The 108151-nt window shown below is 43.7% G+C and overlaps 4 protein-coding genes across 9 annotated transcripts; 3 read left to right on the top strand and 1 right to left on the bottom strand.

Annotated features, from left to right (window-relative positions):
* The first annotated feature begins 5041 nt into the window (after positions 1 to 5041).
* pknox1.2 (pbx/knotted 1 homeobox 1.2) lies at positions 5042 to 12369 on the top strand. 4 transcript variants are annotated; one of them, XM_071387305.1, is made up of 11 exons: positions 5042 to 5128; positions 6053 to 6156; positions 7990 to 8132; positions 8313 to 8484; positions 9025 to 9198; positions 9414 to 9561; positions 9862 to 9959; positions 10082 to 10216; positions 11171 to 11247; positions 11352 to 11524; positions 11851 to 12369. In XM_071387305.1, the coding sequence occupies exons 2-11, from the start codon at positions 6106 to 6108 to the stop codon at positions 12039 to 12041; spliced, it is 1362 nt and encodes a 453-aa protein (XP_071243406.1). In that variant the 5' UTR covers positions 5042 to 5128; positions 6053 to 6105; the 3' UTR covers positions 12042 to 12369. The 4 variants fall into 4 exon arrangements, with proteins under 4 accessions (XP_071243406.1, XP_071243410.1, XP_071243407.1 ...); XM_071387309.1 differs by having other exon boundaries at positions 9414 to 9531; XM_071387306.1 differs by lacking the exon at positions 5042 to 5128 and adding an exon at positions 5139 to 5342.
* A 1627-nt stretch (positions 12370 to 13996) lies between these two features.
* Positions 13997 to 20536, bottom strand: tmprss3b (transmembrane serine protease 3b). Its single transcript, XM_071387267.1, is given in 12 exon segments — positions 13997 to 14115; positions 14250 to 14345; positions 15298 to 15364; positions 15366 to 15471; positions 15623 to 15788; positions 15900 to 15946; positions 17327 to 17455; positions 18658 to 18781; positions 18985 to 19104; positions 19614 to 19769; positions 19994 to 20246; positions 20480 to 20536. Coding segments are annotated over 12 exon segments (1440 nt in total).
* A 7700-nt stretch (positions 20537 to 28236) lies between these two features.
* Positions 28237 to 55372, top strand: pdxkb (pyridoxal (pyridoxine, vitamin B6) kinase b). 2 transcript variants are annotated; one of them, XR_011673068.1, is made up of 11 exons: positions 28237 to 28671; positions 34167 to 34221; positions 39525 to 39629; positions 41541 to 41624; positions 44368 to 44402; positions 46406 to 46491; positions 47216 to 47261; positions 49456 to 49567; positions 49702 to 49838; positions 50294 to 50426; positions 51687 to 51743. XR_011673068.1 is itself a non-coding variant. In XM_071387221.1 (11 exons), exons 1-11 carry the CDS (start codon positions 28582 to 28584, stop codon positions 52073 to 52075), a joined length of 936 nt encoding a protein of 311 aa, XP_071243322.1. In that variant the 5' UTR covers positions 28241 to 28581; the 3' UTR covers positions 52076 to 55372. The 2 variants fall into 2 exon arrangements, 1 of the variants encoding a protein (XP_071243322.1); XM_071387221.1 differs by lacking the exon at positions 50294 to 50426 and adding an exon at positions 51957 to 55372 and having other exon boundaries at positions 28241 to 28671; positions 51687 to 51753.
* A 1338-nt stretch (positions 55373 to 56710) lies between these two features.
* agpat3 (1-acylglycerol-3-phosphate O-acyltransferase 3) lies at positions 56711 to 87325 on the top strand. Of its 2 annotated transcripts, none has more exons than XM_071387809.1 (10): positions 56711 to 57018; positions 79389 to 79446; positions 79908 to 80132; positions 81745 to 81914; positions 82037 to 82198; positions 83076 to 83229; positions 83312 to 83414; positions 83513 to 83588; positions 83707 to 83905; positions 86280 to 87325. In XM_071387809.1, exons 3-10 carry the CDS (start codon positions 79955 to 79957, stop codon positions 86369 to 86371), a joined length of 1134 nt encoding a protein of 377 aa, XP_071243910.1. In that variant the 5' UTR covers positions 56711 to 57018; positions 79389 to 79446; positions 79908 to 79954; the 3' UTR covers positions 86372 to 87325. The 2 variants fall into 2 exon arrangements, with proteins under 2 accessions (XP_071243910.1, XP_071243909.1); XM_071387808.1 differs by lacking the exon at positions 56711 to 57018 and adding an exon at positions 74408 to 74716.
* Positions 87326 to 108151: the final 20826 nt, after the last annotated feature.

A 108151-nucleotide genomic window follows, 5' to 3' on the forward strand; every position in this document is an offset into this window, starting at 1 on the left:
AGCCAGGGGCACACTTCAACGCTTACAAATGAAGCATGTGTGTTTAGTGAGTCCGCCAGATCAGAGGCAGTAGGGATGACCAGGGATGTTCTTTGATGAATTGCACCATTTTTAACGGGTACTTTCGAGTATCAGGGAAAATGTATGGAGTAAAAAGTACATTATTTTCTTTAGGAACGTAGTGAAGTAAAAGTAAAAGTTGTCAAAAATATAAATAGTAAAGTACAGATACTCCAAAAACGACTTAAATAGTACTTTAAAGTATTCTTAAGTACTTTACACCACTGGGGACGGACTGATCTAAGCAGGGTCTTAGTGCTGCCATACAACTTCCACCTTCCAATAATCGTCTTGACTGTGCTCCAGAGGATATTAAAGGCCTTTGAAATATGTTTATACCCATCCCTTGATCTGCGCCTTTCCACTACTTTGTCCCAGAGTTCTTTTGAAAGCTCCTTCATGCTCATGGTTGAGTCTTTGCTTTGCAATTCACTACCCAGCAGAGGGAACCCACATGAACTGCTGAATGAGTCCTGAAATCATGTTAATCACTACAATTTAACAGATGGAGGCCAATTAACTTGGTGTGTGATTTTGAAGGTGATTGGTTACACCTGAGCTAATTTAGGATTGCTATTACAAGGGGGTGGACACTTACCCAACCAAGCTATTTCCTTTTTTGTTCTTGTTGATATAAATAAATATAAATCTGAATATTTGTTTCACTTGGAAGTTGTGGGGTAGGATGTATAGATCAATGGAATAATAAACTATTCCCAGCCATTTTAATTCCAGGCTATAAGGCAACAAAAGGTGACAATTTTGAAAGGGGGTGTAGATTTTCTACAACGTCTCTATGATTCCTCATGTCTCACCATGTTTTCATCACTTCTTTCCATCTTCCAACCCCAACACTCCCTGATTTACCCAGCCTTGGAACGATGGCGCCTGAGCTTGGGCTGCCGTCTTATCGGCTCTTAACCAACCATGCTATTTTTTTTTGCTGTGTTGTTCGTAACTTGTTTAGTACATAATGTTGATGCTACCGTCTCTTATGACCGAAAGGAGCTTCTGGACATCAGAACTGCGATTGCTCACCTCAAACTGGATGAAGAGTTCTTCTTCAATGAGTCGGACGGGAGGGATATACTACTACAGATACCCGACCAGGCCCAGATCCCCATGATTCGCTGGAGAAGGAAACTGAGATTTAGTGGGAAAAGATCAGGGTGCCTTGCGAGGATCAGGCGATGAGTTGCTAATCTGCCCTTGCGATCCGTATTGCTAGCTAATGTTCAATCGCTGGAAAATAAATGGGACGAGCTGAAAGCACGTATATCCTACCAACGGGACATTAAAAACTGTAATATCTTATGTTTCACCAAGTCGTGGCTGAACGATGACATTAAGAACATACAGCTGGCGGGTTATACACTCCATCGGCAGGACAGAACAGCAACCTCTGGTAAGACACGGGGCGGGGGCCTATGCATATATGTGAACAACAGCTGGTGCATGATATCTAAGGAAGTTGCAAGGTTTTGCTCGCCTGAGGTAGAGTATCTCATGATAAGCTGTAGACCACACTATCTACCTAGAGAGTTTTCAACTGTATTTTTCGTAGCTGTCTACATACCACCACAGACCGATGCTGGCACTAAAACCGTGCTCAATGAGCTGTATACGGCCATAAGCAAACAGGAAAACGCTCATCCAGAGATGGCGCTCCTAGTGGCCGGAGACTTTAATGCAGGGAAACTTAAATCAGTTTTACCTCATTTCTATCAGCATGTTAAATGAGCAACCAGAGGGAAAAAATGTATAGACCACCTTTACTCGACACACAGAGACGTGTACAAAGCTCTCCCTCACCCTCCATTTGGCAAATCTGACAATAATTCTATCCTCCTGATTCCTGCTTACAAGCAGGAAGCACCAGTGACTTGGTCTATAAAAAACTAGTCAGATGAAGCAGATGCTAAACTACAGGACTGCTTTGCTAGCACAGACTGGAATATGTTCCGGGATTCTTCCGATGGCATTGAGGAGTACACCACATCAGTCACTGGCTTTATCAATAAGTGCATCGAGGATGTCGTCCCCACAGTGACCATACGTACATACCCCAACCAGAAGCCATGGAATACAGGCAACATTCGCACTGAGCTAAAGGGTAGAGCTGCCGCTTCAAGGAGCGGGACTCTAACCCAGAAGCTTATAAGAAATCCGGCTATGCCATCTGACGAACCATCAAACAGGCAAAGCATCATTACAGGACTAAGATCAAATCTTACTACTCCGGCACCGACGCTCGTCGGATGTGGCAGGGTTTGCAAACTATTACAGACTACAAAGGGAAGCACAGACGAGAGCTGCCCAGTGACACGAGCATACCAGATGAGCTAAATAACTTCTATGCTCGCTTCGAGGCAAGTAACACTGAAACATGCATGAGAGCATCAGCTGTTCCGGACGACTGTGTGATCACGCTCTCTGCATCCGATGTGAGTAAGACCTTCAAACAGGTCAACATTCACAAGGCCGCAGGGCCAGACGGATTACCAGGACGAGTACTGCGAGCATGCGCTGACCAACTGGCAAGTGTCTTCACTATATATATTTACCAAAAATATATGGGGGATTGGAAATGATGCAGACAATTACATTGATGGAAGCAACAATTTATCCGCAATATTAAAGCTGATCCACCCCTTTAAAAAAAATAGGAAAGAAAAAATCCAGAAAAAGTGTCTTCACTGACATTTTCAACATCTCCCTGTCTTTGTCTGTAATACCAACATGTTTCAAGCAGACCAAAATAGTCCCTGTGCCCAAGAACACTAAGGTAACCTGCCTAAATGACTACCGACCCGTAGCACCCACGTCTGTAGCCATGAAATGCTTTGAAAGGCTGGTCATGGCTCACATCAACACCATTATCCCAGAAACCCTAGACCCACTCCAATTTGCATACCACCCAAACAGATCCATAGATGATGCAATCTCTATTGCACTCCACACTGCCCTTTCCCACCTGGACAAAAGGAACACCTACATGAGTATGCTATTCATTGACTACAGCTCAGCGTTCAACACCAGAGTGCCCTCAAAGCTCATCACTAAGCTAAGGACCCTGGGACTAAACACCTCCCTCTGCAACTGGATCCTGGACTTCCTGTCGGGCCGCCCCCAGGTGGTAAGGGTAGGTATCAACACATCCACCACGCTGATCCTCAACACGGGGCCCCTTCAGGGGTGCGTGCTCAGCCCCCTCCTGTACTCCATGTTCACTCATGACTCCACGGCCAGGCACGACTCCAACACCCTCATTAGGTTTGCTGATGACACAACAGTGGTAGGAGAGACCTGACCATGTGGTGCCAGGACAACAACCTCTCCCTCAACGTGATCAAGACAGAGGAGATGATTGTGGACTACAGTAAAAAGAGGACCGAGCAAGCACCCATTGTCATCGACGGGGCTGTAGTGGAGCAGGTTGAGAGCTTCAAGTTCCTTGGCGTCCACATCACCAACAAACTAACCTGGTCCAAGCACACCAAGACAGTCGTGAAGAGGGCATGACAAAACCTATTCCCCCTCAGGAGACTGAAATGATTTGGCATGGGTCCTCAGATCCTCAACAGGTTTTACAGCTGCATCATCGAGAGCATCCTGACGGGTTGCATCACTGCCTGTTATGGCAACTGCTCGGCTTCTGACCGCAAGGCACTACATAAGATAGTACGTATGGCCCAGCACATCACTGGGGTCAAGCTTCCTGCCATCCAGCACCTCTATACCAGGCGGTGTCAGAGGAAGGCCCTAAAAATTGCCAAGACTCCAGCCACCCTAGTCATAGATGTCCTCTCTGCTATCGCACGGCAAGCGGTACCGGAGTGCCAAGTCTAGGTCCAAGAGGCTCCTAAATAGCTTCTACCCCCCGAACAATAAGACTCCTGAACAACTAATCAAATGGCTACCCAGACTATCTGCATTGCCTACCCCCCCCGGAACATTGCTGCTACTCTCTGTTAATATCTTTGCATATTCACTTCAATAACTCTAACTGCATGTACATATTACCTCACTTACCTCGACACCGGTGCCCCCGCTCATTGACATTGACTCTGTACCGGTACCCCCTGTATATAGCCCCACTATTGTTATTTACTGCTGCTCTTTAATTATTTGTTATTCTTATCTCTTACTTTTTTGGTGGTATTTTCTTAAAACTGCATTGTTGGTTAAGGGCTTGTAAGTAAGCATTTCACTGTAAGGTCTACACCTGTTGTATTCGGCGCATGTGACAAATAACATTTATTTTGATATCAGAGCCTCTGGGGGCTTGGTGGATAAGTATGAGAAAGCACTGTCGGAGGAGATGGCCAAACTACAGCGGTTGTATGGTGGTGGTGACCTCACCGAGTTCCCCGATTTTAAGTTCCCTGGTGAGTCAATTGTGTGTTCATAAGTATCCGTCCTTTGTTCATTTTGGTAAGATTTGGTTGTAGTTTAAATTACATTTAAAGAGTCAGGTCAGTCTCGGCACACGTTCTACTATCCTTTGATAATCTGTGATGCACTTTATATCCAGAATGTACATCTTCATTTAGGAGCATAGATTTCACAGTGTACAGTGTGTCTTTTCTTTCTCTTTTCAAAATTATCTTCACTCTTGTCTTTTAAACCTACCAATAACCATCTTTAATTTTTTTTTAAATATGTTTTAGTATGGGTAGTCTCCTTCACTTCTTTGTTTAAAAAGTAGTCAATGCATCAGAAATATAAAACGCATTATGTCAATTATTAAGTATAATTTTTCAATTATTCATGTTTTTGTCATTTGTAGGCCTAGTCCATTACATAAACTTTTAAGTGTGTATACATTTTATGTAATAGAAATGTATTTTTATTCCTAATAATAATTTGTAATCATAATTTAAGCATAAGGGGAAGGGTATCGGCCTCTAGGGGCGGGACAAGGCATGTTCGGAATTGCTTCTCCTCCCACATGTTGAATATTAATGAGAGAAAATAGTCTGCGAGCCTATACGTAGTGACGACACACGAAAACTGCGGGCCCGGATTGCAGCAGCCCCTTGTCACTGTGACGAAGATTGGCACTAAGGTAAGCTGTCACTCAAATTCCTCTTTTTTTTCGTCGCCCATCAATCTAACAATCGACGCAACATGCTTGAATGCAATGGCTCGCCATGGAATGAGCCAATGTGCACTTTGCAGAATGAACAGTGAGCCAAAAGACTGATCACACATAAAGGCAAGCTGTTGTGGCGAGAGAAAAAAAAGATGTCCGCTTGTTTGGAGAAGGCGCATTGGAAATGGTGAATGAGAAGGCCAAGCGTGTGTTCACTAATCTACAGACCATTGGACTTTCGAATGTTATTATGAGAGATACCTAGTGATAACCGCAATGTAGATGGGATGTGTGCTGTTGCCATTTTTATTTGTTCAACATTTGAAAGCACCAATATTATCTGATGCATGTAGCCTGAGCCGCTATACGATCTTTAGACAGCGAGGGTAGGATACATTGGTCATGAAATTGACACGAAATTGTATGCACTTTTTGTTTGTTATGGAAACACATTTGATTTATTACCTTATTTATTTTTGCAAATGGATACGGCTGGCTAAGGAGAGATCCATGGGCCTAGTGTCCCAGTTTAGGATGATGCTTGGTGAACATTACGAACTGTAGATGCACAACTACTGCGTTGAAAAATGCTTTATTTAATCAAAATGTGTGGCCGGAAGTTAGGGCTACTGACTGTACAACATACCTCCCACCCTGCACGCGCGTGAATTGATAACTGCACTGTCTTAATTCCATTCTGATACACGCATACAGTGACCAAGCATTTACCACACTCCAAAAAAATATGAATCCTCCTACCCCAGAATGAAAGGCCCTGTGCATAGTACCCTGACTCTATGTTCTTCATTGGCTATGTATGTATCATGCAATGGTTATATCTAATCTATGACAACGAAAACCTAATCTAAACCCCATGTCTGATGCATGTGTCTGTAGGACTGGTAACCACACAGGTCTTGGACTGGAATGCCCGTGTATTGGCAGCGACCATGATGGAAGCCCAGTCGGCATCTCTAGATGAGTACCCGGAGGTGGATCAGGTAAGAGATTGAAGACGAGGAGGAGTGAAGTTTGAACATTTTACAAAGTGGGTGGCCATATTCCAATGAATGAGCTGTGTGATGTTATATACCCCAAACTTAACCACAAATTCACTAGTAAATTAACTGTCTGAAGAAGGGTGTTCCTGTCCTGAATTCCCAATTTCAATGAGCTGCTGTGAAAATTAATATGACACACTTTAAAAGGCTATCAATCCTCTGTGGACTCCATGGCCTTTCAGCAAACATGGCAGAGATCGTGGGGGCTGAGACTAAGCACATCTTCTAGCGCTCACATAAATGTGTATTTTAACACATTTGCCTTTCAAGTCATTGTGGCAATCACAAGGGCAAGGACCATCAATATCCAGAGACCGTGAGTGGGGGAATGTTTTTCAAATACTGTAACAGCCACACATCTACAGTGTGCACGTAGGAGAGAGGCAATATTCATCATCATACATGTCTTTTTAATATAATATATGCCATTTAGCATATGCTTTTATCTATACAGAACAAAAATATAAACGCCACATATAAAGTGTTGGTCCCATGTTTCATGAGCTGAAATAAAAGATCCCAGATGTTTTCCATACGCACAAAAAGCTTATTTCTCTCATTGTGTGTACTAAATTTGTTTACATCCCTGTTAGTGAGCATTTCTCTTTTGCCAAGATAATCCATCCACCTGACAGCTGTGGCATTAAACAGCAGGATCATTACACAGGTGCACCTTGTGCTGGGGACAGTAAAAGGCCACTCTAAAATGTGAGCGGTTTTGTTACACAACACAATGCCACGGAGGTCTCAAGTTTTGAGGGAGTGTGCAATTGGCATGTTGACTGCAGGAATGTCCACCAGAGCTTTTGCCAGAGAATTGAATGTTCATTTCTCTACCAACGTCGTTTTGGCAGTTCGTCCAACCGGCCTCACAACCGCAGACCACGTGTAAGCACACCAGCCCAGGACCTCCACATCTGGCTTATTCACCTGCTGGATCGACTGAGACCAGACAACCGGACAGCTGATGAAAGATAGACTGGTTTTCTGATCCAGCCCCCTATTTTTTTTTTTTATAAAGGTATCTGTGACCAACAGATGCATATCTGTAGTCCCAGCCATGTGAAATCCATAGATCAAGGCCTAAGGAATTTATTTCAATTGACTGATTTCCTTATATGAACTCTGACTCAGTAAAATCTTTGAAATTGTTGCATGTTGCGTTTTATATTTTTGTTCCGTATAAAATCACTTGCAGTCATGAGTGCATAATTTTTTTTATGTATGGGTGGTCCCATTAATCAAACCCACTGTCCTGGCATTGCACGCACTATGCTCTACCAACTGTGCTACAGAGGACCACTTTAAAAACCAATGAATGTCAGATCTAGTGAACAATTAGGCATAGCTGGAATGAGCCTGACCTGAGGCAGTGTAGGACAGTGTCGTGTTCACTAGAAACAAAATGGAAGGAACTGTTGAAACAGGGAAGGACTAGAATGGATCATGAGTAATTTATAACTTGAGTGTAGAAGTTACAGACAGTGTATTCATCAGGGTTCAATGTGAGTGATAAATGGCTAAGGCGGTCTCTGTAAGCCGCTGAATTGAGACAGTGTTGTGAGTGGAAAGAGACAGACCAATATCTCTCTCCTCTCCCTGGGGTGTGTGTACTCACCCCATTACCACCCTGAGGGGAGACATCCACCAACCACTGACTAACTTTACTGGATTTCACGCCTATCCCCTCCCTTCTCTTCCACTCTCCTTCTATTTTATCTGCCTGGTTTCCCGCTCTTCTCTTTACCATACTTGTCTCTTCCCTGGGTAAAGGTCTTGGTGCAGATGCGCGTGGGAGCGGATGCAGACGGGGATCCGGAGCAGAGTCTGACCGAGGGAAGCGAGGGGGGAGCAGGCAGCCCCTCTGCCATGCAGCCCCAGACGCCCATGGACACAGACAAGCAGGCCATCTACAGGTAGGCGAGTCATGGTACTCCTCCACTCCGTCCTCATCAGAGCTGTTTTCCACTTTTTTTCCCTCCTCCTTCATTTTCCTTCCCTTGTCCTGTTTATGACTGTGAACTTGTGTGTTTGTGTACCTTCATTAACTGCGTCTACTGTAGCGTTAATCCTTTGCACTCGCGTGTGTATCGTAGGCACCCCCTGTTCCCTCTGCTGGCCCTACTCTTTGAGAAGTGTGAGCAGTCGACTCAGAGCTCGGACTGCGTCAGCTCTGCCAGCTTCAATGTGGACATTGAGAACTTTGTCCGCAGCCAGAAGAAAGAGGGCAAGGGCTTCTTCTGTGACGACCCAGACGTGGACAACCTGGTGAGGAACTCTGCACGACCAGGGTCTTGTTCATTTGGGCATGCAACTGAAAACGTTTGAAAATGTTCTGCAACTGAAAACGTTTGAAAATGTTCTGCAACTGAAAAAAAATTGTTGTTTCTTATTGGATATACCCAGTTGGTCCTTTTCTGTTTCAGTCTGTTTTCTTCCTTTTGGTACCTAATGAACATGACCTAGCTATTCCACGTCTGTCTTTGACGTTAAAAGAGAATATTACGAAGTTCCACGGCTGTTGTGCCCCTCAACAAACCACTCTTGAATTGCCTCTTTACATCGAGCAATTGAAAGATTGTATGTGTGATGGTAAATGTTTTATCAAAAAGACAGAAATAAATGTTGTGACCCATGTCTTTATTGGGAAGAACTGAAGAGACATGACTGACCAGCAAACTGATGTTGAATGACCTAATTGGTAATGGTTAAGCTTAACCCTTGGCTACGGTCAGGGTTAGAGTTATGGGTTGGCAGCATACCTACCGATGGACCGCTAATGACCTGACCTTTGACCTCTGACCCCAGATGGTGAAGGCCATCCAGGTGCTGCGTATCCACCTCCTGGAGCTGGAGAAAGTGAGCGACTTGTGTAAGGACTTCTGTAGCCGCTACATCGCCTGCCTGCGTACCAAGATGAACAGTGAGACCCTGCTGAGTGGAGGAGATACTGACAGCCCCTGTTCCCCTGTCCAGATACAGGTACACACACTCACACACAGGTTATACACACACATTTTCCCTTCATAGATTGTTTGTATCTTTCCCAGAGGGAACTTTGGCTATTGTATTGGGATTAAATGATAAGCGCATAATAGTACAAATAGTACAATTATACAAGATGAACACAAATTAATGTGAATGCAGTAAGGCTAATTCTGTGTGTTTTCACCCCCCCCCCCCCCCACCCCCCCCAGACCTCCAGCCCACTCACAGGAACCCTCAGCCCTCAAGGCATTGTGATGTCAGCCTCAACCCTGCAGCAGGGCAACGTTACCCTGACAACAGTCAATTCTGCTGGCCAAGTGTTAGCAGGTATGTCTCCGTGGCATACCACCTCTACAGGTACCCTCTCCTCTCCGCCTTACTGTGTCCCTGTTAAGACAACTACTAGCAATACTGGGTCATATTAATTATGGTACACCGTCGCAAAACATTTTGCAACGGATAACGAAAACAATATTTTCTTATCAGGTTCAGGTAGTACTTCAGGTAGTACTAACTGTTTTAGTCAGTTTTCTTGAATCCGTGAATGTTGCCTCTTTTTTTCAGAGTTGATTTCAGTTGATTATGGTGAGGTGCTGAGGGTCCTTGGATCAAGGTGTTACCAAAAATGCCCTAACTTTTATTTGTGTATTTGAGCAGGTGGTACAGTGTACCAGCCCATCACAGTAGTCACTCCTCAGGGACAGGTGGTGGGACAAGCTATCTCACCCCAGACAATACGCATCAACAACACACAGGTGAGGAATACACCACACACACACAGACAGACGCACGGTCACAGTCACACAAACTACAGCCGGTTCTGTGACTTGACTGTGTGTGTGTGTGTGTGTGTGTGTGTGTGTGTGTGTGTGTACAGCTCCAGTTGCAGCTCAATCAGGACCTAAGCAGTTTCTTCACCCAGGAGGACAGCTCATCCAAGAGCAACAAGAGGGGGGTCCTGCCCAAATCAGCCACCAACATCATGCGCACCTGGCTCTTCCAACACATAGGGGTGAGTGAAAAATACCTTGTACCAACCGTTCCTAAGATTAGAATAACTTCACCTATAACTGAATGTATTGTAACCCAGAGTAAAGCTCTGCTAGGTTATTCCAAGGGTGTCTGAGCATGCTTGCGTGCGTGTGAGTGTGCATGTATTTGAGAGAGAATGATGGCCCCCGTCACGATGGCTCGTCCCATGATGGCTCGGAGCGGTTGCATTGACAGAGACGGATGTGTTAGGTCCTCATATGACTGGCCCATGGTCTGCTGGCTAAATGCTAATCCGAGGTTAATCAGTGGACAGCCCACAGGCCCAATGGTGGATCTAACCAGACTGGTAGCTCACAGAGACCCTTTGTTCCCTGTGTGTGTGGGTGTCGGTGTGTGTTTGTTGTGTGCCTGCGCGTGGACGTGTGTGTGTAAGAGACGGTTAACTAGCAGCCAGATGTTAGAACATCCTAGGCCTCACAAAGACACACTTTGAGATGACGTGTCTTCACTGCAGCTTGTTCCTCTCTGCTTGCTCCCGAGCGGCCAATCCTGGCCCTCAAGCCTTTGTACATCCTAAAGTTGAATCTAAATGCATCCGGATTGGGACGAAAGCCTAACCTCCCAGTACCTCAGAATTTTCCCCCACATGGCCCACTAGCAATTTATACCGGTGTAAGTAATGGTCCCTGTGGTACCCACAAACGTTGCGTGATAGCAGATCAAGTAACAGAGAAATTGGGTAAAAAGGTATCCGACTAGTGGCCAGGCTGCTCCGAACTCTTAATTCACATAGAAGCGACTTTACTTAATCAACATCTTGTGCCGTTCCAATACAAATTGACCTTTAGTCTTACGTCATCCATCCACAGTCTCTCCCAGTACCTACTCGGCTTAATAGGGAGCTAATAGAACTCATTTGCTGTAAATGATTGTTTGTGTTCTTTACCCTTCTCTCTCTTTCTTTCTCTCTCAGCATCCCTATCCCACGGAGGACGAGAAGAAACAGCTTGCCATACAGACCAACCTGACCCTGCTGCAGGTCAACAACTGGTGAGGCAATCTTTCACGCACATACCCACACACACCTTAAACCCAAGCGTAGAAATGTGGCCTCGGATGATTGGCTTAGCCCCTGTCCGTCTCTCCCTCTCCAGGTTCATTAATGCTAGGAGGCGGATCCTCCAGCCCATGATGGACAGCAGTGCTTCAGACGCGCCCAAGAGCAGGAAGAGGACTCCCCAGAGCCGGCCCACCCAGCGTTTCTGGCCCATGGCCAACAACATTGCCTCGGCCGGTGTAGGGCAAGAGGTGGCCATGGACGATGACGGTAAATGCCCAGAAAAACAAATAATATGAAAAGTCTGCAACTCTGATATGCTCCTGTTGTAAATGTATTAAACCGCAAGTGAGAAATCACAGTAGGAACATATCAGAGTTCCGGAGATGATTTTTTAAATTTTTTATCCCCAGTCCTTACTACAGGCTGGGATGAATGTGGTTTTCACACCTTGATATGACTTGATCTTGTCCTTAACACACCGGCCATCTCTATTACCACAATAACCCCGGTCAACTCTTGACTATACGCTGTCCAATTACGTGCTGGTTAGTGGGTGTGGCTGAAGCTTGATCTTGCTCCCCCTGTGCCCTCAGTTACCATGGTGACGATGGGCATGAGTGTAGACGAGCTGCAGACGCTGACCTCAGACAGTGCAACACTGGCCATGCAGCAGGTGATGATGGGAGGACACAGCGAGGAGGAGGACGGCGAGAGCGAGGAGGAGGAGGAGGAGGAAGAAGAGGAGGAGGAGGAGGAGGGGGGTGACATGGCCGGATTGGAGTGACATACCACTACTGCGGGATGTGATGTCACACCCTCATGCATGCCTGTGTTTGACTATATTACTCAACACTCATCACAGTGTCCAAGACAACCCACACTAGGCCTTTAAGGTCCTTCTAGAAACAGAAAAAAAAATGCTATTTTTATATGTAAAATGTTTGGAATGAAGGCTGTTTTATTTTTTTCATTTGGCTTTTTTGCTTAGTGTTTTTATTTTGTTTAGTTTGTTTTTTAAAGAATATTTATGTATGAACATTGAATGTCCAATATGGCTGACCTGCTTTTCAAGGTCTGTTGGATTTCTCTAATAATAAAATGTTCAAGAAAGATTCTCCTCAACTTAGTTTTTTTATTTCGGAGTGTCGACGCAGTGTTTTCAGGGGAGGATATCGACATGATGAACTAGGATGTGTTGGAGGACGTATTGATAGTTGTGCAAAGACGTCTGTACCAAAAAATTCACACATGCTTATGAGTGCAACATCAAAAATGAATCATTGGGAAAAAAGCTTTTTTTGTAAAAATAAATACATATCTTTATGGCATTTAAAAATTATACAGGTTTTTACTTGTGTTCTCTGTACCACATTTCTCTACAAACACTGCTATATAACAGTATATTATACACAGTACATGTTACAGCTATTCCATTTGTCTACATACACAGTTTGTGTGTAGGGATGGAAGGGGCCCACGGTGGAGATGTCGACCTTCTAATGAGACCAAACTTAGGCCAGGATTTAATCTGATCACCCTTTTTGACTATGCCCCACTTACAGGCGATGTTACCACGATCGTGGAGATCGCATTCAAAGTAAACGCTGCAGATGTCGGCTCAATCGGAAATGACCTTTTAATGTCAACTTTGCTACAACGTGGATCCTCCGCAGTCCGTATTGAATCCTGGCCCTAGTTCATCTCCCCAGTCCTCCATTTATTGTCCACCATTCCCCCCCATCTTGCTTCTCTGACTTTAAAATAGAGCTGTTGCTCAGCCTCAGATTGTGTCCATTCATTGTTGTGCTTTAGAACAAATAATTAGTGTCTCTGAGTAAAGTCCTCTAAATATGTGAGCTACTGTATCCTTTGGGGATCAAGGACTCAGTGCCTCTTCTTTCTGGGGAAAGATATCACAGAATGGGTGTATGTCATTTTGATGTTAAATAGACTAACAGATTTAACTGACTAATCCTAAAGAATAAACTACCAAAAGGTTTTCCATTGATTTCACTGGCTGTCTCAAACTTTAAGACTCCTTCACTCTTAAAGGAACAGTTCATTCTGCATTCTGGTGAAACTCTTAGTAAATCCAGGCCTAAATTCATTTTGATGTCTGAAAACATCTGACAAACTTTGATTTTGGCGTGAACGGTCAATTTAAACCATGTATCTCTCTCCTTTGCATTGCAGCCTTAACAGTATTGCAGTACTGTCTGCCACCAGTAGAGTTCATGAGTGCTACAGTATCAACAGTAGAATTCACCTCCATCTGCTGGTGGATCCAGCTCAGAGCGTGGGAGATGAGAGTGTACAAGGCAGGATTGTCCCTCTCAGCACAGCCATAGTCCCAGCTAGTGGCCCCCGCCAGCTTCCACACTGACGAGTCCTCACAGGCCAGAGGGCCTCCGCTATCCCCCTGAGGAGCCAAACACACCAGGATTAGCAGCAGTGCATTTGACTCCAAATAGGTGAGCTTTATAACACAAAACACACTGTGCTAACGAACGGTTAAAAGCAGCGGGTGACCGTCCTAGCGCCTTTGAACAGGAAATCGGTCGACATTTTCTGTTCATTTTCTGACGTTTGGTGATGGCAAACACACAGTGGCCACCCCCTGCTTTTAACCGTTTGTCTTCGCTGTGTGCTTTTTGTCTGCACTTTGTCCTTTAGACAAATGGTGCATGGAACTCTGAGGTCCACTTCTGAAAGATACCTGGCAAGAGTCTTTGCCGCCCTCTAGGTAGCCTGCACAGACAAGCCAAGGGGAGATGGCTCCCTGGTACATCCTGGTCCACTGCAGTCCCTGCTGGAGAGCACAGGGACCTGGGCAGAGTGCATGGACACACTGGTCTCCCCTGGAAAGACACACACACACACAGAGAGAGGAAGGGCAGGAAAGCTGTATCACAGTGTGTGCCCGCATGCATGAATGCGTGCATGTGGTGCGTGCTTGCGCATCTAGTCAGGTGTTGAATTTGAGCCCATTCACCTCCATCCACTGTGGCACCCCACCCAGAGATCCAGCACATCTTCCCCTCCTCAAATCTCTCCCCATAGTTCGGCAGGCAGATAGGCTCAACCAGACCTGGAGGAAAATACTTAGCCAATGAGCCTGCTGTGCTCCTTCAGATTTGAGGTGAATAAGAGCAGTTACTCTTAGGGCTCTAATCAATCCGTATCGCGGAAGTTCAACGCTAAAGCCCAATTTAAAGGCAATGTTCCTGCGTTGGCGGGGGACTGTATTCACGGTAAACCTTGCATACTGTATGTCAGCATAATCAGAAATTACCTTTACATTTCTATCACGTAATCTGTAATGCGTCAGCGATACAGATTGAATATTGAATAGAGCCCTATATCACTATCACTCAGTAGGACAGACAGGAAGAATTAGGACACATTTTTGGGTTGTTTTGCCTTGGTACTCCATGATACAATGACTATGAGGTTAGAGTGCAGACTGTCAGCTTAAATATGTCCATATCGGCTGAACCGTTTAGAAGAAATATATATTTGTGACTTTTTCACTCATCCTTATTCAAGATTTATTCAGGATTATCCGTAATCATGGTAGCATCCACATTAACGAATAAGTGTTAATAAACATATTGTATTCTTATTTACATTAAAAGTCACTGCAAAATGACACAATACATTATTTACCATTCATTTCTATTGGGCACAAAATAATCTGAAACACAAACAAATACAAACAGTAAATTAATCGAACAAATGTGTAGAGTCACAAGTGTGATGTAGTCATTGCGTGCTATGAATATGGAGCCAAACACTTAACTTTTTACTACTTTAATAAACATATAAGTGTCCCAATTTGTCCCAATACTTTTGGTCCCCTAAAAATGTGTAACGGTTCACCCGATATGGATGAAAATACCCTCAAATTAAACCCGACAGCCTGCACTTTAACCTCATAATCATTGTGTCATTTAAAATCCAAAGTGCTGGAGTACAGAGCCAAAACAACAACAAAATGTCGCAGTCCCAATACATTTGGGTCTCATTGTAGATCGTGGTACCATTAAAGGTAAGAGGCTCTGTAAGCTTCAATGGAGCGATGTCGTAGTTTAAGCCCTTGGGTTGGTTAGTTGGCATGGTAGACCATCTTCTCCAAAGAGCGAGACAGCACCCCATTGACCGGCTGATCTGTCAATCCCACATACACTGCCCACAGCGTGGGGTTTGTTACAAACCTTGAGAAGGGATGGACAGTCAACCAATGAAAAATCATATCACTTTTAGAAGTTATGCTGTGTTCATGTACGGTATAAATGTTTGTGTGCGTACGTACTTGCATGCGTGTGTGTGCGCGCATGTGCACCTGTGTTTGTGAGAGAGACTCACCCGTAGACACAGTGTGCTGCTGTCACTATCCAGCGTGGTGTGATGATGGAGCCCCCACAGAGGTGTTGGTTCTGATAGTGCAGGCTGGCCTGCCAGGGAAACTGGCCTGGTTCGGAGATGTTCCCTCCCACAATACGAGACTGGAACATGGGCCTGGAGCCACAATCTGCAGGGGGCAGCCAGGGGAAAAACATCGATATGATAATGTTGCTGGTATACACTCACAACGCACACACACACACACACTTCCTAACTCCACTGTCACTCTTTCACTCACCTAGGCACTTGAGTACGATCACACTCTCAGAGCTGCACTGGGTCTTACTGGGAAAACAGAGAATGAAGGCTTATACTTACTGCCAACATACACACAGACAGTCTGTGGACCTGAGCACATATAACATGCTGGGAATAACTTCAGAAAATGAAATTATACAGTAAACTGGTTCAAATTAGGTTATTCTCTGTGTAACACCAACAGGAAAGTTTGATGTGTGGTCTCATTTGTACCATGTACAAACCCAGTCAAGCCCTTATGTCATTGAGAAAGATGACATGGACTGAAGTGAAACATGAGATTACAACTAGACTTATGAAGCAGAGCAGAGCAACATAAACAATCAACACGCGCTTACGAAACATGCTTTAGTTAGTGCCGCCGAGCAACATGCGTTTCTGAGGGAAACGCAGAATTAGCCTAATTAGAATTAGCCTTCCATTGTTTCACATGACAAATACTGTATCATGCGCCACTTTGGGGGTACCTCCAGACAGTTTTGCCTTGCAAAAGTTTTGTTTTTTTCCAAATACAGAGAAATTCTTGAGGGAAACCTGTTTCAGTCTTCCAGAGATTTGAGACTGGGACGGAGGTTCACCTTCCAGCAGGACAATGACCCTAAGCATACTGCTAAAGCAACACTTGAGTGGTTTAAGGGGAAACATGTAAATGTCTTGGAATGGCCTAGTCAAAGCCCAGACCTCAATCCAATTGAGAATCTGTGGTATAACTTCAAGATTGCTGTACACCAGCGGAACCCATCCAACTTGAAGGAGCTGGAGCAGTTTTGCCTTGAAGGATGGGGAAAAAAACAGTGGCTAGATGTGCCAAGTTTATAGAGACATACCCCAAGAGACTTGCAGCTGTAATTGCTGCAAAAGGTGGTTCTACAAGGTATTTACTTTCCGGGGGTGAATAGTTATGCACACTCAAGTGTTCTGTTTTTTTGTCTTATTTCTTGTTTGTTTCACAATAAAATATATTTGCATCTTCAAAGTGGTAGACATGTTGTGTAAATCAAATGATACAAACCCCCCAAAAAGATGTTTTAATTCCAGTGTGTAAGGCAACAAAATAGGAAAAATGCCAAGGGGAGTGAATACTTTCGCAAGCCACTGTAGCTCAAAATGCTTCAGTTCCGATAACAGGAACGGGGAGACATTCAACCATCACAGCCCTGTTGACAGCCTTACATCAGCATAGTATGTAGTCCTTGCGGTGGCATACTGTACCTTGATGGCACAATCAAGAATTTGAGTACTTAACGCAATAGTGCTTGGGAAAAGATCTTTGGTTGTAAGGACATACGCTAGAAGAGGAAGAACTTGCTGCTGCAGCTGTACATTAGAACTTTAACAAAAAGACTGGCAGACTGGTAATGAGCACAGTTTTATTTTCTGTCAGAAATGGATGGCCAAATGGTTCACCTGAGGAAGGTGGTGTTATGGATCTTGACAGTCTGCTGGCGATCTGGATGACTCAGGTTGACTGATACCAGGTTAGCCTGGAAGGCCGACTCGACAGAGGAGAGAGGCAGGGATCTGGAACTGATGTAGCTGAGCGAACAAGAAGGAACCACACAGAGATTTACAGTTTATTGGGGCAAATAGTGTGAATTTTAATTTGCCGCTTATAAGGCAGTGGGTGGATTTGGGATGGTATTATGCTGACATTCTGTGACTAGATCCATTGACAGAACTAGCCATTCATTCATTCACAATCCATTTATAAAAGTGGTCACAGGATCCTAATATACTTGGACCACAACGGAAATAAATCTGTTGACCTTATTGTGTTTTATCCACAGTTATTTTGAATGTGTGTCTTTGATTTCATGTGGCTGAGTCAACTTTATTTGTATTTTATAAAAGTAATGAATTATTAATCCAAACATACTCCTAACATTAACTAGGAAGGTCTTAAAGGGATACTTTGGGATTTAGTCTTTATCTACTTTTATCTACTTTATCTACTTATCTACTTCCCCAGAATCAGATGAACTTGTAGATACCATTTTTATGTCTCTGTGTCCAGTTTAAAGGAAGTTAGAGGTAGTTTTGTGAGCCAATGCTAACTGGCGTTAGCACAGTGACTGGAAGTCTATGGGTATCTACTATGCTAGCAGATACCCATAGACTTTCAGTCATTACGCTAATGCTAGTTAGCAATTGCGCTAGTGCTAGTTAGCAACTTCCTTCAAACTGCACGCAGAGACTTAAAAATTGTATCCACATGTTCATCTGGGTCTGGGGAAATAGATAAAGGGCTTCATTACCAAAATGATCCCCAAAATGGGAACGTGGCCAGATCCGTTGTAACACTGCCGATGGTATAACTGACAATCTTGACCTACTTAGAGCGCTGGTTGTTTGGGATGGTGATTTTTCACTTCATTTAATGCCAGGCTGATTTTAATGGGATTAGCAATGCAGTTAATGGAACCTTTGGATACAGACGCCCATTAGAAAGCCCTCCCTCTGAATGCTGAGTAAATGTGAGAGTATTACAATGAGGGAGAGAGTTTTATCACAAACTGCAGAGTCATGTCGATGTAATAGGCTCTTTCTCCTCAGGCCCTGTGGGAGAATGGTTTCTATGGTGGAATGATCTGTATTCTCTGTATCTCTTGACATTGCTCCACTCACCCTCACCCTAGTCATCCACCATGCCAGCCCCAGTGAACCTCTGGCCCTTCACTTATCTTTTTGCCCCTGTCACAGAGAACTAATTCAATTCCGTTCAATTCCCAACAGTGTACCTGGAGTATCCCAGCTGTTTGCAGGCAGAATAACCCAGTGTGTGATCCCAGTTGGTGGAGCACACAGTCCTCCATACACCCCTACTGTTGATCTGCAGCACAGAGCTCCTCCCACTCAGACGCACTAAGGGACAGACAGACAGACAGACAGTGTGTGTACATGTTACTCTGGGAAAAGTCTGGCCTATCTGACCTAGCCTGGGGACGAGGTTACACAGTGAATGATGTGGATGAATGGTGTGAGGGAATTTCAAGCCCTTTATCAGGGCTAGAGTGGGAGAGCGTTTTTAGTCGTGTATGCATGTGGGAGAGAAGTGTGCATCTCACCACATATTGCAGTTCGTCCTAACCCATCTGCGCAGTCGCTGACGCCATCACACTGCGCAGATCCGGCAATACACACAGTGGATGTGCTACAGTGGAACTTCCCCATGCAACTGACTCCCACTTTGGAAACAAGGATGACACACGCATGTACACACATATACACACACACATTGTTACACACAGTGGTGGAATTGGGAAGAAGTCGTAGTAAAATCCTATGATTCTATGTGAAAAGCACATGTCACAATGATATGTAATGACATGTTCCATCCCTGATTACACACACAACTTGTTGTGTCATTCAGGCCTCAAGAGTAACGTACTGCACCCTGTCTCCTGTTACACATACGACACACGACTCCTCTTACAATCACAATAAAACAGTACAGAACAACGATACTATTACAATAACACTATGAGCCACTCAGACACTGTATATCCTAATCCTAGTACTTCATACTATATTCTAACGCACAACATTGCCCGTTGTAATAGATAGATAACACTTTATAATACAGCCATATAGTGTCAAGTGCAAATGTGTCCTTGATTTCAATCCAACGACACATGGTCCAATATAACTGCTTATAGACAGATTATCTTTCTGCAATAATATGCTTCATAATGACTATGTAATAACAAGGCCACAAACAGTGTTCCATTACCTCCAAGCCCAATGCCTAGGGCTAGACTCAGGGCCAGTAGACCACACGCAACAATCACCAGCAGCAGCCAGTGTGCCAGGAGCTGGCTGCATAGAGTCTTAGTCTCCACCAAGCCGTCATCTGAACCACCAGAAATTAACCATGAGAGAAAATCTAAACAATGGGGGACAGGGCAACACTGGCACTAGTAAGGTCATAAACCATTGAGAGCCATGGTTAGCCCCATTACAACACGCGAGGCACTCATAGATAGAGCAAGGGGGTTTTCCTGACTCTGTGTCCAGACCACGAAAAACTCTTGACGCATAGATGGAGAGTCATTGTGTCCTCTGAGGCTTCCATACCGTGCATGAAGGGCCGGACCTTGATGAAGCGCATGGAAGGCAGGTAGCTGGGTGGGGTGAGCAGGCCCTGGCTCTTTGGGATGGGGGCAGGGGGCTCCTGGAGCGGAGCGGTGGGCACATGGGGGTCCTGGAGGTTCTGAGAGAAGGAGCCGCTGGTCTGGCTACTGAGGGAGCTGGCATTGAAGGTGGTGAGGATCTCCACGATTGGCAGGTCCTCGTTACTCACAGACTCAACCTCAATACGGACCGTTCCCTCTGCCCCAGACACATGTATGGAGTGTGTACGAGAGACAAATAGAGAGACAGAGAGAAATGGAGGGAGGGCGCACGAGAGGGAAGATGGATGGCGTGAGAGAAAAGGGGGAAATGAGAAAGAGATAGAAAGAAAAAGCGATGAGGATGAGTCTTCCTTGTCAGTTGTTCGTTCATCTGAACAGCGTTGATGTTAAAACACGCAGACCTCGGGAGGTCAGTCTGGCTACACACCTTCCTCTCTTCGGCTGATCCATCAGCAGCAGTCTTGTCACTATTAGGCATGGGCATATCTCCTCACCCAGCTAATCATCGTGGTCCCATGGTAGTAAGATGACCACCGCTGCGATGGGAGAGTAAGGACTGCACTGACAAACATCCAGGATATAATGCTACTGCCTAGCTGAGTGACTGACCAATTGACCGACCACCACCAATGGAGAACCTGAACGCATACTCCCTGTATATTGCTCACATACCAGTTTCCTAGCAAACTGTATTCACTAACTAACTCACTAACTGACAAATTTACCTTTGTAATCCGTATGCCCGACAAACTGCCTGACAAACTGGCCAGATCTTGGTCTGGCCAACTGACTGACAAACTGTCTCTCTGTTGTCCTCCTCTCTCTCTCTCTCTCTCTCTCTCTCTCTCTCTCTCTCTCTCTCTCTCTCTCTCTCTCTCTCTCTCTCTCTCTCGTGTCTTCACTCTGGCCACACCCTGATGGAGAGAATGGGACACCTGAGCAGGTGCAACACCAGTGTGCCGTGCCACATAAAGGGGGAGATCAAGTAACGTCTGAAAGCTCCTCGACCTCGCGGGTAAGGTTACAGTGGAGTATTCTGGGAAGACACTCAGGTCACATTGCTGCTACAGGTGTTGGGGGAATTAGGGAGGGCGTGGGGGGTCTGTGGTTGTAAGGTGAAAGGTCATAAGCCTACTTACTGGCTTTTCCATATGATGGGGTCACTCAGGTGTACAGGCTAACAGAGATGGATGTAAGGAGGCCATGCATCTGGGGAGTGCTCCGTCATTTGAATTGCACAGTGCGTGACTGATCATTGGCGCATACTGTATAACAGGAAGGTTTCTCTATTTTTCAACAGTCAAGATCTTTGATGCGTACTTATCTGAATCTAAGTGTATGACTAATATAAAATACTATACGCTAGTAATTGTGTAGTGAACAGAGCCTCTAGTGATCTAACGCCACCAATAGCAGTACTGTGTAATCAAGGAGTGGAGGGACGATGAGATCCATTACATCACAGGTCATTAGCTAGTGAGGTTACTGGAGAACCCTTTAGTGTTTGACCCTTTTCCTCTGCTTCCTGTGTCTTGTTTCCTTGGGTGGCGCTTCGGTGTCTTTACGTGTGCGGGTGTATGGCCACGATTTTAGCATATAAATCTTGGTGGGGCAAAAAAAACATGCCAGCAAAGCCACTACACATCACAACACTAAACAATACATTAATTGCACTATAATGGTGACAAACGGTGGCCACCAACAGGTATGGCCTACATGAAGCTGTCCCAACAGCAGAGCTTTCTTTTCAGCACCATGGAGTGAATCCTTACCACCGCTACACCTGGCTATCAGTGGAGCCTTGTCTGGCAGCGAACCAGTTCATTCAGCCTCATTTACTGCCTTTGTAAATACATAGCTGATATGGCTGACTTGCTTAAATGAATGTGGATTTTACTGACAATTGAGATGTATAAACTATGGCATAAGGGATCAATGAGCAGATCAGAGGCAATCTGTAATTTCGAATAAGATATTAATGAGCGAGCTAAGACGGATGTAGTCAAAATAACCTTTTGTTCAGCACTTTTGAAATGTACAGCGACAGAATTCAGAACATGGGCCGTTCTTACAGTATTCTCCCTGTACACCAAGTCAGAACCATAGGATGAATAAAAGGGGGCATTTAAGCAGACAATGAAAGCTCTTACAATATTAGATGATGACATTTCCATAAAACAGGCTATAGGCTACATGTGCACCACCAAGTCAGAACAGTAGGCTAAGTTATGAGGGGGAAAGGGACCAAATTATTAGGGTGAGGCACATGGGCTACTAACAGCTTACTACACAACATACACATATTATTACTTTCTTAGCTACAGTATGCATACAGTGCATTCAGAAAGTATTCAGACCCCTTGACTTTTTTCACAATTTGTTACATTACAGCCTTATTCTAAAATGGATTATAAAAATATATTATCATCAATCTACACACAATACTCCATAAAGACAAAGTGAAAACAGGTTTTTCGACATTTTAGGGAGGTGACAGAACTCCAGAGTTCTTTTGTGGAGATGGGAGAACCTTCCAGAAGGACAACCATCTCTGCAGCGACTCCTCGGTAAAAGGCACATGACAAGCCCGCTTGGAGTTTGCCAAAAGGCACTTAAAGGACTCTCAAACCATGAGAAACAAGATTCTCTGGTCTGATGAAACCAAGATTTTATTATTTTAGCCTGATTGCCAAGCGTCACTTCTGGAGGAAACCTGGCACCATCCCTACGGTGAAGCATGGTGGTGGCAGCATCATGCTGTGGGGATGTTTTTCAGCGGCAGGTACTGGATCGAGGGAAAGATAAACAGACAAAGTACAGAGAGATCATTGATGAAAACCTGCTCCAGAGCGCTCAGGACCTCAGTCTGGGTGAAGGTTCACCTTCCAAGAGGACAAACGACCCAAAGCACACAGCCAAGACAACACAGGAGTGGCTTCGGGACAAGTCTCTGAATGTCCTTGAGTGGCCCAGCCAGAGCCCGAACTTGAAGCCGATCAAACATCTCTGGAGAGACCTGAAAATAGCTGTGCAGCGACGCTCCCCATCCGACCTGACAGAGCTTGAGAGGATCTGCAGAGAAGAATGGGAGAAACTCCCCAAATACAGGTATACCCAAGAAGACTGTAATCTATGCCAAAGGTGCCTCAACAAAGTACTGAGTAAAGGGTCTGAATACTTATGTAAATGTTTCTTATTTCTTTATAAATGTGCAAACATTTCATAAAAACCTGCTTTTGCATTGTCATTATGGGGTATTGTGTGTAGATTGATGAGGGAAAAAAATATTTAAGCAATTTTAGAATAAGGCTGTAATGTAACAAAATGTGGAAAAAGTCAAGGGGTCTGAATACTTTCCGAATGCACTGTATCTCCTGACACATTACATAATTTATGTAGCAGCATACAATACATTTTTGGACTCACCATTGTGCTGTGCTCACTTGAACAGAAAGGTGGCGCGGCAGTCCTTCTTGTGTGCAAATTTTGCAATTAAACTTTGTCATCAAAGTCTGGCATTCTCTGGATGTATGGTGCTTTCAAGACAACTGGTCAAATCATGGCATCAGTGATCTTCAGGTCGGAGCTCTAGTAAGAGGCCCGAGTTCCCGAGTTGGATGACCGTTCAAAACGTATTTTCCCAGTCGTTGCTTGTTTTCTTTCAGAGTTCCCAGTTGTCTTGAACTCACTGAAGTCTGAGATTTCCCAGTTCCGAGTTTCTAGTTGTTTTGAACGAGGCAGAAGTCATGCTGGATTGACAGCATGGCCAATGTATTCAACCTTCTCTGGCCCATGGTGTTACATGAATGTTTATCCTTTTAAGCTTGGACCCTTTCAGACAGATGTTTTAAACCCTTAAACCCAGACTTGGACCACACACCCTCTCCACTGAATAGCAGGGGAAGCAAAATAGTGATTGCTTTGCAACGCTTGCAGTTAGCCACTGATTCCTTCCAAACCACTCATTGTTGAATTTGCGATTTCCAACTTGTTGTGTAACGTTTATGTCCAATGGCCAATGAGCACAGATACATTTTATCCACAGTATAATTTCTCTTCATATGACAAGGATTGAAAAGGATTTGCCAGTAGATTGTCGACGTGATTAATGATGATGACTGCTTGTCTAGCTTGCTAGCTAAGATTTTGAAAGTATGATGTTGACTTCAGTCCAATCAAAGCTACGGTACATATAATGTGATTTGACATAATTTTATCTGTGGCCAATGACCTTGAGCCTTCTTGGATTGGCACTTCTAATGTAAATCTATGGCAGCACCAAAGGGGGCTTGAACTTTCTAGCTCTCCCTGTAGATTTTGTGGTGACGTAGTGTTCCCATGAGTGTCAGAACACTGAGCCAATCACGGCGCAACTAGAGAACATTACCAACCCCTACGCTCTGTATTTTCCGCTGGCTACTTCTCCATTTTATTTTATTTATTTATTTAACCCTTATTTTACCAGGTAAGTTGACTGAGAACACATTCTCATTTACAGCAACGACCTGGGGAATAGTTACAGGGGAGAGGAGGGAGATGAATGAGCCAATTAATCACAGAGAGCACCGAGCTAGGCTGAAACAAATGCCTTTTGGAGCCGCCTTACTCAAGAAAGCAAAAAAGAGACCATGTTTGTGTGTGGCTTTATCAACTCAATACATTTAAAAAAATATTGTTTGCAAACTGATATGTGACACGTTTTAATACCAAAATAACATACTCTGCCTCATCTGCCCTGAATGACGCGACGCCACTGGCCATGTGTATGTGAATGGTCTTTCTCTTTCAACGACTCACCATACAAAGTATAGGAATAAGGAGAGGGCATTCATAAATGAGGACTATGATGTAATGGCAATATCTTACCAGCAGATGTCAGAACCTCGTTCTTTGTTCAACCCTACAGCTAAAGGGGTTCTCTATGGGATATATCTAAATGTGTCTTTCCAATGTGATTATTCGCATCCTATCTCCAAGCTTCCTTCTCAACTGTATTGATGGAGAAGGTCCACGATCCCTCCCTCCAATGGATTTTGAAGACGGAGACGAGGAGAGAGGCTGCGAGGAATCGAGGAAAGATTCATTGAGAGAGAGACCTGGACGAAGAATTGTCCACATCGCCTGTGACACAGCCAGGCTACAGTTAAACTATGGGAACCATGCTCATACAGAGTAACCCAATCCCCCATGAAGACAGCTAACTAAAAGCTAGGAAAAAGCTAAATCGGAGCTGAAGTGTTGGGTAGTTTGGTAGCGTTGATTCAATTTCACAGCTTTGGGTACAGTAATATCACGAAGCCAAAGTTAGGCTCCCCTTTTAATCCCATCCTCTTCCTCCTCCTCTCAGCTCTCTACTCTCAGTCACGACTGTGCAGATAAAGACTGTATGACTCAGCAGCCAGAACTGAGCAGCACGCACAGTCAGAATGAACACCTCAAATAACCACATCCATCCGGCTTAAATGCATCCATTATAATGAAGTCTGTTATAATGGTGATTGGTTAGCGCAATAGTTGGGGTCGCTGTGGAGTCCGTTTGGGGGGTGAGTGTGTTGCAGATGGGGATTTGTGAAGCTTGCGCCATAGCTTGCGCCTTAGCTTGAAATTTAAAAGAGGTACGACTAAGTGTAACAGTTTAACTTTAGTCCGTCCCCTCGACCCAGGCGCAAACCAGGGACCCTCTGCACACATCAACAAAGGCCGCGGCCCTTGCAGAGCAAGGGGAACCACTACTTCAAGGTCTCAGAGCAAGTGACGTCACCGATTGAAAGGCTATTAGCGCGCACCACCGCTAACTAGCTAGCCATTTCACATCCGTTACATAAGCAAGCAGCGTGACATCTGTTCACATCTTCTCACCTTGCCTCCTTCTCAAAACAAATTGGAAAATGTTCGAGAGACCTTGGACCTTGTCCTCCAATATGGTCGAGAAGGCGGCGATGAGTATGATCCGAGGAATCGCGAGTGACAAATTTAGAAAGAACCTTCGCCTTGACTTGGTCAACTTATTGACCTTCCTCTCTGTACATTGGGTTAGTGCTCTGAATAATTTGCTGCTCGATATTCCCGAAGATTAAAATGATCCACTATTTCTAGTCTAGTTGAGAAGAAATACTGTGATATATTTTTTCTCTCTTTTTTAGTATCATCACTTTCCAGCCAGACTGTGTATAGGTGGTCTAGACTAGCCTACATGAAATCCTATCACACTGTGAAAAGAGTGCATCAGTCGAGTCTGGCTTGGCTTGATTTAGTGGGCTCTATTACGTGTGTGTATGTATGTGTATTAGCTAAAGGCTGCTACAGGTCCCATTACCTCCCAGTGATGGGGTTATACTGTCCTGTTCCCAGTCAGTATCACATTCTCAATATCCTACTGTACATTCATATCCATACATCTTGCATTGAATCACTCTAGTCTATGTTCACATCATTATGTAGGCGTGACCATTCAGAGAGCCCATTCATTAGCACCATTCCCCATCTCCCCTACTATTTCTGATAGAGGATGTTCACAACGCGACAAGGATAACCTGGGGTCCAAGCTCTGCAGGCTGCAGTGCAGGGGGTGTCAGGGCCTCTATGATAAACCGACAAGGGACAAGGCCAAGCACACGTCATAGAGTATCCCACACACAATCCCAATGTTTTGAGCTGCTGTCCTCCAGGAGGGTCCCACTGTTCAGCTAGAACAGGAGCAAGGCAAGTTTCATACCATCAGCCATCGGGCTGCTGAACAGTGGGACATAGGATGATGCAGGCCCAGTACACGGTCAGACAGTAAGCCGCAGAGACTTTGAATATGTGACAATGTAGCCTAAATGTGTGACTTGTGTACTAACTTTCCAGTTTTCCATGCTGCATGTAATATATTGTGTTGTGTTTGTGTATTTGTAGGCTGACGTCACAAAATGCCTTTCCATGTAAATGGCCAATAAAGTATAGATCTGTACTATACAGGATTCTTGGGACGCTCCTACCCCATTGAAGTTTAAATGTACAATGGTTATGGTAAAGATTATGGTTCTGGTTAAGGTTAGTGGTTAAGGTTAGGAGTAGGGTTTAGGGTAGGGCATAGCTGCGGTAAGTAGTTTGGAGGTGGGCGTGCTGCAAAAGAAATTGGCCCGCACTACAGAAGTCTATATCTGTCAGCTAACACAGGACTAGTAAAGGCCCCGTGCACTACTTTTGTGATTTTTTAAAAACTAAATGTATTTGTATCTGAGTGTTTACCAGAATTTGTAACTTGAGTCTCATAATTATCTGTACAAAACAGTTAATCTGATAATACTTGCTTGATATACATTTTCGAGTTTCTTGAAATAGTTTGCAAATGCAACTTATTTCTATGTGAAAACTGAAATGGTCTATTCATTCCTTTTACTAGATGCTCTTATCCAGATGAACCTACAGCAGTGAGTGCATGCATTTTCTTTCTGGTCCCTCTTGGGAATTGCATCCACAACTCTAGCATTGTAAGCACCATGCTCTACCAAATGAGCCATATCATCTAATCACATCACATCATCATAAACCTCTTGATGTTTCAATGTACTCAGGTACTGTATTGTGCATTGCTTTTCTTTATGGCGATGGAAAGTCTACAGGTACAAATCTAGATGACCAGCCTATGTACAATACAGTAATGTATATTTACATTAAGTGGTTTGTAAGTATGGTAAATTAATACTGCACAAAAAGTGGTTGTTTTCCATCTTATTTGATCAAGAAAAATATTTAATTTGATGTGGGCATGTTTTGGGTCTTTGCAAATAACTTTACAGGACTAGTGTAAGGCCCAGTGCACTACTTAATAAAATATTTTTATTCAGATTATTTTTAATTACGATTTTTCAGGGGGTGCTGCAGCACCCTCAGCACCACTTCTCCTCGCGGCTATGGTGCAGGGACGTCCCAAGCATCCCAGATAGCACTGACCATAACGTGTAACGGAATGAAGGACCCCCAACCCGATTCCCACACTGCCTCTTGCTCCAAAGAAATGCCTAGAATCCTCGCTCTGCTCGCTCCCATTACAGTCCTTTTAGACAGGGTTCTTTGCTCCCATTAATACTTATATTGTAACAAAATCCCTGGCTACAAATGTTGGGCTCCACCTATAACATCTGTATTCATTTCATTCGAATTAGCCCACTGCTTCCTGTGTGCGCACAACACCTGCCCTTGAAATCCACATATAACATCGTGAAGGACTACGGGTGATTTGCATAGAAGCAACACACTTTTTTCTATTTCACAATATTGCTGTCGCGTCCGTTCCATTATTGCGCTTGTGATGTCAGTGGATTTAGGTGCCCGTCACGAATGCCTGAGGAATAAAGATGTGTCTCGTCAATGAGCGTTTCTGTGTGGGTTCCATGTCCTTCAGTTTAGTGGCTGGATTCTGATTTTACCCTCACTGAAAACACCTTGGATTGTGGACTCGGGATCGCTGCTTTACGTGCAGCCCTGAACACAAAACCTGCGTTTGTTTTGCGCGGATTGTGTAGCGTGTTTTATTATAACTTTATGCACGAAATGGAATGCAGAGTATTGTCAATTCAGAGTCATGTTGTCAGGGGATATGTTGGCAATAAATCGGCATCATTTCCGTTACAGGTAGGAATCTATTCTATTCTGATACAATGTTTTGATGAGCTAATGTAACGGTATTTCATTCTATTTATTGAGAAGAGACAATTGTGCACGCTTGCAGGTAGCAAAAGGTCACATGGCAAATATCCTTTTGGCGCTCGCAAAGGTGATGACAATCCCTGAACACTCAAAGGAAATAGAGATGATAGTATATTTTACATGTAACAATCATCAGACATATTGTTATGGCGAGAATATTCGTTCCATGATCATGCCTGTCAGATTAGGCACAACACAGATTTTACTCTTGCAGCAATGCAATCTCATCAATAGTGTGTCATCCGTTCACCCTCGTCCTCCTCATAATCAATACCATCATGACATCCTCTTTTTTCTCATCCTCCTCATCACATTAGACACTGCTGTGATTTGGGTACCATGGTGATCATTATTACCATGGACAGTTGATTGTCATCCAAATGTACAGGTCTGTCATAGATGATGACCGTAAAGGCATTTCAATGAGCTGGGAATCCTCAGTTTCTGCTGTCCTCAATTAGCTGGGAATCCTCTGTTTCTGCTGTCCTATCAGTTAAGAAAGACAGCAGAGAGATTCTGCATGGATAACTGGCGTATTTACATTTACATTTAAGTCATTTAGCAGACGCTCTTATCCAGAGCGACTTAGCATATATTCCTCTCACTGACGTCACTAAAGAGGAGACAGGAGCTTGTAATATAATTATCTTGATTAAACCCTGAGGCCAAAAACCATTCACTAAAAGGATGTACCTCCTGTTTCAATTGTTTATATTCACTGACGATTTTAGCATGTACATCATGGTGGGGCAAACTCCCCACATTTTTTGGATACATGCCAGCAAAACCACTACACAACACAACACTAAACAATACATTAATTGCACTATGACGGTAACAAATGAGGCCCACAAACTGTTAGAGCCCACATGAAGCTGTCCCAACAGCAGAGCTTTCTTTTCAGCACCATGGAGTGAATCCTTACCACCGCTACACCTGGCTATCAACGGAGCCTTGTCTGGCAGCAAAACAGTTCATTCAGCCTCATTTACTGCCTTTGTAAAAACATAGCTGATATGGCTGACTTGCTTAAATGAATGTGGATTTAACTGACAATTGAGATGTACAAACTATGGCATAAGGGGGCGACAAGCGGACAAGAGGCAATCCGTAATTTCGAATAAGACATTAATGAGCGAGCCTGGACGGACGTAGTCAATATAACTATTTGTTCAGCACTTTTGAAATGCACAGCGACAGAATTCAGAACATGGGCCATTCTTACAGTATTATCCCTGTACACCAAGTCATAACCGTAGGATAAATAAAGGGGGCATTTAAGCAGACAATGAAAGCTCTTACAATATTCAATGATGACATTTCTCTAAAACAGGCTAAAGGCTACATGTGCACCAGAAAATCAGAACAGTAGGCTAAGTTATGAGGGGAAAGGGGCCAAATTATTAGGGTGAGGCACAATGGCTACTAACAGCTTACTACACAACATACACTTAGTATTACTTGCTTAGCTACAGTATACATATCTCCCTGGCATATGACATAATTTATTCAGCATCATACAACACATTTTTGGACTCACCTCGTTGTATTGCAATCATTTGAACAGGAAGGTGGTGCAGCGGACCTTCTTGTGGGCAAATTTTGTCATCAAAGTCTTCCATTCTCTGGATTTATGGTGCTTTCAAGACAACTGGGAACTCTAGAAAAACAAAACAAGGTTGATTCATGACGTCAGTGATCTTCAGGTCGAAAAGAAAGAGGCCAGAGTTCCCAACTTGGAATTCTGAGTTGGATGACTGTTCAAAACGTTTTTTCCCAGTCGGAGCTCGTTTTTTACCGAGTTCCCAGTTGTCTTGAACTTACTGAAGTCTGAGATTGTCCTGTTCTGAGTTTCCAGTTGTTTTGAATGTGGCAGAAGTCATGCTGGGCTGACAGCATGGCCAATGTATTCAACCTGGCCCATGGTGTTGCATGTGAATGTTTATCCTTTTAAGCTTGGAAAAGAGACCCTAAAACCCAAACTTGGACCACACACCCTCTCCACTGAATAGTAGGCTAGTGATTGCTTTGCAAGGCTTTCAGTTAGCCACTGGTTCCTTCCAAACCACTCATTGTTGAATTTGCGATTTCCAACTTGTTGTATAATGTTTATGTCCAATGGCCGAGGAGCACAAATACGTTTTATCTATAATTTCTCTTCATAATGACAAGGATTGAAAATGATTTGCCAGTAGATTGTCCACTTGATTCATGATGATGACCGCTTGTCTAGCTTGCTAGCTAAGATTTTGAAAGGTTGATGATCAGTCCAATCAAAGCTACGGTAGATAAAGTACCAGTCAAAAGTTTGGACACACCTACTCATTCAAGGTATTTTGACTATGTTCTACATTGTAGATTAATAGTGAAGACATCAAAACTATGAAATAACACATATGGAATCATGTAGTAATCCAAAAAGTGTTAAACAAATATATTTTAGATTCTTTAAAGTAGCCACCCTTTGCTTTGATGACAGCTTTGCACACTCTTGGCATTCTCTCAACCAGCTTCACCTGGAATGCTTTTCCAACAGTCTTGAAGGAGTTCCCACATATGCTGAGCACTTGTTGGCTGCTCTTCCTTCACTCTGCGGTCTGACTCCTCCCAAACCATCTCAATTGGGTTGAGGTTGGGTGATTGTGGAGGTCAGGTCATCTGATGCAGTACTCCATCACTCCCCTTCTTGGTCAAATAGCCCTCACACAGCCTGGAGGTGTGTTTTGAGTCATTGTCCTGTTGAAAAACAAGTGATAGTCCCACTAAGCGCAAACCAGATGGGATGGCGTATCGCTGCAGAATGCTGTGGTAGCCATGCTGGTTAAGTGTGCCTTGAATTCTAAATAAATCACTGACAGTGTCACCAGCAATGCACCCCCACACCATCACACCTCTTTCTCCATGCTTCATGGTGGGAACCACATATGCGGAAATCATCCGTTCACCTACTCTGCTTCTCTCAAAGACACGGCCGTTGGAACTAAAAATCTCAAATTTGGACTCATCAGACCAAAGACAGATTTCCACTGGTATAATGTCCATTGCTCGTGTTTCTTGGCCCAAGCAAGTCTTGTCTTATTATTGGTGTCCTTCAGTAGTGGTTTCTTTGTAGCAATTTGACCATGAAGGCCTGATTCACGCAGTCCCCTCTGAACAGTTGATGTTGAGGTGTGTCTATTACTTGAACTCTGTGAAGCATTTATTTGGGCTGCATTCTGAGGTGCATTTAACTCTAATGAATTTATCCTATGCAACAGAGGTAACTCTGGGTCTTCCTTTCCTGTTGCGGTCCTCATGAGAGCCAGTTTCATCATAGCTCTTGATGGTTTTTGCGACTGCACTTGAAGAAACTTTCAAAGTTCTTGAAATGTTCCGGATTGACTGACCTTCATGTCTTAAAGTAATGATGGACTGTCGTTTCTCTTTGCTTATTTGAGCTGTTCTTGCCATAATGGACTTGGTCTTTTACCAAATAGGGCTATCTTCTGTATACCACCCCTACCTTGTCAGAACACAACTGATTGGCTCAAACACATTAAGAAGGAAAGAAATTCCACAAATTAACTTTTAACAAGTCACACCTGTTAATTGAAATGCATTCCAGGTGACTACCTCATGAAGCTGGTTGAGAGAATGCAAAGCGTGTGCAAAGCTGTCATCAAGGAAAAGGGTGGCTACTTTGAAGCACCTCAAATATAAAATATGTTTTGATTTGGTTGCTACATTATTCCATATGTGTTATTTCATAGTTTTGATATCTTCACTATTATTCTACAATGTAGAATAAAAACCCTTGAATGAGTAGGTGTCCAAACTTTTGACTGGTACTGTATAACGTGATTTGACGTCATTTTATCTGTGGCCAATGACCTTGAGCCTTCTTGGATGGGCACTTCTATTGTAAATCTATGGCAGCACCCAAGGTGCGTGAATTTTCAAGCTCTGACGTAGTGACGTAGGGTCCCCATTACTGACTGGACACTGAGCCAATCACGGTGCAACTAGAGAACATTACCAACCCCTACCCTCCGTATATTCCGCGGGCTGCCCCACCACCACCACAGAAAGCACTGAGTTAGGCTGAAACACCTGCATTTTGGAGCTGCCTTCTCAAGAAAGCAAAAAAGAGACCATGTTTGTATGTGGCTTTATTAACGACATATTTATTTATTACATTGTTTGCAAACTGATATGTGACACATATTAATGCAAAACAGGCATGTTGCATGTTATTTTGGCATTAATACGTGTCACATATCAGTTTGCAAACAATGTAAAAAATGATTATTGAGTTAATAAAGCCGCATACAAACATGGTCTGTTTTTTGCTTTCTGACACCAAGTCAGAACCGTAGGATAAATGAAGGGGGCATATAAGCAGACAATGAAACCTCTTTAAAAAAGTGATGATGACATTTCTCTGAAACAGGTTAGAGGCTACATGTGGGGCTCAAAATGACAGGTTGCCACTGGTTATATCAATCTGTTGCATGTGAAGTCATGTAAGTGAAATCTATTAGTGTGGGTACTCTAAGTCAAAACCATTGCCTTCTATTTATAGAAAGGTCAAGTCATGTTAAAAAAAAACATGCCCTTGGGGTAGCCTGCTCAATACAGTGCAGGAGTCCGTGTCAACATGAGGCTTTCCACCAGGTACATTCTGTAATTTTAGTTGAAGTCTAACAGGAACCCTATTGTGCAGGTATCTGAAACTGCTAATCCAAATATAAGTAAAATGGCTGGTAATTTGAAACGTTTAGGGCTGTTCTTGCTTTGTGGACTATTTCTACCATATGAGGTGGACTTAGCTATGTTTAATTTCAAGTTAAATGGGCCCCAATAGCCCCGGAGACCCTCACTGTTAGTCACTGACTCAACAGCTTTATAGGTACAATACATTTCGGAATTGCATGCATTAAACACTACGAAAAATGTATTTTTAGTTGTGGAATAATACAAATGTATGGGGGGGGGTGTCCCTTTTGGGGGCTGGTTCAATTACATTTTTAAACGGACCACCACATCTCTAAATCTGGCCTTTTGTATAGCCTAGATCAGGGGTATTAAACTCTTACCCTACGAGCTATGGCGACTGCTGGTTTTCTGTTCTAAATCAGTCTCTGATTAGAGGGGAACAATGGGAAAAAAGCAGTGGAACTGGCTTCGAGGTCCAGAGTTGAGTTTGAGGGGCCTAAGTGATTAACCTACCCACCAGTGGAGGCTGCTGAGGGGAGGACGGCTCATAATAATGGCTGGAACAGAGCAAATGGAATGGCATCCGATACCATTCCACCTATTCCGCTCCAGCCATTACCACGAGCCGGTCCTCCCAATTAAGGTGCCACCAACCTCCTGTGCTACCCACGTTGTTCGTCTTCTGCCCGATGCTTTGATTAATGCTCCGTCTGTCTCTTCCACAGGTGCTGGGGTTTGAGGTGGATTCAATCAACTCGGTACAGTTCTCCAATCATACAGGTACATATAATGTAGAGCAGGGTTGGGGTCATTTCTATTGACATTTTAGTCAAGTCAGGCACTGAAATTCCAATCGTCTTAAATTAAGAAAATGTGGAATTGGAATTTGGTGATCTTTATGAATTGCCTGGAATTTATAAAAGTAGAAGTATAAAAGTACCATGTGTTGCTGTCTTTTTTAACCCTTCCTGAAAGAAAACTATTTCACATTTTTGGGAGAAGAACAGTGTATTTGGTACCGTTACTATCATTGCTTAAAGATCTTAACATATTTTGGGTAAGCTAATCATTTTCATATACCCTTAAAGCTACCTGCCTCCCCCTAACCTACCATTATATTTCCACTATGACTGCAATCAACCTTTCTCACACGAAACAAAATTTCTTCCATCTTGAAAGTGGAGCTGTTGATCAGGCTCACGTCAGGAAAAGTGTGATGAAAAGATATGGGTTTTGTGTCACATTCCTCATTGTGTCAAGTTATCAGACAAGTTCTTGGGTGGAACAAAGTGTCACTGGTTGTAATGGTTGAAGTGACGCCACATGTACAATTTGTCCTCCCTTAAGTGGAGAAGATTAACTGTCTGTCTGGGCCAGTTCAGGACACAGTCTCAGGATTGTATTTTGCTCTACATGGGATCTGACTGGGGGATAGCCTACACGCTGACAGTGCAGGTGGTCTGAGAGAAACGGAAACGATGGCATAACAAGAGGCCGCTGTTGAGCCACACTACAGTATAGGCTACTGCACTTGTTGACTCTCTCTCTCTCACACACACACACACCTGCCCTGCTTAATAGGCCTTTGAGTTACTTAATAAAGTAACACGTTTGTGGACATCTTCAGTGCCACTGGTGTGTCTTGGGTTATTCATTGAGAAGTGTTCCCAACAGGGTTCAAACCTGGGTCTTCTGTGCCTTACTAAACTGTGTTAGCCCACTAAGCCTACACAAATAATCAGGTCTCAGACAAGGTTACTCATGACGCAAGCTTACATGAAGCATCTCCTTTACACTTCCTCCCCTTTGACCTCCTCCTGCGCCTCACATAAACCCATCCAGGTTACAGCACCAATGTGATCAACTGTGGTTTGAACCTGGGTCTCTTGTATGCCATAAGACTGTGTTAGCCCGCTCTAGTCATTCAGGGTCCAACACCATAGTGCCCTCAAAGCTCATCACTAAGCTAAGGACCCTGAGACTAAAGACCTCCCTCTGCAACTGGATCCTGGACTTCCTGACGGGCCGCCCCCAAGTGGTACGGGTAGGTAACAACACATCCGCCACACTGATCCTCAACACGGGGGCCCCTCAGGGGTGCGTGCTCAGTCCCCTCCTGTACTCCCTGTTCACTCATGACTGCATGGCCAAGCACGACTTCAACACCGTCATTAAGTTTGCCGATGACACAACAGTGGTAGGCCTGATCACCGACAACAATGAGACAGCCTATAGGGAGGAGGTTAGAAACAACCTCTCCCTCAACGTGTTCAAGACAAAGGAGATGATTGTGGACTACAGGAAAAGGAGGACCGAGCACGCCCCCATTCTCATCGACGGGGCTGTAGTGGAGCAGGTTGAGAGTTTCAAGTTCCTTGGTGTCCACATCACCAACAAACTATCATGGTCCAAACATGTGTCCCCGCACATTGATTCTGTACTGGTACCCCCTGTATATAGCCTCGCTTGTTATTTTACTGCTGCTACTGAATTATTTGATACTTAAATATTTTTTTTATTACTTATATATTTTTTACTTAACACTTATTTTTTAATTTTTTTATTAAAACTTCTTAAAGCATTGTTGGTTAAGGGCTTGTAAGTAATGTTACAGGAGCCCCATTTGGAAGGGACACCCTGACACTGAGTCCCATAGCGATGGGCCAGAGATTAGCAGTCAGTCTCACAGTAATCTCTCTCAGATATCCAAGGATTCTATGTCCCACCCGTGGACCCCTATTCCCTATATACAGTCGTGTGCTACTTTTGACCAGGGCTTATAGAGCTCTGGTCAAAAGTAGTGTACTATGTAGGGAATATGGCGTCATTTTGGATGCTGCCTCCAGGCAACGCCAATCACAGCCCAATCACTCCGCTGCCTGTTCACGCCTCCCTGCCGCACGAGTCACCTGCCGGCGGCCCCAGTCACCTGCCGTCACATTCACCACAGAGGAAATCTTCAGAGGGACTCCAGCTCTACTGTGATGTCAATAGTGACAGCAGAATGCACTGGATGCCGCTAGGGCAGTTATGTAACAAGTGTGCCAAATGTTTTGGGGTTGTGGACACTGTTATAGCCTAGTACAGTAGTTGTACAGGGTCACCTAAGGGAGGACGGGAGGGGGCCGTTGGTCTTCGAGCTGAAGGCGAATGACATGGTAGACACCAGTCTGTTTGTGTGTGCGCACGTCCGTGTGTGTCTGGGAAAGAAACGTGTGAGTGACTGCTAATTGAGAGGCTCCTCTCGGTTTCCGTCTCTCACTTCATCTGTCGCTCCGTCTGGAAAGCCCGATGAGCAGCGTGTGCAAGACGGAGAGGAAGTGCGTGATTGTGAGGGAGATTAAAAGAGAGCAGAGGGATAAGTACACTGTGTGTATCTGACGTACGTTTGGGGAATGACCCAACCTATTGCACCGCGTCAGTCAACGTATGAATCAGTCAGCCTCGTGTGCCCGCTGGTGTTCTTGCTAAGTGTTCATTCATGGGCAGATGTCCTGGAGAGCAGCATCGTGTCAAAGAGCCAGTTTGGCTGTGCTGACCTCATCCATTTGAATGTGCCAGGTCGCTCTTGCGAAATAGGTTTTTAACCTCAAAGATCTTTCCTGGTTAAATAACGGTAAACATTTATCTAGAAGGTTCTGTAGTGTTCAACGAGGGGAGGCACTGTCCTGCTATCCTCACCCCTATTAGAGCTCTCCTCTCTGGGCTTGGGGCCCAAGCTAATCCCTGGCCCCTCAGTCCTCACCATGCTATATGCTAGTCCCGTAGCCCTCTCTGTCCACTTGTCACACAACTCACTGTGTCCTCTTAGCCTCCCCACGCTCCAACAGCTTCTGGGTAATTGGGTAAACGTCCCCCATTTTGCTTTGATACACCTAACCGAATGCATACAGTCCAGCAGTACAAATCAACCGTGTTTAAATCCGGAAGTTTACGTGATCCCTCTGAGTCAGGGGAAGACTTAGACAACCAGGTGATGGGTTTTCCTTACTAATCAGTGACCTTAATTCATCAATCAAGTACAAGAGAATAGCGAAAAACCCGCAGACACTCGGCCCTCCGTGGAATGGGTTTGACACGTGCTCTGAGTTATTTAAGCTTAAGTTTGTTATTAAGGTCAGGTTTAAGTTATTTTGAATGCACCAACAACAAAAAAGAGTTGGTGCCTCTAGGGGCAATTCAGACGGCTAGTGAAGGATTTTGTTTTACTGAAGAATGCGTTTGTTTTCAATGATTGCATTTGCTTTTTGTGTATTGGTTTATATCGATGTGTAGAGATGTGTGTTTGATACAAGGCTCATCTGTTAAAGATACCTTGGTCTCAGCATGACTCTCTGTCAATATAAAGGGAAAAAATACAGATTTATCGGAACATCATGATGCCCAAAAAGTGCACAACGATTAAAAGAGCCCATACACATCGCTCATGAATGATCCATCTTCGAATGCCTTAACATTTGTTGCCACCTAAATCAGACTCATTCCTCCGGTTGTTTTGTTGTTAGCTGCCATTCTTATGTCCCTGCACTGGGTTAATGGAAACTTCTTTTTGAAAAGGATTGGCTCAGACGTATCCTTTGTAAGCAGTTCCAGTTTGGCTAAGGATGAGAGAATGCCACATCTTGACTACTTCTTAAGGGTTTTTACTGTAGTTTCTTTCGAGACAGGAACATGCAATATCGATTGGACCATTACTGTATCTACTAACTCAGTGGTAGTTTTCTCATGAGCACACAATCACACACAGTTCATTGAGTTTCTGAAGATGTGTTTGGATTCTGGAACATCATAGCAATGGAGGCCAAAACCCTTGCTCCTGTCATAAGGGTCACTCCGCTCATCACACATCAAACATTACTGCAATGAGGAAGATTCAGACTTGAATTATGTCAGTGACTTAGGCTAGCTACTGCAGTTTCATCTCTGGTTGTGTACCAAATGGCACCCTATTCCCTATAGTGGCAATAGGGCTCTGGTCAAAAGTAGTGCACTATATTGGGAATGAGTACCATTTAGGATGGAACATTTGTCTTTTCCCATGCCCAATAGTATTTTTTCAATGTTTTTGCTGTGTGTGTGTGTGTGTGTGTGTGTGTAAGTGTCTCTCTGTGTTAGCTTTAGGGGGGCAAAGAGAAGCAGGGCCTGATGGGTAGATTCAGCTCAAAACACAGTGGCGGTTATCTTCCCAGTGGGGAAGGATACGCAGCGTCCATCTCTTCTTCACTCTGCACATGCTGAAGAAAACGTGTATGTGTGTTTGTGTGTCTTGGATTGTGACGAGCTGAAAATGCTCTCCCCAGCAGCGAATCATGCAATTGCGACAGCAGAAAATGATGACGACAGAGCCAGCCTTTATCACAAAGATTTCTCTCCTTCCTTGGCTCCCTCCCCCTCTATCTCTCTCTCTCTCTCACTCACACACACACACACACACACACACACACACACACACACACACACACACACACACACACACACACACACACACACACACACACACACACACACAGACGAGCAGCGGCAACTCTTTATTGCTCTCAGCCCCTCAGGCTTTCTTCTGGCCTGTTACTAGGCAACCAGCACCACACCATGTGATCTGCTGGGTGACTCACCTGAAGTGTGACATCACAATTCCTGCGGCAGCGACACTGGTCTCTGACAAAATGCTGGTTGCCCCCACAGCCCCGCACATTTTTTTTTGCATTTGAGGGAGCTGACGGCAACTAACATGCCCCATGTCCCATCCCCTTTGCTGAGAAGCTGTCTCACTGTTGCTGGGGGCTTCTCGAGGCCCCCTCTGTGTAGAAAAGAAATCAGCACTGTTAACTGTTGTTTTCATCATTTAAACCATAGAGATGAATGAAGATACTAGCCTATGTTGTGAACTGTCAGTTGTTCTGACTGCGTCCCGATTCTCCACACTTTCCCCAAAGTTGCACTGGCTCAATCCCCGTCATAGATTTCAAAGCATTGGTGGAGCACGTTTTCACCATTGTTCAATCCATTACAGGGGAAGTGTTGTCACTCTGTTGTGGAGTTGTCTCCCTGACCCCTCACCTCTAACCCCTGACCTCTGTCCCTAGGCTACTCCCACTGGAAAGGCCAGGTGCTGACCGCGGACGAGCTACACGTCCTCTACGAGGGGATCAAGCTCAACAACGTCCACCACTACGACTATGTTCTCACAGGTGAGACGCACACACAGAAAGAAGTGAAGGCTAGCGGCGGCAGTGCTAGCAGACTGGGGATGGTTGTTAGTTTATATCAAGTATTTATTCATGATTGGTTAGACGGTCTTGTACACATTCGCTGCTACAAGCTGAATTGCAGTATACAGACAAGAAAGAAACGAGGGAAAAAAGGAGATAATAGTTAGCTAGCTGAAGAAATGTTTCATAGAGAGCGGCTAGCTAAGTCAATAGCTTCATAGAGTGCCTGCTTCTGGTCGAGGCATACATTCTCTTCAGACAGATGTTGTTCTCGTCAGTCCTCAGCTCCCTCTGCAGCTTCCCAGGGAGAACACAGGAAGCAGTTGATGGACATGAGCCTCATGAGGTCACCCAGACAGAGATGGTGTCGGGCTGCAGGGTTTACAGGACCTAATGTCAGTCAGGCTGCCAGGCAGGCAGAACCCACAGCCACTGTTCTGTGGTAGCCGTCGTGCTCTACTAGCCCTGGCCCAGAGAGAGAGAGACGGAACAGAAACGCCGGCACTCCCTGATGTATTACGTCTCCTCTCCTATCACCTTGAGAGGGAGAAGAGAAGAGAGAGGGAGAGCGAGAGAAAGAGGGAGCAGACAATAAGGGAGAGAAGAGGAGAGGAGAGAGTGAAGGTCACGGTTTTATTCTCTCCGAGTCCTTGTGAATCTGTCGAGGTGTGAAATGTTACATTCTAGTAAGCAGACTATTGGCTGTTCAACTCTTTTATTAAGACAAGACTGCTAGACATGTGGAAGTAATCGTTACGGGCACACTAGAGTAGATATCATGGATACAGTAGTTGAGACTTAAGTACTGCTAAAAAACAGCAGTTAGGCTACGTACTGTATATCACCAACAATGAAAAGGTTCACCCTGACTAGACTCTTAGGTTTGTCAGTTGAAACTTTGTCTGCAAGAAACATAGCTTACAAATGGGACTTACAGATGTATCTGCGGTCAGATACATGGCATGAAGTACTCTGTGTTTATCATCCTATAAGTGGGTAACCTGAATAAGAGGAGATTGAGTTAGAATCTAGCCGTGCCAATTTGCTCCCTTTTCCCAACTCTTCCCGTGGCCCTAAATCTGTGTCATTTACAGATCGGTCAAAAGTAAGAAATAAGGTGGAAGCTCAACTAATACACTGCTCGTATATAGCGCATGGGGATGTGTGAAACTCACTCCTTAGCCTGAAGTGTCCCCACTTGCGCTGCCAAATAGCTAGCTTCAGGAGGGCGATCACGTATGTTTGCAAGGCAGAGGTCCTGGGTTCGAGGCTTCGGTGTGAGCCAAAATTAGGAGGAAGCGGTAGTCGCTAAGCAAACAGTGTGTCATTATTTATACTCATACCTATCCAGACCCTTCAGATTGGCACAAATCTAGGGTCAGGGGCAAGGAAGGGAATTGGTGTCAAGACAGTTAGCCCCTGTGTGTTTAAATCAGCCATGAGGACATCGGCTTTCCCTCACTGAGAGCCTGGTGGCCGAGCACAAAAGTGAGGCACACACACAAACAAGCCTGACATCAGCATTCCCATTGAATCATCTTCCTCTCTTCTGGCCCTTATCTCCCACATACTGTATGTACAGCCAGCACTGCAGCGTCAGCAGGTCCTGCTCACACACACACGCACGCACGCACGCACGCACGCACGCACGCACGCACGCACGCACGCACGCACGCACGCACACACACACACACACACACACACACACACACACACTGTTAATTGTGTCCACTCTGAGAAAGCACTGACACCCTCACTGTCACACCATGATCCCCGATCCTCTCATTAGAGCCCTGGACGAGGGGTTGGTTTTGTCTGCAGTGAACTGTATAAAACTTTATTGAGACATTGAGGAGTTTGTTTTGACCCAGAATCCTCTTCGCCCCTCAGGGTACACTCGAGACACTTCCTTTCTGGAGATGGTTGTGGACATCGTACAAGAGCTGAAGAGGGCCAATCCTAACCTTGTGTATGGTGTGTATCCCTCGCTATGTCAACCCCTATGTGTGTGTGTCTCACACATCTGTTCAAATCAACAGGGTGGGGTTCGACCACTGCTGATCACAAGTTCAAGATGCCTGTATGGGTTATTGTTGGGGCCAAGAGTTTTTCCTGACCACCTGACCTGGGAGAACTGGTCTGGAAAAACTCCTGGCCCTAGCTATTGTATCATCGTCTTCAGGTTTGAGTTGGTAGAAGCGTAAGGACACGTAAGCAAAGCAAAGAAAAGCCTCACACTCATGGCTCCGAAGCAATACATTTAATATAACCTGTTATTCGACAGCTAAGCTGCCTTCATCCGGGTTTCAGGGTAATGACAAGCTTGATGTGGAATAAATCTTACCATATGCTTCCCAGTCGAGACAGTTCATGCATATATTATGACAATATTAGGTTTGTTTTGGTCTTCAGCGGGTTCTTTTTGGGCTGTTTGTGCACATAATTTTTTTTTCCTGAGGCAAGCCGAAGTTCGGTAGCTGAAGTCCAGCCCCCTTTGTCTGTGATTGGTCAACAGTACTACTCCTAGTAGGTGTGGGAACATGAAGTGTTGTCATTCAACAAGAGACGACTAGTTTTCATGTAATCTGTTCACATGAGAAATACTGCACCAAACATCTTAGTCAGATGTAAAATTGCGTGACTAAGACTTCCTCGGCAAAAACTGCCCAATTAATGATTTACCTTGATTCACAGTGCATTTGGAATGTATTCAGACCCCTTGACTTTTTCCACATTTTGTTACGTTACAGCCTTATTCTCAAATGGATTAAATCGTTTTTTCCCTCATCAATCTACACACAATAATCCATAATGGCAAAGCAAAAACAGTTTTTTTTTTTTTAAATGTTTGCAAATGTATTAAAAATACAAACTGAATTATGACATTTACATAAGTATTCAGACCCTTTACTCAGTACTTTGTTGAAGCAGCTTTTGCAGCGATTACAGCCTCGAGTTTTCTTGGGTATGATGCTATAAGCCTGGCACACCTGTATTTGGGGAGTGTCTCCCATTCTTCTCTGCAGATCCTCATCAAGGATCTCTCTGTACTTTGCGCCATTCCTTTGATCCTGACTAGTCTCCCATTCCCTGCCGCTGAAAAACATCCCCACAGCATGATGCTGCCACCACAATGCTTCACCGTAGGGATGGCACCAGGTTTCCTCCAAACGTATCGCTTGACATTCAGGCCAAAGAATTTAATCTTGGTTTCATCAGACCATAGAATCTTGTTTCTCGTGGTCTGAGAGTCCTTTAGGTCCCTACAGGCAAACTCCAAGCGGGCTGTCATGTGCCTTTTACTGAGGAGTGGCTTCCGTCTGGCCACTCTACCATAAAGGCCTGATTGGTGGAGTGCTGCAGAGATGGTTGTCCTTCTGGAATGTTCTCCCATCTCCACAGAGGAACCATTGAGTTCTTGGTCACCTCCCTGACCAAGGCCCTTCTCCCCCGATTGCTCAGTTTGGCCGGGTAGACAACTCTAGGAAGAGTCTTGGTGGTTCAAAATTTCTTCCATTTAAGAATGATGGAGGCCACTGTGTTCTTGGGGACCTTCAATGCTGCATACATTTTTTGGTACCCTTCCCCAGATTTGTGCCTTGACACAATCCTGTCTCGGAGCTCTACGGGCAATTCCTTCGACCTCATGGCTTGTATTTTTCTCTGACATGCACTGTCAACTGTGGGACCTTATATAGACAGGTGTGTGCCTTTCCAAATCATGTCCAATCAATTGAATTTATCACAGTTGAACTCCAATCAAGTTGTAGAAACATCTCAAAGATGAAACAGGATGCACCTGAGCTCAATTTCAAGTCTCATAGCAAAGGGTCTGTAATACTGTAAATAAGTTATTTTAGAAATATATATTTTTTTAAATAGCAAAAAAAATGCTCTATCATTATGGGGTATTGTGTGTAGATTGATGAGGAAAATGTTTATTTAATCAATTTTAGAATAAGGCTGTAACATAACAAAATGTGAAAAAAGGTAAGGGGTCTGAATACTTTCCGAATGCACTGTATTTTGTATTAATTTTGCCTATTTTGAGGAAGAGTTACTGGGTATGTTGTTGCTATGGTGGCTCAATAGGGACAAACAACAGTGATATTGCTGCTTTTCCCCCCTTTTTTCAAGCAAAGGTCTTTAGGGAGTATGCGAGCTCAGACGTTTGTTTCGCCTAACTGAGTTCTCCAAGCTGAACCTAAGTATGCGGACGCCTTAAGCCCTTGCTGCATTTAGAAAAAGCGCTGACAGGACAGCTGTATCTGTTTCAGCGAGTCCCAAGTAAATCATTCTTCATTAAGCTGCTAACTAAGATTAAAGTTGACATCATTTAATAACGGCCATGCATTTCCATGGAAATTAGCTGAACAACATGTAGGAGCAGGATGAATGAAACCGCTGTAGCGCGTGTTTACAGTCTGTTCCGAGGGCAGTGTCGTATTCATTAGTGCGCAACATAGCAAAATGTTTTGCAACGGAAAATGAAAACAGGAATTTCTTTGTCCACGTAGTCCATCCCCATTTCGTCCCGTTATCTTCCGTTTGGCGTCTAGTGAATACGACCCAGGTGTTTGACGTAATTAGCTGACGATGAACATAATCCGAAGACATCTTGGGTCAGCTTAACTTCGATACGAAACATCTGTAATGTCTGTGTAAAACCTGAGAGATCTGTGTTAGAGATTGAGCGTGTTCTCGTTTGCCTTCTCAGTGTGTGACCCGGTGCTGGGGGACCATGGCTCCATGGTGAGTACTTTGTGTTTTTTGTGTTGCGCTACCTGTATTTTATTAAACAGAGCAGAAAAGATCATGAAAAGATAATAGTGGGAAAGATTGGAAGAGTTCATCATAGAGAGTGGGTGGGATTTGAAACCACACTTGACAGTGGTAGGTATGTATCCTACATAATCGAGGCCACCAGAGACTACTGTGTGTTTAATGAGGGATCAGATGGTACTAGTAAGTGATGTCACTATTCCTGCTCAATCTCATTCAGTGGGTCAACGCTGACCTTCAGCTTTACCTGACCAATGAGTTAAATCTAAGACCGCAGCCACACTGAGACACATAAACAGAAATCCTATATGCATTCATCAATTGCCTGTTTTTGTCTGTCTGGCAAAAGTTCAATTCAAGTCAACTATTTTCGGATGAGCTGCGTACGTAAAAAGGCATATTGAGCATTTTTTGATGGATAACGATCTCCGATGTCCGTTGGAAAACCACTGGCAAATTTTCAGACACAAAATCACAATGTGACTGCGGACTTAGAACGCCACTTTCACTTTCTGTTATCCCTTGTCCTTTCTCTGTCTGTCTCTCCCTGTGTCACTTCCTGTCCCTGTCTCTTTCCCTCTATGTCTCTCCCTGTGTTTCTCCCTGTGTCACTTCCTGTCCCTGTCTCTTTCCCTCTATGTCTCTCCCTGTGTTTCTCCCTGTGTCACTTCCTGTCCCTGTCTCTTTCCCTCTATGTCTCTCCCTGTGTTTCTCCCTGTGTCACTTCCTGTCCCTGTCTCTCTCCCTCTATGTCTCTCCCTGTGTTTCTCCCTGTGTCACTTCCTGTCCCTGTCTCTTTCCCTCTACGTCTCTCCCTGTGTTTCTCCCTGTGTCACTTCCTGTCCCTGTCTCTTTCCCTCTATGTCTCTCCCTGTGTTTCTCCCTGTGTCACTTCCTGTCCCTGTCTCTTTCCCTCTATGTCTCTCCCTGTGTTTCTCCCTGTGTCACTTCCGGTCCCTGTCTCTTTCCCTCTATGTCTCTCCCTGTGTTTCTCCCTGTGTCACTTCCTGTCCCTGTCTCTCTCCCTCTATGTCTCTCCCTGTGTTTCTCCCTGTGTCACTTCCTGTCCTTGTCTCTCTCCCTCTATGTTTCTCCCTGTGTCACTTCCTGTCCCTGTCTCTCTCCCTCTATCTCGCTCCCCCTCTCTTACTGGAATCTCTTCTTTACCTTTATGGGCTGAGCATCAGGTATCAGTCGACATGATGTCATTGTTGCATCAAGGTGTGGGTGTGTGTGTGACGTGCGTGTGCGTGTGTGTGTTGTGGAGGGTGGATTGGGGAAGGATAGACCGCATCTCATTTCACAGTGACAGATGAAATTAGCATGAGCGGAGCTGCCCTCGCTGTCTGTACAGAGAGAATTATGCGGAATAATTTGCTCGATTGTGACTCACTGTGCGTGCGTGCGTGTGTGCGTGCGTGCGTACATGTTACAGTGTGCGTACACTAGTATTTGTGTGTGTGTTTGATAGGTAGAGAGAGCAGAAGAGCATACATGCATAATGTTTGTTGATGTATATAGAGACATTGAGAAAATGGTGTGTATACTTGTTGTGCTCATCATTCTGATTTACTCAATACATCCATCCTTTCCTTGTTATGCATCTCAGTAGTCTAAAGTTGCTTCCTTTCCTCGTCCCCTTTTCTTCGTCTGCTCTGCTCTGAGCTAGGCAGCAATTTCAGCTCGGTGTAGATAAATAAGGGCTGATGAGGAGAGGCAGCCACTTCAGGTGATTGAGATGCACCCTGTGTGTGTGTGTGTGTGTGTGTGTGTGTGTGTGTGTGTGTGTGTGTGTGTGTGTGTGTGTGTGTGTGTGTGTGTGTGTGTGTGTGTGTGTGTGTGTGTGTGTGTGTGTGTGTGTGTGTGTGTGTGTGTGTGTGTGTGTGTGTGTGTGTGTGTGTGTGTGTGTGTGTGTGTGTGTGTGTGTGTGTGTGGCTGCTCACCGGTACTGATGTGTTTCTTCCTGTCTCCAGTACGTTCCTGAGAACCTGCACCCGGTCTACAAGAACAAGGTAGTGCCAGTGGCCGACATCATCACACCCAATCAGTTTGAAGCGGAGTGAGTAATAGTGAACCTATACAGCTGCTGTGTGTGTGTGTGGTGTGTGTGTGTGAGACGGAGAGTTAAATCACCACAGGGACTGTATCGTATATGTTACTATCGCTGTCACTAAGCCTCATCCACATCCTAATCAGCTACACTGATGTCATTTTACTCAATATCCTATCAACTGATATACAGACACACCAAAGGCCTATGTATGGCGTGTAGCATGTCAGTAAGATGGCTGCTACGCTGAGTGATACCCAGTCACTCCTCTCTGTGTTTGTCTGCTTGTCTTTTTGTCTGCATTCCTCCATCATTTTTCCTGTGTTGGTTTGTGTGTGCTCCACTGCTTCTCCCCTCGCTCCTTTCAACCCTACTTCTAAACCACCTCCTCCGCTCATCACTGCAATCCCAGTTCTACTGGTGCACAGGGTCCCTCTGGTGGATACCCAGGGAATGACAGATGAATAATAATATGCTGTGCGTTGTGTCTGAAGTGTTTCCACAGTCTAATGATAGTCTCAGTCGTATAGCTTGGAGATGATAGCGTACATGTTGCTCACTGTCTCTCAGTATGGCCACTAGAACCGTTCCATTTATTCCATTCCAGCCATTACAATGAGCCCGTCCTCCTATAGCTCCTCCCACCAGCCTCCTCTGGTGTCAAGGTTAAATTAGCGTGGGCGTGTTTGTGTGTGTGTGTGACCTTATTAATGTGCCCGTGTTTGTCCTCCAGGCTCCTGACAGGGAAGAACATTAGCACAGAGAAAGATGCAGTGGAGGTGAGTCTTACCATAGAACATGCAACAGATATATTATGTTGCAAAGTTGTCCTCAAGTCATGTCAAACTTTGTCCATAATCCATGGGCCATGTTTGAATACCAATAAAATGGATACTTCCTTCCTTGAGGTATTCACTGATATGTAAGTAAGCGGATGGCATCCACCCCATTGTTTTCACCAAGCCTTCCGTGACAGAGCTGTGATTTCCTCAAGGTTTTACGCTTTATTACACTGAACTAAAATAAACGCAACATGTAAAGTGTTGGTCCCATTTTTCATGAGCTGAAATAAAATATCCCAGAAATGTTCCATACGCACAGAAATGGCACAAATATGTTTACATCCCTGTTAGTCAGCATTTCTCCTTTGCCAAGATAATCCATCCACCTGACAGGTGTGGCATATCAAGAAGCTGATTAAATAGCATGATCATTACACAGGTACACCTTGTGCTGGGGACAATAAAAGGCTACTCTAAAATGTGAAGTTTTGTCACACAACACAATGACACAATGTCACGTTCCTGACCTGTTTTCCTTGTTTTTGTATGTGTTTAGTTGGTCAGGGCATGAGTTGGGGTGGGCATTCTATGTTATGTGTTTCTATGTTGGGTTAAATGTGTTGCCTGATATGGTTCTCAATTAGAGGCAGGTGTTTGACGTTTCCTCTGATTGAGAACCATATTAAGGTAGGCTGTTCTCACTGTTTGTTTGTGGGTGATTGTTCCTGTGTCTGTGTCACCACACGGGACTGTTTCGTTTGTTCGTTCGTTTGGCTAGTCTTACCTGTTCGTGCGTTCTTCGTGTCTATGTAAGTTCTCAAGTTCAGGTCTGTCTACGTCGTTTTGTTGTTTTGTAATTTTCCAAGTGTTTTTCGTGTTTCGTCTTGTATTAATAAATTCATTATGTCATCATACAACGCTGCGTATTGGTCCGATCCCTACTCCTTCTCCTCATCCGAGGAGGAATTAGACAGCCGTTACACACAATGTCTCAAGTGTGCTATTAGCATGCTGACTGCAGGAATGTCGACCAGAGATGTTGCTAGATAATTGAATGTTAATTTCTCTACTATAAGCCGCCTCCAACGTCGTTTTAGAGAATTTGGCAGTTCGTCTAACCGGCCTCACAACCGCAGACCACGTGTAATCACGACAGTCCAGGACCTCCACATCCAGCTTCTTCACCTGCGGGATCGTCTGAGACCAGCCCCCTGGACAGCTGATGAAACTGTGTGTTTGCACAACCGAATAGAAACTGTCAGAAACCGTCTCAGGGAAGCTCATCTGTGTGCTCGTCATCCTCACCAGAGTCTTGACCTGACTGTAGTTCGGCGTTGTAACCGACTTCAGTGGGCAAATGCTCACCTTCAATAGTCACTGGCACGCTGGAGAAGTGTGCTCTTCATGGATGAATCCCGGTTTCACATCTGTACTGGGCAGATGGCAGACAGCGTATATGGCGTTGTGTGGGTGAGCGGTTTGCTGATGTCAACATTGTGAACAGAGTGCCCCATGGTGGAGGTGGGGTTATGGTATAGGCAGGCATAAGCTACGGACACAGAACACAATTGCATTTTATCGATGGCAATTTCAATGCACAGAGATACCATGATGAGATCCTAAGGTCCATTGTCGTGGCATTCATCTGCCGCCATCACCTCATGTTTCAGCATGATAATAAAGCTGAACATTTCGCAGTTCTTCCATGGCCTGCATACTCATACCAGACATGTCACCCATTGAGCATGTTTGGTATGCTCTGGATCGATATGTACGACAGAGTGTTCCAGTTCCCGCCAATATCTAGCATCTTCACACAGCCATTGAAGATTAGTGGGACAACATTCCACAGGCCACAATAAACAGCCTATGCGAAGGTGATGTGTCGCGCTGCATGAGGCAAATGGTGGTCACCAGATACTGACTGGTTTTCTGATCCACGCCCCTACCTTTTTTTTTAGGTATCTGTGAGCAACAGATGCATATCTGTATTCCCAAGAAGGGTGGAGACGGGGATTGAAGCCCTGTCTCTGCTGGGGAGGCATGAATATGTGCTGGGTGTCACCAACTCAACCATGGCCCTGCACAGAAGGGTGCATTTTTTAAGTAGTTGATTTTGAATAGGGAGGTGGCACCATTAAATGTAGCAGGAAGTTGACCTTTTTCCCCTGGCTGCTGCCTCCTTCCCCAGGTGATGGACTTGCTCCACAAGATGGGTCCTGACACGGTGGTCATCACCAGCTCTGACCTGCCCTCGCGTCTGGGTGACCGCTTCCTTGTGTCCCTGGGCAGCCAGAGGACGTGTAAGTGTGTGTGTGTGGTCAAGAGTGGGCAAGCTAACAATGACAATGAGTAATTGATGTAACTGTCATGGTTTTATGTCCCATCTGTGAATCATTGGTCATTGGTGTAACATTTCCTCTTCTTGCATCTCCAGTGATGCCTGATGGTACCAAGTCCACCCAGAGGGTCCGTATGGAGATCCCCAAGGTGGACGCTGTGTTTGTGGGGACAGGGGACCTGTTTGCTGCGATGCTGCTGGCCTGGACTCACCACTACCCCAACGACCTCAAGGTCTGCAGTGTGTACTAAAGCCAGTTATAAAACCTAGAGGGTTCATTTTGGCACAAAAGACTGTGATTGTAAGGTGGAAGGTGAAGTTGCCCCTAGACTATTGGTCACCAACCAAAATGCAAGCCGAGATCTACCGCTCAGATAATTTTAAAAACATGACTTCAAAAAACGTACGCCTATGCAACATTAACCAATTAAAAACAGTTCTGTAGTAATGAGGTTTGTGCAGTAGGCTATATGCCCTATACATTATCACTGCATATTGGCAATGCTTCAATTGCCCTGCCAATGTTGTTCTTCTCAGGTCCATTTTTAAATTATCTTTTTTTTTACATTTTTTTTTTTACATTTTTAAATGTAGGTATATGATCACACTGGTAATAGATAATTTGTTGTATTCCTTGTGAGGCACAGCTGAGTGAGCATAATAATTTGGTCTTTTTTTTTTTTACTAGACTGATGGCCTGCATCTGATGGTCAATCTGAGGGGAGGGAGGGAGCAGCGTTGAGGCTGCCTCTTTCCCGACTCACCGTCCCTCCTCTCTCCCTCCCTCCGCTCGGAAAGGGGACACTGTCTTCCAGCTGATGGTGAAACTTAAGTCGCACTGCATTATTTTTGCCTCATGCACCAATTCATGTTGTTACTCCTATGACCAGAGAAAATGAAATATTCCTTGATTTAAAAAAAGACACAAGCCGCTAATAATAACAACGCAAGCTTATCGAAACACTTTGCGATACTCATTTATTGCAGCTGCAGTGCTGGTTGTAGTGTGAGTGGAAGTAGGGAGAACACACATTTAATGACTCATAAAAGTGTTGAACAAAGTGTTGACAGTGCTAAATAACAACTTAAACAGGAACTTACTTACTTCTAAAAACATCAGCACTTTGCTGTATTCGTTGAGTCTCTCTCTAGTCATGATTTTAAAAGTTTTTAAATCTCACATTACAAACTTTGCTGTGCGTTCGAGGCTTCTTTTTACTGTCTATGGCGCAAGGGAACTGTAGACACGGAGATCTTAGCTATGTGATTGGCTAGCGGTAGACATATAGGTGCACTTGATTTGCTCTCTGGGTCTGCCCGGTAGCTGGAGTTCTACCTTCAGACACACGAAATTGTTCATAATGGTAACACTTTGCCTTACCGGCGCTAGGGCTGCTGAATCAAGTGCACCTACCGCCAACAGCATGAAACAATTTTTTTTTAAAGAGGAACGCAGGCTTTATCCTTGGGTTTTTTACAGAAATGTTTGGTGATCGACTAGGAATGGCTTGGAGATGGACCAATCGCGATCGACCGGTTGGTGACCACTGCCCTACATGCTGATCTTGAGTCAGTTTTGCATTTCCCCCCACTAATGGTTAAGATTGGGGAAGGGGAAGATCATCCTAGATCTAGGGGAAACTTCACCCCGGTGTGTGATAGTAATGGCCCTCCATGGCCCTGCCCATGCTGTCATAGAAGCAATCAATAGAATAGATTGGAGGTGCACCCTCTAGGTTTTATAGCGCTCTCTTGTATAGCTGAAGCTCACCACTGATACTGTCAGCATCATACTTAGAATAATAGTGATATCAATCAGTCAACTACGTTCCAACCATTCAAACTTCCCCCCCAAAAATTCTCAAGGTAAGGTCAAACTTGATAGTTGGGGTATGCTGGCACTCTTACCAATATTTCAAAAATTGTCTGGACCACTGAAGGGGTGCTCAGTCCTAGGATTTTTAAACCGCAATTGTAAAAGAAAGATCGGGATGGCAGCTTAATTTCCTTTGAAAGTTTCAACATTGCTTTGACAAACAAGTCTCTCTCTCTCTGTCTCTCTCTCGCTCTCTCTCTGTTAGACTGCGTGCGAGAAGACTTTCTCAGTGATGCATCACGTTATCAAGAGGACCATCTCCTATGCTCACGGTAAGACAAAATCAAGCATCGTTTTACTCGCTGTAAGAAGTGTGTGTGTGTGTGTGTGTGTGCGCTTGTGTTTAAGACGCTCGAGCGTTCACTTGCTCCTTCTGTCTTTGTTTTTCTCTTTCGCTGGGTGATTCTCTCTCTCCTCTTTTTTCCCCCCTCCATCTTTCTCTCTCTATCTCTTTCTCTCTCTTTCTCTCTTTCAGAGTTAGCAGGGCCTGGCCGAAAACCCAGCCCGCCTCAACTGGAGCTGAGAATGGTTCAGAGCAAAGCGGACATTGAGGACCCCGCCATCGTGATGGAGGCTACTGTCCTAACCCTATAAAGACTCCACCCCCCATCTCCCACCACCCCCCCCGCGCCACAACCGCACAATGTATAGGTGTTGTACATTTTGATCTGTAATGTGACATTGCCTTAGAAATCTCTTACAGAGCACAACATTTCCATATGAGGAGACTTAGCAGGGTATGGATGGACAGACGGGGGTGAGCAGAGGAGGGGAAGACCTGAGTGGGCCGGGGTGGAGGCTACTGCACCTCAGACACCTCTTTTCGACAACCTGGTCTCTCTCGGTCTCTCTTCATCTCTCCCACTCCCTCTTTGAGCTCGCCTAACTTCTTGGTTTGTCCTGCACACACAGCTTCACAGCCCAGCCCAGGCCAACCCAGGCCTAGACTATTCCAAGGCCAGGCATCCCAGGGCTTATTGGAGTTGCAGCACTAGCTAACTACGGTGGCAATGTGGTGGCCCAGGCTAGCTAAAGCCTAGGCCGAGGTTATATCTGGCCTGCAAAAATCAACCAATCAACAATCTGTCAATCAATCAAGCCTTGTGAAATATATGCACAGCTGAGGGCAGAATACTGATCAGGGATAGGATAGAATCTGAGGCACTTATTTGAGTGGTGGTTTCTAAACGTTTTACCTCATGTCACAACAGGACAATGGTTTTGGGTATGTTGATTCTTAAATCAATTGTCCTATGTTCAGTGCTTAGATCATGATCAGTGTATGATCATTGTAAGCACGTCACTAACGTTGTGGTTGTATGTTTTTGTGTGTTGTTTGTTATTTACAATGTGTGAAATGCTGGAGATCTATCATTTCAACATTTGTTGATGTATGACCCTTGTGTGTTAAAATTTCAATTTTATTGGAATGACCATACGTTTGTATTTTTATTTTGTTCTTAATTGGTTGCAAGACTAGCAAGGATAATCTACACTGTTCATTTTATACATACAAATTAAGCAAAACATTCATATACTTTTTTATGTATTTGTATATTTACATATCTTGAGCAGATATAATATTGATATGGTTTCTCTGTCTGTGCCAAACTTGTGAAATCAAATTATGTTAGAGAGTGCCAAACTGTCTGTTTCCTGAAACAGGCATGAAATTGCAATAAAGTTAATATGAATCCTGTTATTTAGCCAACTTGCTGTAAGTTTTCTGTCTGCCCCTGCTTTGTGGGGAACTCTCCATATCTTACGCTCTGTTCTGAAGAATGGACAATGTGGAGAAAGCCGATTTGATCTTTCTGGTGATGCTATGTTACAACCATTTCTCCTCAGACAGGGGGAGTGTCCGTGTGCAGGACCAATCAGGGGTTAGTTCTGCTCTGACTGACATGTACTTACTCCTCAGCTTTTCATGAAACCAGTGAACTGTTTAATCTATGTTCCAACTGTGCGTTACTGTACATTTGTGTGTTTGCGTGTGTGTGTGAGAGTATGTACATGTATGTAAGTGTATATTTCCTCTGTAATCGGGTTTGGGGGTTTTAGGGGAGGGCGTGGGGGTGGGGGGAAACTAGTTTTTAAAAAAGGGAAAAAAATAAGAGAAGCAATGACTTATCATCCAGAAACTAGCCTTTCCGGTGCTGTCGTAGGAATAACCCAGCTGCTGACTAAGTCAGTGGTGGTGAGGTTTGTTGGCTGTGCCAGCTTTTGAACCCAAATACTGTATGTGGGCATTGAACTCCAAAACGGAAGCACCTAAAACTGCCATTGAGTGGTCCGAGTGTGTACTTTGAGTAGGAGCTTGGGGGAGTTGGATGGTCGAGGCTATCTGTGTCTTCGGACAATATATGTATATGTTGGTCTGAAGTGGGTTGCCTTGCAAAATGGGGTCTGGTCACATAACTAAATCTTCAGCTCCCCCAGTATTCTGTGGGAAACCATGGAAACAACATATTGACTGTTGTTGCAGCAATGTTTTAGCACATTCCCTGGGGGAAACGTAGAGGGATAGTTCACGGTGGATTACAAAATATATGTTATTTATACATATATATAGTATATGTATAAATATGTCATGTACTGTGGATCATGAATCTGTGCTAAAGATATGGCCAATTTCTGAAACATATTTGAGGGCGCTGCCTTGAATCAGATGGGACATTCCGAAGTATCTTCTTCCCTAACATTCAGCGAAGAGCATGTGCAGTAGTGGTGAAACAAAAACAAAATGGGTTAAGGATGATTGTTGACATGTAATGGTGTGCAACATTTTGTGTCTTGGTCTAGAAAAAATGCCCATGTAGGGCATTACATGTCAACAATCATCCTTAACCCATTTTGTTTTTGTTTCACCACTACTGCACGTGCTATTGGCTGAATATTAGGGAAGAAGAGATTTTGGAATGGCCCATCTGATTCAAGGTAGTGCCTAATTAAATAAAGGTTAAATAAATATAAAAAATGAATAAAAGATGTTTCTTTGTTTGGACCACTGTGTTTGCTGTAGTGTTGACTCTATCCTAAAATAGTCCCTTTGGCAAAGTATCATAACATGTACTCTTGCCATGTGTATACAAGAAACAGTAGGCAACACTAGAATATTAACCATGATGTCAGTACAGAAAGGGAGATCTTTGACTAATGCAGCATTCGTGACCAAGTGGGAGGTGGGAATTTACAAGTTGTGAAGTCGTAAAAACTAGTTGGTTGCAATTTCCTGCTTTGAACTCGTCGAGAAACGCTGATTGACTAATGGCCAACAAGCTGCGAAAACCATAAACTAAAAGTATAGCTGTCACGCTTGTAAACAAATGATAGTGTTCAAAAACCATATTAATAGATTTTTTATAAATAATGTTTTGTTGCATTTAACTGCCGGAAATGCTATTTTCGAGTTTATATCCTTAGTAGATGATGTCAGCATGTAGGAGAAAGAGGAGCTCAGGATGGTGGACAAGTTTCCCACAAGTAATTACCAGTTGTAGGGCCGTTCAAGTGGATTTTTCCCAGTTGTATGTGGTAAATTCCCACTTCTCACTTGGTGACGAATGCAGCATTAAGCACAACTGAGTGCCCCCTACTACCCCCTGCCTTTGTAACTGTATCTGTCCCTTAGTGGTTTTAACAGTGACCAGTCTATGCTTGGCTCTTCTTTTGTTTTGTTCTTATGTTGAAGATTTTCTTTTTACATTTTCTTTTCTCAATGGGCAAACAATGAAATGTATTAACTGTTTGGTAAAGTTTTTAGTGCTTCGTTTTTTGAGCCTGAATATTTTATAACATGTTACAATGAAGATTGTAGTGTACAAATCCACATTTATAATATATAATATGTATGTTATGATGCAATAAAAATAAAGTAATGATTATATTATATTCACCTGCTTTTTTCTGTAAATAATGAGTATCAACACACTGCCAAAGGAAGGGGCCGGTCAAGGAAGTCCATAGTTGGCTGAAACTGAAAGTACGTAAAAAATGTAACATAAAAAATTACATGCAAAAAAAATTATATTTGAAATAGACAGTTATTTGCATTTTGTACATTCAATATCTACCTGCAATGTCGGGTAATGCATGCCTATCAGGGGACACTTTACTACAAGCAACTAATATGAATATTAATTTCCTCTAATACAGCAGACAAAGAAAGGTTGACCATTTCATTGACACTGGTAGGGTGCTTGTCGAAAACTGTATTCTGTATATCTGTATGGCATGGTCAATGAATAATCATACTCACATATGCTGTCTACCTATACTCAACTGATCACAGGTATACCAGTTTGCACAGAGTTAGAATACCTAAGATGATACCTACAGGCAGTGCTTGACTTGGACTTAAATAGGTGCCGATACTCATTTTGGGTGCCGGTACTGTTTATATACAGTTGCAGGAGCTCCACAATACTTTTGAGATAATATTATATAAGAGGAACAGGAGCTCAAGCAGTAGAACATTTGAGGTGCCGGTACTTAGCTCCTTTGGCAGTGTGAGGTCCTGCCCAAGTCAAGCACTGCCTTCACACCTACTTTCTGGAGGGTCATCAGTACTGTCTGCTGAAAACTGCATTCCCTCTCACTGCATGGGGCTGTCAATTAATGCTCATAAATGTTTCATGTGTGTATGCCTCAGTTATTATAAGACACAAAACACATAAACAGCTTGTGGAAAACATTTAAAATCAGAGCATTTTGCCATGGAAACCAATATAATGACATAACTCTGTGGTCACCCTTGACTGAACTGGCAAAAATAATTAATGATCTGAATTCACAAGTTCAAGGTAGGTACAACCCTTAACATATTCAGAATGAAAAGAGTCACAGTGACATCTACCTGCACTACAATTCAGTCACAGGTGTTGGGAGAGAGGGGACATAATGGGAACGCTGGCTTGTTATCAGAGAGGAAGAGGCAAAGCGAGAGTCTTTACTCTCTGCCAAAGAGGTCAATGAGAGAGTCGAATTTGGTCAACAAAAAAACAATGAATTTGCTACGTGAGGCTTATTTGATCCAATATAAGTTTGGTAATGGTTAGGTTGTTACGGGTGCACTGATATAATTGGATGCACGTAGCATTTCGGCAGAAAAAACATCAATTTTATATCCGAGTTGTGTCTATGGAGTTGTGACAGTTGTGCACACGCGTATCTGGCCTCTCATTGGCTAGAATGGTCCCACCTGATCTCGCCACCTCCCGCCTGCCTTCCATCTTTGAGGACATGTATTACCATTGTTAGAGCGGTCACTCGACTATCTTGGAAATATAATAGATACTATTTATTGTTATGCATTGTTTCCAGAGGGACAGAGTTTGTGGTTGGATAGACAGGAAGTTGCATATTTCACAGAAGGATGTAGCTAGCTAGCTAGCTAAAAGATAAACCTTTATATTGAAAAATAAATGCGTCTATGACTCTGTGGTGCAAAGACAACAATGTTATTTATGTGTTGAGTTGAAAACCAACGCGTTGGACCTGTTTGGTAACATTACTCGTCGTCGGGATCCAGAAATCAGGTAACGTTAGCTAGCTAAAATGCTATCCAAGTTAGCAGAGGTGTAAATAATCTTTACGTCGATTCTGTTGCAAAACGTTTACTCAGACGGAAAACCTAAACCAGGGTTTCTATTGGACAAATGCAGGTAGGTCCCTCCTCATTTCGTTCTGTTTGTTTCCGTTTGGTTGTTAAACGGTAAACGGTTTCCGTAATGAATACACCCCTGGTTAACTAGATTGCTAAATCCACTGCAGAAGCCAGCTAACATGCCACCTAATTTAACATATCACTGCGTAGCAGTCTTGACTCAGACACAATGTATTGGCACAGACATGCCTTCGTGGGTTGGGAGTTATGACCACATGTAACGGATGTGAAATGGCTACCTGGTTCGCGTCGGGGCGAGGGGATGTACTAAAGTTATACTGTTACATTGGTGCCGTGACCCGGATCACTGGTTGCTGCGGAAAACGAGGGGGGTATATAACGGATGTGAAATGGCTAGCTAGTTAGCGGGTACGCGCTAATAGCGTCTCAATCAGTTACGTCACTTGCTCTGAAACGTAGAAGTAGTGTTGCCCCTTGCTCTGCAAGGGCCGTGGCCTTTGTGGAGCGATGGGTAACGATGCTTCGTGGGCGACCGTTGTTGATGTGTGCAGAAGGTCCCTGGTTCGCGCCCGTGTCGGGGCGAGAGGACGGTTTAAAGTTATACTGTTACATTGATGCTGTTGACCCGGATCACCGGTTGCTGTGGAAAAGGAGGAGGTTGAAAGGGGGGTGAGTGTAACGGATGTGAAATGGCTAGCTAGTTAGCGGGTACGCGCTAGTAGCGTTTCAATCAGTTACGTCACTTGCTCTGAAACCTAGATGTATTGTTGCCCCTTGCTCTGCAAGGGCCGCGGCTTTTGTGGAGCGATGGGTAACGACGCTTCGTGGGTGTCAGTTGTTGATGTGTGCAGAGGGTCCCTGGTTCGCGCCCGAGGTCGGGGCGAGGGGACGTACTAAAGTTATACTGTTACACACAGTATGTGCCCAATTTGACTGGAGCGCAGAACGAGTTTCCCAAGGCTGGAGCTTCGGCCTTCTCCAGAGCTCACGCCTCTATCACACTGAGTGTTTTGCATTTTGGTACCAGTAGTACATTCATTTCCAATGGCACGCTGCGTTTGCCTTGCAGAATTGCGTTGCAGAGGCAGTTGTAGTACGTTCTGTGTGGCGCATACATTGGATTTATTGAACATATGCATCAAACTGTATGCGTAGACGGCTTGACAGAAATGGAAGTAGAAGCTGAATGTTGAACTTTTGTTGTTCACATATTCAGATGATAGTGCATACCATTTTGTGCAATAACACTGTCAGTGTGCCTGCCCTTCATGCATTTGTAGGCTACTTTTTTGACATTTTTATTTTTACTATTTGTTTTTTTGTAGGATTTTTTAAATCTTTGTATTTTTTTAAATCTTTTTTTGTTATTTTTGTAGGCTACTTGTGTGCTGCTATAGAGTACCAGGTCAAACAAGAAATGGTTCCAATTGTTTTTCCACCATTCATTTTTCCCATAGGGGATTTTAGTAGCACTTAAAATATAGGCTCATCATGCACAGAACGAGCAGTATGGCTGGTGGCATTGTTATGCTGGAGGGTCATGTCAGGATGAGCCTGCAGGAAGGGTACCACATGAGGGAGGAGGATGTCTTCCCTGTAACGCATAGCGTTGAGATTGCCTGCAATGACAACAAGCTCAGTCCGATGATGCTGTGACACACCGCCCCAGACCATGACGGACCCTCCACCTCCAAATCGATCCCGCTCCAGAATACAGGCCTCGGTGTAACGCTCATTCCTTTGACGATAAACGCGAATCCGACCATCACCCCTGGTGAGACAAAACCGCAACTCTTCAGTGAAGAGCATTTTTGGCCAGTCCTGTTCTGGTCCAGCGACGGTGGGTTTGTGCCCATAGGCAACGTTGTTGCCGGTGATGTCAGGTGAGGACCTGCCTTACTACAACAGGCCAACAAGCTCTCAGTCCAGCCTCTCTCAGCCTATTGCGGACAGTCTTGAGCACTGATAGACGGATTGTGCGTTCCTGGTGTAACTCAGGCAGTTGTTGCCGTCCTGTGCCTGTCCCGCAGGTGTGATGTTCGGATGTACCGATCCTGTGCAGGTGTTGTTACACGTGGTCTGCCAATGCGAGGGCGATCAGCTGTCCGTCCTGTCTCCCTGTAGCGCTGTCTTAGGCGTCTCACAGTACATACATTGCAATTTATTTCCCTGGCCACATCTGCAGTCCTCATGCCTCCTTGCAGCATGCCTAAGGCACGTTCACGCAGATGAGCAGGGGCCCTGGGCATCTTTCTTTTTGTGTTTTTCAGAGTCAGTAAAAGGCCTGTTTTAGTGTCCTAAGTTTTCATAACTGTGACCTTAATTGCCTACCATCGCTAAGCTGTTAGTGTCTTAACGACCGTTCCACAGGTGCATGTTCATTAACTGTTTATGGTTCATTGAATGAGCATGGGAAACAGTGTTTAAACCCTTTACAATGAAGATCTGTTAAGTTATTTGGATTTTTAAGAATTATCTTTGAAAGACAGGGTCCTGAAAAAGGGCAGTTTCTTTTTTTGTTGAGTTTATATTTGTAAAAATGACAATTACAGCAATACTGAATGAACACTTTTATGTTTAACTTAATATAATACATAAATAAAATCAATTTAGTCTCTAAATAATGAAACATGTTCAATTTGGTTTAAATAATGCAAAAACAAAGTGTTGGAGAAGAAAGTAAAAGTGCAATATGTGCCATGTAAAAAAGCTAACGTTTAAGTTCCTTGCTCAGAACATGAGAACATATGAAAGCCGGTGGTTCCTTTTAACATGAGTCTTCAATATTCCCAGTTAAGAAGTTTAAGGTTGTAGTTATTATAGGAATTATAGGACTATTTCTCTCTATACCATTTGTATTTCATATACCTTTGACTATTGGATGTTCTTATAGGCACTATAGTATTGCCAGCCTAATCTCGGGAGTTGATAGGCTTGAAGTCATTAACAAGCATTGTGAAGAGCTGCTGGCAAACGCAGGAAAGTGCTGTTTGAATGAATGCTTACGAGTCTGCTGCTGCCTATCACCACTCAGTCAGACTGCTCTATCAAATATCAAATCATAGACTTAATTATAATATAATAAACACACAGAAATACAAGCCTTAGGTCATTAATATGGTCAAATCCGGAAACTATCATTTCGAAAACAAAACGTTTATTCTTTCAGTGAAATACGGAACCGTTCCGTATTTTATCGAACGGGTGGCAACCCTAAGTCTAAATATTGCTGTTACATTGTACAACCTTCAATGTTATGTAAAAATCGGGCAAATTAATTACGGTCTTTGTTAGGAAGAAATGGTCTTCACACAGTTCGCAACGAGCAAGGCGGCCCAAACTGCTGCATATACCCTGACTCTGCTTGCACTGAACGCAAGAGAAGTGACACAATTTCCCTAGTTAATATTACCTGCTAACATGAATTTAATTGAACTAAATATGCAGGTTTAAAAATATATACTTGTGTATTGATTTTAAGAAAGGCATTGATGTTTACGGTTAAGTACATTGGTGCAACAACAGTGCTTTTTTTCGCGAATGCGCTTTTGTTAAATCATCACCTGTTTGGCGAAGTTGAAGTAGGCTGTGATTCGATTATAAATTAACAGGCACTGCGTTGATTATATGCAATGTAGGACAAGCTAGTTAAACTAGTAATATCATCAACCATGTGTAGTTAACTAGTGATTATGTGAAGATTGATTGTTTTTTATAAGATAAGTTTAATGCTAGCTAGCAACTTACCTTGGCTCCTTGCTGCACTCGCATAACAGTGCACTCGTGGATTGCAATGTAATCGGCCATAATTGGCATCCAAAAATGCAGATTGCCGATTGTTATGAAAACTTGAAATCAGCCCTAATTAATCGGTCAACCTCTAGTGTCTTGTACACCATAATTATTATACAATTGACCAGTCGACTAAATGGGATCAGCCCTAGTCCACATCTAAAGAATCATTGTGGAAAAGACACATATCCCGAAAGCATGATGGTGTACTACCTGCACATGCTAACAGAAAGGAACAAGGTGGGTAGCTAACTGGCATTGTATCCAAGGATTTATAAACTAAAAACCTCTTTCAAGGAGCTTTCTGTTTTATAGGGTTATTTAGCCTAAAAATCTTTAGGCCCACCTATAGAAAAGGGAAAAAACACTCTCTGTAAATCAAATCAAACTGTATTTGTCACATGCGCCGAATACAACAAGAGTAGACCATACTGTGAAATGCTTACTTACAAGCCCGTAACTAACAGTGCAGTTCAAGAAGAGTTAAGAAAATATTTACCAAATAAACTAAAGTAAAAAATAATAAAAAGTAACTCAATAAAATAGCAAGGCTATATACAGGGGGTACCGGTACTGTGTCAATGTGCAGGGGTGCATGTTATCCGAGGTAATTTGTACATGTAGTTGGGGGTGAAGTGACAGCATAGATAATAAAGCACCTGTAGCAGCAGTGTTAAAAAGAAATGGGGGGGTCAATGTAAATTATCAGGTGGCCATTTGATTAATTGTTCAGCAGTCTTATGGCTTAAGGATATAAGCTGTTAAGGAGCCTTTTGGTCCTAGACTCGGCGCTCCGGTACCGCTTGCCGTGCAGTAGCAGAGGAAACAGTCTATGACTTGGGTGACTGGAGTCTCGGACAATTTTTTGGCCTTTCCTCGGACACCGCCTATTATATAGCTCCTGGGTGGCAGGAAACTTGGCCCCAGTAATGTACTGGGCCGTACACACTACGCTCTGTAGCGCCTTACTGTCAGATGCCGAGCAGTTTCCATAACAGGCTGTGATGCAACCGGTCAGGATGCTCTCGATGGTGCAGCTGTAGAACCTTTTGAGGATCTGGGGACCCATGCCAAATCTTTTCAGTCTCCTGAGGGGGAAAAGGTGCTGTCGTGCCCTCTTTACGACTGTCTTGGTGTGTTTGGACCATGATAATTTGTTGGTGATGTGGACACCAAGGAACTTGAAACTCTCGACCCTACAGCCCCGTCCACAATCAGCTCCTTTGTCTTGCTCACATTGAGGGAGAGGTTGTTGTCCTGGCACCACACTGCGCCGAGAGGGTGTTCTCCGCTGCTGGCCTGCTCTCCAGGCACCATCTCATAAGCCTGAAGCCACAGACTCTGTAGACTGAGCCTAGTAAGGCATATTTAGTTTCATTTAATTGTAAGTATTTCACAGTCTAAATGCACAATTTATAGACTAATGATTTAATACAACAAAATGTTTAAATGCTGAGCGCTTAATGTTCCAGCAAACCTAGTGTGTCGCACCCGCAAATGCTTCACAATTGATTTATTTGTAGGTTATTGCCTTGAAATAATAGGCTCAACTCCATTCACATATTATGGTTACGACCAAGTTCGAGTTAACGTTAGAGAGAAACTAGATAGCTAGGAGAAGATAGCCTTGCTAGTTAGCTGTGACTTTCAGTTAAAGCTGTCATTCACATGAACATTGGAGTGTTAGCTAACTATTTAGCTAACTAAAGTTAGTATAAATATGCATGTGGAATTAACCAGCAACTATTCATGTTCATAATACGCTCCCACGTGTGAATGAATTAGACCAGCTAATGTCAGTCAACCACTAGCCCTTGATCATGACTCAGTTCCATTACATTATACATAAGAGTCAAGGCATCTTCTGTAGGGGGAGTTTTGTTAAGAGCCACGAAGCTCAATCTGAACATTAACATGGAGCACTTGTGGTATGATTTCGGAACCATAATGACCTTATCTTTCATATCTCTTATGGCTGAGATCGGCTAAGATCCCGTTAACGGGATCACTTACCTTTGATGATCTTCATCAGAATGCACTCCCAGGAATCCCAGTTCCACAATAAATGTTTGTTTTGTTCGCTAAAGTCCATAATTTATGTCCTAATACCTCCTTTTTGTTCGCGTGTTGAGTTCACAAATCCAAACTCACGACGCGCGAATGTTCAGACGAAAAGTTCAAAAAGTTATATCACAGTTTGTAGAAACATGTCAAACGATGTATAGAATCAATCTTTAGGATGTTTTTAACATAAATCTTCAATAATGTTCCAACCGGAGAATTCCTTTGTCTTTAGAATTGCAATGGAACGCAGGTCGCTCTCACGTGAGCGTGCGTGATCAGCTCATGCCACTCTGGCAGACCCCTGACTCAATCAGCTCTCCTTCCCCCCCTCCTTCACAGTAGAAGCATCAAACAAGGTTCTAAAGACTGTTGACATCTAGTGGAAGCCTTAGGAAGTGCAATATGACCCCATAGACACTGTATATTCGATAGGCAATGACTTGAAAAACTACAAACCTCAGATTTCCCACTTCCTGGTTGGATTTCTTCTCTGGTTTTTACCTGCCATATGAGTTCTGTTATACTCACAGACATCATTCAAACAGTTTTAGAAACTTCAGAGTGTTTTCTATCCAAATCTCCTAATAATATGCATATATTAGCAACTGGGCCTGAGTAGCAGGCAGTTTACTCTGGGCACCTTATTCATCTAAGCTACTCAATACTGCCCCCAGCCATAAGAAGTTTTAAGCTATCTAGCATGCTCTGAACAACTGTGTGTAAGCGTAACTCGGGAAGTGTAGTTGAAGTGTAGTTTCATCGGATGGAGGCACTCTTAGCTGGAATGGATCTGTGCAAAACTGCTACAGTAAGTGTATCTTTTATTTGAAGGATTCTTTCTCGCTGATGAAAGATAAGGGCCATGTATTTCGAAAGCAGTATCGCAAGCGATGATTATGGACGTTTCTAAACGTTAAAACACAGATTGTAGTTCACATGAGAGTGGCGGGTGAAGCCAATGGCTGAAAACGGTAGGAAGAAGGCAGAATGCCACCTACTAGTCCATAAACATCTAGGTCATTTAAAAAATAGATTGTTATTTATTTAACTAGGCAAGTCAGTTAGGAAGAAATTCTTATTTACAATGACGATCAAACCCGGACGATGCTGGGCCAATTGTGCGCTGCCCTATGGTACTCCCAATCACGGAATGTGATACAGCCTGGAATCGAACAACTGTAGTGACGCCTCTTGCACTGAGATGCAGTGCCTTAGACCGCTGCACCACCATTTCTCATGCCCAGTAGCTTGCCGGAAGATACCGACCGTTACGCTTGTTTACACTGAGCTGCACTGGGGTCAGAATGCGATCCTGGTTACATTAAGACACAGTGGAGCCGGCGTGAGATATGGGTCGGAAAACGTACCGTAATGTAGGGATGGGATATGCCTCTGTACTCCAGGTTTTAGTTACTGCTTCATCGAAAAGATTAAAATACTGTTAGTTTTCCAGGAAAACAGCTCTTTTCGTCTTCCCGCAGCAATTTGGAATGGCAGTGTCAGCCAATCAGCTCCTTTGTTGTTGAACATGACGTGGTCGTCACTTGCCCGCCTATTTCTACCATTTCTTAAAATTTTAAAGCTAACCCTAACCACACTGCTAACATTATGCCTAACCATAACCTTAAATTAAGACCAAAAAGCAACAAAAAAAATCATGAATTTTTACGAGATAGGCCATTTTGACTTTGTGTGGTTTTTACTAGTTACCACAGCCACAATGTGCCAATCTATAATGCCTGCTGTGGCTACTGCTAGCTGGCACGATGACAAAAAGGGCAGTAATGAATACACCCCAGGTAGTTTGGGTCCTGGATGCTGATTGGCTGAAAGCTTTGGTATATCAGACAATATACCACAGGTATGATGAAAAATTACTTGTTTACTGTTCTAATTGTGTTGGTAACCAGTTTATACACTGAACAAAAATAGAAACGCAAACATGTTAAGTGTTGGTCCCATGTTTCATGAGCTGAAATAAAAGATCCCAGAAATGTTATATACGCACAAAAAAGCTTTTTTCTTTAAAATGTTGTGCACAAATTAGTTTTTTGCCAAGATAATCCATCCACCTGACAGGTGTGGCATATCAAGAAGCTGATTAAACAGCATGATCATTATTACACAGGTGCACCTTGTACTGGGGACAATAAAAGGACACTTTAAAAGGTGCGGTTTTGTCACACAACACAATGCCACAGATTTCTCGTTTTGAGGGAGCGTGCAATTGGCTTGCTGACTGCAGAAATGTCCACCAGAGCTGTTGCCAGAGAATTTAATGTTAATTTCTTTACCATAACCGCCTCCAACATCGCTCAAAATGTCCCACTTCTTCCATGGCCTGCATACTCACCAGACATGTCACCCATTGAGCATTTTTGGGATGCTCTGGATCGACGTGTATGACAGCATGTTCCAGTTCCCGCCAATACCCAGCAACTTTGCACAGCCATTGAAGAGGAGTGGCACAACATTCCACAGGCCACACTCAATAGCCTGATAAACTCAATACAAAGGACATGTGTCGTGCAAGATACTGATACTGACTGTCAATAGAAAGGATATGTCACACCAGATACTGACTGGTTTTCTGATCCACGCCCCTTATTTTTTTTTTAAGGTATCTGTGACCAACAGATGCATATTTGTATTCCCAGTCATGTGAAATCCATAGATTAGCACCTAATGCATTTATTTCAATTGACTGATTTCCTTATATGATCTTTATAACTCAGTAAAATCTTTGAAATTGTTGCATTTATATTTTTGTTCAGTATAATAGCAATAAGGCAATTCGTGGCTAAGACCAGCCCTTAGCTGTGGTATATTGACCATATACCACACCTCCTTGGGCCTTATTGCTTAAATATACCACACCTAAGGGCTGTTCTTATGCACTGCACGGAAGCGGAGTGCCTTGATACAGCCCTTAGCAATGGTATATTGGCCATATACCCCCGAGGTGCCTTATTGCTATTATAAGTCAGTTATCAACAAAATGTAACTAAACAGGTAGGTTTGTGTCATACCCATGGTATATTGTCTGATATACACACTGCTGGAATGCTGTTTCAGCCAATCAGCATTCATGACTCAAACTACACTATTTAGCTAACTAGTTACAGTAGTATGTATCTGAAGAGTTTAGAGAATCACCTTCAAAGTACTAGCCTAAATATTTTTTTTATTAAACGTAATAAATTCATAACTCAAAATGACCATTGGAGAAAAGAAGATAGATCTTCTCACATCCCCCAAATAACAATTACACTGAAAACCAGATGGGGGTTGTCAGTGCCCTGGCTGTCTACCATTTCAGTTTCAAAACTGACCAGATGGCACATTGCCTGCCCCAAACCAGTGTTGCCAACTTAGCGACTTTGTTGCTGTATTTAGCGAGTATTCAGACCCCTCTAGCGACACATTTTCAAAAAAGCGGCTAGCGACAAATCGAGCGACTTTTTCTGGTGTTATTGGAGACTTTTGGAGACTCTGACGTGATAGCACGTATCATTCTTACTCTTCTCAACAAGCAGCGGGTGCTGCCGTGGGCCCCACCCCTGTCCCAAAGCACTCACAGGCGGCCCAGTACTCGCTCAGCAGTCCCTCCCAGCTGCAGTCAGGGCAGGAGATGTTCACCCCTCCACGTCCAGACTGCAAATGGTTCGCACATGCGGGAAGCCGCCGCTGGCTGATACCGCCCTGGCTTACATTCAGGGCGGGATGTAAATGTAAAAAACTCAACTAAAAAACAAAAAATAATTTAAAAAAATAAAAAACTAAGTAACTCCGCCAGAGTGTCTCTTTTGGGTCACTTTTGCCAGTCCCAGGCCCGGATAAAAGAGGGTTGGAATTGTGACATTACAAAAAAACAAGAAATCTACAGAAGAAAGTTCATTTGTAGTTCTAAACATATTTAGGGTGTTTTTTATTCACTTTTTGTCTCTCCCACGACGTTATTCCTCCCCTCTACAAAGTCCATCACAATTACATGCACATGGCCAATTATGCAAATTAGGTGATGACGTCATTTAGCGACTTTTGGGACAGCCAATAGCTACTTTCCTTACTGAGGAGTTGATAACACTGACCCAAACTCCAACAGGTATTTATGGACGCCGTTTGGGTCTTTGCGTGTCAAAAAAGACGACATCAAATAAGCTTTTAATTTGATGCGCCAATTAGCCAAATTCTATTATACAATGTTGTGCGTGCTGAATTTGCATGCGCAACTAAGCCAAGTGCCACCACCTAAGGTCAGTAGCACTGTCAATACTGTAAAACAAACAATCAAAAAACAATTGGGCTACAAAGAAGCGCACACACACCGGCCACAATGTGTTTACAATACTGCGTTGGTAATAAGCCATTATTTGTTAGACCGAATGAAAAAACATGTGTGAGCATTTAAAAGAACAAGCAGAATCACAAATGTTCGCTAGGTTGTACGACATTTTCCCCGACATGCAACCATCCCAGAGGCAGGGGAGAAAGGATGGTTCTGGTTCTGTCTGCCTGCCAACCACATCCCAAGCAGTTTCACCTGATTAATCCTGCTGGTTCTGTCTGCCTGCCAACCACATCCCAAGCAGTTTCACCTGATTAATCCTGCTGGTTCTGTCTGCCTGCCAACCACATCCCAAGCAGTTTCACCTGATTTAATCCTAGCTAGTCGAAATACAGAATAATAATCAAGCGTTTTGTCAACGTTGATAACAGTTTGGAAACTGGAGGTAGGCTGTCGCCCTACTGCGTTGACTTCGGTTTGCAGTATGACAAAGTCAATCACAAATGTCTTTGATACAGATGTTATTAGCAACTTCTGGGGTAGCTAGCTAAGTAGCTTTAGCCTGGTACTTAGCTAGAACCAATACAACCAGCCAGGAAAAATAATCAGAAACTGCAATCATTTTCAATATTCTTAGCAATGATTTAGGAATATATGTGACTACGTATTAGCTAGCCAGCCACTTGTTGTTCTATTGAAATCGAACTTCAGTTCATGAAAATAACTAGCTAACAAACTAAACAAGCTAGTCAGCTACCTAGCACTGTTGCCCCGAACTAGCGTTATAAGCAGCGAGCTAGCTTAATCTCGCTAGTGTGGCTTGACCGGGTCCGACCATCATCAAACAAATACGATTTGTTTTATAAATTAGGGGTATTTTAAGATGATGACACTTATCTAGATGGTTAGCTAGCTAACTATACAATGTTTCGGGGGGGGAGAACATTGTTTGCATCCATCAGCTAGTTAGCTTTTTTTCTGCCCAGTACTGTCCCAGAGTTTGGGGAAGTGTGTCTGTCTCGTGCGGCAGGTGCAAGAGACAACTTTATCAGCATCAGAGCACGTGTCGGTGAATCGCTGTGACATATGAAATACGAGTGATGTTGTAATCAATGTGTAATAACGACATAAAACAATTATGAACGTGTTAAATTATTATGTGACGTGCAGTCATATTAAGGTCCTGATTGGTCAACAAGTTTATTTGGTGTGTCAAATAGTGTTATTTGACGTATCTTTTATGACACGCAAAGACCCAAACGTCATTCCATACTAATCTCATAAAACGTCTCAATCTCACACTATGTGTACTTCTAATTTGAAGCCTTTATACCTAATCTTTCACATTGTCTGGTTGCATAGATGTTTTCAGGAGTTTGCAGATTTGCATGTTGCCATAATAAATTCAGATAACTTAACCTTGTAAATTTGGTTAACCTTGTAATTAGTGCCAGTGGGTCATATAATTATATAGTCCTTGTTCCTCTAAAGAGGAGTTGACTAACAAATGTGTTTGTTAGGAATATCTTTGTCAGTAGAAATACCATTTAGGATACATAGTGATATTGTTTTTCCACACTCCACAGCATTCAACACGTTTGAAACCCACCCTCTTCCCCACTGCTTGGAATGCCAGAGATATTTAGAAGCCATGTTTGCTCTTGGATGGGGAGAGAAGGGTGAAACGTCACTTATAGAGGAAGACGTAATGTGGAACTGTGAAATTATGTTGTCTAGAATATGAATTGGATTTAGTCACTGCCTGTGGCATTTACTTATTCAGATCAGGTTTATTATCCCACCAGGGGGAAATTAATTTGGTCATGTGCCTAAAAAGACGTACATAAAACAATATAATTCATTTAAAGTGCAATAGCTACACATTTCAATAAAATTGCAATATGTTGTGTACTCAAGGGACTATTTATTGTCTGTTGGAATAAAAGATTCCCCATTTCTTTCTTTTTTGATTTTCTTTTGAAGAAGTCTCTTTCCCCTTGTCCGGCTGCTGCTGTGACTGAATTTTGAGTGAATGGGATTAGTACTGTCCTGTAAAATGCTGTCAAGTTTTAGGAGGATGAGTTTTGTGTACAGGTTGGTGGCTGATTCATGATCTATACCAATTATCCTTCCTGCCGTCCTAATCAAGCGCTGACGTTTGACTTGGTCTTGCACTCGCATGTTTCCAAACACGCATATCAGACCAAAGGACAGCACACTCTGCAGGACAGATTTATAGAACATTTGTAAGATATGGCAGTCAACATTAAAATGGTTCAGTTTGCGTTAAAAAAAAAAACTTTGCAAAGGCACAGTCATTGGATTTCAGCTTGTCTATTTCGATTCCCAGGTACTTATATGTGGTCACTCTATCGACTGATTTCCCATTGATCTTCGTAGGGGGTAGTGGAGTTCTATTCCTTCAGAAATCAATTTCCATCTCTTTGTTTTCTTAATGTTAATTTCAAGAAAGTTCTCTGCACACCACTGGATGAATTTAGCTGTTTCTCTGTCAAAACCTTGAAGAGAGGCTTGGTCTGAGTGGAGGAAACCCACAACAGCGATGTCATCTGCATATTAAAAGAAATGTGTGGGCTGCGTCAGAGGTTTGACAATCGTTTGTGTACAGCTGCCGTATTTACCATTCTAGGTGTAGAGATGACGGATTTAAACTTCACTTGTTGAGTACGGTTCACAAGGAAACTATTAATTCACTTGCTCAGTAGAGAGTTGACACCCAAATTCACCAGCTTGTCCACCAGTAGGTGGGGTTGGATGGTGTTATTTATTTATTTCACCTTTATTTAACCAGGTAGTTGAGAATAAGTTCTCATTTACAACTGCGACCTGGCCAAGATAAAGCAAAGCAGTGCAACACAATCAACAACAGAGTTACACATGGAACAAACAAGCGTACAGTCAATAACACAATAGATTAAAAAAATAAATAAGTCTATATACAGTGTGTGCAAATGGCGTGAGGGGGTAAGGCAATAAATAGACCATAGTAGCAAGTAATTACAATTTAGCAAATTAACACTGGAGTGATAGATGTGCAGATGATGATGTGCAAGTAGAAATACTGGTGTGCAAAAGAGCAGAAAAGTACATCAAAACAATATTGGGATGAGGTAGGTAGATTGGATGGGCTATTTACAGATGGGCTATGTACAGCTGCAGCGATCGGTTAGCTGCTCGGATAGCTGATGTTTAAAGTTAGTGAGGGAAATATAAGTCTCCAGCTTCAGCGATTTTTGCAATTCGTTCCAGTCATTGGCAGCAGAGAACTGGAAGGAAAGGCAGCCAAAGGAGGTGTTGGCTTTGGGAATGACCAGTGAGATATACCTGCTGGAGCGCATGCTACGGGTGGGTGTTGTTATCGTGACCAGTGAGCTGAGATAAGGCGGAGCTTTACCTAGCAAAGACTTATAGATTACCTATAGCCAGTGGGTCTGGCGACGAATATGTAGCGAGGGCCAGCCGATTTAGAGCATACAGGTCGCAGTGGTGGGTGGTATATGGGGCTTTGGTGACAAAAACGGATGGCACTGTGATAGACTGCATCCAGTTTGCTGAGTAGAGTGTTGGAGGCTATTTTGTAAATGACATCGCCGAAGTCGAGGATCGGTAGGATGGTCAGTTTTACTAGGGTATGTTTGGCGGCGTGAGTGAAGGATGCTTTGTTGCGGAATAGAAAGCCAATTCTAGATTTAATTTTGGATTGGAGATGTTTAATATGAATCTGGAAGGAGAGTTTACAGTCTAGTCAGACACCTAGGTATTTTTAGTGTCCACATATTCTAAGTCAGAACCGTCCAGAGTAGTGATGCTAGTCGGCGGGCGGGTGCGGGCAGTGATCGGTTGAAGCTATTTTACTAGCGTTTAAGAGCAGTTGGAGGCCACGGAAGGAGTGTTGTATGGCATTGAAGCTCGTTTGGAGGTTTGTTAACACAGTGTCCAAAGGGCCAGATGTATACAGAATGGTGTCGTCTGCGTAGAGGTGGATCAGGGAATCACCCGCAGCAAGAGCGACATCTTTGATATATACAGAGAAAAGAGTCGGCCCGAGAATTGAACCCTGTGGTACCCCCATAGAGACTGCCAGAGGTCCGGACAACAGGCCCTCCGATTTGACACACTGAACTCTGTCTGAGAAGTAGTTGGTGAACCATGCGAGGCAGCCATTTGAGAAACCAAGGCTGTTGAGTCTGCCGATAATAATACAGTGATTGACAGAGTTGAAAGCCTTGGCCAGGTCGATGAAGACAGCTGCACAGTACAATATTTTATCGATGGCGGTTATGATATCGTTTAGTACCTTGAGCGTGGCTGAAGTGCACCCGTGACCGGATTGCACAGCGGAGAAGGTACGTGGGATTCGAAATGGTCAGTGATCTGTTTATTAACTTGGCTTTCGAAGACTTTAGAAAGGCAGGGCAGGATGGATATAGGTCTCTAACAGTGTGGGTCTAGAGTGTCACCCCCTTTGAAGAGGGGGATGACCGCGGCAGGTTTCCAATCTTTAGGGATCTCAGACGATACGAAAGAGAGGTTGAACAGATAGGGGTTGCAATAATTTCGGCAGATCATTTTAGAAAGAGAGGGTCCAGATTGTCTAGCCCAGCTGATTTGTACGGGTCCAGGTTTTGCAGCTCTTTCAGAACATCTGCTATCTGGATTTGTGTGAAGGAGAAGCTGGGGAGGCTTGGAGCTGTTGGCTTGGGTTGGGGTAGCCAGGAGGAAAGCATTGCCAGCCGTAGAGAAATGCTTGTTGAAATTCTCGATTATCGTGGATTTATCGGTGGTGACAGTGTTACCTAGCCTCAGTGCAGTGGGCAGCTGGGAGAAGGTGCTTTTGTTCTCCATGAACTTTACAGTGTCCCAGAACCTTTTTGAGTTAGAGCTACAGGATGCAAATTTATGTTTGAAACAGCTAGCCTTAGCTTTCCTAACTGCCTGTCTATATTTGTTCCTAACATCCCTGAACAGTTGCATATCGCGGGGACTATTCGATGCTATTGCAGTCCGCCACAGGAAGTTATTGTGCTGGTTGAGGGCAGACAGGTCTGGAGTGAACCAAGAGCTATATCTATTCCTAGTTCAACATGTTTTGAATGGAGCATGCTTATTTAAGATGGTGAGGAAGGCACTTTTAAAGAATAACCAGGCATCCTCTACTGACGGGATGAGGTCAATGTCATTCCAGGATACCCTGGCCAGGTCGATTAGAAAGGCCTGTTCGCTGAAGTGTTTTAGGGAGCGTTTGACAGTGATGAGGGGTGGTCGTTTAGATAGGACAGTGGTGTGGGGCCTGATCACCTCCATGAAAGCACTGTAACAAAGCGTTTTAAAACGTTGAGCAACGGAAAGTAAAAATTTTCATTTTATCAGACCAATCCAGGCACTCCCAGTTTCCATCTGCTTTCTTCCATTTTGTTGACTATTGAACACGACCCAGGCCCTTCCTCATTGCTGGACCCATCACAGCAGCTGAGCTTCTCCACCCAATCCCCCCATATAAATGGATGGTGATTTATCCAAGGTGCTGCTGCAAGAGGACTAATCAGTGCTAATCTGTTCTGGGCCAGATTAGCGCGTTGTTATCCTACATCTCTCATTTTCCTCTCTCTACAAAGGAGGCTCCTTCTGTGTTCCCTCTGTTTGAACACTTTTCAACCAGTGTGTCTTGATTATTGTTCTCGTCTCGTGGGGATCTGGTGCGAAGCCGTCGCCGACTAGCTCTTTCGTTTCTCACCTGAGTTGCTTTCCTGTTGCGCAGATGGACGCTCCCTCCTCATCCTCCTCTTTTCCTTGGGATTTAGTGTTCATGCTGTCATCATAATTTGTCTCCTATGCGTATTAGCATGAGTCTCAGGCACCGTGGACACTGACTCCTCCTCGTCCTCCTCTTAAAACGCTTTGGAGATTTTCATCTCTTTTTCTTTTCCGTGATCCTTTTTTCTTTCCTTTGGGGGGGGGGGGATAATCAAGGAGGGGGGTGAGGATGCTGAACCAGGGGGCCGTGATGCTCTTTACAGGGCTGTGTGGGGCACTGGTGGTGCTGGCGATCGCCTACTATACCTACTGGTAAGTCCTGTTGAGGGAGCAGTCGAGGATCGCGCCAGAACTTATAAGAACTTTATAGACATGACTGGTACGTTTGTTGACTCCAACTGCGTGAGGCTGTGGGCAACCACAAACTATCAATTAAAATCTATTCAACTGCCTGACTCTGGTTTTAGTAGACTGGGCTTGGTTGGTTGTTGACTTCTGTGGGTTTGTCTTATTTGTTCAGACGTGGCTCGGGAACTTCTGCTGCGTAACATCTTGGCCAAGTTTAGCCTGTTTTGGCCTTCGGAAGGACAATGGAGGCCAGGTTGTTTCTCCCTGTTAATCAGTTTAGCCCTGAGTGGCTATTGCTAATCTCTGCCACATCCCACATCCAATCAGGCCTTGTGTGTGTGTGTGTGTGTGTGTTTACCCTTGCATACTTGGTAGCCTGCTAAATGGCATTAACCTGGTACATAATCAATGGCAATTTACATCCTTTGCCTGCCATGTAGGCTAGGCCAGGGGTTGTAAATCTTTTCTGTTTCAAGACTCACTGAAACGCTTAAACAAATATATGGGGACCCACTACATCAGAAATCCCATTAAGACACTTATAAAAATGACATTTCACAATGTGTTAATGCCTACATACATACTATATGTGAGATGTTTGTAGTTGTATCTACTGAAATCTGCCTTCGGAAATGTTTGGGTAAATCATCAAATAACACGATGACTCCATCTGGTCTCAAACTAATAGACAAGCAGCCTATACAAGCACCATGCCCATAGAAAGCAAGAGATGCGTTGAGAGACAACTGAACATCCCCAAAATGTCTAGGCCTGTGTATAGACTTTAAAAAAACAAACACGTGTTCTATTTCTTCCACTCAATTTAGTTCAGTGATTAGAATAGTGTGTGTCGGGGGGAGACGAAAGCTGGACGTGGTCTCCCCCACCCTCCTTATACCTGGGAAAAATTGTAGCTGAACTTTTTTAACCTCTTTGTGTGCGTGTGTGTCACTCAGTTCGTTGGCCCAGTATTGACGGCCAGCCATTCGTCTGAGGGGATCAGGTGATGGCAGACATCCCCACCCCCCCCTCCCTCTCCCCATCCCCCCTCACCAGGCAGCGCTTTGGCAGGCAGGCTGAGGGAGCGTCTCCCTCTCCTTTTGTCTCTCTCTCCTTTTTGTTCTGTGTGGGGACAAGTTTCCCACTCTGCTAATGGACGGCCTTGTGAGATGTCATTAGTCTCTTAGGCAAGACTCCGAAGTTCACCCATGTTTACTGAGGAGCGCTGGTGTTTCTCGAGCTCTTTTTCCCACTATTTGTAATTCTCACTCTGTTCCTGTCTGTGGGCAAAGCGAAGGCTTCACACTTTGACAAAACTACTTGCTCTCTCTTCCAGAACAAGGTTAGTGGTATTTATGCTCATTTCCCAGGGGCTATTGGTGTGAATGGGATGTTATTTTACGAATATTGACATCGTTGGACGATGGAATTACTAGTCAAAGAAAAAATGTCTCCGTGTTAACTCAATCACCTGTTTGACTGTGAACTGATGCTCCTACTGTAGAGAAATAGATAGGCTATACCGGTAGTTAAAATGTTAAGCATGCATGCTATTATCTCCTTGCAGATGCCAGACGCACTGTATCAACTGTTCGTATTATAATTAAACTGTTTGCAGAGTTGATATTGCCGGCTACAGTTTTTACGTTTGACCGCCGTGGTTGTTTGGTGAAGGAAGCAGTCCAACGCATTGCAACCTGATGTCAATGTGGGGGAAAAGCTGAAGTTTGATAGCCTATACCAAAGATCAGTATCCGTAGAGAATGTCACCCGCCTTTGTGGATGTCTGCTTGATTCTTGAGTTTCGGGAAAAGGACGTTTTCTTTCCTTCAGCGCTATCTGCAGGAAACGACCTTCATTTAATGGGCCATTTAAAACATGAGACCTACACCACACCCTGTTATGCCTTGGCTGTATGGCATCTATCACAACTCCTCAGGACAGTGAAATTAGAACAGAACCTTGAACTATTGAGAAAGTGGATTGGGAAATCCTAGTCAGCCCACGGAGAAATATGCACACGTGTCACTGTGCTTGCTCAACAGTATAGCTTCCTTCCTCACAAGTCCTTACTGACCCTTGATCTCAGATCCTCTGCTTCTCAAACACAAGTGACCCGCGCTTGACTACGCTGTTGAAAAGATAGCAGTTCGAAAGTACAGGTGGAGACGTTTCAAGCTGGGGAATGAGGTTATGAATCCAACTCGATTACACTCACACCTCCTAAACTCACGCCACAGTGACCCCAGTCGTTGAGCAGAGTGCAGCTGTAGATCTGGGTCAATGCACCACGACTGCCCGTTTGACAGTGTCTTAGCCAACTATAGCTAGCATATAGCTAGCAGTTTGATAGCTTGAAATGTCTCCACCCACGTTAAGTAGTGAGGTTATGAATCCAACTCCGTTACACACGCACACACACACACACACAGGAGGGTGAGAGTTAGTGTGTTCAGAGGGACCAAGTCTATGTTCTCTCAGCCCTATGTTCCCTCAGTTCCCACAGCCCTATGTTCCCACAGCCCTATGTTCCCTCAGTTCCCACAGCCCTATGTTCCCTCAGTTCCCACAGCCCTATGTTCCCTCAGTTCCCACAGCCCTATGTTCCCTCAGTTCCCACAGCCCTATGTTCCCTCAGTTCCCACAGCCCTATGTTCCCTCAGTTCTCACAGCCCTATGTTCCCTCAGTTCTCACAGCCCTATGTTCCCTCAGTTCTCACAGCCCTATGTTCCCACAGCCACAGCCCTCTGTTCCCACAGCCACAGCCCTCTGTTCCCACAGCCACAGCCCTCTGTTCCCACAGCCCTCTGTTCCCACAGCCCTCTGTTCCCACAGCCCTATGTTCCCTCGGTTCCCACAGCCCTACGTTCCCTCGGTTCCCACAGCCCTATGTTCCCACCTATGTTCCCGCGGTTCCCACAGCCCTCGGTTCCCACAGCCCTATGTTCCCTCGGTTCCCACAGCCCTATGTTCCCTCGGTTCCCACAGCCCTCGGTTCCCACAGCCCTATGTTCCCTCGGTTCCCACAGCCCTATGTTCCCTCGGTTCCCACAGCCCTATGTTCCCTCGGTTCCCACAGCCCTCGGTTCCCACAGCCCTATGTTCCCTCAGCCCTATATTTGAGTAGATGCTGGTCAGATACATGTTGTTTTTTTATCTCAGAAAATGCCTTTTTGGGCTGCTGGAATATTGACAAAAGGTCAAGGTCATAGTGATTAAACAATTCAGTGGGTTCCAACAATAAGCATTGGTGCCAACATTGATTGAAATTGGTTCAGTGGGTACTGAGGTTACTCAAGTCCACGCTCTGTGGGTGGGACCTCCTGTGGAGTTGGTACAGCTGGCCTGTAGCACACACACACACACAGCCATTGATTTGACTCTTTCTAGGATGTGATTTGACAAAAACAGTGTGACTTTGACTTAATGCTCATTCTGTTATTAGGCCACTGTAGTTATCACTGTTTTAGGATGGGTTCGGTATAGCTTTGGAAAGTAGCCTATTTTATTATTGAGATTGGACATAGGAATTGGGGCACAGTAGGTGACATTTCTGTAGTGGATACAGTATTACTAATTCTGTAGTATTACTAATGATAGTAATATGTGGAAGGGAGTGGAGTGATGCAGGGCTGCTGTTTGAGGGTGTGTGTGGGGTCTAGATTTAGCAAAGAGGACACACCAGAATCCCAGAGAGGTTGAATGGGGCAAGTGTTGCCAATTTAGAGACTTTGTCTCTATATTTAGCGAGTTTTAAAACTGCTCCAGAGACTATTGTTAACCTAGCAACAAATGCAGCTACTTATCAGGCTGACTTGGAGAGTTTTGAAACCGCTCCAGAGACTGTTATTGTTCAGAGCCTAGCAACAAATGCAGCTACTTATCAGGCTGCCTTGGAGAGATTTGCCACCAAGGGGTTTTAATAGCATTTGGCGACTTTTCCCACTCAATTCTGGGATTATCTATCTGCAACAGAAGTCACAGCAACATCACACAAAGAGTTAACACTTTGTGACAACTGCTGATGTAAAAACGGCTATATAAAATATATTTGATTGATAGATTGACAGGCATAGAAGCAAGGGGAGAGGGTGCGAAAACGCTACTTTGGAGACAACAGCTGTGTTGCAGCAAGGCAAGTTTGTGCTGTGACTTTGAAAAAAAGTTGGTAATACACTGAATGGGGCTAGTTTAGGAGTTGGTGTGTGTGTGTGTGTGTGTGTGTGTGTGTGTGTGTGTGTGTGTGTGTGTGTGTGTGTGTGTGTGTGTGTGTGTGTGTGTGTGTGTGTGTGTGTGTGTGTGTGTGTGTGTGTGTGTGTGTGTGTGTGTGTGTGTGTGTGTGTGTGTGTGGCAGAAACTGACTGGTTGTCTGCTGAACTCCTCAGAATGAACCTGCTCTTTTCTTTTTTGTCACAGTTCTCTGTTTTATTCAATTGTATGTTTGCAGTCTTTTTTAAGAATTGTTTGCGGCCATTTTGGTGCAAGTTAGATTCTGTTTTGGGAAAGAGTTAAGATGTTTGTTTTTTTAAATAGATTTTATTTCACCTTTATTTAACCAGGTAGGCCAGTTGAGAACAAGTTCTCATTTGCAACTGTGACTTGGCCAAGATAAAGCAAAGCAGTTCGACACATACAACAACACAGAGTTACACATGGTATAAACAAACGTACAGTCAATAATACCGTAGGGAAAGTCTATATACAGTATGTGCAAATGAGGTAGGATAAGGGAGGTAAGGCAATAAATAGGCCATGGTGGTGAAGTAATTACAATATAGCAATTAAACACTGGAATGGTAGATGTGCAGAAGATGAATGTGCAAGTAGATACTGGGGTGTAAAGGAGCAAGATAAATACAGTATGGGGATGAGGTAGTTGGATGGGCTATGTACAGGTGCAGTGATCTGTGAGCTGCTCAGACAGCTGGTGCTTAAAGCTAGTGAGGGAGATATGAGTCTTCAGCTTCAGTGATTTTTGCAGTTCGTTCCAGTCATTGGCAGCAGAGAACTGGAAGGAAAGGCGGCCAAAGGAAGAATTGGCTTTGGGGGTGACCAGTGAGTATTACCTGCTGGAGCGCATGCTACGGGTGGGTGCTGCTATGGTGACCAGTGAGCTGAGATAAGGCGGGGCTTTACCTAGCAGAGACTTGTAGATGACCTGGAGCCAGTGGTTTGGCGACGAGTATGTTGAGTAGAGTGTTGGAGGCTATTTTGTAAATGACATCGCCGAAGTCGAGGATCGGTAGGATGGTCAGTTTTACGGGGGTATGTTTGGCAACATGAGTGAAGGATGCTTTGTTGTGAAATAGGAAGCCGATTCTAGATTTAATTTTGGATTAGAGTTTACAGTCTAACCAGACACCTAGGTATTTGTAGTTGTCCACATATTCAGAACCGTCCAGAGTAGTGATGCTGGACGGGCGGGCAGGTGCGGGCAGCGATTGGTTGAAGAGCATGCATTTAGTTTTACTTGCATTTAAGAGCAGTTGGAGGCCTCGGAAGGAGAGTTGTATGGCATTGAAACTCGTCTGGAATTAGTTAACACAGTGTCCAAAGAAAGGTCAGATGTATACAGAATGGTGTCGTCTGTGTAGAGGTGGATCAAAGAATCACCCGCAGCAAGAGCGATATCATTGATAGTTACAGAGAAAAGAGTCGGCCCGAGAATTGAACCCTGTGGCGGGGTGCCACAGGGTTCAATTCTCGGGCCGACTCTTTTCTAGAGACAGCCAGAGGTCCGGACAACAGGCCCTCCGATTTGACACATTGAACTCTATCAGAGAAGTAGTTGGTGAACCAGGCGAGGCAATCATTTGAGAAACCAAGGCTGTTGTGTCTGCCGATAAGAATGTGGTGATTGACAGAGTCAAAAGCCTTGGCCAGGTCGATTAATACGGCTGCACAGTAATGTCTCTTATCGATGGCTGTTAGGATATCGTTTAGGACCTTGAGCATGGCTGACTGTTAAACTGATTGTGACTAGTTTGTAATGATGTTCTTCTCTGTCCCACAGGTCTGTGGTATTGGCTGACGGACCGTGCAAACGGGGCTTGTGAAGGGAACCCACCGTGGTTAGTTGCACTGGAATTTCTGAACATTATCACCCTTCCATTATTAACCCAGCCTCATCGAAGGGGTCAGGAGTTTTCCCTGACCATGGGACCAGACTAAGAAAACTCTGGGTCCTCGTCATAGCCAATAAGGCTCAGACCTATTCCTGGTCAGATCAGATGGTCAGGGGAAACTCCTTTCCCTACTCATATTCATAAACATCCTCTTTTAAAGGGTAGGAAGCATGAGGTTTTTACTCACCGAAGTAACAACAGTGTGGTCAAATACTTAGTAACTTAATTGTAGTCATGATCATAGTTATGTTATTTTTTGTACATATTTATTAACTTCTTTTGGATATCTTCGGAACTACCCACAATGCACTATTTCTCAACGTCATATGGAGAACCGGTGCTACCTGGTGGTATTTTCCACAGGATTAAATGGAAATGCATTGTTTTTTTGTGGTGTTCTCCCCCAGGTCGGTAGTGTGTTGGTGGCCCTGCTAGCCCCTAGACAGCCCTGGCCATGGGGCTGATAGCGTACATCAAGAGCCTGTTCATCCTGCAGCTGCTCGTTGGCTTTGTGTTTGTGGTCAGCGGCCTCATCATCAACTTCATTCAGCTCTGCACCTGCGTCCTATGGCCCATCGACAGGCAGCTCTACAGAAAGATCAACACCCGCCTCTCCTACTCCCTCTGGAGCCGTGAGTCACACTCAGTCTTGGGTCGTGTATTTGTTTGTGTGTGTGTGTGAGAGGGGGGGCTTGGCTCAGAGCAGCACATTCTGTCTGTTGTCCCAAAACAAACAGTCTTAAATGCAGTGCAAACTCCACCCACATAGTGTACTGGTTTTGGTGTTCCCCTCTATCCCTCTCGTTGCTGTGTTGTGTGCATTCCTCTCTCATGCGGTCTGTGTGTGGGGCTGCCGTTGAACAATGGGCGCAATGGATTTTGGTCATTGTAGTTCATTACCACGTTTTCTGCACTGAACTAGGTTGAATATTTGTCTGTTGAAAACTACAACTCCCTACAGCATCCCACAGTTCGTTCTTGATTTGATGTCTCTTGTGCTTGATATGATTTCTCTCTAGAGAAACAGGCATTGTGCTCACAAAAAAAATATCTAAATGGAATTCAAGTAATTGAACCAACTTCAGTCAATTTGTTGTTTAATAATCAAACATAAAAATTATTTGGTTAATCGTTGATGGTGTGTTTAATAATTATGAACATGCTAAGGATTGACTGGTTGATGCGCAGATAGTACTCTGTGGCTCGAGTGTGAACGCTGCAGCATTTATTTATTTTTACCTTTACTTAACTAGGCAAGTCAGTTAAGAACAAATTCTTATTTTCAATGACAGCCTACCGGTGAACATTCTGCCTTGTTCAGGGGCAGAATGACAGATTTTTAAAAACTCGGGGATTCGACCTTGCAACCTTTTGGTTACTAGTCCAACGCTCTAACCTGTGTGTGTGTGTGTGTGAGAGAAGCCTGTATCACGGGAATCTGGTTCACTTCAGCCTACTTATTGGTTACACCCACAGGGTGTTATTTTCATTAGGAAGAACATGGCTTGTTTCCTAGCATAAACATACACTGTTGGTGTGAACTGAGTTTACACTGATGTGATTTTTACAGGTTCAATGTTTTGTGCCGGGAATTGACACTGGTGTAATGTAATTCGTTGCGACTGGTTACATTCTGACCACACCGCTCCCATCGCGTGCGCGAACGTGGCAAAATACATTTACACATGTTATTCAATCATTGCACCCACGTCTGCGTAGCCAGGCGCCAAAATAGAACTTGGTTCTATTTGTGACGCTTGATGCGCTGCAAGTCCCGCCTCTCCCATCTCCTCCTTGGTTTTTAGGAGCATATACCCACGTGGGTGATTGAAAGACGAACTGAGGTCCACAATCCAGAGCAGTTGGTGGTGGTAATGCACCTTAAAGTTGGTTGCCAACCTCCTTATAAAGTCCAGAGAAGACGGTTTACCGTTTTATCTGTGGATTATTTGTCAGAGTAGAGGACCTTGTGCATTTCAGGTTAAATAACAACCCAATGTTTATATCCCAGGACAAATTAGCTAGCAACAGCAAGCTAGCTAGCTAAATTGTCATAAATATTTGCTTATCGACCTGTCCCCAAATTAATATAGTTGGTTTTGATATTTCAACCTGCGTGACCTGATCGCGTCTGGTGTGGGGGGACAAAATTGACTGCAGTTTGATGTGACTGGGTGGTTCATTGTGACGGAGTTTACAATGGTTCGTTGTCTTAACTCTCTGCTGGCCCTCTCTGTCCTGTAGAGCTGGTGATGCTGCTGGAGTGGTGGTCGGGTACAGAATGCACCATATTCGCAGACCAGGCCACGGTGGACAAATTTGGCAAGGAGCACGTCATCATCATCCTCAACCACAACTACGAGATCGACTTCCTCTGCGGCTGGACCATGTGTGAACGCTACGGCGTGCTTGGAGTGAGTACGCGTGTGTGTGTGTGAGAGAGGGGGATTGAGTTTAGCCGCCTGTATCTACTGTTTATGAAAATAAAATGTTTTGTAGGTTGGCTGAACGAAGTCGTTTTGTCTTGTCTTCTCAGGCTTCAAAGGTCTTGGCCAAGTACGAACTGCTGAAGGTGCCTCTGATTGGTTGGACCTGGTACTTCCTGGAGATTGTCTTCTGTAAGAGGAAGTGGGAGGAGGACAGAGACACCGTGTTCAAAGGCCTGACCCAGCTAAAGGATTACCCTGAGTTTATGTGGGTGAGTAGGACGACAAACCGACAACACAATGACGTTTGCCCCTCTCCCTCTGACCGTCAGCGCGTCTCTGAATGGAGTTGTACCCTAGGGCGTGTTCATTAGGCATCAAACAGATGAAAAACGCATATTTCTGTTTACCATTTTTTTACATTTACATTTTATCCAGAGCGACTTACAGTAGAGTGCATACATTTTTATTACATTTTTACATACTGAGACAAGGATATCCCTACCGGCCAAACCCTCCCTACCGGCCAAACCCTCCCTAACCCGGACGACGCTATGCCAATTGTGCGTCGCCCCACGGATCTCCCGGTTGCGGCCGGCTGCGACAGAGCCTGGGCGCGAACCCAGCCCAGCCTGGGCGCGAACCCAGAGACTCTGGTGGCGCAGCTAGCACTGCGATGCAGTGCCCTAGACCACTGCGCCACCCGGGAGATGACGTTGCGTAATGTTTTCCGCTGAGTGCCCAAATTAACACGCCCCAGAATTGTTGGTGGGTACGTGCACACAATCTAAGCCAGTAATCTGACAAACTCTCATGGGGGGAAATGCAAGGGCGAGAGGTTCTGAGAGGAGGAACCAAAGAAATACAACTGAGATTCTGTGTGTGTTGTTTGTGCATGTGTACGTGTTACTGTGGACAGTGTTGCCAGAAAGGCAGGGTGTGTCTGAGGTAGTTCACCTCTGGTGGCGTTCCTACCTTCTGTAGTTTCCAGTGGGACAAACGGGGATTACAAGGTCAACGAGCTTTAGTGTGTTAAGTGTTTGCCCCTCCAAAGACATCAACAGGGTCACCTCCAAAGACATCAACAGGGTCACCTCCAAAGACCGCAACAGTGTGTGTGTTTGTTGACTTGTCTCTCTCTCTCTTCAGTTCCTCTTGTACTGTGAAGGCACCCGTTTCACACCAAAGAAGCATGAGATCAGTATGGAGATAGCAGAGAGTAAAGGTCTACCGAAACTCAAATACCATCTACTGCCCAGAACCAAAGGCTTCACCACAACACTGAGCTGTCTCAAAGGCACAGGTGGGACACACACACACGCACAAGCACGTGCACACACACATTTGCAGCATCACACTCATGGTCGCACTCCTCCCTTTCTCAGTATCTGCTGTGTACGACGTGACACTGAATTTCCGAGACAAGAAGGTCCCAACGCTGCTGGGAATCGTCAGTGGAAAGAAGTACATGGCGGATATGAATATCAAGTAGGTGGCGCCTATCCCTCTCCCACAAACAAAGGCAGTGACTTGCTGCCCTTTAGTAGCGTTGTACTGAACTGACAGTTCCTCTCCTTCCTGTATAGGCGGTACCCAGTGGAGGAAATCCCAGAGGACGAGAAGGAGTGTGCAACCTGGCTTCACAAGCTCTACCAGCGGAAGGTGCCGGGAACTCAGCTTTCCCTCCCATTTATTTACCCTTTCTAGCCATAAGTCAATGACTCTCTCCACTAATATAATATTGACGACATTCTCTCTTTCTTCCCTTCTCTTTCTGTAGGATGCACTGCAGGAGCACTACGAGAAGGAGGGCAGTTTCCCCGGTCCCACCATCAAGCCCCCCCGTCGGCTGTGGACGCTGCTCAACTTCCTCTTCTGGGCCACCCTGCTTCTCACCCCTCTCCTCAACTTCGCCTGTGGGGTGTTTGTCAGCGGTTCTCCCCTCCTCATCGCCGGCTTCCTGATCTTCTGCATCATCGGTGCGGATGCCACCCATTTAGCCTGCGCTAAGCCTACTGCTTTTTCCAAGTTCTTCTGTTGTTAGGACCTTCCTGTACTATATAATCTCATTTTGACTCATTATTGGCTCGTTTCCCGAACACAGAATAAGCCTAGTCCTAGACTAAAAAGCTATTTCAATAGAGATTCCCCATTAAATATGCGTTTTAGTCCAGGACTAGGGCTCCCGAGTGGCGCAGTGGTCTAAGGCACTGCATCTCAGTGCAAGAGGCGCCACTACAGTCCCTGGTTCGAATCCAGGCTGTATCACATCCGGCCGTGATTGGGAGTCCCATTAGGGCGGCGCTCAATTGGCACAGCATCGTCCGGGTTTTGCCCGGGGTAGGCTATCATTGTAAATAAGAATTTGTTCTTAACTGACTTGCCTAGTTAAATAAATACACATTTATCTGCTCTAAATGTATAGTGTAAATAAAGCATGGCTCTAGACTACCCTTTTCTGCTGCTTTTTCAGTTGATGGCACAAGATTTGGTTGCACCAATTTTTTCACCACTGAGCGCCAATTAATGACTTGACCAGTGGTTTTGCATTCCACACAGAACCAGGCTGATGATGAATAGTCATCTTTTATGTAAGCGCCCCTGCGGAAATCAAATGAGCATAAAAAAATCCCCATCAAATTCTGTCTGTCTGTTTAAGATGGAGTTATCTGTTGTATTGTCGGAATGGTTTGAGGTACAAACTAATATGACCCCTCTATGGAAAGATAAGACTCTCACGAACACATACAGGATTCCCACAAGCCTCACAAGACTCTGAAGGTAGACAGACCAAGTCTGAAGGTAGACAGACCGATACGATATTTAAAAAAATGAATGGAAATATATATGGAAGTACTTTAGTGAAAAAAACTAAGGGGTTAAATACAGGTAAAAATAATAATAATTTATATATATATATCTCTTAGATATAGGACAGACACTTCAAAACAAACCTTTTGATTATCTATTGTGCTATGTATGAATGTTATTCAATATGTTAATAAGGGCTAATAGCAGTAAGACCAAATTAAATGTTTAATCAAAAAATACAGTATTTTTTTTATACTTAGAGGTCCTAAAATTCTAAATCAAATAGCTAACCCCCCTGGGCCCTTTGACCTGAGGGGGTTTTAACTTGACTATCATATTCACATTGATTAGTTCGATTTTTTTTCTCAACAAACAATCTCAAAAAAGGTGCTATTGTATGGGGTCAATTTCACGCCATATGTATTGAATTTAAAATGATTTTTTTTTAAAATTAAAGTTGAGGATGTAAACATATTTTCGAGGGCGGGTGAAATAATGGACGTTGAAATCAAAAACCCAACAATTGAAAGCAAAATGTATAGAATTGTAAACAAAAATAAGACATCAAAAGCAAAACCCAAATACTTGTAAGCAAATCATTTTAAAGCGAGAGCCAAACTCTATGACAAATGATTTGAACAAATATTTGAAAATGAATGCAATAATCGTTTTTCGGTTAAACTTTCCCAGAAACCAATACTATTGAATAGATTTTGCCTACGCTCTTGCCTGCATGTACTACCTTTTGGTTGCGCTCCTCGTATCTTTGCTTTCAATGTCTGTTTCTTTTGCTTTTACTGCCAGTCTTTTCGATTGCGAGTTTTGTCATTATTTTTCCATGAAGGGCGGGGTTTAGAGGGAGGTGTAGACAATTAGTCTCCATTGGTCCGCTAGTTTTGGAGTGACGGTTCGTCTTAACCCAATCAATGAACAAGATAGACAGGCTTTTTTTCTATTGCCTACTTAAGTAGATGGTCTGACGTCAGTACTTAAATTCTCAGTCACAGGTCAATAATGTACGGATATTAGAAGCATGTCTACCAATACATTTAATGACAAACCATCTAACTACTTAGGTAAACATATGAATTGCCTGTCGCACAGCGTTCGGTGCAGGTGTTGGAAACTGGTTCGCCATACACCTGCGCCGAACGTTGTGCACTGGTAATTTTTGGAATTCAATACATATGGCGTGCAATTGACCCCATACTATTTTTAGCGATTTTGAACAGTCACTCTACAGTTGTAGGGCCCTATAAAAAATCTGTTTCTCTTTTCGTAAATTCCGTTTTCCTGATTCTATCTTTGCAGTCAACATTTTAATCGGGGAAGTTTTTTGGGAAAGACTTCAGAAATGTTCATTCAAACAGCGTATGATGACTGAATGAGTGTTTTGGTTGCAGTGTTGAGCCCTGTATAGTATGTACATGTGATTGCCTACTCCTGTATCTGCACTTTGTTCATTTGTATTATACCTCAGTTTTTGTCCTCTGCTTTCTTTCTACTGTTATTGACTAATCTCTCTGTCTCCTCTCTCCACAGCCTCCATAGCAGTGCGCCGCCTGATCAGTGTATCTGAGGTGAACAAAACCGGCTCTACTTACGGCAAAATGGAGGGCAAGAAGGAGAACTAGAACTCTTTGTGGCAGTCACGTTACGGTCCCTCTACTGTCAATACTCGGGGTCTGAGCGGTCGTTGCGGTCCCCGCACAGATACACCCTGTGCAGCCACCCTCCTGCAAAAATATGTTAAAACACAGCAGGAAGGTGGGGGGGGGATATAACTGAATAGACTTTTTAGACGTAAGTTAAAATATTGATTATGATGATTGTGACTCAGAACAAAATTTGAAATGGAATTGTTGCAGTTGACTCTCAGTGAATGCATCCCTCCGATGAGAGGGGGGTGACAGACAGCAGGACTGAATGGTAGATACCAGGGGGTGTATCTCTTTAACACCCAACGCTCCCTGCACCGCAGCTCGAGGTCCCCCATCGGTGTCGGTCTCCTCTGCACAGCCTTGTGGTTTCACCTCATCCACATGCTGCAGAATTTTCATGTTTCAGCAGTACCACTTCCTCCAACACGCACCCCACTTCCTGCCACAGTAGCCCACCCTAAATAAGTTCTCTCCACCTATCAAAGATCCTAATTTTCTGCTTCAGTATCTCTGACTGGGCCAGCCCAATACCAGTCAGATGTCCCTCTGTAGTTTCAGCAAGGGGCTCTACTGTCTGGAGAAGACAGATTCCCAGCATGCTTTAGCTCCCCACCCTTACCCCCATGAAGGTTGGGTGTGGAGGTGAAGGAATCTTAACGCCTCTGAGCACATCCTGTTATTTGTTTGTCCTTCTCCTCATGAAATTTGTGCTGAATTCTGACAAACGAGATTGAGCATGCTGCTACTCCTGCTGTCCTTCCCAGAAAAGCACAGACGTGGCGGCCAATCTCGCACCAATGAAATGCAGTATTTAACGTTAATATAAAGCCAGGTTTGGCCCTGAGTTGATTTCTGAATTGCTTGTAGATCCCAGAAATACTGATTGTTATAAACAAATAAAACATTTACCGTTTGGTTGCCAATGAATATACAAAAGTGATTGAATGATGGGATTTCATTTCTTTCCCTACAGTACTCTGGCGAGAATTGTTCAAAGGGTTTTGATGAGTGCTTTTCGCCAATGGTGGATCAACATCTAATTAACACAAATGAATTGTAAAATAGTTAGGCCTACCATCCCACCACACCCTGGTCCCCTGTCTATTTGACCCCTTAGTGTATGCAATATAATATCCGTAACCACAGTTTGAATGCCTTTAGGCCCAATATAAGGTGACACAAAGCTAGTATAGGAGTCGTCCAGTGACCAAGAGCTGAGGACTCGTCTGAGGATGACATCATCACTAACACTGGCTGTCCCTGCCATCCAACTCGGCTGCCAGCAGAATAGATTTATGCTTTGACCAAGAGCAGGTGAAGTGCCCCACAGGCCATTTGCGGAGTGGATTTGTCATATCCTTAATTGGATTTTCCAGCATTTTATAAGCATAATACTTAATGCATGGCCAGTTATTGTCATTCTAAAATGCTATGCCTCTCCCACCCCTGAAGTTAGCCCAATAACATATTAAAAAGTAGGACTACATGACCAATATTATCAGATAGGTGTTATTTAAGTAATAAGACTGATCACCTACAGTGTATAAAACTGATGAAGCATAGTGGCTATATATAGATGGCTGAAGCATGGGGTTAACCATCTGCATTAATACCCCACTGGTCTAATAATATCAGACTAGATCATCTTTTTGCTAGTTAGGCAGGTATTGATGAGCCCAGTGTGGGGCAGTTGGACAGTGGAGGAAGCAAAGCTGTTAGCAGCACACAGGTGCTGATACTACTGCTTCATCTGCTGTTGCTGCTGCTCCTACTGCTATTGCTGCTGCTCCTACTGCTATTGCTGCTATTGCTGCTGTTTCTACTGCTATTGCTGCTATTGCTGCTGTTTCTACTGCTATTGCTGCTGTTGCTGCTGCTTCTACTGCTATTGCTGCTATTGCTGCTGCTCCTACTGCTATTGCTGCTATTGCTGCTGTTTCTACTGCTATTGCTGCTGTTGCTGCTGCTTCTACTGCTATTGCTGCTGCTCCTACTGCTATTGCTGCTATTGCTGCTGCTCCTACTGCTATTGCTGCTATTGCTGCTGCTCCTACTGCTATTGCTGCTGCTTCTACTGCTATTGCTGCTATTGCTGCTGCTTCTACTGCTATTGCTGCTGTTGCTGCTGCTTCTACTGCTATTGCTGCTGCTCCTACTGCTATTGCTGCTGTTGCTGCTGCTCCTACTGCTATTGCTGCTATTGCTGCTGCTCCTACTGCTATTGCTGCTGCTTCTACTGCTGTTGCTGCTGCTCCTGCTGCTATTGCTGCTATTGCTGCTGCTCCTACTGCTATTGCTGCTATTGCTGCTGCTTCTACTGCTATTTCTGCTGTTGCTGCTGCTCCTACTGCTATTGCTGCTGCTCCTACTGCTATTGCTGCTGCTTCTACTGCTATTGCTGCTATTGCTGCTGCTTCTACTGCTATTGCTGCTATTGCTGCTGCTTCTACTGCTATTGCTGCTATTGCTGCTGCTGCTCCTACTGCTATTGCTGCTGTTGCTGCTGCTTCATCTGTTGCTGCTGCTCCTACTGCTATTGTTGCTGCTGCTCCTACTGCTATTGCTGCTGTTGCTGCTACTCCTACTGCTATTGCTGCTGTTGCTGCTGCTCCTACTGCTATTGCTGCTGTTGCTGCTGCTTCGTCTGTTGTTGCTGCTGCTCCTGCTGCTGCTTGGTTCTTCAGCAGAGTCAAAAGAACCAACATATCCAACCGATGGAGCTGCTGGTCCATGATCAGCCACAGCAGGCTAAACAGAAGCCCAGGGTGAAGTTGGGCTCTGGCTTGGGCATGGGAAGCCACATGGGTACGCTGGGTGGTGGGCAATGGTATTTGCCTCTGGGTCCGTTGATCATGCCAGAGTGGTTGGTGGAAAGGGGCTCTATGTGTTACGTGGATAATCCGGGAACCAGGTGACAGAGGTTTGGTGCCAGGTAGGACTTGCTAGGCACGGGCACCAGATGGCAGATGGGTTCCATGCCAACGCTGCTTCCCGAAGGCCTCTCACCACTTCTTCCAATTCTGACAGCCTGGGGCAATGTCTAAACAGTGTGTTCTGATTAGCTCAGAGTACTAGAGCATGGTGTTAACAACACTACAACTGTTGCCTAACTCTAGTTTTCAGAGGGTAATGTTTGACAAGGGTCTCTAAGTAAATCAAATGATTAAAAGGCAAATTAACCACTGGCATGTATGTTTGTGAATTGTGAGTTTTCTACTGTACTCCATTAATGTTGGACGTGCCACTACAAAACTATACTACACAATAGCATCCCTAGATCATGTGTGGTACTTACTATAGAATGTTGTAGAACAGCCTTTCTCAAAGTATGGGTCGCGTACCTGTTAATGGTGGGTCGCGACAGAGTAAATGTATAATTATTTAATGAATTACTAGAATTGATTTGGCCAAGTGCAACTGCGGTCTCTGTTCAGTCCGCTCTCTGCTTAGCAGCGGTCTCTGTTCAGTTTGCTCTCTGCTTAGCAGCGGTCTCTGTTCAGTGCTCTCTCTGCTTAGCAGCGGTCTCTGTTCAGTGCGCTCTCTGCTTAGCAGCGGTCTCTGTTCAGTGCGCTCTCTGCTTAGCAGCGGTCTCTGTTCAGTGCTCTCTCTGCTTAGCAGCGGTCTCTGCTCAGTGCTCTCTCTGCTTAGCAGCGGTCTCTGTTCAGTGCTCTCTCTGCTTAGCAGCGGTCTCTGTTCAGTGCTCTCTCTGCTTAGCAGCGGTCTCTGCTCAGTGCTCTCTCTGCTTAGCAGCGGTCTCTGTTCAGTGCGCTCTCTGCTTAGCAGCGGTCTCTGTTCAGTGCTCTCTCTGCTTAGCAGCGGTCTCTGTTCAGTGCGCTCTCTGCTTAGCAGCGCTCTCTGTTCAGTGCGCTCTCTGCTTAGCAGCGCTCTCTGTTCAGTGCGCTCTCTGCTTAGCAGCGGTCTCTGTTCAGTGCTCTCTCTGCTTAGCAGCGCTCTCTGTTCAGTGCGCTCTCTGCTTAGCAGCGGTCTCTGTTCAGTGCTCTCTCTGCTTAGCAGCGCTCTCTGTTCAGTGCGCTCTCTGCTTAGCAGCGGTCTCTGTTCAGTGCTCTCTCTGCTTAGCAACGGTCTCTGTTCAGTGCTCTCTCTGCTTAGCAGCGGTCTGTTCAGTGCTCTCTCTGCTTAGCAGCGGTCTCTGTTCAGTGCGCTCTCTGCTTAGCAACGGTCTCTGTTCAGTGCTCTCTCTGCTTAGCAGCGGTCTCTGTTCAGTGCGCTCTCTGCTTAGCAACGGTCTCTGTTCAGTGCTCTCTCTGCTTAGCAGCGGTCTCTGTTCAGTGCGCTCTCTGCTTAGCAGCGGTCTCTGTTCAGTGCGCTCTCTGCTTAGCAGCGGTCTCTGTTCAGTGCGCTCTCTGCTTAGCAGCGGTCTCTGTTCAGTGCTCTCTCTGCTTAGCAACGGTCTCTGTTCAGTGCGCTCTCTGCTTAGCAGCGGTCTCTGTTCAGTGCGCTCTCTGCTTAGCAGCGGTCTCTGTTCAGTTTGGCAGCTGTGCAAGTGGGAGAGGGAGATGCCTGTGTGCTTCGCGGTTTACCGGATCCTTTCTCTGGAGTTTTCTTGAAGATCAATCTGCAACATACGCTGCAGCGCTGTCGTTCAGCAGCAGATGATGCGCTCTCTGTCACTGATGTCTTTAAATGGACTCATGCTAGAAACCAGTTCTGACTGAGTGTAACAGTATAACTTTACGGCGTCCCCTCGACCCGGGCGCGAACCAGGGACCCTCTGCACATATCAACAACAGTTACCCACGAAGCATCGTTACCTATCACTCCACAAAAGCCGCGGCCCTTGCAGAGCAAGGGGAACCAATACTTCAAGTCTCAGAGCAAGTGACGTCACCGACTGAAAGGCTGCTAGCGCGCACTACCGCTACCTAGCTAGCCATTTCACATCGGTTACATGAGCTCAATAGTCATGAAAAGCCTATACACAGATGAGTTTAGCTCTCTTTCATACAACCTTTGAGAAATAACGAGGAGCTCCCTCAATGTGTTTTGTGTGGGGAAATGCTTAGTTATGAGTCAATCAAAACGAACAAATTCATATAACGACACGTCCCGATCAAACATCCACAGCATGACGGTATACCCAGGGAATTCTTTCAGAACAGGGCAGAATGCTTCAGGAAACAGTGCTTCGACAGTGGAAAAGTAAGTCAGCTAGCAAGGCATCGTTGTCATTTGATAAGCAGAAATAAGGGAGTACTATCTCATAGTAGTAGATGTGAGTTTCTTTTTCAAACAATCCCCTGGCCTTGTACACAGCTAACAGCTAACGGTAGCCAAAGCAAGCTAGCTAGCTACTGATAGTGTAACCCTAAGTAACAGTACAGATGAAAAATGATCAGGCCTACTGTACATCTTACTGTAGAAATTATTGTTGAAAACAAGTGTAGGTTGGAACAGTTGCTGTTAAAATACAAGTCATCATTTTTATTCTGAACTGGAATAAACTGATTGAAGCCAGATACTTTTTGAGGCAAACACACTCACAGTTCTGGGTTGCTCATCTACAGCAGGAAACGATCTCCTGCCTAACTGAGAAAGCAGTAGATGTCCTGGTCCAGTTTGGCACCACATACCTATGTCAGTCAGGATTCTCAACTCTGGATTACTTAAAAAAACAAGTACAGAAACAGTCAATGCTGAGCAGTGTTGCTCTGTCAAAAACTGATCCCAGAATAGACATGCTTGTTGAAAACTTCAACCAGCCACACACCTCTCATTAGGACTGTATGTTTTCTGGTCTACATCCGTGTGATTGTTTTTAAAAATATTTGTTTCATTTCAATTTAACATTTATTTAACTAGGCAAGTCAGTTAAGAACAAATTCTTATTTACAGTGACGGCCTACCCCGGCCATACCTGGACGACGCTGGGATAATTGTGCGCAGCCCTATGGGACTCCCAATCGCGGCCGGATGTGATACAGCCTGGATCAATCAGTTTATTCCAGTTCAGAATAAAAATGATGACTTCTATTTTAACAGCAACAGCTCCAACCTAGACTTTCTTTTGACAATTTCTACAGTAAGATGTACAGTAGGCCTGATCATTTTTCATCTGTACTGTTACTTAGGGTTGCACTATCAAAAAGCCTGCGTGTCTATTCTGTTATACATCTGTGTGATGTGATCAATCAGTTTGTTCCAGTTCAGAATGAAAATTATTTATTGAATTTTAACAGCAACAGTTCCAACCTAGACAGATATGTAAGAGTTTTTAATGGGGGAAAATAAACATGAATAGCTATTTATATGGCTATTTCATTTCATTGTTATTTGTTTTTGTCTATATTGCATCTGTTTTAGGCATAAGGGCAATGAAATGTACCGATATTTACATATAGTTGCATATGTTCCTAATCTTGGGTCTCAAGAAAAGCTTTGGTCCCAGGAATTTCTAATTTGGGTCCCAGGCTGAAAAGGTTTAAGAACCCCTGTTGTAGAATACTACAGGAAATACATTATTACCCCCCCCCCCAATTAAAAAAAAAAAAAGAAGAAGAACAATAACTGTAGTAAATACTACAGTAATGTCCACAAAAAAAAAATGTTAACTAGAAAAAAATACTACAGAATTTAATTTGCCAATACCCTGCCCATTCACCTCCCCATAAAACAATTTGTGCCACCCATAACTAAAGAGAAACCTACATGTCAAGTATAGACTATACTGTGTTCCCTACAGGTTATAGAAAAGAGCAGAGCTCCTAAATTATCCGTTCAGACCTACCCTGCTAGCTACCGCTTATGGAAAATTTGCTCTTTTAGTATTTCTCCACTAGGTTTCCTGAATGAGAAAGCCTATACTTCTATCTCAAAGAGAATAAAATAAAACCACAGTTACATCTACAAAAACTCTACAGCAAATACTACAGTATACTACAGGCTGCAACAACACTACAGCAAATACTACAGTATACTACAGGCTGCAACAACACTACAGTATACTACAGGCTGCAACAACACTACAGTATATGACCCTCTGCAAAAACTCTACATTCATTACTATAGTATATACACTACAGAATTTCCTTGATTCGCTGGAATCAAGAGTGGAGAAATGTGTTGGAAACGTGCGTGCTCACTACTAGTAAGGGGAGATGGGGAAATTGTAAGTCTTTACATCTATAGAGATGTTTACGCAGTGTCGAGCCTTTTGGGCCTTCAATGTGTGACAGGCTCGTGATGCTGAAAGGACAACAACCATAATACCAGCACACACATGTAGGTCTGAAAGTGCATTTTTTTGTAAAACACAAAGGGCTAGTGGTGTAGTGGAGGCAGTGGCGATTTTAGCATGTAAATCTTAATTGTACTATAATGGTGACAAACGGTGCCCACCAACTGTTATGGCCTACATAAAGCTGTCCCAACAGTAGAGTCCCAACAGCAGTCCTAACACCTTACCACTGCTACACCTGGCTATCAGCGGAGCCTTGTCTGGCAGCGAAACAGTTCATTCAGCCTCATTTACTGCCTTTTAAAAAAAACATAGCTGATATGGCTGACTTGCTTAAGCAAATGTGGTTTCTACTGACAATTGTGATGTACAAACTATGGCATAAGTGGACGACAAGCGGATAAGAGGCAATCCGTAATTTAAGACAATGAGTGAGCTTGGACGGACGTAAAGTTAGTCAATATAACTATTTGTTCAGCACTTTTGAAATGTACAGCGACAGAATTCAGAACATGGGCCTTTCTTGCAGTACACCAGGTCAGAACCGTAGGATAAATAAAGGGGGCATATAAGCAGACAATGAAAGCTCTTCCAATATTCAATGAATACATTTCTCTAAAACAGGTTATAGGCTACAGTAGAACAGTCAGGACAGTAGGTGAAATTAAGAGGGGTAAATAGATTTTCTTAGCTACAGTATACATATCTCCCTGGCATATTGCATCATTTATGAAGCAGAAAACAAAACATTTTTGGACTCGCATTGTTGTGCTCGGCTCACTTGAACAGGAAGGTGGCGCCATGGTCCTCCAAGTTAACAGTTGTTTTGAGCGCAGCACAAATCATGTTTCGTTGACAGCATGGCCAATGTTGACTGTTTATCATTTTATATTTGGAAAAGAATTCCAGATTTGGGACCACACACTGATTCCTTCAAACCACTCGCTGAATTTGCGATTTCCAACTTGTTGTGTAATGTTTATGTCCCAATGGCCGATGAGCACGGATACGTTTTATCTATAATTTCTCTTCATATGACAAGGATTAAAAAGGACTTGCCAGTAGACGCTCTGTATTTTCTGCTGGCTTGCCCCACCACAACAGAAAGCACTGAGCTAGGCTGAAACACCTGCATCTTGGAGCCGCCTTACTCAAGAATACAAAAAAGAGACCATGTTTGTATGCGACTTTATTAACTCAATGATATATTATTTTTGACATTGTTTTCATACTGATATGTGACAAGTATTAATGCCAAAATGGGATTAAAAAATGTGGGGCTCAAAACAGGTGGGGCTCTGCCTGGTATACTGTACCCATACCCAGTTTTCTTTTCAGTGGGCATTGCCTATACTCACTCCTTAATCCCTACTATTGCGTATCAAAGTATAGTGGAGGTATACGACGCATTAATTATGTAGTACAATAGAGAAATCATGCACAAAGTAGCCTACACAATCGCAAAGCACGTGAAATATATTCACATGCGCGCTGCACACAGCCTAGTTTTAGCGGAATATCATCTGCAGACAGCAAGAGTGGGCAGCTCTCAACTGGTTTTGGCATGGACCAGCTCACAGAAGAATGACATCGGTAGCCGGTAGGGTAGAAAAGATATTTCAATTTATATCTACCAGTAAACGCTAACTAAGGCAACAATGGGTATGCAAACTAGGTATTGAAAAAGTTTGGTCCATAGTCTTGGTTATTAGGCTATTTGCGATGTGCAATTCATTCATCATGCACTGTTCCCTTCCCCCAAAAATATTGCAATCAGAGTGCAGTATAACTGCAGTTATAGTGCAGTATAAGTGAGTATTCTGCAAACACCGTTTTTTTTTTACCGCAGTAGTTTTGCAGTGTAACTACAGTTTACTATTGCACAGTGGCCTGATGGCCTTTGAGAAGGCAGAAGTTCTACCCATTACAAGTCAATGTGATTGGTTGATTCCACTGTCACTCCGAGTGTTTTGCCATAATACAGTTGAATGGCAGATGCCTTCTATCAGGTGTCTGATGGTCTAGCCAATGGCTAACTTAGCTAGCTAGATTTATCCCCCCAGAGACCACCAAAGAGAAATCCTGATTGGATATTTTTTCTCTTCGGTGTGAACCCTTTCCTTTCTAACAAAAAATGCAGAGATTAAATCAGAACATCATTGAAAATAATAATATAATTATAATACAATCCTTATCATCGATCAGCTTCCATACTCATTTGCGTGGACTACCTAAATAAGGGGTTAAATGTACAACAAAAAATAATAAAAAAAAAAAACAGTAATTCCTCTAACCTTTCTTACACAAGCTGTATGTGAAAGTACATTTGGAGTGAGATTGGGTTTACGTAGGCTACATTGACATCTGATTTTCCTAACAAAGGACACCATAACTTCAATGTGTACCTAGGTATAATATCATTCATCAATGGTTGATTGGATCTTTGGAAGTTGTAGTTAACATTAGGCCTATAAATAGGATACCAAATTCATGATATACCTAATACACTTACTTTTACCTTTGAATATTATTGTGTATATGAAGGATGGTTGGTTGATTTAAAATGTAATCTACATGTTATTAATATGTTGCATTCATGTCTACATATCAACCAAAAATCTAAGTTGAAGAAGAGGACTAAATTAAATCAAACTTTATTTGAAGTGCATTTAAAGTTTGGTTTGATTTAGTGCTATTCTTTAACTTTGTTTTAGGTTGAGATGGAGACATGACTCCAACATTCATTTGTAGACAAACTGGATATTGAATTGTGAATGCAACCAAATATCAACATTTGAAGGATCTTCTGTTTGGATAGTATACTGTATATACTGTAAAGACAATATCCAAAGGTAAAAGTTGGCATCCTATTTATAGGGCTAATGGTAAATACTTCCAACGAACCAATCAACCATGGATGAATGATTTGTATACCTAGCTTCACGTTGAAATGGTGTCCTTTAGGCAAATCAGATGTCAATGTAGCCTATATAAACCCAAATTTCATAACTCTCCTGGGACGATCTGAAGGATCATTGAGGGGGAGAGGGGGAGAGAGCCGGAAGTCGATTGATTTATGGTCGGTCATACAATACGCTGCCACTATGTTCTGTAGTGTTCGAGATCGGAATGTAATCTGTGGAACACAGAGAGACACTTTGACATCAAAAAGTTGAATAATTAAACAATGTTTCTACTTTTGAGAATGTGGGAATGGTCCGTCGACCCTTAAGGGACAGTCATGACGAGTGTGTTTCATTTGGTGATCTCATGAAGGACAGGAAGCACACATAACTGTATCTTTTAACGCCGAGCGCCTTCTCCCTCTTACCAGCAGAAACACAAACAATTATCACAAGACCACTTCTGGTTACCCTCACCGATTCCACAGTACCCAACTCTGTTTTCACCCACCCTGAAACCACAAATGGATCAGCCAAAAGGCAAGGGTCCACTTTTTCCAAAAACTTCACTCCTACTGTCACAGGCTCATCTTTATCCTGACCCTTGGTGCAAGCCTCGGGCTCCGATTACTTCACCACACCTACCACCTCTGATACTTCTCCTCCTGTCTTCAGCTCACTCTGCTTACACTTTCTACCATTCTTCTTTAACAAACCATCTCCCTTTTTTCCACAATTTTTAACCGACTCAAGATCACCCTCTTCCTCCCTCTCTCTCTTAGACCTCCTCTGCCTCTCTTTTTCCCTCTATTCCTCCTCCGTATACGTCTCCTTATGATAATACTGCATACATTTTGTTATTGCTTTCTCAAGGGACAACATTTAACCGGCTGTCACAATCTCAGTAAAATCAGCACGAATCCCTCGGGAATGTAGCGCTCAACAGTGCATCCCACTTCAAAAGCTACCGCGACACTTTTCAATTTCAAACAAGCGTGCTCTCTGCCTTCCTTCTCCGACGTGGTCCTTCAACGTCCCCCGCCTTCTCTTCTTGCTGGATGTGACCGACCTTGCTAGAAGGCAATTAAAGGGGGAATTACACTCAAAATTCTAAATGTAAAAATCTAAACATGGACTCAGAACTCAGACAGAAATTCAGATAGATGTTAGTTAAGATAAATTCAGTAAGATGTTGAGGGCTTAACATTACTCTTCTTTAAGTCACCACACAGAGAGAGAGAGAGACTCGGTTAGTCTACCATTTCAAGTATTTTATTAGGCCTATATAGTCTTAAAAGGAAGGAAAATACCGTAATGAGGATACACTTTTATATTTTATACTTTTATACAATATACCGGTGCGCAGACAGCGCATTGCACAAACAAAACAACCACCCTTGCAATATAAACTGGAATTACATGGGTCTATTACTGAACTTTTTGTTGAAAACAAATATTTGAATGGGAAGAGACTGTTACTGGCAAACATGGTTACAGACCAACAATATTATATAGTATCTCCTCATCAAGAAAAGCACAGGAGCTAATTATAATTCACAAAGTAAGTAAAACAATTAAATCATTCCAACATTGCCTAAAATGATGAATAAGATACTAATGAGATATACCTATATAAGCAATAGGCCTATAACAATTGAGATGTACAAACTATGGCATAAGGGAACGATGAGCGCATAAGAGGCAATCCGTAATTTCGATATTAATGAGCGAGCTAAGATGGACGTAGTCAACATAACTCTTTGTTCAGCACTTTTGAAATGTACAGCGACATAATTCAGAACATGGGCCGTTCTTACAGTATTCTCCATGTACACCAAGTCAGAACTGTAGGATAAATAAAGGGGGCATATAAGCAGACAAAGAAAGCTCTTACAATATTCGATGATGACAGTTCTCTAAAATAGGCTACAGTACATGTGCACCACCAAGTCAGAACAGTAGGCTAAGTTCTGAGGGGGAAAGAGACCAAATTATTAGTGTGAGGCACATGGGCTACAACACAACATAAACTTAGTATTACTTTCTTAGCTACAGTATACATATCTCCCTGGCATATTACATCATTTATGCAGTAGCATATAAGACATTTTTGGTCTCACAGTTGTTGTGCTGTGCTCACTTGAACAGGAAGGTGGCACGGCGGTCCTTCCCCCTTTTGCCCTCAGACCATCCTCAATTGATCGGAGCATGGACTCTACAAGGTGTCGAAGCATTCCACAGAGATGCTGGCCCATGTTGAATCCAATGCTTCCCACAGTTGTGTCAAGTTGGCTGCATGTTCTTTGGATGGTGGACCGTTCTTGATACACACTGGAAACTGTTGAGCGTGAACAACCCAGTAGCATTACAGTTCTTAACACAAACCGGTGTGACTGGCATCTACAACCATACCCTGTTCAAAGGCAAAAATCCTTCTTTAACCTGTTTCCTCCACTTCATCTACACTGATGGAAGTGGATTTAACAAGTGACATCAATAAGGGAGCATAGCTTTCACCTGGTCAGTTTATGTCATGAAAAGAACAGGTGTTCTTTTGATAGGAATATATACAGTGGGGAGAACAAGTATTTGATACACTGCCGATTTTGCAGGTTTTCCTACTTACAAAGCATGTAGAGGTCTGTAATTTTTATCATAGGTACACTTCAACTGTGAGAGACGGAATCTAAAACAAAAATCCAGAAAATCACATTGTATGATTTTTAAATAATTAATTTGCATTTTATTGCATGACATAAGTATTTGATCACCTACCAACCAGTAAGAATTCCGGCTCTCACAGACCTGTTAGTTTTTCTTTAAGAAGCCGTCCTGTTCTCCACTCATTACCTGTATTAACTGCACCTGTTTGAACTCGTTACCTGTATAAAAGACACCTGTCCACACACTCAATCAAACAGATTCCAACCTCTCCACAATGGCCAAGACCAGAGAGCTGTGTAAGGACATCAGGGATAAAATTGTAGACCTGCACAAGGCTGGGATGGGCTACAGGACAATAGGCAAGCAGCTTGGTGAGAAGGAAACAACTGTTGGCGCAATTATTAGAAAATGGAAGAAGTTCAAGATGACGGTCAATCACCCTCGGTCTGGGGCTCCATGCAAGATTTCACCTCGTGGGGCATCAATGATCATGAGGAAGGTGAGGGATCAGCGCAGAACTACACGGCAGGACCTGGTCAATGACCTGAAGAGAGCTGGGACCACAGTCTCAAAGAAAACCATTAGTAACACACTACGCCGTCATGGATTAAAATCCTGCAGCGCACGCAAGGTCCCCCTGCTTAAGCCAGTGCATGTCCAGGCCTGTCTGAAGTTTGCCAATGACCATCTGGATGATCCAGAGGAGGAATGGGAGAAGGTCATGTGGTCTGATGAGACAAAAATAGAGCTTTTTGGTCTAACTCCACTCGCCGTGTTTGGAGGAAGAAGAAGTATGAGTACAACCCCAAGAACACCATCCCAACCGTGAAGCATGGAGGTGGAAACATCATTCTTTGGGGATGCTTTTCTGCAAAGGGGACAGGACGACTGCACCGTATTGAGGGGAGGATGGATGGGGCCATGTATCGCGAGATCTTGGCCAACAACCTCCTTCCCTCAGTAAGAGCATTGAAGATGGGTCGTGGCTGGGTCTTCCAGCATGACAACGACACGAAGCACACAGCCATGGCAACTAAGGAGTGGCTCCGTAAGAAGCATCTCAAGGTCCTGGAGTGGCCTAGCCAGTCTCCAGACCTGAACCCAATAGAAAATCTTTGGAGGGAGCTGAAACTCCGTATTGCCCAGCGACAGCCCCGAAACCTGAAGGATCTGGAGAAGATCTGTAGGGAGGAGTGGGCCAAAATCCCTGCTGCAGTGTGTGCAAACCTAGTCAAGAACTACAGGAAACGTATGATCTCTGTAATTGCAAACAAAGGTTTCTGTACCAAATATTAAGTTCTGCTTTTCTGATGTATCAAATACTTATGTCATGCAATAAAATGCAAATTAATTACTTAAAAATCATACAATGTGATTTTCTGGATTTTTGTTTTAGATTCCGTCTCTCATAGTTGAAGTGTACCTATGATAAAAATTACAGACCTCTACATGCTTTGTAAGTAGGAAAACCTGCAAAATCGGCAGTGTATCAAATACTTGTTCTCCCCACTGTACATACCTCTATTTTTAAAGATAGATATTTTTCTATCTATAATACCTGGAGTGTGAGCACACATTTCATAGCCTGGTTCCAGATCTGTTTGTGCTGGATAGCCAACTCGTATGGTCTTTATCATGCAGCACAAACAGATCTGAGACCAGGCTGTCTGCATACAAGCTTTAACTGGTCTGAGGCTCAGTGGTGGAGGGAGGTGGCGTAGATGACCTGGAAGCTCTTGCCCTCATCCGTCCTCCATAGTGACCGTCCCCCCACAGCCCTCAGGGCTTTCAATGTGATGCTTAGCCCTTCTGATAACAGAATGCTATGTTACCATCACTCCTGACTCACAGCTATCTTATACTTGTCAAAGGATGACATTGTTGGATAAACCCAGAAATTCTGAAGAATAGATCCAAGTTCCCTTGATTGAACCAGTACAACCAGTACTTTCTACCATTGATAACATCTCATCACTGTTCTTCAGGATTAGTCAGCTGATGTACGAAGGGCTATATACATACATTTGATTTGATTTGATTAGTCACCCTGAATCAGTGCAGCCAGATTTGGAATTTTATCTGAGTGCTAGATGTATTTCAGCATCTAATGCTTAATTCATTCATATATATCAGTGGTTCCCAAACTTTTTATAGTCCCGTACCTATTCAAACCTCCAGCCGCGTATCCCCTTTAGCATCAGCGTCAGCGCACACACACAAGTCTGCCACACACACACTATATGATACATTTATTAAACATAATAATGAGTGTGAGTTTTTGTCACAACCCGGCTCGTGGGAAGTGACGAAGAGCTCTTATAGGACCAGGGCACAAATAATAATATAATAATAATCAATCATTTTGCTCTTTATTTAGCCATCTTACTATAAAACCTTATTTGTTCATCAAAAATGGTGAATAACTCACCACAGGTTAATGAGAAGGGTGTGCTTGAAAGGATGCACATAACTCTGCAACGTTGGGTTGTATTGGAGAGTCTCAGTCTTAAATCATTTTCCACACTGTCTGTGCCTGTATTTAGTTTTCATGCTAGTGAGGGCCGAGAATCCACTCTCACATAGTTACGTGGTTGCAAAGTGCATCAGTGTCTTAACAGTGCGATTTGCCAAGGCAAGAAACTCTGAGCGCAGCACTATCCAGAGATCTGGCAGTAGTTTCTGATTAAATTACATTTTCACAGAACCGCTTGTTGCAATTTCGATGAGGCTCTCTTTTTCAGATATCGGTAAGTGGACTGGAGGCAGGGCATAAAAGGGATAACGAGTCTAGTTGTTCGTGTTGTCCGTTTCGGGAAAGTACCTGCGTAATTGCGCGCTCAGCTCACTCAGGTGCTTCGCTATATCATATTTGACATTGACCATAAGCTTGAGTTAATTTGCACACAAAAAATCATACAATGATGGAAAGACCTGTGTGTTGTCCTTGTGAATGTAGACAGAAAAGAGCTCCAACTTCTTAATCATAGGCTCAATTTTATCCCGCACATTGAATTTAGTTGCAGAGAGTCCCTGTAATCCTAGATGCAGATCATTCAGGCGAGAAAAAACATCACCCAGATAGGCCAGTTGTGTGAGAAACTCGTCATCATGCAAGCGGTCAGCCAAGTGAAAGTTATGGTCAGTAAAGAAAACTTTATGCTCATCTCTCAAATAAAAAAAACGTGTCAATACTTTGCCCCTTGATAACCAGTGCACTTCTGTATGTTGTAAAGTGTTACATGGTCGCTGCCCATATCATTGCGTAATGCAGACAATACACGAGAGTTCAGGGGCCTGGCTTTAACAAAGTTAGCCATTTTCACTGTAGTGTCCAAAACGCCTTTCAAGCTGTCAGGCATTCCCTGACAGCTTGAAAGCATTCCCACTGCAGCATCAGTGGATGCTGCAGTGTACCCAGTGGCGTCGGAAGCAACTGCTTGCACGCGCGTTTCCACTCCACTATGTCTCCCTGTCATGGCTTTTGCACCATCAGTACAGATACCAACACATCTTGACCACCGAAGTCCATTTGATGTCACAAAGCTGTCCAGTACTTAAAAAATATCCTCTCATGTTGTACTGGTTTCCAGTGGTTTGCAGAAGAGGATGTCTTCCTTAATTGAACCCCCATAAACGTAACGGACATATACCAGGAGCTGTGCCAGGCCTGTCATGTCTGTTGACTCATCCAGCTGTAACGTATATAATTCACTGGCTTGTATGCGAAGCAGTAATTGTTTCAAAACATCTCCTGCCATGTCACTGATGCGTCGTGAAACAGTGTTGTTTGATGAAGGCATTGTCTGTATAGTTTTTTGGGCCTTTTCCCCCAGCATTGTCCCAGCCATATCCACGGCAGCAGGAAGAATAAAGTCCTCCACAATAGTATGGGGCTTGCCTGTCCTAGCCACTCGGTAGCTCACCATATAAGACGCTTCTAGCCCCTTCTTATTAATGGTATCTGTTGCTTTCATATATGTCTTACTATTCGAAAGTCTACTGAAGATTTTTGCTCATTATTTCTATGTGTGTGTGTGTGTGTGTGTGTGTGTGTGTGTGTGTGTGTGTGTGTGTGTGTGTGTGTGTGTGTGTGTGTGTGTGTGTGTGTGTGTGTGTGTGTGTGTGTGTGTGTGTGTGTGTGTGTGTGTGTGTGTGTGTGTGTGTGTGGACGTGTTTAACTATTCTTGTGGGGACCAGAAGTCCCTACAAGAATAGTAAACAAAGTAAAAATTGACCAACTGGGGACATTTTGTTAGTCCCCACAAGGTCAAATGCTATTTCTAGGGGGTTTATGGTTAAGGTTAGAATTAGTGTTAGGGTTAGAATTAAGTTATATATTAAGGTTAGGAGCTAGGGTTAGTTGTAGGGTTAGGGTTAGGAGCTAGGGTTAGGTTTAGGGTTAGGATAAAGTTTAGGTTTTTGGGTTAGGGTTAGGGTTAGGGTTAAGGTTAGGGTTAGGGTTAGGGTAAGAGTACGGGTTAGGATTAGGGTCAGGTTTAGGGTTAGGGGTTAGGGAAAATAGGATTTTGAATGGGACTGAATTGTATGTCCCCACAAGGTTAGCTGTACAAGACTGTGTGTGTGTGTGTGTGTGTGTGTGCGCGTACTGTGTCTGTCACTTATCAGAGATGGAGACATAACTATCTTCAATTGAGCGCGGTTTCCCCAGAATAATGGTTTCCTCATTGATGCGTTATTGCACTATTTGTTCTAACAATACCCCTCAGATGATTGGGATCAGAGTGTGTAGATGTGTGCCACTGCGTGCCCCATCGGTCTCCACCTTCATTATTCACATTCCTGTCATTATATCCCCCCCAAAAAATGTACAGTCGTCTTTTCACACTCCTTTGTGTCATTGTTTGAATTTGTATCTGCGTGGGTATAAATAGAAAATAACACCACCTATTCCTATCATTATTGCACACAGTATGATCAGAGAGGTAGGTGGAGGTTCCAGGATGATCTAGCTCATCATTAAAAAGTCTGATGGTTTCAGTGGATTCTATGGCTGTGTTCCAAATTGCACGTTATTCCCTATAGGTTTTTAGCACATCATAAGACAAAATATTGTGTAACATGTATTTGAAAATACCTGCTGTGTGTGAATGGTCTAATAGACCATGCAGTGCTAGATTGGAACAGCTGTGATCAACACAGGTTATTCCTATATTGTGTGGAGTTTTGATAGAATCACAATTTGTGCTTTCTTGCGAGTAATGTGGCTCGATGAGGCCTAAGTATGGATGTAAGTGAAGTTACTCAGTTGCTATTGAATCTAACGTGCCACAGCACAGGAATTCTGTACTCACCATTTACTGAACCTAAGGACATTCATCGACGCCCCTTCTGGGTGTTCGTCGATGCACCTATATCGACCCTGTCATTTTTCCACTTTCATCATATTAAAAACCTCTTAAAGCCATTTGTTTGGATGGACAGTGAAAAGCAAAATAGATAACCATAGCAATTAACTTGTACTGACTAAGAACAATTATCTTGATGCTATGTTCAAGTTCATTACAATCTGCCCCATTTCTTTTTTTATCAGCTTTATTATTACAGATAGATTGTATCTTTCATCATTGTAATTGTCTGCTTATTTTTGGTAAATACATATATATATATATATATGTATGTATGTATATACAGTACCAGTCAAAGGTTTGGACACACCTACTCATTCAAGGGTTTTTATTTATTTTCACTATTTTCTACATTGTAGAATAATAGTGAAGACATCAAAACTATGAAATAACACATATGGAATCATGTAGTGACCAAAAAAGTGTTAAACAAATAGAAATATATTTTATATTTGCCTTGATGACAGCTTTGCACACTCTTGGCATTCTCTCAACCAGCTTCACCTGGAATTATTTAAGGAGTTCCCACATATGCTGAGCACTTGTTGGCTGCTTTTCCTTCACTCTGCGGTCCAACTCATCCCAAACCATCTCAATTGGGTTGAGGTTGGGTGATTGTGGGGGTCATCTGATGCAGCACTCCATCACTCTCCTTCTTGATCAAATAGCCCTTACACAGCCTGGAGGTGTGTTGGGTCATTGTCCTGTTGAAAGACAAATGATACTCTCACTAAGGACAAACCAGAAGGGATGGCGTATCGCTGCAGAATGCTGTGGTAGCCATGCTGGTTAAGTGTGCCTTGAATTCTAAATAAATCACTGACAGTGTCACCAGCAAAGCACCCCCCCCCCCCCACCCCCCCACCCACCATCACTTCTCCATGCTTCACGGTAGGAACCACACATGCGGAGATCATCCATTCACCTACTCTGCATCTCACAAAGACACGGCGGTTGGAACCAAAAATCTCAAATTTGGACTCGGACCAAAGGACAGATTTCCACCGGTCTAATGTCTATTGCTTGTGTTTCTTGGCCCAAGTAAGTCTCTTCCTATTATTGATGTCCTTTAGTAGTGGCTTCTTTGCAGCAAATCGACCATGAAGGCCTTATTCACGCAGTCTCCTCTGAACAGTTGATGTTGATGTCTGTTGCTTGAACTCTGTGAAGCATTTATTTGGGCTGCAATGTTAGGTGCAGTTAACTCCAATGAACTTATCCTCTGCAGCAGAGGTAACTCTGGGTCTTCCTATCCTGTGGCGGTCATCTTGAGAGCCAGTTTCATCATAGCGCTTGATAGTTTTTGTGACTGCACTTGAAGAAACTTTCAAAGTTCTTGAAATGTTCCGGATTGACTGACCTTCCTGTCTTAAAGTAATGATGGACGATCATATCTCTTTGCTTATTTCAGCTGTTCTTGCCATAATATGGACATGGTCTTTTCCCAAATAGGGCTATCTTCAGTATACCACCCCTACCTTGTCACAACACAACTGATTGGCTCAAACGTATTAAGAAGGAAAGAAATTCTGGTGGGAAACACACCACTGGTGGGAAAATGTGAATTTTAGAACATTCGCATGGAAATCTGTCACCAATTGGATGGATACCTAGCTGCTGGTGTGAAAATGTGGCTGCCATTTTCTTACTCTCTGGCTGCTCATTATCACAGTGACATAAAGACATACATTTTGCTAATGGCTAATCTCTCTATTATTTTGCAAAAGTTAGGCGATTTTCCACAGTATGCTACAGCCATTTACTCTGTATTGTTCTTAGTCAGCGATTTAATTTCTTAGACATCTCGTCTTACTGTGTGCTACTCATGTTTAAGGGTAATACTTTGTGAAAGAAGTGACAAGACAGTTATTATGCTCCTGGGGGCTAGTTTAGAATATTTATCAGAATTACTGTGTAGTTTCAAGTCAATATATCAATTGCTTTCACAGCCCAAGAGTTCAACTAATAACATGTGTCCGAAATTCAATAAAAGACTTGGGAAATCATTTGACAGGCCACTAAGCCAGTTTTAGTTTTAAGATCCCAAAGAATGACATTGATCCATGGTTCTGCATGTTCAATCAACAAGTTTATGCAGCAGCTCTTTTTCCAATGTTCAATTAAAATCACAGGTTGGTCTTGGGTACTGTATACAAACCTACAACGACAACCAGATACTCTCTCACAGCTATGCTTTCACTTTTCAGGAAGTGTGTGAGACACTGTGTAAACATCACTAGCAGGTTTGATTGAATTCCAGCTATTTTGGAAAAGTGGGTAACACTTTACCTGACCTCCAGCATCATAACACGTCATAGCAGTTGACATAACTTGTCGTGACGTGATTATCATTAATGTGATGACGGCTATTTTATCAAATCAATTAACTATGTTTAATTATTACGCAATTTAATTCATCATGTAACAATTAACTCATTAGTAACTTGGGGCACCACTTGAAAAGTTTGTTTAATGAGTTACCGTTTCCCGAATTAACTCAAGAATGTATCAGAATATATCGTTATCATACCAGTCATCCATTTATCATTATTACCTCATATCAATCTCATTCTGATGTCGTTGGCCTCGTAAATCTGCACAAACCCTAGTCTAAATTATGATTCAGCGATACACAAATTGGCTTAATTATTTATTTACTAACTAACTAAACAATAACACAGAAATACATAAACACACACAGTATAGGTTAAATTGATTACTAACATAATGCAATGAAATGTCCCTAGTGGACTAACCCGATGTAAAGGCTTGTTACACAATGGAAAGGGAAAGTGAAAAGTGTTATTGGCTTGTTTATTGTTTACTCCATGTGTAACTCTGTGTTGTTGTCTGTGTCACACTGCTTTGCTTTATCTTGGCCAGGTCGCAGTTGCAATTGAGAACTTGTTCTCAACTAGCCTACCTGGTTAAATAAAGGTGAAATATATATTTTTTAAATAAATAAAAAGGGGTGGGGAAAGAAAGAGCGGGAGAAACAGAGGGGACCCATCTTACATACAGTTGGAAAACTATGCTCATGGAATGTGAATACTTTGCACATGAACGACCGCTCAATCGTAAATAATTGCAATGTATATATTTACGCTTGTATGTCTCTGTCGTCTATCTCTGTTGAAATCGCCCGGTCCGTCTATGGGGAGTCGTCCAATGCAGGTCTCTGATTGTCCACCAGAGGTCACAATGTCCTTAGTAGTTGTAGTAGGCTTCTTTGTCTCAGTGTTTGTTAGACTGGATCCTTCAGATGTACCACAACGGTGATGATAGGGAAATGTTCTTCTTCCATCTTCAGTCAAGATTTCTAGACTATTTTACATATACAGCTGCAGACTGTGAATGTCTAGTCTTCACCTTCACTCGTCGAGAGTTTGAGGGTCTTGCCATTTTCTGGTCTCAATGGTTGATTATTCAGGGTACAGCTAGTACCACTTTACACACTGGCAGCCACCCGGTATGTTTTGGTCTCTAGAGATTTTCTTCTTCACGCGTGTTGAGAGTTTCTAACCATTTCGTAACATTCAGAAAATGTCCCACTTCGCCCCCTTCCTCTCTGGTGGGAGAGGGGGGGCTCTCTTTGATCTTCACCCAGGAGGAAACGTCATGGCAT

This window comes from Salvelinus alpinus, chromosome 38 (assembly GCF_045679555.1).
Source record: "Salvelinus alpinus chromosome 38, SLU_Salpinus.1, whole genome shotgun sequence".
Taxonomy (NCBI): domain Eukaryota; kingdom Metazoa; phylum Chordata; class Actinopteri; order Salmoniformes; family Salmonidae; genus Salvelinus; species Salvelinus alpinus.

What these genes read in the sequence shown, in the direction of transcription:
- pknox1.2 (XM_071387305.1), top strand. Translation starts at nt 6,106, where the DNA reads ATGATGGAAGCCCAGTCGGCATCTCTAGATGAGTACCCGGAGGTGGAT. An exon ending in AGTACCCGGAGGTGGATCAG is followed by an intron (nt 6,157 to 7,989) that starts GTAAGAGATTGA and finishes CCCTGGGTAAAG; the next exon opens with GTCTTGGTGCAGATGCGCGT. An exon ending in GTTCCCCTGTCCAGATACAG is followed by an intron (nt 9,199 to 9,413) that starts GTACACACACTC and finishes CACCCCCCCCAG; the next exon opens with ACCTCCAGCCCACTCACAGG.
- pdxkb (XM_071387221.1), top strand. Translation starts at nt 28,582, where the DNA reads ATGCACGAAATGGAATGCAGAGTATTGTCAATTCAGAGTCATGTTGTC. An exon ending in CGGCATCATTTCCGTTACAG is followed by an intron (nt 28,672 to 34,166) that starts GTAGGAATCTAT and finishes TCTCTTCCACAG; the next exon opens with GTGCTGGGGTTTGAGGTGGA. An exon ending in ACTACCCCAACGACCTCAAG is followed by an intron (nt 49,839 to 51,686) that starts GTCTGCAGTGTG and finishes TCTCTCTGTTAG; the next exon opens with ACTGCGTGCGAGAAGACTTT.
- agpat3 (XM_071387809.1), top strand. Translation starts at nt 79,955, where the DNA reads ATGGGGCTGATAGCGTACATCAAGAGCCTGTTCATCCTGCAGCTGCTC. An exon ending in GAGCTGTCTCAAAGGCACAG is followed by an intron (nt 83,230 to 83,311) that starts GTGGGACACACA and finishes TCCCTTTCTCAG; the next exon opens with TATCTGCTGTGTACGACGTG. An exon ending in CCTGATCTTCTGCATCATCG is followed by an intron (nt 83,906 to 86,279) that starts GTGCGGATGCCA and finishes CTCTCTCCACAG; the next exon opens with CCTCCATAGCAGTGCGCCGC.